The 144,179-nt window shown below is 45.6% G+C and overlaps 1 protein-coding gene and 3 non-coding genes across 4 annotated transcripts; 2 read left to right on the top strand and 2 right to left on the bottom strand.

The window, feature by feature from the left end:
* Nucleotides 1-6,903: 6,903 nt before the first annotated feature.
* Nucleotides 6,904-6,975, top strand: TRNAP-UGG (transfer RNA proline (anticodon UGG)). The gene has a single exon. It is a non-coding gene; the product is annotated as a tRNA-Pro (tRNA).
* Nucleotides 6,976-19,568: 12,593 nt separating this feature from the next.
* On the bottom strand, nt 19,569-19,650 carry TRNAL-AAG (transfer RNA leucine (anticodon AAG)). The gene has a single exon. It is a non-coding gene; the product is annotated as a tRNA-Leu (tRNA).
* A 7,554-nt stretch (nt 19,651-27,204) lies between these two features.
* Nucleotides 27,205-27,276, top strand: TRNAP-UGG (transfer RNA proline (anticodon UGG)). The gene has a single exon. It is a non-coding gene; the product is annotated as a tRNA-Pro (tRNA).
* Nucleotides 27,277-92,704: 65,428 nt separating this feature from the next.
* Nucleotides 92,705-143,895, bottom strand: LOC138677344 (coxsackievirus and adenovirus receptor homolog). Its single transcript, XM_069767399.1, has 3 exons — nt 143,743-143,895; nt 110,617-111,021; nt 92,705-93,593 (listed from the first exon to the last, which is right to left on the bottom strand). Exons 1-3 carry the CDS (start codon nt 143,804-143,806, stop codon nt 93,454-93,456), a joined length of 609 nt encoding a protein of 202 aa, XP_069623500.1. The 5' UTR covers nt 143,807-143,895; the 3' UTR covers nt 92,705-93,453.
* Nucleotides 143,896-144,179: the final 284 nt, after the last annotated feature.

The following is a 144,179-nucleotide window of genomic DNA, read 5'->3' as shown; positions in this document are numbered from 1 at the left end:
CCCATCCCCTGCAGACTGTGAGCCCTCGCGGGCAGGGTCCTCCCTCCTTATGCACCCGTGTGCCTTGTTATTTGCTCATGTTTAATGTATTTGTCTATATGTCCATATTTGCCCAGTATTCACATGTAAAGCGCCATGGAATAAATGGCGCTATAAAAATGTGTAATAATAATAAAAATAATAAAAAGAAAAAATCAAAAGGACAGAATTACGGTGTTTCCATTTTCACTCCTCTCCCCCAAAAATGTAATAAAAAAGTGATAAAAGCATGATTTAATTAACCCTTTCCTTACATCTGCATGGTACCCGGCGGGTGTTTTCTGTGTTATACTGTACACTGATGTGTCAGTGGGGTAACCACTAACGTGTAAGCATCTCAAGCCAACGGAGTAGATAGAACGTTACGCCCTATCTGGGCTGGACGAGCAGCTCGGACTTCCCCCAAGGAGGTACAAGATGATGGTAGAATGTGGAAGCATGGTGGGGTTTCAAAGTAGGAATGTCCAAGCAGGGAATCTTGGGAGATGTAGTTTTCGCTAATACACCAGTGGAGATGGAGCATCCAGTTTCTGGAACCTCTGCATGAAAACAAAGACAGCATGAGTACATCTCCCAAAATGTAGGAAAAAAAACTGCTAGAAATGAGAGAGAAGGCTTATGTGAATATACATTCAAGCGATCCATGTTTCTTTTAAGTCAGGTAACTCCTTTAATTCTTCATTTATTTTTGGGATTCTTTTTCTCATGCGTGCAGAAGGTCCCGGTGCATATGGTGACTTCATGACATCCCTAGAGAACCCACATAATAAGAAGAGGACATTGAATTAGACAATGAAAATCTTCTCCGAGAATCAAATTTCCCAGGAAAATAAACAAGAACGGACTAAAAAAACTTTTGCCTGATCCGCTGATCTGTCAAGGTGAGCATTTATTATACATTTCTTAACCTGACTCTCCATAGTTTGGTGACCAGATGGCTGCCATTTTGCTGAATTTGACAATTGCAAAAAAAATTGTATTCTGGAGAATTCAAATTTCTGCACAATTGAATGAGATTTCAATGTCCCGGGAATGCATTCGGTCATCTCTATTGTTGGCCAAATGAAGGTTCATCTCATTCTGGTATATTGGGAGTTTACCAGGCTCTGTGAGTCTGTATGTATGGAGGAGATGCAGAATCCAAAGTAGCATACCAAGAATCTTTCTCTGACAGCTTCACGTGGACGCCTTTATCTGGAAATTTCCATTAGATCTACTAATAATCATCGATAAGCCACTCATTAGCTGGGATGTAGCTCAGATGGTTCAGGATCTCATGGTAGACACCCAAGTTCCAGGTTCTTTATGTGACCTCCAAATAAACCTGCAGCTAAATAAACCATTAACAGGTAACTGATACATTGGAAATAAACCTCAGAAAAAATTTACCTTAACTATTTGGGTTACAGATCCTAAAACTGACATCCAAATGAAGCCTAATTTAGAGAGTCGTAGTTTAGTTAAATTTCGACATCTGCATCATGGACACAAATATTATAAACTATGCTGTCTGAACAAGGCTTACGCAGAAAAACACGTTCAGCATTTGTATGAGCTTCTTAGAGTGGATCCTCTCCAAAATCCTCCATAAAAACTGCTTCAAAAACTCTCGCAGTCCATGATTTTGGAGAGGAATCTCAACGTTTTTAAAGAGTTTTGAGATTTGAAGGAGGATTTTGAGAGTTTCGACCCAGTTTCAGCACCAAAAACTTCTTAAAAAGCAAAGCAAGGATAAATGCACACAACGTCTTTGCTCTGAGTTTTAGTAAGTTGTGTAAGTTATATTGTAATATAATAACTATGTATAAAGATCGTACACTGAAATATGATCAGTTACAGTAATCATTGCTTATAAAACACTTCTGGCAGCGGTAGGATTCGAACCCACGCCCCCGAAGAGACTGGAGCCTTAATCCAGCGCCTTAGACCGCTCGGCCACACTACCTGTTGACAGGCTCATGTTTTGGATGTTTTGTTGTAAACAGTGGGTGCTGCAAAAATATCAGGCTGATAGACCTGACCGTTGCCCAGCGGAGAAACTGTTTGTCCCTGATAGATGGACTAGTAGAGTTATCTCTGAGATTCATTGTTCAGTGTTGGCTGGGCATCCTGGAATCTTTGGTACCAGAGATTTGGTGGCTAGATCCTTCTGGTGGCCGTCTTTGTCGCGGGATGTGCGTTCTATTGTGCAGTCCTGTGGGACTTGTGCTCGGGCTAAGCCCTGCTGTTCTCGTGCCAGTGGGTTGCTTTTGCCCTTGCCGGTCCCGAAGAGGCCCTGGACGCATATTTCCATGGATTTTATTTCGGATCTCCCCGTCACTCAAAAAATGTCGGTCATTTGGGTGGTTTGTGATCGCTTTTCTAAGATGGTCCATTTGGTACCTTTGTCTAAATTGCCTTCCTCCTCTGATTTGGTGCCATTATTTTTCCAGCATGTGGTTCGTTTACATGGTATCCCGGAGAACATCGTTTCTGACAGAGGTTCCCAGTTTGTTTCAAGGTTTTGGCGATCCTTTTGTGCTAAGATGGGCATTGATTTGTCTTTTTCCTCGGCTTTCCATCCTCAGACAAATGGCCAAACCGAACGAACTAATCAAACTTTGGAAACATATCTGAGATGCTTTGTTTCTGCTGATCAGGATGATTGGGTGTCCTTTTTGCTGTTGGCTGAGTTCGCCCTTAATAATCGGGCCAGCTCGGCTACTTTGGTTTCTCCTTTTTTCTGTAATTCTGGTTTCCATCCTCGTTTCTCTTCAGGACAGGTTGAGTCTTCAGACTGTCCTGGTGTAGATACTGTGGTGGATAGGTTGCAGCAGATTTGGACTCATGTGGTGGACAATTTGACATTGTCCCAGGAGAAGGCTCAACGTTTCGCTAACCGCCGGCGCTGTGTGGGTCCCCGACTTCGTGTTGGGGATTTGGTTTGGTTGTCGTCTCATTATGTTCCTATGAAGGTTTCCTCTCCTAAGTTTAAGCCTCGTTTCATTGGTCCGTATAAGATTTCTGAGTTTATCAATCCTGTGTCATTTCGTTTGGCCCTTCCTGCTTCTTTTGCCATCCATAATGTGTTCCATAGGTCGTTATTGCGGAGATACGTGGCGCCTGTGGTTCCATCCGTTGATCCTCCTGCCCCGGTGTTAGTTGAGGGAGAGTTGGAGTACGTGGTGGAGAAGATTTTGGATTCTCGTGTTTCGAGACGGAAACTCCAGTACCTGGTCAAGTGGAAGGGTTATGGTCAGGAAGATAATTCCTGGGTTTTTGCCTCTGATGTTCATGCTGCCGATCTGGTTCGTGCCTTTCATTTGGCTAATCCTGGTCGGCCTGGGGGCTCTGGTGAGGGTTCGGTGACCCCTCCTCAAGGGGGGGTACTGTTGTGAATTCTGTTGTCGGGCTCCCTCCTGTGGTCATGAATTGTACTTCGGCTGGTTCTGTCCATGGACTTCCTCTGGTGGGTGTTTCTGAGTTTCACAGGTGACGAGGTTAATTCGTTAGCTGCTGCTCTATTTAACTCCACTTAGATCTTTGCTCCATGCCACCTGTCAATGTTCCAGTATTGGTCTGTTCACTCCTGGATCGTTCTTGTGACCTGTCTTACCATCAGAAGCTAAGTTCCAGCTTGTATTTCTTTGGTTTGCTATTTTTCTGTCCAGATTGCTTTTTAATTTGTTGTCTTGCTTGCTGGAAGCTCTGGGACGCAGAGGGAGCGTTAGGCGCAATCCACGGCTATTTCTAGTGTGTTTGATAGGTTTAGGGATTGCGGTCAGCAGAGTTCCCACGTCCCAGAGCTCGTCCTTATAATCAGTAACTATCAGGTCATTCCGTGTGCTCTTAACCACCAGGTCCATTATTGTCCTGACTACCAGGTCATAACAATATACCCACACCAGGCTTAGGTTCCTTGTCATTTATACATTCATTCTGTCTGTGTGTCTGACCCCCTGGTGTGTTTGCGTACTGACTGCCTTTTTTGCCTTGTTGTGCTTTGACCCGGTCTGTTTTCTCATATTGCGCTTAGTCTTCTGAGTTAGTATTTTCATTCCGTCTGGTTCTGACCTTCCGACCTTACTTCCCTGACTCTACACCTCTCTGTCCCACTTGTACCTTACCATTATCTCTGGTATTCTGGCCTTGGCTTTGTGTTTGACATCCTGCAGTATCCCTCCGACTTCCTGGCTTGACCTCAGCTCGTTCACTACACTACAGCCTCGCTGGTCTCCTCCGTCACCCGGCATAAGTCTCTGCCATCGGCCACTCCCTCCAGAGTCACATGTTGCAGGTCCTGCGCTCTGCTCACTGCAGCTCTCCTCGCCCCTTCTGAGAGTCAGGTGTCCTGTATTCGACCCTCTGCTTAAGACCTACTGCAGGGGTCATGGCATAATCCATCTCTTCTATCCTGTAGGCTCCTGCAGTGATCTTACAGAACATGGCAGATGAATGTTCTATCTATCTATGTAATATATATACAGTACAGAGGAAAAGTTTGGACACCTTATCATTTAAAGATTTTTCTGTATTTTCATGACTATGAAAATTGTAAATTCATACTGAAGGCATCAAAACTATGAATTAACACATGTGGAATTGTATACTTAACAAAAAAAAGTGTGAAACAACTGAAATTATGTCTTATATTCTAGGTTCTTCAAAGTAGCCACCTTTTGCTTTGATGACTGCTTTGCACACTCTTGGCATTCTCTTGATGAGCTTCAAGAGGTAGTCACCGGGAATGGTCTTCCAACAATCTTGAAGGAGTTCCCAGAGATGCTTAGCACTTGTTGGCCCTTTTGCCTTCACTCTGCGGTCCAGCTCACCCCAAACCATCTCGATTGGGTTCAGGTCTGGTGACTGTGGAGGCCAGGTCATCTGGCGTAGCACCCCATCACTCTCCTTCTTGGTCAAATAGCCCTTACACAGCCTGGAGGTGTTTGGGGTCATTGTCCTGTTGAAAAATAAATGATGGTCCAACTAAATGCAAACCGGATGGAATAGCATGCCGCTGCAAGATGCTTTGGTAGCCATGCTGGTTCAGTATGCCGTCAAATTTGAATAAATCCCCAACAGTGTCACCAGCAAAGCCCCCCACACCATCACACCTCCTCCTCCATGCTTCATGGTGGGAACCAGGCATGTAGAGTCCATCCGTTCACCTTTTCTGCGTCACACAAAGACACGGTGGTTGGAACCAAAGATCTCAAATTTGGACACATCAGACCAAAGCACAGATTTCCACCGGTCTAATGTCCATTCCTTGTGTTCTTTAGCACAAACAAGTCTCTTCTGCTTGTTGCCTGTCCTTAGCAGTGGTTTCCTAGCAGCTATTTTACCATGAAGGTCTGCTGCACAAAGTCTCCTCTTAACAGTTGCTGTAGAGATGTGTCTGCTGCTAGAACTCTGTGTAGCATTGACCTGGTCTCTATACTGAGCTGCGGTTAACCTGCAATTTCTGAGGCTGATGACTTGACACTTCAGAAGCAGAGGTGACTCTTGGTCTTCCTTTCCTGGGGTGGTCACCATGTGAGACAGTTTTTTTCCAGCGCTTGATGGTTTTTGCCACTGCACTTGGGGACACTTTCAAAGTTTTCCCAATTTTTTTAGACTGACTGACCTTCATTTCTTAAAGTGATGACGGCTACTCGCTTTTCTTAACTTAGCTGCTTTTTTTTCTTGCTATAATACAAATTCTAACAGTCTATTCAGTAGGACTATCAGCTGTGTATCCACCAGACTTCTGCACAACACAACTGATGGTCCCAACCCCATTTATAAGGCAAGAAATCCCACTTATTAAACCTGACAGGGCACAACTGTGAAGTGAAAACCATTCCCGGTGACTACCTCTTGAAGCTCATCAAGAGAATGCCAAGAGCGTGCAGAGCAGTCATCAAAGCAAAAGGTGGCTACTTTGAAGAACCTAGAATATAAGACATATTTTCAGTTGTTTCACACTTTTTTGTTAAGTATATAATTCCACGTGTTAATTCATAGTTTTCAGTGTGAATGTACAATTTTCATAGTCATGAAAATACAGAAAAATCTTTAAATGAGAAGGTGTGTCCAAACTTTTGCTCTGTACTGTATATATATATAATGTGTGTGTGTAACTGACATCTATATATACCATATATGTATTCTTTGTGTACATATCTGTTCTAACGCTGTGGAATTTCTGTACACGGCACATGAATTGCCACCTTTTATTCTATTTATCTAATCTATCTCCATCTATGACATATACTGTATCTATATAGAGTACTTATATTTTGCAGCATATTTCCTTTGAAACTGATGTGTAAATGACAGAGCAATTCTCTATGTATAAGCTCATGTTAAAATCTCATTGCAGTCGGATTGTACTTACAAGACACTCGCATTAAACTCGTGCGACTCTCGGACCGCTTTCTCATACGTTTAGTGTGACTCCGGCCTAAGAGGATTAATCCTACTGACAAATAACCTGTAGGGCTCGTTAGTGAAATACAAGTCTTAACGAATCGAGCTCAGCCCAGAGGCACACACATTACCAGCTTAGATACATGGCAGTGTACTGTACCTCTAGGGATAAAGGAAAATATCACGGACTCCTGAAAACACTCATCAAATTTCTCTTGAGCTTCTGCCGAAACCTTCCTATGATTAAGGAAGATTTCTTCTTCTGAGGAGGTGGGAAACTGGATGTGGTATGAAAATGGCCCATGACTCCAGATGAAAACTGTGACCTCGTTATAGTCAGTGAGGTGCATCAGGAGCCATAAGTGTCCTGTGCATGAGAAATCCGTGACTGATTGTGGGTACTAAGGTAAAAGTTCATGACATGTCAGGAACAGACCAATACAAGTAACAAGATCTCAAGAATCTGTGCCAGCTGGCTCGTTGGTCTAGGGGTATGATTCTCGCTTTGGGTGCGAGAGGTCCCGGGTTCAAATCCCGGACGAGCCCAATTTTTCTTCAGTTGCAGGGAAAAATCAAAACTTTTCCTAACTTCTCAATGATTTCCTTCTACATAAAAATCAGTTTTATTATAGTACAAAAGAGCACTATCTACTACATAATTGTCTAAGCGTCACTTCCATCTGTCCTTCTGTCTGTCTGTCACGGATATTCATTGGTCGCGGCCTCTGTCATGGAAATCCAAGTCCCTGATTGGTCGCGGCAAAACAGCCACGACCAATCAGCGACGGGCACAGTCCGGAAGAAAATGGCCGCTCCTTACTCCCCGCAGTCAGTGTCCCCGGCGCCCGCATACTCCCCTCCAGTCACCGCTCACACAGGGTTAATGCCGGCGCTAACGGACCGCGTTATTCCGCGGGTAACGCACTCCATAACCACTGCTATTAACCCTGTGTGTCCCCAACTTTATACTATTGACCCTGCCTATGCGGCATCAATAGTAAAAAAAATGTAATGTTAAAAATAATAAAAAAACAAAAAACCTGCTATACTCGCCCTCCGTTGTCTGCCGAGCCGCATGCGCCTGTCACCATCTTCCGTTCCGGCAATGCATTGCAAAATTACCCAGAAGACTTAGCGGTCTCGCGAGACCGCTAAGTCATCTGGGTAACTTCGCAATGCATCCTGTGAACGGAAGATGGCGGCAGCCGCGCGTGTATCGCCGGAGCTTTGGTGGATCCCAGGGGTGAGTATATAACTATTTATTATTTTAATTATTTTTTTAACAGGGATATGGTGCCCACACTGCTGTATACTACGTGGGCTGTGTTAGATACTGCGTGGCTGCTATATACTACATAGGCAGTGTTATATACTACGTGGGCTGTGTTATGTACTACATAGGCAGTGTTATATACTACGTGGCTGTGCTATATACTACATGGGCTATGTTCTATACTCAGCCCTCACACAGGGTTAATGGCAGCGCTAATGGATCGTGTTATGCCGCGGTGTAACGCACTCCATTAACCCAGCTATTAACCCTGTGTGACCAACTTTTTACTATTGATGATGCGTATGCAGCATCAATAGTAGAAAGATCTAATGTTACAAATAAAAATAATAAAAAAAAAAACAGGTTATTCTCACCCTTCGACGTCGCGCTGTCCTCGGCAGTGCAAGCAGCAGGTTCCGGTGCCAAGGATGCTATGCGTGAAGGACCTGCCATGACATCACGGTCATGTGACCGCAACGTCATCACAGATCCTGCACTCATGCCAACCCTGGGACCGGAAGCTGCCACGTGCACCGCACACAGGTGACAGGACTACAAGGGGCCTTCGGAAGGTGAGTATATGTTTATTTTTTATTTTAAGTCTTTTTTCACCACGCATATAGTGCCCACATTGCTATATACTACGTGGGCTGTGTTACATACTGCGTGGGCTGCGTTATATACTACATGGCTGCTATGTACTACGTGGGCAGTGTTATATACTATGTGGGCAATGTTATATACTGTGTGGGCTGCATTATATACTGCATGGCTGCTGTATACTACGTGGGCAGTGTTATATACCATGTGGGCAATGTTATATACTGCATGGGCTGCATTATATACTACATGGCTGCTATGTACTACGTGGAAAAACACAACCAACTAAAATACTATCAGGATATACTCAGTTAGACAACCTGCGTTTTCTTTGGTTACGTACTACGTGGGCAGTGTTATATACTATGTGGGCAATGTTATATACTGCGTGGGCTGTGTTATATACTGTTTGGCCTGTGTTATATGCTGCGTGGCCACTGTTCTGTACTGCGTGGCCAGTATTAACGCATTGGGTATTCAAGAATATATTGTGGCCTGTGCTATATACTATGTGGCTGATATACATACATATTCTAGAATACCCGATGCGTTAGAATCGGGCCACCATCTAGTAGTAGTTATATTCTTATACATAGAGGCAGTATTAGGCTATGTGCACACATTGCAGATTTTTATGTGTTTTTGGATGCACGGAATTGCATCAAATCAACAGTGTAGTGCAGCACCAATGTTCAGCATTTGTATAAGCTTCTTAGAGTGGATCCTCTACAAAATCCTCCATAAAAACTGCTTCAAAAGCTCTCGTATGATTTTGGAGAGGAAGCTCAACGTTTTTAAAGAGTTTTGAGATTTGAAGGAGGATTTTGAGAGTTTCTGTCACGCTCACGAAACTGTCACGCTCACGCCGTGACTTATGGGCGTGAGCCAGGGGGTTTGTGGCCCCACTGTGCCACAAACCGGACCACCCTGGAAGGGGCGTGACTAGGACAGCTGCCTGGGTTTTCCCTGGAGCCTCTGACGGTGAGGTCAGGCTTCTGCGGCAGGCAGCTGCCAGGTACCATGCCAGGGTTTGTGTCTGGCTGTGGCTGCTGATCCCACTTGGGGAGACAGCACACTAGGACAGGTGCGAGTAGCAGATGGCCTGGTGAGCACGGCTAGTACTCTGGCAGGCAGGCACGGCTGAGACACAGGGCAGACAGGTGCGGTGTATGAAGGAACAGGTTGGGACCTGTTCACACAGAAGGGTAAGGAAGCAAGCAGGAAGGAATGTGTGGCACCCCTAGGGGTATTTGCCACAAAAACAGTTACTGACACTGGATACAAATACTAAAATAGCAAGACTGCACTTCCACCTCCGGCCAGAAGGGGGAGCTCCAGAGACTCCCCTTGATCTATTCTGGTCTGAGAGAAGAACTGGCAGTTGGGCTAAGGAGCTGAAAGTGAGAGGTCATACAGCTGAATTTCTAACAGCCCTATGACGGTTTCCAGGCCCAAATCACCGGCCTGAGGAGAAAAGGGACAGAGAAAAAGGACATTGTGAGAACCGGGTAGCATTAATCACTACCCAGAACAGGCGCAAAGACGGATACCGGATCCGTGGCTGTATTCATTATATATAATACAGCAACCGGAAAAACGTGAGGTGATATCAGCTTCACTAGGGCCGGACGCAGCAACAGACACAGAGTTCAGCGGTACTCCTGGAGGGGGTAAGCCGATAAAAGGACTCGGGTTGCCCGTCGAACCAGGACCCAGAGGGGACAGATTGGGCCGGCAGCCAGTTCACATACAGTAGCAGGGCCACACAGAAACTGCGTACAATAAGAGGCGAAGACCCCGGCAGGGTCAAAGTAACTCAGAGTTCCCATACAGACTCCGGTGACAGGACTGGTTGTAAATCCCTTTATGTTGAAGTAAACTGGTTAAACATTTCAGTGCCTCAGACTTTCATTTGGACAATAGCTATCTATCCAGGATCAGGATCATCACCGCTGAGAGAACCTGCTGCTGATCAAGTAAGTGCCTGTTCCCTCATGATACCCCTTACACTGTGCATTGCCTGAGGCCACAGCACCGGGTCAAGCCACCCGTGACATCTCCCTCAAGAGACAGACCCCATTGGTCTGGTGCTGGGTACCCCAGTCTCCTGGGCGTCACAATTGGCGTCACGAACAGGATTCAGCCAGCCCGTATACTTGGTATTGTGTGCCGTGATTGGAGCCCAAAACTGTGAAAACTTGGATGAAAAATCTTGAAAATTTACTTTATTAAAGAAAATTCCATTTCCCATTAAAAACTATTGAAAGTGACTTTTCCCCATTGGTTATAATGGAGTAAAGATGGCCGCCATCACCTCATAACCGTTAGGCACGAGACTGTTAATTGAGCTACGCCATTACCTGAGCCCCAGTCTGACTGAAAAACTTCAGAATCCGCCATTACAGAGCGCGCGGCGGGCGGGAGCAGCAGGGGGCGTGTCATTGTGGGCGGCACCAAGCTGAGCGCTCTGACGTCAGAGCAAGGGGAAAACCAATCCTGCTGCACAGCGGAACGAATCTACACTATCCCGACGGAAGCGGAGGACCGGAAGGGTCCGGATTAACTAAGGGGGCACAGTATGTCGCAGCACGGAGACGCCGCAGCACCCGGCGACGCTAATGCAGCTGAAAGACAGAATGTCGATAGAGTCTGGTAGCGCAGTGGTGCAAGGAGTAGCGCCCATCATGCCGGTGCTGATGCCATATACCCTGGGTTGCCCGTGGCTTCCAATGTATGAAGGTGAGCCTAATACCCTTGACGATTTCAGAGAAAAGATGCTGGTCCATTTTGACATGTTCCCCGTGGGTGAAGTTCAGCGTGTTAGTCTCCTGATGATGCAGTTAAGTGGCCATGCTAAGCGAGAAGTCACAGCATGGGCAGCTGATCTAAATGGCACTGTTGAACGCATATTTGCTGGATTGAAAGCTACATTTGAAACCACTGCCGGCAGCAAAGCTAAAGTACGATTCTTTAATTGCAAACAAAAAGTTAATGAGGGCGTGAGAGACTTTGCCTTAAACCTGCAGGAAGCCCTTAAATCACTTACACTGGCTGAACCCATTTTTAACACCGGAGCGGATAAACTGCTAAGAGATCAATTTATTGAGGGACTCTACACCCCTTCTCACCGGGGGCATGTGAGTATGCTTGTTTTTAAGAACCCTGAATTGACATTTGCCCAATTAAAGGAGAGCGCTATACGTCTCCAGCTGGCAGAGGCACCTCGGGATCAGGAGCCTGCGCAACCCATTGCAGAGGCTCCTCAACAACAGGGAGTGCCAGTGACATCAGCTATGTCCGGGGCCATTGCTAAGCCCCTGGGGCCCAGTACTAATGAGGCTCTTCAACAAAAGCTTGACTCTTTAACTGATGTTGTTGCTTCAATGGCTAAAACCATGCAGGAGATGAGAGGACCCAAGATGGAGTTGGCAAACTGTAGAGAGGATGTTCCATGGATGAGACCCCGGAAATACCCGACATGGAGAGGACGACCCCGCGACCGCTACCAACCGGATGGACAGCCCATTTGCCGCCGTTGCCAGCAGCCAGGCCACTTTGCACGAGATTGTGATTTAAACGGGAATCCCATGGGAATGCAGGCCGCTTCACAGGAATGAACTTTCAAGGCCCAACACCCTGGCACAGGTACATCGGAGGACGACCCATTATCCCTATCGTGCTGGACGGAGTTCCCCTCAACGCTTTGCTGGACACAGGTTCCCAGATTTCATCTATACCGTATATCCTTTATAAGAGGTACTGGGCTGATGCAGATATTGATAAAGGGCCCTCTGATGTTGAACTAGATATATGGGCCAGTAATGGTAAGTTGGTACCAAAACTAGGATTCAGGGAGATGACCATAAAGATTGCTAAAGTAGAATTGAAGAAACAGGGTATAATTGTTGTTGATGTTGACCGGCGGAACTGTGAACCAACTGTATTGATAAGAATGAATGTGTTAGAGAACTGCTTTGCCGAAGTTATTTCTGTCTTACAGCAAATTGCTGAAACTGCCCAATCCTACCAGCAGAGAGTTCTCCGGAGGGAAATAAAAGTATTGATGTTAAGGCAACAGGTAGAAGTTGCAGGTGGAGAAATCGGCAGTGTCAGGGTAAGTGATTCAACGTCTATTGTAATCCCACCAAAAACAGAAATGCTGGTATGGTGTAGAGCAGCCATTGGTACTAAGGGACGAGATTATCAAGCCTTAATAGAACCAGTGTACACCGACAGAAGGCCCACTATACTCACAGCACGAGGGATAGTCGAGGTACACCGGGGACGAGTGCCGGTACGACTTTTGAACTGTGGAGAGGAAGAGGTCACTTTGCCAAGGTATGCTACAATGGCAAAGCTATATACTGTTGACAACAATGCCATCACAACCATTGAGCCCTTAGAACCAACCTGTCAGGTGGAAGTCAACGGCTCAGATGGAGAATTGGAGGATTGGTGCCAACAGCTACACGTGGGCATAAATTCAACACCTACCCATCAAAAACAAGGGGTGTATAGGCTAGTGACGGAATATGAACAAGTCTTCAGTAAACACCCATTGGACTTCGGACGGATAGAAGGGGTAGAACACACAATCCCCACCGGTGACCATCCCCCAATAAAAGAAAAATATAGACCCATACCGCCCGCTCACTATCAATGTGCAAAAGATATGCTGAGGGAGATGAAACAGGCCGGGGTAATAAGAGACAGCTGTAGCCCCTGGGCGGCCCCTCTAGTGATTGTCAAAAAAAAGGACGGAACCATGAGAATGTGCGTAGACTACCGGCGGATTAATAACATCACCCATAAAGACGCCTACCCCTTGCCTAGGATAGAAGAGTCCTTGACTGCTTTGAAATCTGCTAATTATTTTTCCACCTTAGACTTAACAAGCGGGTATTGGCAAGTCCCTGTGGCTGAGAGAGATAAGGAAAAGACGGCACTCACCACACCAATGGGTCTATGTGAATTTAATCGCATGCCATTCGGACTCTGCAACGCATGCGGTGCCTTCCAGCGGCTGATGGAATGCTGCCTCGGACACAAGAACTTCGAGACTGTCCTCCTGTACCTAGATGATGTGATCGTCTACTCAAAGACTTACGAACAACACTTAAAAGACTTGGCAGAAGTGTTCGAAGCCTTATCCAGGTATGGCATGAAAATCAAGCCATCCAAATGTCACCTTCTCAAGCCAAAGGTACAGTACCTGGGACACATCGTGAGTTCGGAGGGAGTAGCACCGGATCCCGAGAAAATAAGCGCCATAAGGGATTGGCCAAGACCTACCAACGCAAAAGAAGTGAGGCAATTCCTGGGATTGGTGGGTTACTATCGCAGATTTATAAAAGGATTTACCAAGTTGGCAGCACCCTTGCAAGACGCCTTGGTAGGGCAGACGAAGAAACCTTCAAACCGAAACCCTCCTTTTCAGTGGAACGATGAAAGGGAAGACTCCTTTGAACAACTAAAGAAGGCACTAACCGGAGAAGAGGTTCTGGCATACCCAGATTACCATCAACCTTTCATCCTCTACACCGATGCCAGTAATGTGGGACTAGGAGCGGTGTTGTCACAAAAGCAAGAAGGTCAGGAGAAAGTCATCGCCTTTGCAAGTAGAAAGCTCCGGCCAACTGAAAGAAATTCAGAAAATTACAGCTCCTTCAAATTGGAACTACTGGCAGTAGTTTGGGCTGTGACTGAACGTTTCAAACACTATCTGGCCGCTGCAGAATTTATTGTCTATACTGACAACAATCCGTTGACCCATCTGGACACAGCCAAATTAGGTGCGTTAGAACAGCGATGGATAGCCCGGTTATCTAATTACAACTTCATAATCAAGTATCGAGCAGGTCGCAAGAATGGAAATGCCGATGCCCTATCCCGGATGCCACACTTGAGAGATGTAGAAGAAGAAACGGGGGAGCTTGAAGAAATTGAACTACCAGCCTTCCATCATCCCAAGGCAAAACATCATCAGTCAAGTACCTATCAGAAACAACAAGAGGTGAATTTTAATCCGTTAGCACACCATAGATGGGCTGACACCCAAGACAGCAATCCGGCTGTGAAGTTGGTGAAGGAACTGTTAACTGAGCAAAGTGCATATCCCGATGAGGATGCCCCAAAAGAGACGCATCAACTCTGGAAAGAGAGAGGCAAAATGTTCCTGTATCAAGGGAAGCTCTGTAGAAGGTACATCAATCCGAAAACACATGAATTGGTTTGGCAGATTATCGTGCCTAAACAAGATGTGAAGATGGTCCTCGAAGCTTACCATAATGGTGCTGGTCACTTCGGTTGGAAAAAGTTAGAAGTACTTCTAAGAGAAAGATTTTATTGGGTCGGGATGAGAAAATCAATCGAACAGTGGTGCAGAAATTGTGGCCGGTGCAACCTCAGAAGAAACGATCAAAAGAACCAAAGAGCACCACTGCAGCCCATAATCACCAAACAACCACTTGAACTTGTAGCCATGGACCACGTGAAGTTGACACCAAGCCGGTCCGGCTATGTCTATGCCTTGACAATCGTGGACCATTATTCACGCTTCTTGGTAGTAGTACCCGTAAAAGATCTGACAGCAAAAACAGCAGCAAAAGCGTTCCAAACGTACTTTTGTAGACCCCATGGATATCCGGAACAGGTTCTCACCGACCAAGGTACAGCCTTTGAATCAGAGATCTTCAGAGAATTCTGTAATATGTATGGTTGCAAAAAGATCCGGACGACGGCCTATCATCCACAAACAAACGGCTTATGCGAGAAGATGAACCATATTGTAATAGACCTACTAAAGACTTTACCTGAGACAGAAAGGAATCAATGGCCAGAAAAATTGCCTGACTTGGTGGATCTGTATAATCATGTCCCGGTGAGCTCCACCAACTGCACCCCAGCTTACCTTATGCGTGCAAGACCCGGCCAATTACCAATCGATCTAGAAATGGGAATTCTGAAACCAGACGCAGAAGTTCAAGACTCCAATAGGGATATCATACGGCAAAAGCAATATCGCCAAGTGCAAGAGAGTGTGGAAAGAAGCCTTCAGCAAACTAGAGAAAGACAAGAGCGAACTTTCAACCAGAATGCTCTAGCGACCCCATTAAGACCGGGTGACCAAGTGCTCAAGAGAAATCGTCGAACCAATAAACTAGACAATCAGTGGGAAGCCGTACCCTACACAGTTTTACCAACAAGAATGGATAATCCTAAAATGTGTCTCATTAGCAAAAATGGAGTCTTAACATCTGTACTAGTGTCAAGAGACAATCTTAAATTATGTCCGGAAGCATTGAAAGAGCCAGAAGTTGTCCAGCCAGAACCAGAAGTTATTCAACCCATGCAGGTCCAACCAGTAAAGGAAAAAGAAGAGGAAATGTATCACACCTGTATAGGAGACTTTCCCAAAACCCTACTAACATACCATGGTGCAGTAGTGGTTCCCATGGTGGCCTTTTACCCAACACCGAACCCAATACCAGAAGTCTCAAGACAGGAAGAGGCTGACCCCGTACTACAGGAGGTTCCAGGCCAGGAAGAACAGATTCCTGATCAGAGTAATCCCATTCACGGTGGACTTGCCAACTCCATAGTCGTGGAATTATCTTTAGCAGAGCGGGCAGATACTACATCCGCAGTAGACAGTAGTACACCACATGAAGAGACACCGCTATTACGTAGATCACAGCGTAGTACCCAGGGTCAATTACCGGCCAGGTATGCGGATTACCAACTATAAAACTATAGTCATTGTTATCATTCTGCAACGTTTAAGCCCAGTACCTACAGAGACTTGTCTGTATGAACTTATTGCATATTCTTGAACTTTTTATCAGCCCGGAGGCACTAAATCAAAGCTCCGGAAAGACTGCTTTTTGAACTTTGCTTTTTGCTCTTTTTGAACTTTCTTTAGACTTTACATTGGTAACTCCGTTGGAAAAATGGAACTAAATTCTTGGACACAAAGTGCAGTGCCTTTCCTAGTACCTTCAAGGATAGAACTGTATTAATGGACGCTATTTGAAGTGACTTTTTACAGAACTCTATTTTTGTTTCCTTGAGTGGTTTTTGTAACTTTTCATTTTTAAGACTCTGTACATATTAATTGTTATTTCAAAATGTTATCGTCCCACAGTCCCGGAGTACTGTTCTTAACTAAGGGGGAATGTGGCACCCCTAGAGGTATTTGCCACAAAAACAGTTACTGACACTGGATACAAATACTAAAATAGCAAGACTGCACTACCACCTCAGGCCAGAAGGAGGAGCTCCAGAGACTCCCCTTGATCTATTCTGGTCTGAGAGAAGAACTGGCAGGTGGGCTAAAAAGCTGAAAGAGAGAGGTCATACAGCTGAATTTCTAACAGCCCTATGACGGTTTCCAGGCCCAAATCACCGGCCTGAGGAGAAGAGGGATAGAGAAAAAGGACATTGTGAGAACCGGGTAGCATTAATCACTACCCAGAACAGGCGCAAAGATGGATACCGGATCCGTGGCTGTATTCATTATATATAATACAGCAACCGGAAAAACGTGAGGTGATATCAGCTTCACTAGGGCCGGACGCAGCAACAGACACAGAGTTCAGCGGTACTCCCGGAGGGGGTAAGCCGATAAAAGGGACTCGGGTTGCCCGTTGAACCAGGACCCGGAGGGGACAGATTGGGCCGGCAGCCAGTTCATATACAGCAGCAGGGCCACACAGAAACTGCATACAATAAGAGGCGAAGACCCCGGCAGGGTCAAAGTAACTCAGAGTTCCCATACAGACTCCGGTGACAGGACTGGTTGTAAATCCCTTTATGTTGAAGTAAACTGGTTAAACGTTTCAGTGCCTCAGACTTTCATTTGGACAATAGCCATCTATCCAGGATCGGGATCATCACCGCTGGGAGAACCTGCTGCTGATCAAGTAAGTGCCTGTTCCCTCACGATACCCCTTACACTGTGCATTGCCTGAGGCCACAGCATCGGGTCAAGCCACCCGTGACATCTCCCTCAAGAGACAGACCCCATTGGTCCGGTGCTGGGTACCCCGGTCTCCTGGGCGTCACAAATGAAGTATGAAGGAACAGGTTTAGACCTGTTCACACAGGAGGAGAACCGCAAGGTATGCGGAGAAGAGCTGCAGCAAGAGATTCTGCAGCAGCAAGAGCCAGCATGAAGCAGAACCGCAGGAGCATGGAGCACAGGCAGAGCGACAAGGGTAGAACCACAAAGTGCAGAGCCAAGAGCAGAGCGAAGGCGCAGAGTGCAGAGCAAAGTCACAGGTTGAAGAGCAAGGAGCAAAGCAAGGTCGCAGAGTGCGGAGCCGAGAGCAGAGCAGAGAGGAACTGCAGGGAAAGAAGCCACAGACAAGGAGGCAGAGGTAGGACAGAGTTCAGACAAGGTAACGATACAAGACAAGGTACAGAAACAAAGACACAGGGACCAGGATATTCTGCCTCCTCGAGTGCGGACAGACAAGTACAAGACAGAGCAGGGAATATACACAGGGACCAGGATATTCTGCCTCCTGGAGGGCGGACGTACAGGAACAAGGCACGGACAAAGACACTGAGACCAGGATATACAGCCTCCTGAAGGGCAGACAGAACAGCCAAGCAAAGCTAGGAGCAGAGCCTCCAGAGAAGGAGGACCACAGAGCAAGACCTGGCAGCTCAGTAACTAGACACTAACTGAGTTTAGACATTGCACATGCAAGTTCCACAGGGTGGAGCTGCCCTAAATACTAGAAACCTCTTGATAATTGGTCAGGGACACATTAGACAGGTGCACCCCGATTCCATAAGAAGCAGAGAATTCTGGCACCGCCCCCTATGCACACAGCCAGGAAGCATGCAGAGAGCAGGCAGAAAGCAAGAGACACTGAACATGGAGCCGGCAGCAGACAGAAATCACAAGATGACCTGGAGCAGTGAGTAAGATGGTGTGTGAGGGATGGGAGGCCATGCAGTGATGCCGGCAGAGTTGTTACAGTTTCGACCTAGTTTTAGCACCAAAAAATTCTTAAAAAACAAGGATAAATGCACACAACGTCTTTGTTCTGAGTTTTAGTAAGGAAGCTGTTTCAGGAAAACGTTTTCCCACTGCCTCTCCATTTGTAAGAGAATGCCTAATTTGATTTCCTTGGCTTATGTATGGACTCATCACACTTCCCACCCCCTAACAAATGCCCTGCTGTAGTATTCTCGAAATGTGGTGCTTTCTTCTTATTAATCTATTTGTAATCTTGCCTGAAGAAGGAGCCTCTGTGCCCTGAAAGCTGCAAACATATTATTTTCTGGTGAGCCAATAAAGGTATCACTCGTAGAACACTTCTGTCATCATTGGGCAGAAAAGTATTCGCATCGATTTTTCTGCCTATCACAGTACCACAATACAATTTGTTATTGCACATCTGGAAAACGTTGATGGTCTTTTTCCTGAAGTACCTCTGTTGGTGGCTTTGCCATCGTTCGTTTGCTGATTTTTTCTTTTTTTATTCCTACTATAGCGGTGAGCATCTTCCTACCAGAAGTTGCCCGAAAAACGACGATGTTGTTTCTTTTTACCACTTTACGGTTCTCGAACCCTGAAGCACTAAAAAGAAGTAACACACGACTGAACATATGGTTTTTACATTACTGTGTATTATTTTCCACTGTTTACTGCGGGGTTTACAGGGCTTTTTAATGGGGGTTCCCTGAAAAATACATCATGTGCCCATACCCTATGGCTTTTGTGCACACAGAGAAGTTTTGCATTTTTTTCAGAGCAGAAACTGTCAAGCCCTCCAAATCCTCAAAAACACAAAACTTCCCAAAAGCTTGAAGTTTCTGCTGACTTTCCTCTGATAAAAACTCGGCAAACTGACTGTGTGCGCATATTGTTTCTGCTCCAAACACTCCTTGAAAAGATCTATATGCACATAGCTTTACAATTGAAATTAATAAGAAATAATTTATGCATTTTTTGATAGCAATCCTTTTTTTTCAGACATTTTGGGAATGAACCTGCTACTAAATAACTCCTTAAAAACTATTGTGCGCAAACGGCCTAAGTCTGTAAATTCTGTGTGTTTATACTGCCACCTACTGGAGGACCAGTGCAAAAACAGGAAAAATACTTATTTGAATGTAAATACAGATTGTAGATATCTGATCACTTTTGTGTCATAGGTAAAAATTGGGTAATTTATAATGTAATAATAACTATGTATAAAGATTGTACACTGAAATATGATCAAATACAGTAATCATTGCTATAAAATAATCCTGGCAGCGGTGGGATTCGAACCCACGCCCCCGAAGAGACTGGAGCCTTAATCCAGCGCCTTAGACCGCTCGGCCACGCTACCGGTTGGCAGGCTTGTGTTTTGGGTGTTTTGTTGTAAAAAAAAAAGATAAATTGCGAATGCTGAATCTGCCTTCATTGAACTTGAATGGTAGCTCCTCAATGCACCTCCTCCCAGTGTTCAGTACAAGCTGCAGCTCATGGGGTTTTTTTTTCTGTGTTATCAGATTGTAATCAGAAAGATATATTACCACCTAGAGGTTAGATTGTGTAGGGTGCTAGCAGGTGCGTAGGATGCAGTGACACACACAGGAGTCAGAGCAAGGGTTAACAGGTTCTTTATATACAGGAACAGTATTGGTACAAGCAGGGGGTGAAGGATGTGATTGGAGGATAGGGGAAAAGTCAAATGCAATAGCATATAACGGATTAATTTATCAGTATCTGTGCGCTCGAGGAAGGTGGCTGGAAGATCCCACGGTGGCAGCACCACAGACGGCGCGAGGTATCTCTGCTCCGGTCCCGCAGATGTTCTCCTTGCAACTACAAATTCTCCGGGTTCTTTGGCATGTGATCTCCTGATCCGTGCACACGGTGGAGTAGAGGTGATGGTCGGCGGCACAGAAGATTCCGAAGGTTCAGTAGGCAAGGCCGCTGTAGAAGCACACAGTCCAGCGGACACGGGCCGGTCCTCAGCAGGCACCTCAAGGATGGGACTAAGCAGTGCTTCTGCAGTGGTGAGCGGATCCAAGGTACGTGCTCTATCCTGGTCACTACCTCGTGTAGAAGTCTCTCTGGGCTGAGGGTAGGATGTTTCGGCAGTCTGGCTAGCTGGGGGTGTAGGCACAGTTAGCGGGCATGGCTTCATGGAGAGGGAGTTAACCGTCTCTCTACTCACAAGCTTGTTCCTCGCCAAGAGTCCCATCTTCCCGCTCAAACTGCTATTTATGTCAGACCTGCTCGATCTTGTTCAGACATGGGGACTTGCCAGTAGCCGCTGGCAATGTCCAGTGTAGAGAAGAACCTGGCTTTCCCCAGAGCAGACAGGGACTCCTCAATCCCTGGCAGCTGGTACGAATCCTTCACTGTACAGGCATTGCATTTTCAGTAATCCACACAAAAACGCAAGGTGCCATCTTTCTTTCGTACCAACACAATTGGGGCACCTCACGGACTCTGGCTCTCCCTGATCACACCGGCCTGCAACATCTGATTCAACATGCTTTTCACTTCATGGTACAACTGTGGGAGAATTTCCCAGTAACGCTCCCGCAGTGCTTCCAGTTAGTATTTTGTGCGTAGTGGTCGTGGTGCAGCCAAAATCATCTTCGTGGAGGACAAAGACTTCCTTATACTTCCCCAGAATAGTTTCTACCTGTTGCACCTGAGCGGGTTTGAGTTTGGCCAGTTCAGCCCGCTTTTGTTCCAATATGGGTCGGCCCTCCTGGATGTAACGAGGTTCTGACACTGAAATGGAGTTCACTAACACAGTCCAGGGGTCTCCAGGTTGTACCTCCAACTGCACTCTTTGAGGGGGCATTACTTCTTCAGGTAGGTTCATGATTCGGGCCACCACACTTCTGGGAATGACAGTAATGTCCCGATCTCCTAAGTTAATCCACCGCACCGGAATGGTTCCTTCACTTACAATGGCCAACATATGTGCCACTAGGAGTCCCCTGGGTAGTTCTTCAGAAGATCTTCTATTAAGGTACCTTCACACATAACGATATTGTTAACGATATCGTTGCTTTTTGTGACGTAGCAACGATATCGTTAAGGAAATCGTTCTGTGTGACAGCGACCAACGATCAGGCCCCTGCTAGGAGATCGTTGGTCGCTGAGGAAAGTCCAGAACTTTATTTTGTCGCTGGACTCCCTGCAGACATCGCTGGATCGGTGTGTGTGACACCGATCCAGCGATGTCTTCACTGGTAACCAGGGTAAACATCGGGTTACTAAGCGCAGGGCCGCACTTAGTAACCCGATGTTTACCCTGGTTACCAGCGTAAAAGTAAAAAAAAACAAACACTACATACTTACCTTCTGTCTGTCCCCGGCGCTCAGCTTCTCTGCACTCCTCCTGCACTGGCTGTGAGCGTCGGTCAGCCGGAAAGCAGAGCGGTGACGTCACCGCTCTGCTTTCCGGCCGCTGTGCTCAGTCAGTGCAGGAGGAGTGCAGAGAAGCTGAGCGCCGGGGACAGACAGCGGTAGGTAAGTATGTGGTGTTTGTTTTTTTTACTTTTACGCTGGTAACCAGGGTAAACATCGGGTTACTAAGCGCGGCCCTGCGCTTAGTAACCTGATGTTTACCCTGGCTACCCGGGGACCTCGGGATCGTTGGTCGCTGGAGAGCTGTCTGTGTGACAGCTCTCCATCGACCAAACAGCGACGCTGCAGCGATCGACATCGTTGTCGGTATCGCTGCAGCGTCGCTGAGTGTGAAGGTACCTTTAGATCAGGCCCGCCTGATCTAGATCTAGATCTAGGCAATGTGCCAAGCAGCCACCCCCTCCATTAGTTTCGCAGGTCGAGAGTGGCTGCCTCATCGGTTATGCTGCACCTGTTTTTTCTTTCTTAACCACATGGGTCCACTGCATCCTGATAGTGCATTTGTTTGAGGCCTAGGCAGGTAAGCATCTCTGCCTTATTTTGCTGTTTTTTCAAATTTTTGGAGGATCTCTGAATCCTCTTTTTGTGCTTTTGCTGTTTAGAGATAGGACTCATGAGCGTGGGGACCCTTGTCGCGGGTCATGAGCTTCCGCATTTTGGCCAAAATATCAACTAATACCTCACATAAACTTTTTTATGTGTTTTTTGCAATTTTTTCTGGGGTGCAGTTGGGCCCTTTTTTGTCTTGTAAACTGTGGTGTCTGTTCACATGGGGTGCATTTCTTTAGCGCTGGGCAGGCCCGCCTGATCTAATAGAAGGGTGTCACTACTAGGCTTGCCTGGATGCTGTGCATCTCCATTGTGTGAACAGCGCCGCATACAAGTCTTTTATGTGCAGCAATGTGCCAAGCAGCCACCCCCTCCATTAGTTTGGCAGGTCGAGAGTAGCTGCCTCATCGGTTATGCTGCACCTGTGTTTTTTCTATCTTAACCACATGGGTCCACTGCATCCTGATAGTGCATTTATCTGAGGCCTAGGCAGGTAAGCATCTCTGCCTTATTTTGCTGTTTTTTCAAATGTCTGGAAGGAACATCGCTGCAGGAACGTGGCCAGGTAGGAGAAAGGTTTTGTTTTTATTTTTATTGAAAGCGGCAAGCACGGGGCAGGATGGGAGACACGGAGGCAGAATGGGAGACATGGAGCAGAATAGAGAGACGGGGCAGGATTTAAGCACATGGTGCAGGATGTGAGACACGGGGGCAGAATAGAGACATGAGGCAGAATGGAGACATGGGGCAGGATGGGAGACACGGAGGCAGGATGGGAGATACGGGGGCAGGATGGGAGACACGGGGGCAGAATGGGAGACATGGAGCAGAATAGAGAGACGGGGCAGGATTTAAGCACATGGTGCAGGATTTAAGCACATGGTGCAGGATGTGAGACACGGGGGCAGAATAGAGACATGAGGCAGAATGGAGACATGGGGCAGGATGGGAGACACGGAGGCAGGATGGGAGATACGGAGGCAGGATGGGAGACACGGGGCAGGATTTAAGCACATGGTGCAGGATGTGAGACACGGCAGGATTGGAGACACGGGGGCAGGATGGGAGACACAGAGGCAGGATAGGAGACACGGGGGCAGGATGTGAGACACGAAGGCAGGATGGGAGACATGGGGGCAGGATGGGAGACACGGAGGCAGGATGGGAGACATGGGGGCAGGATGGGAGACACGGAGGCAGGATGGGAGACATGGGGGCAGGATGTGAGACACGGAGGCAGGATGAGAGACACGGAGGCAGGATGGGAGACACGGAGGCAGGATGGGAGACACGGAGGCAGGATGGGAGACACGGAGGCAGGATGGGAGATACGGAGGCAGGATGGGAGACATGGGGCAGGATGGGAGACACAGAGGCAGGATGGGAGACACTGGGCAGGATTGGAGACACGGGGGCAGGATGGGTGACATGGGGGCAGGATGTGAGACACGGGGGCAGAATGGGAGACATGGAGCAGAATGGAGACATGAGGCAGAATGGAGACATGGGGCAGGATGGGAGACACAGAGGCAGGATAGGAGACACGGGGCAGGATTTAAGCACATGTTGCAGGATGTGAGACACAGGGCACGATGGGAGACATGGGGCAGGATTGGAGACACGGGGGCAGGATGGGAGACATGGGGGCAGGATGTGAGACCCGGGGGCAGAATGGGAGACATGGAGCAGAATGGAGACATGAGGCAGAATGGAGACATGGGGCAGGATGGGAGACACAGAGGCAGGATAGGAGACACGGGGCAGTATTTAAGCACATGGTGCAGGATGTGAGACACAGGGCAGGATGGGAGACATTGGGCAGGATGGGAGGCATGGGGGCAGGATGGGAGACACGGGGCAGGATATGAGACACGGGGCAGAATGGGACACATGTAGCAGATTGGAGACATGGGGCAGGAATATGGGGCAGGATGCAAACAGATGGGGCAAGACTGTGACAGTTGGGGCAGGGTCTTGGGGCAGGATAGGGACAGATGGAGCAGGGTCATGGTGCAGGAAGGAGACAGATGGAGCAGAGTCATTGGGGAGGATGGAGACAGATGGGGCAGGATCATGGTGCAGGAAGGGGACACATGATGCAGGATCATGGGGCAGGATGGATACGATGGAGACAGCTGAGGCAGGATAATGGGACAGATGGGCAGGATCATGGGACAGATAGGGCAGGATGGAGACAGATGGGGCAGAATTGGGAGATCATATGGGCAGAATTGCTACTCATGAGGGCAGGATGGGAGAACATATGGCTGGAGCCAGGAATGAGATATACTGGGCCAGGATGGGGGATATTATTACCATAGGAGCTAATTAAGGGATATTATTACTGAAGTGATGTATTTATTTTATTTTTTTGCGGATACTGTTTTAAATGGGGGCAGTCCTGTTACTGTGCAAAGAGACACTATGTCACGTTTTTTTCTTCATCTGGTGTAGTGTAGAATTTGGGAAAAATTTAAGTAATGTGTTCTGCAAGCAGAGCTCGAGATAACTGTGTTATTTCTTGCATAGACGAGCCCTGGCTGGAAGAAGTGATGGCGGTCTGTGCTGGATGAAGATGAAAAGCAAAGATGAAGGACTTAACCTAGAGATGTCACTGGTGAGGCAGTGTGTTTCCTGTACACTGACACTATACACTGTATACTATATACAGAGGTCCTGTGTACAATGTTATCAGTAATCACTGCATTACCTTTACACTGACACTGTATACAGAGCTTCTGTGTATAATGTCACTGGTGATCCCTGTATTACCTGTACACTATACACTATATACAGAGCTCCTGTGTATAATGTCACCAGTGATCACTGTATTACCTGTACACAGACACTGCATACTAAGTACAGATCTCCTGTGTATAATGGCACTTATGGTTATAGTGGATCGCCCCCAGACGCAGGGCCGTGGGTTACTCGGTACCGGTCCTCTGCTGGCTCAGTTCTGGGGATGTCACGGTGGCTGGGCCCCATCCGTGACCCTGCTAAGGGGCATCCAATAAGGGGGTAATGGTGCGTAGTGCGAGGAATAACGAGGACACAGGGTTCAGTTTCTTTACCTTTTAATGAAGGTTTCAGGATCCTCAATCCAGGGCACTGTCAACGGGGCTGTCTGAGACCGGCCGGTCCGAAGGCACATCCGGAGTTCTCTTTTCAGGTGGAAATCAGTCTCTACCCACTAGCGCCTGTGTGTTGTAGTGCTTCCCTGCTGAGCATTCAGGATAGTCCTTACAACTTCTGTTCTCGTTCTCTCTAGATCTTTCCTTTCTCCGTCCCCCAGGTATGTTATGGCTAGGACGCACCTTTATGACAGGTAGGCCTGGAGTTATTCTGGAACCCTAGTGTCGCCCCTCTCCCACGATTGCCTCCTATGTCCTTCTTAGGTGTTGTATGGTAGACAGCCAACCTGTAATTAACTGTCCTGCCGCTGCTTGAAGTAATGCGTGGAGACTGTTACTTCCTCGGTGCTCCGGCCGCCGGCTATGCGCCTCAGTAGAATGTTGCCGTTCTCGGGGCACGACTCCTACTGCTGATCTCGTTTGTGCTGATCTCGTTTCTCACTGTCTCACAATATCCTTCGCTTCGTGTCACTTTCTTAGGATAGCGCCGCAAGGTAGTGCAGGCGCGGTTCCGTAACGTTCTGTTCACTAGGTACCTGCCAGATTTCCCAGTTCTGACAGGTCCTCCCTGGAGCTGTCCCAGGCGTCGTTCTGTCTAACTTCCTGTCCAACCCCTAGTTTTACCAATGTGAGGAATGGCCCAATAAATAAGCCTTTTACTCCCCCTAGTGGCCGGAGTGTGAAGTGTAATGTGTGCTGGTGATACCTGGTCAAAGAACTCCTTTAGTGCAGTCAGACATACCATCACTCCCCTTAGTGGCAGAGCGACGTTACTGCAACGACCAGATCTCTGGGGCGCTGCAATAGTATTGCTTTTTTTTTTATTAATGATCATTATTGTAGTATTCATTAACTATATGGTGGTAATATGTTGTCCGGCCATGGTGTGGTTGTATTTGTTCCTTGTATGTGATATAATTGGTCACCATGTGATGGTAATATGTGGTCTGGACATGGTGTGGCGGTATTTGTTCCTTGTATGTGGTATTATAGGTCACTATGTGGTGGTAATATGGTGTCTGGTCATGGTGAGGTGGTATTTGTCCCTTGTATATGATATTATTGGTAATTTTAAATATTGAAAAATAAATACAAATATACCTAAATTGTATTGGATATTTTAACAAATGTTTAATAGGTTAGAGTAGGGCGCGGCCAAAAGAGTCTACCTTGTCATGGTGGCAGATTAAAAAAATCTTTTGGCCAAAACAAGAGCTGCTGGCTATATGTGTGATCTGGTGATGGGAACTGTTATGAGTGATTAGTGAGAAGTGGAATTTTTCCAAGAGAGAGCGGTGGGATTGTGGGCAGTTTGAGGGGTGGAGGTGGGGCTGGGGAGGAGCCTGGGTGGAGTCTGAAGGGGGCCCTGAAAATTTTGCCAGTATGGGGCCCTGAAATTCCTAGTAGCAGCCCTGGCCCTATGTATAAGCTCATGTTAAAATCGCATCGCAGTCAGATAGTGATCACTGAATTCCGATGTAAATCGGATGCTAGGTGGGAAAAATTGGATTGTACCTTCATGTCACTCACATTAAACTCATGCGACTCTTGGCAGGGAGCCTTGGACCAATTTTTCATACGTTTAATGTGACTCCGGCCTAAGAGGGCTGATCCTACTGACAGAAAATCTTGAAGGAACGTTGGTGAAACACAAGTCTAAACTCACCGAGCTCAGCCCAGAGGCACACACATTACCAGCTTAGATCCAGTGTATGAGAAATCCGTGACTGATTGTGGTAAAAGTTAATGACATGTCAGGAAATAACAGGTGACTGTCACCTGTGCAAATACAAGTAATGAGATATCAGCAAACGCATCCAGCTGGCTCGTTGGTCTAGGGGTATGATTCTCGCTTTGGGTGCGAGAGGTCCCGGGTTCAAATCCCGGACGAGCCCAATTTTTCTTCAGTTGCAGGGAAAATCAAAGCTTTTCCTCATTTCTCTGTGATTTACTTCTATGTAAAAATCAGTATTATTATAGTACAAAAGAGCACTATTATAGTAGTTATATTCTTGTACATAGGAGCAGTATTATAGTAGTTATATTCTTATACATAGGGGGCAGTATTATAGTAGTTATATTCTTGTACATAGGAGCAGTATTATAGTAGTTATATTCTTGTACATAGGAGCAGTATTATAGTAGTTATATTCTTGTACATAGGGGGCAGTATTATAGTAGTTATATTCTTGTACATAGGGGCAGTATTATAGTAGTTATATTCTTGTACATAAGGGGCAGTATTATAGTAGTTATATTCTTGTACATAGGATCAGTATTATAGTAGTTATATCCTTGCACATAGGGAGCAGTATTATAGTAGATATATTCTTGTACATAGGAGCAGTATTATAGTAGTTATATTCTTGCACATAAGGAGCAGTATTATAGTAGTTATATTCTTGTACATAAGGGCAGTATTATAGTAGTTATATTCTTGCACATAAGGAGCAGTATTATAGTAGTTATATTCTTGTACATAGGGGCAGTATTATAGTAGTTATATTCTTGTACATAGGAAGCAGTGTTATTGTAGTTATATTCTTGTAAATAGGAGGCAGTATTATAGTAGTTATATTCTTGTACATAGGGGCAGTATTATAGTAGTTATATTCTTGTACATAGGAGGCAGTATTATAGCAGTTATATTCTTGTACATAGGGGCAGTATTATAGTAGTTATATTCTTGTACATAGGGGCAGTATTATAGTAGTTATATTCTTGTACATAGGAGCAGTATTATAGTAGTTATATTCTTGTACATAGATGCAGTATTATAGTAGGTATATTCTCGTACATAGGGCAGTCTTATAGTAGTTATATTCTCGTACGTAGGGCAGTATTATAGTAGATATATTCTTGTACATAGGGGGCAGTAGTATAGTAGTTATATTCTTGTACATAGGAGCAGTATTATAGTAGTTATGTTCTTGTACATAGGGAGCAGTATTATAGTAGTTATATTCTTGTACATAGGGAGCAGTATTATAGCAGTTATATTCTTGTACATAGGGGCAGTATTATAGTAGTTATATTCTTGTACATAGGATCAGTATTATAGTAGTTATATTCTTGTACATAGATGCAGTATTATAGTAGTTATATTCTTGTACATAGGGAGCAGTATTATAGTAGTTATATTCTTGTACATAGGAGCAGTATTATAGTAGTTATATTCTTGTACATAGGGGTAGTATTATAGTAGTTATATTCTCGTACATAGGGCAGTCTTATAGTAGTTATATTCTCGTACGTAGGGCAGTATTATAGTAGATATATTCTTGTACATAGGGGGCAGTAGTATAGTAGTTATATTCTTGTACATAGGAGCAGTATTATAGTAGTTATGTTCTTGTACATAGGGAGCAGTATTATAGTAGTTATATTCTTGTATATAGGGAGCAGTATTATAGCAGTTATATTCTTGTACATAGGGGCAGTATTATAGTAGTTATATTCTTGTACATAGGATCAGTATTATAGTAGTTATATTCTTGTACATAGATGCAGTATTATAGTAGTTATATTCTTGTACATAGGGAGCAGTATTATAGTAGTTATATTCTTGTACATAGGAGCAGTATTATAGTAGTTATATTCTTGTACATAGGAGCAGTATTATAGTAGTTATATTCTTGTACATAGGGGCAGTATTATAGTAGTTATATTCTTGAAAATTATTATTTTTATTATTATTTATTTATATAGCACCATTAATTCCATGGTGCTGTACATGAGATGGGGTTACATCAGAATACAAATATCACTTACAGTAAACAAAACTAACAATGACAGACTGGTACAGAGGGAAGAGGACCCTGCCCTTGCGGGCTTACATTTTACAGGATTATGGGGAAGGAGACAGTAGGTCAAGGCAGGGTCGGACTGGCCCACCGGGATACCGGTGAAATGCCCGGTGAGCCCCGACCCAGAGAGGAGGAGGAGAAAGAAAAAAGAAAAAAAAAAGGCGCGGGCCCTTTAAATCTTTGAGCGCCGCCACGACCAGAGACCAACCCCACGCCCCCCCCCAGGTGCCAGCCCTGGCATCGGTCCCCCGGGGCCCCTTTCTAATACTCACCTCTCGTAGTTCCTGCGGCAGCTGCAGCGTCTTCAGCGCCCTCTGACCCTGCAACGTCTCAGGGCAGAGGGCGCGATGACGTCATCACTGTGCGCGCCTTCAGCCTCTCTGTCCTGAGCGTTGCAGAGCCGGAGAGACGCTGAGTGCACCGGACCTGCGCTGGGAACGGGAGAGGTGAGGATTTTTTTTTTTTAATGTCTATTCTATGGGGGCTGTGCCTGTGCTGCATTACATTCTATGAGGCCTGTACTGTATTACATTCTATGGGGGCTGTGCCTGTGCTGCATTAAATTCTATGGGGCCTGTACTGTATTACATTCTATGGGGGCTGTGCTGTATTACATTCTATGGGGGCTGTGCTGTATTACATTATATGGGGCCTGTACTGTATTACATTCTATGGGGGCTGTGCTGTATTACATTCTATGGGGGCTGTACTGTATTAAATTCTATGGGGGCTGGCTGCATTACATTCTATGGGGCTGTGCTGCATTACATACTATGGGGCTGTGCTGTATTACATTCTATGGGGGCTGTACTGTATTACATTCTATGGGGGCTGCGCTGCATTACATTCTATGGGGGCTGTGCTGTATTACATTCTATGGGGGCTGCGCTGCATTACATTCTATGGGGGCTGTGCTGTATTACATTCTATGGGGGCTGTGCTGTATTACATACTATGGGGCTGTGCTGCATTACATACTATGGGGCCGTGCTGCATTACATTCTATGGGGGCTGTGCTGCATTACATTATATGGGGGCTGTGCTGTATTACATTCTATGGGGGCTGTGCTGTATTACATTATATGGGGGCTGGCTGCATTACATTCTATGGGGGCTGTGCTGCATTACATTCTATGGGGGCTGTGCTGCATTACATTATATGGGGGCTGCATGGTATTACATTCTATGGGCCTGTGCTGTATTACATTCTATGGGGGCTGTGCTGTATTACATTCTATGGGGGCTGTGCTGTATTACATTATATGGGGGCTGTGCTGTATTACATACTATGGGGCTGTGCTGCATTACATACTATGGGGCCGTGCTGCATTACATTCTATGGGGGCTGTGCTGCATTACATTATATGGGGGCTGTGCTGTATTACATTCTATGGGGGCTGTGCTGTATTACATTCTATGGGGGCTGGCTGCATTACATTCTATGGGGGCTGTGCTGCATTACATTCTATGGGGGCTGTGCTGCATTACATTATATGGGGGCTGCGTGGTATTACATTCTATGGGCCTGTGCTGTATTACATTCTATGGGAGCTGTGCTGTATTACATTCTATGGGGGCTGTGCTGCATTACATACTATGGGGCTGTGCTGTATTACATTCTATGGGGGCTGTGCTGTATTACATTCTCTGGGGCCGTGCTGCATTACATTCTATGGGGGCTGTGCTGCATTACATTATATGGGGGCTGTGCTGTATTACAATATATGGGCCGTGCTGCATTACATTCTATGGGGGCTGTGCTGCATTACATTCTATGGGGGCTGTGCTGCATTACATTATATGGGGGCTGCGTGGTATTACATTCTATGGGCCTGTGCTGTATTACATTCTATGGGGGCTGTGCTGTATTACATTCTATGGAGGCTGTGCTGCATTACATTCTATGGGGGCTGTGCTGCATTACATTCTATGGGGCTGCGCGGTATTACATTCTGTGGGCCTGTGCTGTATTACATTCTATGGGGGCTGTGCTGTATTACATTCTATGGGGGCTGTGCTGCATTACATTCTATGGGGGCTGTGCTGCATTACATTCTATGGGGACTGGCTGCATTACATTCTATGGGGGCTGTGCTGTATTACATTCTATGGGGGCTGTGCTGTATTACATTCTATGGGGACTGGCTGCATTACATTCTATGGGGGCTGTGCTGCATTACATTCTATGGGGGCTGTGCTGCATTACATTATATGGGGCTGCGAGGTATTACATTCTATGGGCCTGTGCTGTATTACATTCTATGGGGGCTGTGCTGCATTACATTCTATGGGGGCTGTGCTGCATTACATTCTATGGGGGCTGTGCTGTATTACATTCTATGGGGGCTGTGCTGTATTACTTTCTATGGGGGCTGTGCTGTATTACATTCTATGGGGACTGGCTGCATTACATTCTATGGGGGCTGTGCTGCATTACATTCTATGGGCCTGTGCTGTATTACATTCTATGGGGGCTGTGCTGCATTACATTCTATGGGGGCTGTGCTGCATTACATTCTATGGGGGCTGTGCTGTATTACATTATATGGGGGCTGCGTGGTATTACATTCTATGGGGGCTGTGCTGTATTACATTCTATGGAGGCTGTGCTGCATTACATTCTATGGGGGCTGTGCTGCATTACATTCTGTGGGGCTGCGCGGTATTACATTCTATGGGCCTGTGCTGTATTACATTCTATGGGGGCTGTGCTGTATTACATTCTATGGGGGCTGTGCTGCATTACATTCTATGGGGGCTGTGCTGCATTACATTCTATGGGGACTGGCTGCATTACATTCTATGGGGGCTGTGCTGTATTACATTCTATGGGGGCTGTGCTGTATTACATTCTATGGGGGCTGTGCTGTATTACATTCTATGGGGACTGGCTGCATTACATTCTATGGGGGCTGTGCTGCATTACATTCTATGGGGGCTGTGCTGCATTACATTATATGGGGCTGCGAGGTATTACATTCTATGGGCCTGTGCTGTATTACATTCTATGGGGGCTGTGCTGCATTACATTCTATGGGGGCTGTGCTGCATTACATTCTATGGGGGCTGTGCTGCATTATATTCTATGGGGGCTGTGCTGCATTGCATACTATGGGGCTGTGCTGTATTACATTCTATGGGGGCTGTGCTGTATTACATTCTATGGGGGCTGTGCTGTATTACATTCTATGGGGGCTGCGCTGCATTGCATTCTATGGGGGCTGTGCTGTATTACATTCTATGGGGGCTGTGCTGCATTGCATACTATGGGGCTGTGCTGCATTACATACTATGGGGCCGTGCTGCATTACATTCTATGGGGGCTGTGCTGCATTACATTATATGGGGGCTGTGCTGTATTACATTCTATGGGGGCTGTGCTGTATTACATTCTATGGGGGTTGGCTGCATTACATTCTATGGGGGCTGTGCTGCATTACATTCTATGGGGGCTGTGCTGTATTACATTCTATGGGGACTGGCTGCATTACATTCTATGGGGCTGTGCTGTATTACATTCTATGGGGCTGTGCTGCATTACATTCTATGGGGGCTGTGCTGTATTACATTATATGGGGGCTGCGTGGTATTACATTCTATGGGGCTGTGCTGTATTACATTCTATGGGGGCTGTGCTGTATTACATTCTATGGGGGCTGTGCTGTATTACATTCTATGGGGCTGTGCTGTATTACATTCTATGGGGGCTGTGCTGCATTACATTATATGGGGGCTGTGCTGTATTACATTCTATGGGGCCGTGCTGCATTACATTCTATGGGGGCTGTGCTGCATTACATTATATGGGGGCTGTGCTGTATTACATTATATGGGCCGTGCTGCATTACATTCTATGGGGGCTGTGCTGCATTACATTCTATGGGGGCTGTGCTGCATTACATTATATGGGGGCTGCGTGGTATTACATTCTATGGGCCTGTGCTGTATTACATTCTATGGGGGCTGTGCTGTATTACATTCTATGGGGGCTGTGCTGCATTACATTCTATGGGGCTGCGCGGTATTACATTCTATGGGCCTGTGCTGTATTACATTCTATGGCGGCTGTGCTGTATTACATTCTATGGGGGCTGTGCTGCATTACATTCTATGGGGGCTGTGCTGCATTACATTCTATGGGGACTGGCTGCATTACATTCTATGGGGGCTGTGCTGCATTACATTCTATGGGGACTGGCTGCATTACATTCTATGGGGGCTGTGCTGCATTACATTCTATGGGTGCTGTGCTGCATTACATTCTATGGGGGCTGTGCTGCATTACATTATATGGGGCTGCGCGGTATTACATTCTATGGGCCTGTGCTGTATTACATTCTATGGGGGCTGTGCTGCATTACATTCTATGGGGGCTGTGCTGCATTATATTCTATGGGGCCTGTACTGCATTACATTCTATGGGGGCTGTGCTGCATTACATTCTATGGGGGCTGTGCGGTATTACATTCTATGGGGGATTTATTGCATTCTATGGGGGCTGTGCTGTATTACATTCTATGGGGGCTGTGCTGCATTACATTCTATGGGGCTGTGCTGTATTACATTCTATGGGGCTGTACTGCATTACATTCTATGGGGCTGTGCTGCATTACATTCTATGGGGCTGTGCTGCATTACATTCTATGGGGGCTGTGCGGCATTACATTCTATGGGGGGCTGGCTGTATTACATTCTATGGGGGCTTTGCTGTATTACATTCTATGGGGGCTGTGCTGCATTACATTCTATGGGGGCTGTGCTGTATTACATTCTATGGGGCTGTGCTGCATTACATTCTATGGGGCTGTGCTGCATTACATTCTATGGGGGCTGTGCTGCATTACATTCTATGGGGGCTGTCCTGCATTACATTCTATGGGGGGCTGGCTGCATTGGATGAAGAAAAAACACCTCAACTACAGATGTCACCGGTGAGTCAGTGTGTTGCTTGTACACTTACACTATATACTGTGTACAGAGCTCCTTTGTATAATGTCACTGGTGATCACTGTATTATGTATACACTGACACTATATGCAGAGCTCCTATGTGTACTGTCACTGGTGGTCTGTTATGAACTGGTGATTCAGAACCACAATGGACCTTGAAGTTCAGAGCACACAAAGTGACCTGACAATAACCAAAAGACATAGGACGAGCTCTGAGATGTGGGAACTCTGCTGACCGCAATTCCTAATCCTATCCAACCACACTAGAGGCAGCCGTGGATTGCGCCTAACACTCCCTATGCAACTCGGCACAGCCTGAGAAACTAGCTAGGCCTAAGAAGGAAAAATAAGCCTACCTTGCCTCAGAGAAATACCCCAAAGGAAAAGGCAGCCCCCCACATATAATGACTGTGAGTTGAGATGAAAATACAAACGCAGAGATGAAATAGATTTAGCAAAGTGAGGCCCAACTTACTGAACAGACCGAGGATAGAAAAAATTGCCTTGCGGTCAACACAAAACCCTACAAACAACCACGCAGAGGGGCAAAAAGACCCTCCGCACCGACTAACGGTACGGAGGTGCTCCCTCTGCGTCCCAGAGCTTCCAGCAAGCAAGAAAAACCAATTAAGCAAGCTGGACAGAAAAAATAGCAAACAAAAATAACACAAGCAAAACTTAGCTTATCCAGGAAGACAGGCCACAGGAACGATCCAGGAGGAAGCAAGACCAATACTAGAACATTGACTGGAGGCCAGGAGCAAAGCACTAGGTGGAGTTAAATAGAGCAGCACCTAACGACTTCACCACATCACCTGAGGAAGGAAACTCAGAAGCCGCAGTACCACTCGTGACCACAGGAGGGAGCTCTGCCACAGAATTCACAACAGTACCCCCCCCTTGAGGATGGGTCACCGAACCCTCACCAGAGCCCCCAGGCCGACCAGGATGAGCCATATGAAAGGCACGAACAAGATCGGCAGCATGAACATCAGAGTCAAAGACCCAGGAATTATCTTCCTGACCATAACCCTTCCACTTAACCAGATACTGGAGTTTCCGTCTCGAAACACGAGAATCCAAAATCTTCTCTACAATATACTCCAACTCCCCCTCCACCAAAACCGGGGCAGGAGGATCAACAGATGGAACCATAGGTGCCACGTATCTCCGCAACAATGACCTATGGAATACGTTATGGATGGAAAAAGAATCTGGAAGGGTCAAACGAAAAGACACAGGATTAAGAACCTCAGAAATCCTATACGGACCAATGAAACGAGGCTTAAACTTAGGAGAGGAAACCTTCATAGGAATATGACGAGATGACAACCAAACCAAATCCCCAACACGAAGTCGGGGACCCACACAGCGTCTGCGATTAGCGAAACGTTGAGCCTTCTCCTGGGACAAGGTCAAATTGTCCACTACATGAGTCCAAATCTGCTGTAACCTGTCCACCACAGTATCCACACCAGGACAGTCCGAAGACTCAACCTGCCCTGAAGAGAAACGAGGATGGAACCAAGAATTGCAGAAAAACGGTGAAACCAAAGTAGCCGAGCTGGCCCGATTATTAAGGGCGAACTCCGCAAAAGGCAAGAAGGACACCCAATCATCCTGATCAGCAGAAACAAAGCATCTCAGATATGTTTCCAAGGTCTGATTGGTTCGTTCGGTCTGGCCATTTGTCTGAGGATGGAAAGCCGAGGAAAAAGACAAATCAATGCCCATCCTAGCACAAAAGGCTCGCCAAAACCTCGAAACAAACTGGGAACCTCTGTCAGAAACGATGTTCTCTGGAATGCCATGTAAACGAACCACATGCTGGAAGAACAATGGCACCAAATCAGAGGAGGAAGGTAATTTAGACAAGGGTACCAAATGGACCATCTTAGAGAAGCGATCACAAACCACCCAAATGACCGACATTTTTTAAGAAACGGGGAGATCCGAAATAAAATCCATAGAGATATGTGTCCAAGGCCTCTTCGGGACCGGCAAGGGCAAAAGCAACCCACTGGCACGAGAACAGCAGGGCTTAGCCCGAGCACAAATCCCACAGGACTGCACCAAAGAACGCACATCCCGCGACAGAGATGGCCACCAAAAGGATCTAGCCACTAACTCTCTGGTACCAAAGATTCCAGGATGACCAGCCAACACCGAACAATGAACCTCAGAGATAACTTTATTCGTCCACCTATCAGGGACAAACAGTTTCTCCGCTGGGCAACGATCAGGTTTATTAGCCTGAAATTTTTGCAGCACCTGCCGCAAATCAGGGGAGATGGCAGGCAAAATTACTCCCTCTTTGAGAATACCCGCCGGCTCAGACTAACCCGAAGAGTCGGGCACAAAACTCCTAGACAGGGCATCCGCCTTCACATTTTTAGAGCCCGGAAGGTACGAAACCACAAAGTCAAAATGGGAGAAAAACAGCGACCAACGAGCCTGTCTAGGATTCAACCATTTGACAGACTCGAGATAAGTCAAGTTCTTGTGATTAGTCAAGACCACCACGCGATGCTTAGCTCCTTCAAGCCAATGACGCCACTCCTCGAATGCCCACTTCATGGCCAGCAACTCTCGATTGCCAACATCATAATTTCGCTCAGCAGGCGAAAACTTCCTGGAAAAGAAGGCGCATGGTTTCATCACCGAGCAATCAGAACCTCTTTGCGACAAAACAGCCCCCGCTCCAATTTCAGAAGCATCAACCTTGACCTGGAACGGAAGCGAAACATCTGGTTGACACAACACAGGGCCAGAAGAAAAACGACGCTTTAACTCTTGAAAAGCTTCCACAGCAGCAGAAGACCAATTGACCACATCAGCTCATTTATGTAGTGCTATTAATTTCACAGCGCTTTACAGACATTATTGCCACTGTCCCCGATGGAGCTCACAATCTAGATTCCCTAGTAGTATGTCTTTGTAAATGTGGGAGGAAACCAGAGACTCCAGAGGAAACTCACATAAACATGTGGAGAACATACATTGCAGATGTTGTTCTTGCTGGGATTTGAACCCAGGACCCCAGTGCTGCAGTGCTATCCTCTGAACCGCGCTGCCCTAATATGTAATAATATTCGGTCACTGTGTGGTGGTAATATGTGATCTGTTCACGGTGTGGTGGTATTTGTCCCTTGTATGTAGTATTATTCGGTCACTATGTGGTCTGGTCATGGTGTGGTGGTATTTCTTCCTGTATGTGGTAATATTGGTCTTGGTATAGTGGATTCTGTTGTGTATGGTGGTCATTTGTTCTCTCTGATATTAATTAGGAGAAGATTCTTTATTTCCATTAGAGTTTTAATGCTTTGTACACTGCGGCTGAGATGCACTTACAGGGGGTTTCCTGTGGAAAAAAGTAATCACCTCTCCACAGGATAAGTGATAACGTATTGATTGGTGGGGGTCTGACTACTTGGACCCATTCAGCAAAATTGGGAACTTTTTATCCCCATTAGACTGGAGTGGCATGTCCGACTAGATCACTGATCCATTCATTCACTCTGTGGCTGCACTTGTTTTTTTCTGGAAGCCCCAAAGAGAATGAATGGAGTTGCGGTCAGAAATCCCACCTGCCGCTGCGTTTTAAAATAGTGATAAAAGTGTCCTGTCAGGGATAAAACTTCCCCATTCTTCCGATCGGTGCAGTTTCTAATGGTCGGACCTAAGAGATCACCTATCCTGTGGAGCCCATGGATCGGTGATAACTTGTTTTAACCAAGAACCAAGTGGCGTAGGAAGGGGGGTGCAGGCCGCCCCGGGCGGCACAATGCGGGGGGTGGGTCACCGGGCTTTGGCCGGTGCTGCAGGAGAAGGAAAAAAAAAAGACGAGGGCCCTTTAAATCTTCGGGCGGCGCCCCCGCACTAACCCCTCCGTTGCCAGCACTAATACTCACCTCTCCTGGTTCCTGCGGCTGCGCGGTAGCTGCAGCATCTTCAGCGCCCTCTGACTCTGCGACGTCTCAGGGCAGAGGGTGCGATGACGTCATCACTGCGTGCTCAGCCTCTGTCCTGAGCGTTGCAGAGCCGGAGAGACGCTGAGCACCGGACCTGCGCTGGGAACGGGAGAGGTGAGGATTTTACTTTTTTTTTTCTTTGTCTGATTGTCTGTCTGGGGGCAATGCTGGAGACCCTGGGGCAGATTTCTGGACACACTGGGACAGATTTCTGGACACACTGGGGCAGATTTCTGGACACACTGGAGCAGATTTCTGGACACCCTGGGGCAGATTGCTGGACACACTGGGGGTAATATGCTGGACACACTGGGGCAGATTGCTGGACACACTGTCTGGGGGCAATGCTGGACACACTGGGGCAGATTGCTGGACACTGGGGCAATATGCTGGGCATACTGGGGCAGGTTGCTGGACACACTGGGGGTAATATGCTGGACACACTAGGGGTAATATGCTGGACATACTGGGGCAGATTTCTGGACACACTGGGGAAGATTGCTGGACACCCTGGGGCAGATTTCTGGACACACTGGGGGTAATATGCTGGACACACTGGGGCAGATTGCTGGACACACTGTCTGGGGGCAATGCTGGACACACTGGGGCAGATTGCTGGACACTGGGGCAATATGCTGGACATACTGGGGCAGGTTGCTGGACACACTGGGGGTAATATGCTGAACACACTGGGGCAGATTGCTGGACACACTGGGGGCAGGACTTGAGGCATGGGCAGAATGTAGATACGGGGCATGATTGGAGACACGGGGCAGAATGAAAGACATGGGGCAGGATTGGATCATGGGGCAGGATGGATACTCATGAGGGCAGGATGCGAGAACATATGGCTGGAGCCAGGAATGAGATAAACGGGGCCAGGGTGGGGAATAGTATTACCATAGGGACTAATTAAGGGATATTATTACTGCAGTGATGTATTTATTTTATTTTTTGAGTATACTGTTTTAAATGGGGGGGCGGTCCTGGTACTGTGTAGAGTGACACTATATCACCTTTTTTTCTTCATGTGGTGTAATGTAGAAGTTGTTAAAAATTAAGTAATGTGTTCTGCAAGCGGAGCTCGAGATAACTGTGTTATTTCCTGCAGAAACGAGTCCTGACTGGAAAAAATGATGGCGGTCTGTGCTGGATGAAAGATGAAGGACTTCATCTAGAGACGTCACTGGTGAGTCAGTGTTACCTATACACTATATACTATATACAGTGGTCCTGTGTACAATGTCACCAGTGATCAATGTATTACCTACACATTATATACAGAGCTCCTGTGTATAATACCACCAGTGATCTTTGTATTAACTCTACACAGACACTGCATACTAAGTACAGATCTCCTGTGAATACTGGCACTTATGGTGATAGTATTGTGTTTTTTTTGGGGGGGGGGGTTTATTACTGATCAGTATTGTAGTATTCAGTCACTATGTGGTGGTAAAATGTGGTCTGGAAATGGTGTTGTGGTATTTGTCCCTTGTATGTGCTATTTGGTCACCAAGTGGTGGTAATATGTGATCTGGTCATGGTGTGGCGGTATTTGTCCCTTGTATATAGTATTATTCGGTCACTATGTGGTCTGGTCATGGTGTGGTGGTGTTCCTGTATGTGATATTATTGGTCTTGGTATAGTGGATTGTGTTGTGTATGGCGGTCATTTGTTCTCTCTGATATTAATTAAAAGTCACAGGTTTGGCATGTGGGGGTGACACCATTAGGCCCAGTTTAAGTTCTACAAAACAGGAAAACTATTTTTGGTAACCTTTGTGTGTATTGAGCCGTGGGGAAGCCAAACTCGGGAACAGCCCTGGGTGGCAAAAGCTCTAGCTACGCCTCTGCAAGAACCCCATTAACTCATCAAAGGGGAGAATCCCCCTGAAGGTGTGAAAGCACACTCCGCTTGAGCTATAGCATCATCCCGGGCTGAAAGAACGGATGTCCCAATTGAACTAATATGTAAGGCCACAACTTGGTCTTCACCTTCCACCTTTTACAGTCACTACAGACTGGACTTATCTTCCACTACTGATTTAGCTTTTGGTAGATCAGTTCTTAACACAGTGAAACCCCCCCGGTGATTGTCTCTGGAAATCTCTAGGTGGGCGCTCTTTTATAGAGCCACGACAGCACCCACTCATTTCCCTCCCTAATATTAGTTATGCATAGTACACTAATAAGGGTAAATGGTTCAATCATTTAGTCATACTTCGTTAAGTAAATATAAGTAAAAATATTGGATTGCCTACTAAAACTGGTGGACGGTTCTTCTCATTCTCTGTAACCCAACTGTGGGAGCGAGGGGGACTGCCCCTTTTATCTCTCCATAGGGTTTCCTGTTCCTAGGGGCGGATCCCCTCTCCCTGTGGGTGCTGTCGTGGCTCTATAAAAGAGTATTACCGGTAAGTAAGCCATTTTTTTTCCATCCTCAGAGAACAGCAAGAGATCTGAGCTCCCTAGGTGAGAGACCGGTTTCTGCAAATGGAGATTCTGGTCCAGCTTCTTATCCTAAATCAAGGCTCATTAAAGAGTTGATATTAACTTTTAGGATTGTTAGATATGCTTGGGCTTGACTTAGTACCAGTAGTGGTAACAAACATTTAACCCTTAATGAATAGTGATGAGCGACCATGCTCGCCACTACTCGGTGCTCGCCCGAGCATATCTGTCATGGGGCTACCGCGACAGAGAGGTTCCAGAGAACCGCAGCACTCTGGGCCTCGTTCACACACAGTGAACAGAAGCTCTTCTCCTGTATTCTGACCTGGCTGCTTTGTGCCAGCAGTGCAAGAGTTAACCTTGTTGCTGAGTTGCTGTGAGCTGGGTCTCTCAGCTGAGGTGGATTTTGTAATCTCCTCTATATAGACCCAGCCTTGACTACAGCTATTGTCAGTGATCAGTTCTGCTGCCTGGCTTGGAGAGTGAAGGAGCGTGATATTAGGAGCTTGGAGGTTTATTTACAGAGATTGGTGTCTGCTGTTTTGGTTGCATGTTAAACCTGTTTTCCTTCCTAGTTTTTTCCTTCTATTCCCTTCTCTGTGCTACCTCTGTGGTTGTGTGAGCATTTGGTGAGTTTGAGACAATTAGTTACCTTGTCTGTATACCCTGTTATTTGTTGTATTTACACACTGGAGCAGTCCACCTCTCTTGGGGGGTGAGGGGGCCAATGATAGGGTTTGCACAGGAGACAGGGATACGCTGGCGGCTCAGGCCTCCTAACCATCATAGGTACCCCTGAGATAAGGGAAAGCCAGGGCCCCAATATAGTGGCAGGGACAGGTGTGGGTCCCAGTACGCCGTTCTGCCCCTTTATCGCCGTTAACGGCGTGACAATATCACTGCTCGAGATGCTCGGAGCTCGCCTTTCCGGGCTTGCTCGGCGGGAGCTAGGGTCCCCTCCCTGCATGTTTGGCGCTATTTAGAGAGCCAATCAACATGCAGGGATTTTCTTCCACACACTGTGTGTTGGTTGTGGCATTACAGTGATTGGCTGGGCAATCAGCGTCATCACCCGGAAGAAGGCTTTTTACTACAGAAACATGCATAGGGATAGGTTGGCTCCACAGTAGGGTTGAGCGACCTTGACTTTTTTAGAGTCGAGTCGGGTTTCGCGAAACCCGACTATCTCAAAAGTCGAGTCGAGTGGAATCGGCCGATTATCGCGAAAAGTCGGGGATCGACCGAAACACGAAACCCAATGCAAGTCAATGGGGGAGCATAGTCGGCAGTGAGTGGAGGCCAGGAAAACACCTACAGTGCCCATTTTAATGGCAAAAAACATACATTCTTGTTACTGAAGCTTGTCAATCTAAATTTACCTCATAATAATAGTAAGGCATTGGAAATTGGGGGTCATTTGGCTAAAGTTGTGGGGGGTAGGGCTGGTTCAAGTAATTAGTGGGCCCAGTAAATCTGGACCACGTCACGGCAGTGGAGCAGGGAGAGGTAAGTATTTCAACTTTGCAAGTGCTGTGATCCTGAGCAAGCAGGGGGGGCCACTCGTTGGCATTGGCACTGGCACAGGGCCCCTCAAAGAACGGCGGTGTGTTTGCACGGCGGGGGCGCCTCCCACCGGCAGCGACACTTTTGCATACTATGAGGGGTCCTGTGCCAGTGATGTCGCCAACGAGTATTCCTCCCCCCACCTGATGAAGGAACCTGCACCTTCATCTGCACCTTCCTCTTTGTCCCCGTGTAAGGTGGTATGGTATGCGGGAAGGGGAACCTGACTTTCAGCAAGGTCACAATCTTGCAGTGTAGCATGCACGGGGAATGTTGCATTATGGGTCAATGTACCAGCAGACTCATCTATCACTGGCTGGGAAATGGGCAGGATGAGGGGGAAACAGATATGGGCCCAAAGAATAAAGTGGGCTAAATGCAGTTCAAAATTGGTAACAGGACTAACCAGGGGGCATTGCTTTGTTCAGTGGAGGACAACTGGAATGAGAGGCTGACACAGAGAGTAGGCCCAAATCAGTAAGTAGTCTAAATGCAGTTCAAAATTGGCAACAGTAGTAAACAGGCGGCACAGCTTTGTTCACTGGAGGAGAACAGCAAGGAGCAGCAGACACCGATAGAAGGCCCCAACCCAACTAGTAGGCCCACTGCAGTTTTACAATTCCAATAGGCTGAAAACCAGATAATTGTAGGTCATTTTTTGTAAAGAGGACAGCTGTATTGAGTGGCGCAGCCAGACGCTACAAGTAGGCCTTACACCACAAAGTTGGCTCGACGCAGGTTTAAAAAAAGTTACATAGGTACACGGTCTGCATTGGTGTGCTCAGTGGAGGACAATTGGAAGGAGGGACCGCAGAAAGACTAAGTAGGCGTAAAATAACAAAATAAGCTCTATGCAGCTTCGATTATGTGGCAACCTGGAGAACACCTTGGAGCGGCAGACACCGTCTCTACGACCCAGACCCAACTTGTAGGCCTAATGTAGTGTTGTTTCAACAACTACTTAAGACGAGCATGAAGATTGAAGCAATGGAGAGGCAACCTGGAGAACACCTTGGAGCGGCAGACACCATCTCTACGACCCAGACCCAACTTGTAGGCCTAATGTAGTGTTGTTTCAACAACTACTTAAGACGAGCATGAAGATTGAAGCAATGGAGAGGCAACCTGTAGAACACCTTGGAGTGGAAGACACCGTCTCTACAACCCAGACCCAACTCTTAGGCCTAATGCAGTGTTGTGTTCAACAACTACTAAACGAGAGCTAGAAGATCGAAGCTATGGAGAGGCAACCTGGAGAACACCTTGGAGCGGAAGACACCGTCTCTACAACCCAGACCCAACTTGTAGGCCTAATGCAGTGTTGTGTTCAACAACTACTAAACGAGAGCTAGAAGATCGAAGCTATGGAGAGGCAACCTGGAGAACACCTTGGAGCGGAAGACACCGTCTCTACAACCCAGACCCAACTTGTAGGCCTAATGCAGTGTTGTGTTCAACAACTACTAAACGAGAGCTAGAAGATCGAAGCTATGGAGAGGCAACCAGGAGAACACCTTGGAGCGGCAGACACCGTTAGTAGGCCCTACCGAAGTAGTAGCCCCAATGCAGTTTTCAAATTCCTATAGGCTGAAAACCAGACTATTGACGCTCAGCTTTTTTCATAGGAGGACAGCTGTATTGAGTGGCACAGACAGACACAGGTAGTAGGCCTTAAACAAAAAATTTGGCTCAATGCAGTTTAAAAAAGGTTACAGGGGTACACAGGCAGCATTGCTCTGGTCAGTGGAGGACAATTTCAATTATGGACCGCAGACAGACTTAGTACACCAACAATTAAAAAAAGGATGCTCTATGCAATTTAAAAAAGGTTCCAGGGGTACACGGGCAGCAGTGGTGTGGTCAGTGGAGGACTAGTGGAAGGAGGGACCGCAGACAGGCTTAGTAGGCCTAACATAACAAAAGTTGGCTGTAGGCACTTTAAAATAGGTTCCAAGGGTACACAGGCAGCAGTGGTGTGGTCAGTGGAGGACTATTGGAAGGAGGGACCGCAGACAGGCTTAGTAGGCCTAACATAACAAAAGTTGGCTGTAGGCACTTTAAAAAAGGTTCCAGGGGTACACGGGCAGCAGTGGTGTGGTCAGTGGAGGACTATTAGAATGAGGGACGGCAGACAGGCTTAGTAGGCCTAACATAACAAAAGTAGGCTGTAGGCACTTTAAAAAAGGTTCCAGGGGTACACGGGCAGCAGTGGTCTGGTCAGTGGAGGACTAGTGGAAGGAGGGACCGCAGACAGGCTTAGTAGGCCTAACATAACAAAAGTAGGCTGTAGGCACTTTAAAATAGGTTCCAGGGGTACACGGGCAGCAGTGGTGTGGTCAGTGGAGGACTATTGGAAGGAGGGACCGCAGACAGGCTTAGTAGGCCTAACATAACAAAAGTAGGATGTAGGCAATTTAAAAAAGGTTACAGGGGTACACGGGCAGCAGTGGTCTGGTCAGTGGAGGACTAGTGGAAGGAGGGACCGCAGACAGGCTTAGTAGGCCTAACATAACAAAAGTAGGCTGTAGGCACTTTAAAAAAGGTTCCAGGGGTACACGGGCAGCAGTGGTCTGGTCAGAGGAGGACTAGTGGAAGGAGGGACCGCAGACAGGCTTAGTAGGCCTAACATAACAAAAGTTGGCTGTAGGCACTTTAAAAAAGGTTCCAGGGGTACACGGGCAGCAGTGGTCTGGTCAGTGGAGGACTAGTGGAAGGAGGGACCGCAGACAGGCTTAGTAGGCCTAACATAACAAAAGTAGGCTGTAGGCACTTTAAAATAGGTTCCAGGGGTACACGGGCAGCAGTGGTGTGGTCAGTGGAGGACTATTAGAAGGAGGGACCGCAGACAGGCTTAGTAGGCCTAACATAACAAAAGTAGGATGTAGGCAATTTAAAAAAGGTTACAGGGGTACACGGGCAGCAGTGGTCTGGTCAGTGGTGGACTAGTGGAAGGAGGGACCGCAGACAGGCTTAGTAGGCCTAACATAACAAAAGTAGGCTGTAGGCACTTTAAAAAAGGTTCCAGGGGTACACGGGCAGCAGTGGTCTGGTCAGAGGAGGACTAGTGGAAGGAGGGACCGCAGACAGGCTTAGTAGGCCTAACATAACAAAAGTTGGCTGTAGGCACTTTAAAAAAGGTTCCAGGGGTACAAGGGCAGCAGCGGTCTGGTCAGTGGAGGACTAGTGGAAGGAGGGACCGCAGACAGGCTTAGTAGGCCTAACATAACAAAAGTAGGCTGTAGGCACTTTAAAAAAGGTTCCAGGGGTACACGGGCAGCAGCGGTCTGGCCAGTGGAGGACTAGTGGAAGGAGGGACCGCAGACAGGCTTAGTAGGCCTAACATAACAAAAGTAGGCTGTAGACACTTTAAAATAGGTTCCAGGGGTACACGGGCAGCAGTGGTGTGGTCAGTGGAGGACTGTTGTGAATTCCGCTCTTGTGCTCCCTCCGGTGGTTGTAAGTGGCACTTTTGTGAGTTCTGCTCTTGGGCTCCCTCTTGTGGTTTCTAGTGGTATGGCTGCTCCTTGGAGTTAGCTGTCATCAGCTGCCTCCACTTATCGTCCGCTATTTAAGTCTGGCTCTTTCTTCAGCTTGTTCCACTTGTCAATGTTTCCTGGCTGGATTCACATCTCTGCTTGGATTCTCCTGGTTTCCTGACCAGTTCTGCAAAGATAAGTTCTGGCTTTGCTCATTTCAGTCTACATGTTGTGGACTTATTGTTCTGTGCATTCTATATTTGTCCAGCTTGTCAGTATGGATTTTTTCCGTTAGCTGGAAGCTCTGGGAAGCAGATTTACCCACCACACCTTTAGTCAGGTGTGGAGATTTTGTAAACTCTGTGTGGATTGTTTTGTAGTTTTTATACTGACCACACAGTATCCTTTCCTGTCCTATCGATCAAGCTAGACAGGCCTCCTTTGCTAAACTCTGATTTAATTTCTGCGTATGTTATTTTCCCCTCCTCTCACCGTCAATATTTGTGGGGAGCTATCTTTCCTTTGGGGATTTTCTCTGAGGCAAGATAGGTTTCCTGTTTCCATCTTTAGGGGAAGTTAGATCTTAGGCTGTGCCGAGGGGTCTAGGGAGCGTCAGGTACCCCCCACGGCTATTTTTAGTTGCACTGCTAGGTTCAGGGTTTGCGGTCAGTACAGATACCACCTCCTTCAGAGCTTGTCTCATGTTGTTCCTAAACCACCAGATCATAACTGTACAAGTGGCCAAAAATGAATTAAATGTATCTCAAAAGAAGGAAAAGAAAGTTCTGAACCATTTTTTTTCTGTGCTTTGGTTTGTCTTTTTTTTTCCTCTTGATATCTGGGTGGTTCAGGATATATGTTTTGGCATGGATGTTCAGGGTTTGTTTTCTCGTGTGGATCAACTTGCTGCAAGAGTACAGAGTATCCAGGACTATGTTGTCCAGACTCCGGCTTTAGAGCCCAGAATTCCTACTCCTGATTTGTTTTTTGGGGACAGATCCAAGTTTTTGAACTTTAAAAATAACTGCAAATTGTTTTTTGCTTTGAAACCCCGTTCTTCTGGTGATCCCATTTAGCAGGTGAAAATCATCATATCCTTGCTGCGTGGTGACCCTCAAGACTGGGCTTTTTCTCTTGAAACAGGGGATCTGGCATTATTGAATGTAGATGCATTTTTTCAAGCGCTCGGATTATTGTATGACGAACCTAATTCTGTGGATCATGCAGAAAAAACCCTGTTGGCCTTGTGTCAAGGTCAGGAAGCGGCAGAGTTATACTGCCAGAAATTTAGAAAATGGTCTGTGCTCACTAAATGGAATGAAGAGGCTCTGGCTGCTATTTTCAGAAAAGGTCTTTCTGAAACCCTTAAAGATGTTATGGTGGGCTTTCCTACGCCTGCCGGTTTGAGCGAATCTATATCTCTAGCCATTCAGATTGATCGGCGTCTGTTATGACCTGGTGGTCAGGACAATAATGGACCTGGTGGTTAAGAGCACACGGAATGACCTGATAGTTACTGATAATAAGGACGAGCTCTGGGACGTGGGAACTCTGCTGACCGCAATCCCTAAACCTATCAAACACACTAGAAATAGCCGTGGATTGCGCCTAACGCTCCCTATGCAACTCGGCACAGCCTAAGAAACTAGCTAGCCCTGAAGATAGAAAAATAAAGCCTACCTTGCCTCAGAGAAATTCCCCAAAGGAAAAGGCAGCCCCCCACATATAATGACTGTGAGTAAAGATGAAAATACAAACACAGAGATGAAATAGATTTAGCAAAGTGAGGCCCGACTTACCGAACAGACCGAGGATAGGAAAGGTTACTTTGCGGTCAGCACAAAAACCTACAAAAAGACCACGCAGAGGGCGCAAAAAGACCCTCCGCACCGACTCACGGTGCGGAGGCGCTCCCTCTGTGTCCCAGAGCTTCCAGCAAGCAAGACAACAAATTAAAAAGCAAGCTGGACAGAAAAATAGAAAACCAAAGAAATACAAGCTGGAACTTAGCTTCTGATGGGAAGACAGGTCACAAGAACGATCCAGGAGTGAACTAGACCAAAACTGGAACATTGACAGGTGGCATAGAGCAAATATCTAAGTGGAGTTAAATAGAGCAGCAGCTAACGAATTAACCTAGTCACCTGTGAAACTCAAAAACACCCACCAGAGGAAGTCCATGGACAGAACCAGCCGAAGTACCATTCATGACCACAGGAGGGAGCCCGACAACAGAATTCAGAACAGTACCCCCCCCCTTGAGGAGGGGTCACCGAACCCTCACCAGAGCCCCCAGGCCGACCAGGATGAGCCAAATGAAAGGCACGAACCAGATCGGCAGCATGAACATCAGAGGCAAAAACCCAGGAATTATCTTCCTGACCATAACCCTTCCACTTGACCAGGTACTGGAGTTTCCGTCTCGAAACACGAGAATCCAAAATCTTCTCCACCACATACTCCAACTCCCCCTCAACTAACACGGGGGCAGGAGGATCAACGGATGGAACCACAGGCGCCACGTATCTCCGCAATAACGACCTATGGAACACATTATGGATGGCAAAAGAAGCAGGATGGGCCAAACGAAATGACACAGGATTGATAACCTCAGAAATCTTATACGGACCAATGAAACGAGGCTTAAACTTAGGAGAGGAAACCTTCATAGGAACATAATGAGACGACAACCAAACCAAATCCCCAACACGAAGTCGGGGACCCACACAGCGCCGGCGGTTAGCGAAACGTTGAGCCTTCTCCTGGGACAATGTCAAATTGTCCACCACATGAGTCCAAATCTGCTGCAACCTATCCAGCACAGTATCTACACCAGGACAGTCTGAAGACTCAACCTGCCATGAAGAGAAACGAGGATGGAAACCAGAATTGCAGAAAAATGGCGAAACCAAAGTAGCCGAGCTGGCCCTATTATTAAGGGCGAACTCGGCTAACGGCAAAAAAGAGACCCAATCATCCTGATCAGCAGAAACAAAGCATCTCAGATATGTTTCCAAAGTTTGATTAGTTCGTTCGGTTTGGCCATTTGTCTGAGGATGGAAAGCTGAGGAAAAAGACAAATCAATGCCCATCCTAGCACAAAAGGATCGCCAAAACCTTGAAACAAACTGGGAACCTCTGTCTGAAACGATGTTCTCCGGGATACCATGTAAACGAACCACATGCTGGAAAAACAATGGCACCAAATCAGAGGAGGAAGGCAATTTAGACAAAGGTACCAAATGGACCATCTTAGAAAAGCGATCACAAACCACCCAAATGACCGACATCTTTTGAGAGACGGGGAGATCCGAAATAAAATCCATAGAAATATGCGTCCAGGGCCTCTTCGGGATCGGCAAGGGCAAAAGCAACCCACTGGCACGAGAACAGCAGGGCTTAGCCCGAGCACAAGTCCCACAGGACTGCACAAAAGAACGCACATCCCGCGACAAAGACGGCCACCATAAGGATATAGCCACCAAATCTCTGGTACCAAAGATTCCAGGATGCCCAGCCAACACTGAACAATGAATCTCAGAGATAACTCTACTAGTATATCTATCAGGGACAAACAGTTTCTCCGCTGGGCAACGGTCAGGTCTATCAGCCTGAAATTTTTGCAGCACCCGCCGCAAATAAGGGGAGATGGCAGACAAAATTACCCCCTCTTTGAGAATACCCGCCGGCTCAGGAACACCCGGAGAGTCAGGCACAAAACTCCTTGACAGGGCATCAGCCTTCACATTCTTAGAGCCCGGAAGGTACGAAACCACAAAATCAAAACGGGAGAAAAATAACGACCATCAAGCCTGTCTCGGATTCAACCGTTTGGCAGACTCAAGATAAGTCAAATTCTTGTGATCTGTCAAGACCACCACGCGATGCTTGGCTCCTTCCAGCCAATGACGCCACTCCTCGAATGCCCACTTCATGGCCAACAATTCACGATTACCAACATCATAGTTACGCTCAGCAGGCGAAAACTTTCTAGAAAAGAAAGCACATGGCTTCATCACCGAGCCATCAGAACTTCTTTGCGACAAAACAGCCCCTGCTCCAATCTCAGAAGCATCAACCTCAACCTGAAACGGAAGCGAAACTTCTGGCTGGCACAACACAGGGGCAGAAGAAAAACGACGCTTCAACACCTGAAAAGCCTCTACAGTCGCAGACCAATTGACCACATCAGCACCCTTCTTGGTCAAATCAGTCAACGGTTTAGCAACAGTAGAAAAATTAGCGATGAAGCGCCGATAAAAATTAGCAAAGCCCAGGAACTTTTGCAGGCTCTTCACAGATGTTGGCTGAGTCCAATCGTAAATGGCCTGGACTTTAACAGGGTCCATCTCGATCGTAGAAGGGGAAAAAATGAACCCCAAAAATGAAACCTTCTGAACTCCAAAGAGACACTTTGACCCCTTCACAAACAAGGAATTCGCACGAAGGACCTGGAACACCATTCTGACCTGCTTCACATGAGACTCCCAATCATCCGAAAAGACCAAAATATCATCCAAATACACAATCAGGAATTTATCCAGGTACTCTCGGAAGATGTCATGCATAAAGGACTGAAATACTGATGGAGCATTGGAAAGCCCGAATGGCATAACCAGGTACTCAAAATGGTCCTCGGGCGTATTAAATGCAGTTTTCCATTCATCGCCTTGTTTAATACGCACAAGATTATACGCCCCTCGAAGATCTATCTTGGTGAACCAACTAGCCCCCTTAATCCGAGCAAACAAATCAGACAGCAGCAGCAAAGGATACTGAAATTTGACTGTAATTTTATTAAGAAGGCGGTAATCAATACAAGGTCTCAAAGAACCATCCTTCTTGGCCACAAAAAAGAACCCTGCTCCTAACGGTGATGACGACGGGCGAATATGGCCTTTCTCCAAGGATTCCTTTATATAACTCCGTGTTCTGGCACAGATAAATTGAACAATCGGCCCTTAGGAAACTTACTACCAGGAATCAAATTAATTGCACAATCGCAATCCCTATGAGGAGGTAGGGCACTGGCTTTGGGCTCATCAAATACATCCCGATAATCCGACAAAAAATCTGGAACTTCAGAAGGAGTGGAAGACGAAATTGACAAAAATGGAACATCACCATGTACCCCCTGGAGACCCCAGCTGGACACAGACATAGATTTCCAGTCCAATACTGGATTATGAACCTGTAGCCATGGCAACCCCAAAACGACCACATCATGCAGATTATGCAACACCAGAAAGCGGATATCCTCCTGATGTGCAGGAGCCATGCACATGGTCAATTGGGTCCAATACTGAGGCTTATTCTTGGCCAAAGGCGTAGCATCAATTCCTCTCAATGGAATAGGATACTGCAAGGGCTACAAGAAAAAACCACAGCGCCTAGCATACTCCAAGTCCATCAAATTCAGGGCAGCGCCTGAATCCACAAATGCCATAACAGAATAGGATGACAAAGAGCAAATCAGAGTAACAGACAATAGAAATTTAGACTGTACCGTACCAATGGTGGCAGACCTAGCGAACCGCTTAGTGCGCTTAGGACAATCGGAGATAGCATGAGTGGAATCACCACAGTAAAAACATAGCCCATTCCGACGTCTGTGTTCTTGCCGTTCAGCTCTGGTCAAAGTCCTATCACATTGCATAGGCTCAGGCCCATGCTCAGATAGTACCGCCAAATGGTGCACAGCTTTACGCTCACGCAAGCGTCGATCGATCTGAATGGCCAAGGACATAGAATCATTCAGACCAGCAGGCATGGGGAAACCCCACCATGACATCCTTAAGGGCTTCAGAGAGACCCTTTCTGAAGATTGCTGCCAGGGCACATTCATTCCACTGAGTGAGCACAGACCACTTTCTAAACTTCTGACAATATATTTCCGCTTCATCCTGACCCTGACACAGAGCCAGCAAGATTTTCTCTGCCTGATCCACTGAATTAGGTTCGTCATAAAGCAATCCAAGCGCCAGGAAAAACGCATCAACATTACGCAATGCCGGATCTCCTGGCGCAAGGGAAAATGCCCAGTCTTGAGGGTCACCACGTAACAAAGAAATAATGATCTTTACTTGTTGAACAGGGTCACCTGAGGAGCGAGGTTTCAAGGCAAGAAACAATTTACAATTATTTTTGAAATTCAAGAACTTAGATCTATCACCAAAAAACAAATCAGGAATTGGAATCCTAGGCTCTGACATCGGATTCTGAACCACAAATTCTTGAATGTTTTGTATCCTTGTAGTGAGATTATCCATCCAAGAGGACAGACCTTGAATGTCCATGTTTACACCAGTGTCCTGAACCACCCAGAGGTAAAGAGGAAAATAGAGACAAAACACACTGCAAAGAAAAAAAAATGGTCTCAGAACTTCTCTTATCCCTCTATTGAGATGCATTAGTACTTTTGGCCACCTGTACTGTTATGACCTGGTGGTCAGGACAATAATGGACCTGGTGGTTAAGAGCACATGGAATGACCTGATAGTTACTGATAATAAGGATGAGCTCTGGGACGTGGGAACTCTGCTGACCGCAATCCCTAAACCTATCAAACACACTAGAAATAGCCGTGGATTGCGCCTAACGCTTCCTATGCAACTCGGCACAGCCTAAGAAACTAGCTAGCCCTGAAGATAGAAAAATAAAGCCTACCTTGCCTCAGAGAAATTCCCCAAAGGAAAAGGCAGCCCCCCACATATAATGACTGTGAGTAAAGATGAAAATACAAACACAGAGATGAAATAGATTTAGCAAAGTGAGGCCCGACTTACTGAACAGACCGAGGATAGGAAAGGTTACTTTGCGGTCAGCACACAAACCTACAAAAAGACCACGCAGAGGGCGCAAAAAGACCCTCCGCACCGACTCACGGTGCGGAGGCGCTCCCTCTGCGTCCCAGAGCTTCCAGCAAGCAAGACAACAAATTAAAAAGCAAGCTGGACAGAAAAATAGAAAACCAAAGAAATACAAGCTGGAACTTAGCTTCTGATGGGAAGACAGGTCACAAGAACGATCCAGGAGTGAACTAGACCAATACTGGAACATTGACAGGTGGCATAGAGCAAAGATCTAAGTGGAGTTAAATAGAGCAGCAGCTAATGAATTAACCTAGTCACTTGTGAAACTCAAAAACACCCACCAGAGGAAGTCTATGGACAGAACCAGCCGAAGTACCATTCATGACCACAGGAGGGAGCCCGACAACAGAATTCACAACAGGCGTCTGCGCGAGCGCAAAGCTGTGCACCATATGGCAGTATCCTCTGAGCATAGTCCTGAACCTATGCAATGTGATAGGATTTTGACTAGAACAGAACGGCAGGAATTCAGACGTCAGAATAGGCTGTGTTCTTACTGTGGTGATTCGGCTCATGTTATCTCTGATTGCCCTAAGCGTACTAAGACAGTCGCTAGGTCTGTTACCATTAGTACTATACAGCCTAAATTTCTCTTATCTGTGACCCTGATTTGCTCATTGTCGTCCTTTTCTGTCATGGCATTTGTGGATTCAGGCGCTGCCCTGAACTTAATGGACTTAGAATTCACCAGACGCTGTGGTTTTTCCTTGCAGCCTTTGCATAGCCCTATTCCTTTGAGGGGCATTGATGCTACACCCTTGGCCAAGGATAATCCTCAGTACTGGACACAGATGACTATGTACATGGCTCCTGCACATCAGGAAGATTGCCGTTTTCTGGTGTTGCATAACCTGCATGATGTTGTTGTGCTGGGATTTCCATGGTTACAGGAACATAATCCAGTGCTGGATTGGAAAACTATGTCGGTGACTATTTGGGGTTGTCGAGGAGTACATAGTGACGTTCCTTTGATGTCAATTTCCTCTTCCCCCTCTTCTGAGGTCCCTGAGTTTTTGTCGGATTTCCAGGATGTATTTGATGAGCCCAAGTCCAGTTCCCTTCCTCCACATAGGGACTGTGATTGTGCTATTAACTTGATTCCTGGTTGTAAGTTCCCTAAGGGCCGACTTTTCAATCTGTCTGTGCCAGAGCATGCCGCCATGCGGAGCTATGTTAAGGAATCTTTGGAGAAAGGGCATATTCGGCCCTCTTCGTCACCATTGGGAGCGGGTTTCTTTTTTGTTGCTAAGAAGGATGGCTCCTTGAGACCCTGTATTGATTATCGTCTTCTTAATAAGATCACGGTCAAATTCCAATACCCCTTGCCTTTGCTTACTGATTTGTTTGCTCAGATTAAGGGGGCTAGTTGGTTTACTAAGATTGACCTCCGAGGGGCATATAATCTTGTTCTTATTAACCCTGCTGTTCTGTTCGGTCTGGGGAGACCTATTTTGAACTTTGGTATTTTTTGGGGTGTTCAAGATGCGGTTCTGAAACTTGTGGTTGATTGACTTAAATGAGGATGGGTCGGTCGGCCACGGGTTTCAGAGCCGCATCTTGAATATTTTAAAGAATATTGAAGTTCAAAGTCGGTCATTTTTGACCAACAGAACAGCAGGGTTAAACAGAGTGACGAATGGAAAACTGCATTTAATACGCCCGAAGGCCATTTTGAATACCTTGTGATGCCATTTGGGCTCTCTAATGCTCCATCTGTGTTCCAGTCTTTCATGCATGATATTTTCCGCAATTATCTTGATAAATTCATGGTCGTATATTTGGATGATATTTTGATTTTTTCCAATGATTGGGAGTCTCATGTGAAGCAGGTCAGGATGGTGTTCCAGATCCTTCGTGATAGTGCTTTATTTGTGAAGGGGTCTAAGTGCCTATTCGGAGTTCAGAAGGTCTCTTTTTTGGGTTTTATTTTTTTCTCCCTCGTCTATAGAAATGGATCCTGTTAAGGTCCAAGCTATTCATGACTGGATCCAACCCACATCTGTGAAGGGACTTCAAAAATTTTTGGGCTTTGCTAATTTCTATCGCCATTTAATTGCCAACTTTTCCAGTGTGGTTAAGCCCCTTACTGATTTGACGAAGAAAGGCGCTGATATGACGAATTGGTCCTCTGCGGCTGTTGAGGCCTTTCAGGAGCTTAAACGCCGATTTACTTCTGCCCCTGTGTTGCGTCAACCGGATGTTTCTCTTCCTTTTCAGGTTGAGGTCGACGCTTCTGAGATTGGGGCAGGGACCGTTTTGTCTCAGAGGGAGTCTGATGGTTCTTTGATGAAACCGTGTGCTTTTTTTCCCAGAAAGTTTTCGCCTGCGGAACGCAATTATGATGTCGGCAATCGGGAGTTGTTGGCTATGAAGTGGGCATTTGAGGAGTGGCGACATTGGCTTGAGGGAGCTAAGCACCGTGTTGTGGTCCTGACCGATCATAAGAATCTGATTTACCTCGAGTCGGCCAAGCGGCTGAATCCTAGACAGGCTCGATGGTCCCTGTATTTCTCCCGTTTTGATTTTGTGGTCTAGGATCTTCCGGGATCTAAGAATGTTAAGGCTGATGCCCTCTCTAGGAGTTTTTCGCCTGATACTCCTGGAGTCCTAGAGCCGGTTGGCATTCTTAAAAAGGGGGCGATTCTTTCTGCTATCTCCCCTGATTTGCGGCGGGTGCTTCAGGAATTTCAGGCTGATAGGCCTGACCGCTGTCCAGTGGGGAAGCTGTTTGTTCCTGATAGATGGACAAGTAAGGTAATTTCTGAGGTTCATTGTTCAGTGTTAGCTGGTCATCCTGGGATTTTTGGTACCAGAGATTTTGTTGCTAGGTCCTTTTGGTGGCCTTCCTTGTCTCGCGATGTGCGTGCTTTTGTGCAGTCCTGTGGGACTTGCGCCCGGGCCAAGCCTTGCTGTTCCCGCGCTAGTGGGTTGCTTTTGCCTTTGCCGGTCCCTGAGAGGCCCTGGACGCATATTTCCATGGATTTTATTTCGGATCTTCCTGTTTCCCAGAAGATTTCTGTTATCTGGGTTGTTTGTGACCAGTTCTGTAAAATGGTCCATCTGGTACCTTTGCCCAAGTTGCCTTCCTCCTCAGATCTGGTTCCATTGTTTTTTCAGCAAGTGGTTCGTTTGCATGGCATTCCGGAGAATATTGTCTGACAGAGGTTCTCAGTTTGTCTCTAGATTTTGGCGGGCCTTTTGTGCTAGGATGGGCATTGATTTATCTTTTTCTTCGGCATTGCATCCTCAGACTAATGGCCAAACTGAGCGAACTAATCAGACCTTGGAGACCTATTTGAGATGCTTTGTGTCTGCTGATCAGGATGATTGGGTGTCTCTCTTGCCGTTGGCTGAGTTTGCCCTTAATAATCGGGCTAGTTCGGCTGCTTTGGTTTCACCTTTCTTTTGTAATTTTGGTTTTCATCCTCGTTTTTCTTCTGGGCAAGTTGAGCCTTCTGATTGTCCTGATGTTAATTCTGTGGTGGACAGGCTGCAGCAGATTTGGACTCATGTGATGGACAATTTGACGTTGTCTCAGGAAAGGGCTCAACGTTTTGCTAACCGCCGTCGGCGTGTTGGTCCCCGGCTTCGTGTGGGGGATTTGGTTTGGTTGTCTTCTCGTCATGTTCCTATGAAGGTTTCTTCTCCTAAGTTTAAGCCTCGGTTTATTGGTCCTTATAAAATTTCTGAAATTATTAATCCGGTGTCTTTTTGTTTGGCTCTTCCTGCCTCTTTTGCCATTCATGATGTTTTCCATAGATCTTTGTTGCGGAGATATGTGGTGCCCGTTGTTCCCTCGGTTGACCCTCCTGCCCCGGTGTTGGTTGAGGGAGAGTTGGAATATGAGGTTGAGAAGATTTTGGATTCTCGTTTTTCGAGGCGGAGGCTTCAGTATCTTGTCAAGTGGAAGGGTTATGGCCAGGAGGATAATTCTTGGGTTGTTGCCTCCGATGTCCATGCTACCGATTTGGTTCGTGCTTTTCACTTGGCTCGTCCTGATCGGCCTGGGGGCTCTGGTGAGGGTTCGGTGACCCCTCCTCAAGGGGGGGGTACTGTTGTGAATTCCGCTCTTGGGTTCCCTCCGGTGGTTGTAAGTGGCACTTTTGTGAGTTCTGCTCTTGGGCTCCCTCTTGTGGTTTCTAGTGGTATGGCTGCTCCTTGGAGTTAGCTGTCATCAGCTGCCTCCACTTATCGTCCGCTATTTAAGTAAAGCTCTTTCTTCAGCCTGTCCCACTTGTCAATGTTTCCTGGCTGGATTCACATCTCTGCTTGGATTCTCCTGGTTTCCTGACCCGTTCTGCAAAGATAAGTTCTGGCTTTGCTCATTTCAGTCCACATGTTGTGGACTTATTGTTCTGTGCATTGTATATTTGTCCAGCTTGTCAGTATGGATTTTTTCTGTTAGCTGGAAGCTCTGGGAAGCAGATTTACCCTCCAGACCTTTAGTCAGGTGTGGAGATTTTGTAAACTCTGTGTGGATTGTTTTGTAGTTTTTATACTGACCGCACAGTATCCTTTCCTGTCCTATCTATCAAGCTAGACTGGCCTCCTATGCAAAAATCTGATTTCATTTCTGCGTATGTTATTTTCCCCTCCTCTCACCATCAATATTTGTGGGGGGCTATCTTTCCTTTGGGGATTTTCTCTGAGGCAAGATAGGTTTCCTGTTTCCATCTTTAGGGGAAGTTAGATCTTAGGCTGTGCCGAGGGGTCTAGGGAGCGTCAGGTAACCCCCACGGCTATTTTTAGTTGCGCTGCTAGGTTCATGGTTTGCGGTCAGTACAGATACCACCTCCTTCAGAGCTTGTCTCATGTTGTTCCTAAACCACCAGATCATAACAGAGGACTATTGGAAGGAGGGACCGCAGACAGGCTTAGTAGGTTTAACATAACAAAAGTTGGCTGTAGGCACTTTAAAAAATGTTCCAGGGGTACACGGGCAGCAGTGGTGTGGTCAGTGGAGGACTATTGGAAGGAGGGACCGCAGACAGGCTTAGTAGGCCTAGCATAACAAAGGTTGGCTGTAGGCACTTTAAAAAAGGTTCCAGGGGTCCACGGGCATCAGTGGTCTGGTTAGTGGAGGACTAGTGGAAGGAGGGACTGCAGACAGGCTTAGTAGGCCTAACATAACAAACGTAGGCTGTAGGCACTTTAAAATAGGTTCCAGGGGTACACGATCAGCAGTGGTCTGGTCAGTGGAGGACTAGTGGAAGGAGGGACCGCAGACAGGCTTAGTAGGCCTAACATAACAAAAGTAGGCTGTAGACACTTGGAATTATCTTGCAGGGGTACACAGGCAGCATTGGTGTTGTTAGCGGAGGCCGATTGTAATGAGTGTCTGACAGTTAATATTCACCAAAAATAAATAGATGTTAATGTCTCGCAATACAACAAAACCAAAAGACAAAAGGGTGGCATACTTTGGTTCAGGGGTGGGCTCCTCTGCTGAGTTTCAGACCTAGTAATTTGGTGCAAAGTATTTACTGGTGTAAATATAGGAAACTGCCCCTGACTATTTTAAGTAGCATCATACATGTCAACACATTGGTATTGTCAGTGCCAGGCATTGAAGGATGTCAGAACATAGACTAAACATTGGTGGAGCTATGAGAGATAATATTGCAAGTGGTAGAGCACTGTTTGAGCTGGGGGGGGGAACTCTCTTGTGGCCGGCGGTACAGGCCCAGGGCCACTCATGTTACAACGGTGTGTCTGACGTTGGGTGCGCACCACCACCGCCAGAGACACTTTATTGTACTATGAGGGACCCAGTGGCAGTGCCGTCGACCAAAAGCGTGCACACCCACCTCTTCAGACAAACGGCACTCTCACGGGTGCTTGCGCCAAGTGGCAATACCACGGCCCTGTGGGGGGAGTTTGCCCATTTAGGGAGGTGTAAACATGTCGTATGCTGGACAAATAGCTGCTGCAAATTACGAGATTGGAAAACTCAGTCAGACCAGTCCACAAGCAAGACCTTTTCATAGGAAAGCTAGGTGTCAGCCGGGAAAGGTGGGGCAAAATAATTCGAAATCCAGGAGTGGTTCATTTTAATGAAGGTTAGATAATCAACATTTTGGGTAGCCAGACGAGTCCTTTTTTCGGTTAATATTGAACCAGCAGCACTGAATACTCTTTCTGATAGCACACTAGCTGCTGGGGCAAGCAAGCTCCTGCAATGCATATTCTGCCAATTCTGGCCAGGTGTCTAATTTGGATGCCCAGTAATCAAATGGGAATGACGGTTGAGGGAGAACATTGATAAGGGATGAAAAATAGTTAGTAACCATACTGGACAAATGTTGTCTCCTGTCACTTTGAATTGATGCTGCAGTACCTGTCCTGTCTGCGGTCATAGCAAAATCACTCCACAACCTGGTCAGAAAACCCCTCTGTCCAACGCCACTTCTGATTTGTGCACCTCTAACACCTCTGGTCTGCTGCCCCCTGCAGCTCGTGTGAGAACGATCACGGGCGCTGTGTGCTGGGAATGCCTGAATCAAACGGTCAACAAGAGTTGATTGTTTGGTTGCTAATATTTGTTCCAGGGTCTCATGTGGCATAATATTTTGCAATTTGCCTTTATAGCGAGGATCAAGGAGGCAGGCCAACCAGTAATTGTCATCAGTCATTATTTTACTAATGCGTGGGTCCCTTTTGAGGATACATAAGGCATAATCCGCCATGTGGGCCAAAGTTCCAGTTGTCAAATCTGCGGTTGTGCTGGGTTGAGGGGCAGTTTCAGGCAAATCTACGTCGCTTGTCTCCCTAAAAAAACCTGAACCCGGCCTTGCAACGCCACCAGTTGCTATTGGCCCCGGAGAAGCTTCCTCATTAAAAAAATACTCATCCCCATCATCCTCCTTGTCCTCCTCCTCCTCCTGTTCGCCCGCTACCTCGTCCTGTACACTGCCCTGACCAGACAATGGCTGACTGTCATCAAGGCTTTCCTCTTCCTCTGCTGCAGACACCTGCTCCTTTATGTGCGTCAAACTTTGCATCAGCAGACGCATTAGGGGGATGCTCATGCTTATTATGGCGTTGTCTGCACTAACCAGCCGTGTGCATTCCTCAAAACACTGAAGGACTTGACACATGTCTTGTACCTTCGACCACTGCACACCTGACAACTCCATGTCTGCCATCCTACTGCCTGCCCGTGTATGTGTATCCTCCCACAAAAACATAACAGCACGCCTCTGTTCGCACAGTCTCTGAAGCATGTGCAGTGTTGAGTTCCACCTTGTTGCAACGTTGATGATTAGGCGATGCTGGGGAAAGTTCAAAGACCGCTGATAGGTCTGCATACGGCTGGAGTGTACGGGCGAACGGCGGATATGTGAGCAAAGTCCGCGCACTTTGAGGGGCAGGTCGGATAACCCCGGATAACTTTTCAGGAAGCACTGCACCACCAGGTTTAAGGTGTGGGCCAGGCAAGGAATGTGTTTCAGTTGGGAAAGGGAGATGGCAGCCATGAAATTCCTTCCGTTATCACTCACTACCTTGCCTGCCTCAAGATCTACTGTGCCCAGCCACGACTGCGTTTCTTTCTGCAAGAACTCGGACAGAACTTCCGCGGTGTGTCTGTTGTCGCCCAAACACTTCATAGCCAATACAGCCTGGTGTGCAACAGTGGCAGCTGCGGATGGAGTGGTTGTGCGACTGCGTTCTGTGGATGAGCTCTTGCTTCTGCAGGAGGACAAGGAGGAGGAGGAGGGGGTGTGAACGGCTACAGCCAACTGTTTCCTAGACCGCGGGCTAGGCAGAACTGTCCCAAAATTGCTGTCCCCTGTGGACCCTGCATCCACCACATTCACCCAGTGTGCCGTGATGGACACGCAACGTCCCTGGCCATGCCTACTGGTCCATGCATCTGTTGTCAGGTGCACCTTTGTACTCACAGATTGCCTGAGTGCATGGACAATGCGCTCTTTAACATGCTGGTGGAGGGCTGGGATGGCTTTTCTCGAAAAGAAGTGTCGACTGGGTAGCTCGTAGCGTGGTACAGCGTAGTCCATCAGGGCTTTGAAAGCTTCGCTTTCGACTAACTGGTAGGGCATCATCTCTAACGAGATTAGTCTAGCTATGTGGGTGTTCAAACCCTGTGTACGTGGATGCGAGGCTAAGTACTTCCTCTTTCTAATGAGAGTCTCATGTAGGGTGAGCTGGACTGGAGAGCTGGAGATCGTGGAACTAGCGGGGGTGCCGGTGGACATGGCAGACTGAGAGACGGTTGGAGATGGTATTCTTGCCGGTGCCCTAGATGCAGTGTTTCCTACTACGAAACTGGTGATTCCCTGACCCTGACTGCTTTGGCCTGGCAAGTTGCAACGAAACCTGCACAAATACTGCAGGTGGTGCGGAAAATGGTGGCCTTACAGTGACGGAAGGGATGTAGCGTTGCTGACTAGCTTCATTGGCTGAGGGTGCTACAACCTTAAGGGACATTTGGTAGTTAGTCCAGGCTTGCAAATGCATGGTGGTTAAATGTCTATGCATGCAACTGGTATTTAGACTTTTCAGATTCTGACCTCTGCTTAAGGTAGTTGAACATTTTTGACAGATGACTTTGCGCTGATCAATTGGATGTTGTTTAAAAAATGCCAGACTGCACTCTTTCTAGCATCGGATACCTTTTCAGGCATTGCAGACTGAGCTTTAACCGGATGGCCACGCTGTCCTCCAACAGGTTTTGGCTTTGCCACGCGTTTTGGGCCAGATACGGGCCCGGCAGATGGAACCTGTTGCGATGTTGATGCCTGCTGCGACCCCTCCTCCTCCGCTTCAGAACTACTGCCGCCTGCACCCTGTTCCCCCAATGGCTGCCAATCAGGCTCAACAACTGGGTCATCTATGACCTCCTCTTCTATCTCGTGTGCATCTTTGTCTGTGTCACCGTGTAAGCCGGTGGTATAGCGTTCGTGACGGGGCACCATAGTCTCATCAGGGTCTGATTCTGGATCAGTACACTGCGAGGGCAATGTTGTGGTCTGAGTCAAAGGAACAGCATAGTAATCTGGCTGTGGCTGTGCATCTGTGCACTCCATGTCCGATTCAACTTGTAATGGGCATGGCCTGTTAACTGTTTCACTTTCTAACCCAGGAAAGGTATGTGTAAAGAGCTCCATGGAGTAACACGTTGTGTCGCCTGACGCATCCTTCTCTGTTGTTGTTTTTGCTGATCAGGACAATGGAGCGACTTGTCCCTGAGCGTGAACATCCACTAAAGACGCGCTGCTTTTACATTTACCAGTTTCAGAAGAGGAGGAAAAAGAGCTAGAGGCTGAGTCAGCAAGGATAGCCAAAACTTGCTCTTGCTGCTCCGGCTTTAAAAGCGGTTTTCCTACTCCCAGAAAAGGGAGCGTTCGATTCCTTGTGTAGCCAGACGACGCACCTGGCTCCACAGCTCGAGACTTAGGTGCTATATTGTTTTTCCCACGACCACCTGATGCTCCACCACCACTACCATCATTACCAGCTGGCAATGAACGCCCACGGCCACGACCTCTTCCACCAGACTTCCTCATTGTTTTAAAAATGTAACCAAAGTAACGGTATTTGTTACTGTTAAACAACTTACAAGGTGAACTCAAACTTCTGTAGGATTTAGATATCCCTTTATAGGTGGGTGAGACTGCAAGGAAAATCAGGCACAATGTTACACACTCGGTTTTCTGTGGCACAAAATGAGAGAGATGCCACACACGCAGGACTGTCACTCAAGCACAAATGCCAATATTAATCTCCCACTATTTATTTTTTTTTTTTCAGGAAGAATTTAAAAACCAAAATAAAAAAAAACAGACACTAGGCTTTCTGTGGCCCACAATTTGAGAGAGATGGCACAGACAGGACGGGCACAGAAGCACAAAGGTCAATATTAATCTCCCACTATTTTTTTTTTTTCAGGGAGAATTTAAAAACCAAAATAAAAATAACAGACACTAGGCTTTCTGTGGCCCACAATTTGAGAGAGATGGCACAGACAGGACGGGCACAGAAGCACAAAGGCCAATATTATTCTCCCACTATTTTTTTTTTTTTCAGGGAGAATTTCAAAACCAAAATAAAAAAAACAGACACTAGGCTTTCTGTGGCCCACAATTTGAGAGAGATGGCACAGACAGGACTGGCACAGAAGCACAAAGGCCAATATTAATCTCCCACTATAATTTTTTTTCAGGGAGAATTTAAAAACCAAAATAAAAAAAAACAGAAAATAGGCTTTCTGTGGCCCACAATTTCAGAGAGATGGCACACAGGAATGGCACAGAAGCACAAATGCCAATATTAATCTCCCACTATTTATATATTTTTCAGGGAGAATTTAAAAACAAAAATAAAAAAAAAACAGACACTAGGCTTTCTGTGCCCTAAAATTGGAGAGAGATGGCACACACAGGACTGGCACTCTAGCAGAAATGCCAATCTTAATCTCCCACTACTTTTTTTTGTTAGGGAGAATTGCCAAGAAATCAGGGCCAGTATTACACACTAGGCTTTCTGTGCCCCAAAATTGGAGAGAGATGGCACACACAGGACTGGCACTCTAGCAGAAATGCCAATCTTAATCTCCCACTATTTTTTTTTATTAGGGAGAATTAAAAAAAATAAAAATAAAAATAAAGGATTATAGACACTAGGCTTTCTGTGCCCCACAATTGTAGAGAGATGGCACACACGACTAGCACTCAAGCACAAATGCCAAGATTAATCTCCCACTATTTAGAATTAAAAAAAAAAAAAAAAACAGGGACTGTCCTACAATTACTATCTCCCTGCAGTAATCTCAGCAATGTATGGCAGGCAGCAATAACAAGGAGTGGACTGCTGCACAAATTACATCAAAAGTGTGGACAAACAAACAAGATAGCTGTGCAGAAAGGAAGGAACAACAGGATTTGTGCTTTGAAAAAAGCAGTTGGTTTGCACAGCGGCGTACACACAGCAATGCAGCTATCAGGGAGCCTTCTAGGGCAGCCCAATGAGCTACAGCGCTGAGGGAAAAAAAAAAATGTAGCTTCCACTGTCCCTGCAAACAAAAGGTGGTGTTAGACAGTGGAAAGCGCTACAGCACAAGCGGTTTGGGGGTTAATGGACCCTGCCTAACGCTATCCCTGCTTCTGACGAAGCGGCAGCAACCTCTCCCTATGCTTAGATCAGCAGCAGTAAGATGGCGGTCGGCGGGAACGCCCCTTTATAGCCTCTGTGACGCCGCAGACAGCAAGCCAATCACTGCAATGCCCTTCTCTAAGATGGTGGGGACCAGGACCTATGTCATCACGCTACCCACACTCTGCGTCCACCTTCATTGGCTGAGAAATGGCGCTTTTCGCGTCATTGAAACGCGACTTTGGCGCGAAAGTCGCGTACCGCATGGCCGACCCCACACAGGGATCGGGTCGGGTTTCATGAAACCCGACTGTGCCAAAAGTCGGCGACTTTTGAAAATGAACGATCCGTTTCCCTCAACCCTACTCCACAGCATAGTCACAGTATTTATTTCACACAAATCCTGGTGTTTTTCAGTGAATTTTGTCTTCACATTGTTATTTATATATTTATTTCACCATCACATAATCTTTTCATTGTTGTGATCACTTTTGTGAGGAATTTTGTCACTATATATTTCATTTCTTATCCTGTGTCGCCACCTTTTGGCATTTGACGTATTATTTTTATTTTATATTCTTTTGGTCATTAATAAAATTCTACCTTTTTATCATGAATTTTTAGTATATGCGCTCATTGTACACCTTTTAGTTTATTTGATTTTAAAGTTGTGGTGTAGAACCATATATTGTCCTTTATTATTCACGGTGAAATTTGAATTTTTTATTCACATGAAGCTTTATTTTTAAACAGCATCATCAGGTCTATATCAGACCTGGCACCGCCATGCTCGTCCCAATCTTCCCCCGGAATCAGGCAGTGTAGGGAGAGTTGCTGCTGAGCTAGGGAGAGATTTGCTTGTTTCTTAGTTAGTGTAGGTATACCACAATATATTATGCACATATCATCTCAACTAAAGGTACCTTCACACTGAACGATATCGCTAGCGATCCGTGACGTTGCAGCGTCCTGGCTAGCGATATCGTTCAGTTTGACAGGCAGCAGCGATCAGGACCCTGCTGTGATGTCGTTGGTCGCTGCAGAAAGTCCAGAACTTTATTTTGTCGCTAAATTCCCTGCAGACATCGCTGAATCGGCGTGTGTGACGCCGATTCAGCGATGTCTTCGCTGGTAACCAGGGTAAACATCGGGTTACTAAGCGCAGGGCCGCGCTTAGTAACCCGATGTTTACCCTGGTTACCAGCGTAAAAGTTAAAAAAACAAACACTACATACTTACCTTCCGCTGTCTGTCCTCCGCGCTGTGCTTCTCTGCAGTCTGCACTGTGAGCGCCGGCCAGCCGGAAAGCGCTGTGCTTTCCGGCCGCTGTGCTTACACAGCGCAGAGAAGCAGAACGCCGGAGGACAGACAGCGGAATGTAAGTATGTAGTGTTTGTTTTTTTAACTTTTACGCTGGTAACCAGGGTAAACATCGGGTTACTAAGCGCGGCCCTGCACTTAGTAACCCGATGTTTACCCTGGTTACCGGCATCATTGGTCGCCGGAGAGCTGTCTGTGTGACAGCTCTCCAGCGACCAAACAGCGACGCTGCAGCGATCGACATCGTTGTCGGTATCGCTGCAGCGTCGCTCAGTGTGAAGGTACCTTAACAGTCCTTCTGAGGACTAATCCAGCTGCATAGATATCAGTGCTAGGCAGGCCGGCAGTGTATGTGGCAGACTGCAGTGCATATAGCAAGAGGCTCCATTCCAGTTCTGTCTGCTGCTTATGCTTTTACAGATATTTCTAGACATAGCCCCAGGTATCAGGAGCCAGGAATATTTTTTTTATCTTACTCCTGATTATTTGCTTAAAAAGCAATCAAGAGAACACAGTTTTTCTGCTCTATTTGCTTGTTAGCACTGTAGAATACAGCCAGATCCTTTCTATATTACAGCGCTAAAACTCCATCTATTTAAAACTGTCGTTTGTCCATCACACGGATCACATATTAGCGCGCTCAAAGTTCTGCTATTTCTGGCCTCCATTTAAATTTTGTTGCAGTGTGTTAGTGAAGTTATTGACACCAGTTTGCTGTTAAAAATAGTTACCTACAGGCCAGCTATTTAAAACTGTGGTTTGTCCGTCACACAGAGCACACATAAGTACGCTCCAAATTCAGCCATTTGTAGTGAAGGTATAAAATATTGTCCTCCATTTAAAATAGACAAGGCGCATGGCTAGGGACGGGCAACTGGACGTGATGGTGATGGTGATTGCGCAGGCAGAGGCTGAGGCCGCAGGCAATCTCAAATTGTGCGCAAAGAACACCCACATCTTCTCGCAGGACCTTCTTGTCCCAATTACTAGGGGACCGCAGCACACCACTATTGAACCCAGAGTGATGTCAAAAGGTTGTTGGTTGGATAGTGGATAATGCTTCCAGTCACTTTGCCACCACCACCCTGTCATCCACACGGCCAAGTCTCAGTGGACGTGAGTCTGGACCGCATATTCATCACCCAGATCCTCCTTCCTCCCACCATGCCAAGTGCCCAGAGACAACTGATCCCACACTTGGACACTCCGAAGAGCTGTTCTCGTTTCCATTTATAGATTCGGGCCTCTCACTTGGTCCACTTGAAGCAGGGCAAGAGGAGATCGAATGTAGCGATGCCCAAATATTTGAGCAGCCAGTTACATGAAGGTGACGATGGGAACGTGTCACAAGAAGTGGACGATTATGAGACACTGAATCGCCCCCCAGTGTAGGGCAGTGGGGTACTCGGAGCCGGGCCCTTCAGTTCTCAAGGGGGAAAGTCACGGTGGCTGACCCGTTCCGTGGCCCTAGGGGACGTCCGTTGATAAAAGGGGGAAAGGTCTTTAAAGGGATAATGTTCGTGACGCCACCTGTGGTATTCGGCCAGGGTGACCGACGCTGCTTAGGGGTCCGCTGGGGTGATGTGATAGCAGCTAGTTGGTATACCTTCCCACAGATGAAGTATGTCCCCAGGGCTTCCCAGAGTGTAGATGGTAGATCGTGTGAGGCGCAGTGAAGAACGAGGACACAAGGTTGCAGTCTCTTTACCTTTACTGAAGGCTTCAGCATCCACATTCCAGAGCAGCGGATCACAGGGCAGGCAGAGTCCGGCCGGTCTGAAGGCAAATCCAGAGTCCCTTATCCAGGTGGAAATCAGTTGCCTTCCTCTAGTGCCTGAGTGTTGTAGTCCCTCCCTGCTGAGCTTCTCGGTGAGGTCCTCACAACTGATGCTAGTGCTCTCGATGTTATGTCTCTTTCTCTCTGTCCCCCAGATGGTATGGATAGGACAAACCCATATGACTGATGACCTGAGGCTTTTTACAGGGACCCTACGACACCCCAGCCCCCACAAGTTGCCACCGTGCCTCCTGGGTGTAAGGTCGGGCAGCTAACGTGGAATTAACTATCCTGCCAGTCTCTGAAGTAAAGCATAGAGTTCTTTACTCCCTCGGTGTTCAGGCTACCGGCTTCTGCGCCTCAGAGAGAGGCAGCCTAATGCAGGGCAGAACTCACTCTGGATTCCTCTCCTTGTGCTATGACTTCATTTCTCACTCTCAGCAACACAATTCCCTTCATGTCCTTTCTTAGGATGCTGCCGCACGTGGGGCAGGCTGTTATGAAAGGTAATTCAGTACCACAATGGACATAGAGGTCAGCGTACATACAGTGACCTGGCAATAACCCAAAAAACAAGAACGAGCTCTGAGACGTGGGAACTCTGTTGACCGCAATCCCTAATCCTCTCCAACCACACTAAAGGCAGCCGTGGATTGCGCCTAACGCTCCCTATGCAACTCGGCACGGCCTGAGAAACTAGCTAGCCTGAAGATAGAAAATAAGCCTACCTTGCCTCAGAGAAATACCCCAAAGGAAAAGGCGGCCCCCACATATAATGACTGTGAGTTAAGATGAAAAGACAAACGTAGAGATGAAATAGATTTAGCAAAGTGAGGCCCAACTTTCTGAACAGAGCGAGGATAGGAAAGGTAACTTTGCGGTCAACACAAAACCCTACAAAAACCACGCAAATGGGGCAAAAAGACCCTCCGTACCGAACTAACGGCACGGAGGTACACCCTCTGCGTCCCAGAGCTTCCAGCAAGCAGTAAAAAACAAATTGACAAGCTGGACAGAAAAAAAACAGCAAACAAATAGCAAAGAGGAACTTAGCTATGCAGAGCAGCAGGCCACAGGAACGATCCAGGAGGAAACAGGTCCAATACTAGAACATTGACTGGAGGCCAGGATCAAAGCACTAGGTGGAGTTAAATAGAGCAGCACCTAACGACTTCACCACATCACCTGAGGAAGGAAACTCAGAAGCCGCAGTACCACTTTCCTCCACCAACGGAAGCTCACAGAGAGAACCAGCCGAAGTACCACTTGTGACCACAGGAGGGAGCTCTGCCACAGAATTCACAACAGTACCCTCCCCTTGAGGAGGGGTCACCGAACCCTCACCAGAGCTCCCAGGACAACCAGGATGAGCCATATGAAAGGCACGAACAAGATCGGAAGCATGGACATCAGAGGCAAAGACCCAGGAATTATCTTCCTGAGCATAACCCTTCCACTTAACCAGATACTGGAGTTTCCGCCTTGAAACACGAGAATCCAAAATCTTCTCCACAATATACTCCAACTCCCCCTCCACCAAAACCGGGGCAGGAGGATCAGCAGATGGAACCATAGGTGCCACGTATCTCCGCAACAATGACCTATGGAATACGTTATGTATGGAAAAAGAATCTGGAAGGGTCAGACGAAAAGACACAGGATTAAGAACCTCAGAAATCCTATACGGACCAATAAAACGAGGTTTAAACTTAGGAGAGGAAACCTTCATAGGAATATGACGAGAAGATAACCAAACCAAGTCCCCAACCCGAAGTCGGGGACCCACACAGCGTCTGCGATTAGCGAAACGTTGAGCCTTCTCCTGGGACAAAGTCAAATTGTCCACTACATGAGTCCAAATCTGCTGCAACCTGTCCACCACAGTATCCACACCAGGACAGTCCGAAGACTCAACCTGCCCTGAAGAGAAACGAGGATGGACCCAGAGTTGCAGAAAAACGGTGAAACCAAGGTAGCCGAGCTGGCCCGATTATTAAGGGCGAACTCAGCCAAAGGCAAAAAGGACACCCAGTCATCCTGATCAGCAGAAACAAAGCATCTCAGATATGTTTCCAAGGTCTGATTGGTTCGTTCGGTCTGGCCATTAGTCTGAGGATGGAAAGCCGAGGGAAAAGACAAGTCAATGCCCATGCTACCACAAAAGGCTCGCCAAAACCTCGAAACAAACTGGGAACCTCTGTCAGAAACGATATTCTCTGGAATGCCATGTAAACGAACCACATGCTGGAAAAACAATGGCACCAAATCAGAGGAGGAAGGCAATTTAGACAAGGGTACCAAATGGACCATCTTAGAGAAGCGATCACAGACCACCCAAATGACTGACATCTTTTGAGAGACGGGAAGATCTGAAATAAAATCCATAGAGATATGTGTCCAAGGCCTCTTCGGGACCGGCAAGGGCAAAAGCAACCCACTGGCACGAGAACAGCAGGGCTTAGCCCGAGCACAAATCCCACAGGACTGCACAAAAATACGCACATCCCGCGACAGAGATGGCCACCAAAAGGATCTAGCCACTAACTCTCTGGTACCAAAGATTCCAGGATGACCAGCCGACACCGAACAATGAACCTCAGAGATAACTTTATTCGTCCACCTATCAGGGACAAACAGTTTCTCCGCTGGGCAACGATCAGGTTTATTAGCCTGAAATTTTTGCAGCACCCGCCGCAAATCAGGGGAGATGGCAGACACAATTACTCCCTCTTTGAGGATACCCGCCGGCTCAGATACACCCGGAGAGTCGGGCACAAAACTCCTAGACAAAGCATCCGCCTTCACATTTTTAGAGCCCGGAAGGTATGAAATCACAAAGTCAAAACGGGCAAAAAACAACGACCAACGAGCTTGTCTAGGATTCAACCGCTTGGCGGACTCGAGATAAGTCAAGTTCTTATGATCAGTCAAGACCACCACGCGATGCTTAGCTCCTTCAAGCCAATGACGCCACTCCTCGAATGCCCACTTCATGGCCAGCAACTCTCGATTGCCCACATCATAATTTCGCTCAGCAGGCGAAAACTTCCTGGAAAAGAAGGCGCATGGTTTCATCACCGAGCAATCAGAACTTCTCTGCGACAAAACAGCCCCTGCTCCAATCTCAGAAGCATCAACCTCGACCTGGAACGGAAGCGAAACATCTGGTTGACAACACAGGGGCAGAAGAAAAATGACGCTTCAACTCCTGAAAAGCTTCCACCGCAGCAGAAGACCAATTGACCAAATCAGCACCTTTCTTGGTCGTATCGGTCAATGGTTTAGCAATACTAGAAAAATTGCAGATGAAACGACGATAAAAATTAGCAAAGCCCAGGAACTTTTGCAGACTTTTCAGAGTTGTCGGCTGAGTCCAATTATGGATGGCTTGGACCTTAAGAGGGTCCATCTCGATAGTAGAAGGGGAAAAGATGAACCCCAAAAATGAAACCTTCTGAACACCAAAGAGACACTTTGATCCCTTCACAAACAAAGAATTAGCACGCAGGACCTGAAACACCGTTCTGACCTGCTTCACATGAGACTCCCAATCATCCGAGAAGATCAAAATGTCATCTAAGTACACAATCAGGAATTTATCCAGGTACTCTCGGAAGATGTCATGCATAAAGGACTGAAACACTGATGGAGCATTGGCAAGTCCGAATGGCATTACTAGATACTCAAAATGGCCCTCGGGCGTATTAAATGCAGTTTTCCACTCATCGCCTCGCTTAATACGCACAAGATTATACGCACCACGAAGATCTATCTTGGTGAACCAACTAGCCCCCTTAATGCGAGCAAACAAATCAGATAACAATGGCAAGGGGTACTGAAATTTAACCGTGATCTTATTTAGAAGGCGGTAATCTATACAAGGTCTCAGTGAACCATCCTTCTTGGCTACAAAAAAGAACCCTGCTCCTAATGGCGACGATGACGGGCGAATATGCCCCTTCTCCAAAGACTCCTTCACATAACTCCGCATAGCGGCGTGCTCAGGCACAGATAAATTAAACAGTCGACCTTTTGGGAATTTACTACCAGGAATCAAATCGATAGCACAATCACAATCCCTATGCGGAGGTAGGGTATCGGACTTGGGCTCATCAAATAAATCCCGGTAATCAGACAAGAACTCAGGAACCTCAGAAGGGGTGGATGACGAAATAGTCAGAAATGGGACATCACCATGTACCCCCTGACAACCCCAGCTGGACACAGACATGGATTTCCAATCTAATACTGGATTATGGACTTGTAGCCATGGCAACCCCAACACGACCACATCATGCTGATTATGCAACACCAGAAAGCGAATAACCTCCTGATGTGCAGGAGCCATGCACATGGTCAGCTGGGTCCAGTACTGAGGCTTATTCTTGGCCAAAGGCATAGCATCAATTCCTCTCAATGGAATAGGACACTGCAAGGGCTCCAAGAAAAACCCACAACGCCTAGCATACTCCAAGTCCATCAAATTCAGAGCAGCGCCTGAGTCCACAAATGCCATGACAGAATACGATGACAAAGAGCAGATCAAGGTAACAGACAGAAGAAATTTTGACTGTACCATACCAATGGTGGCAGACCTAGCGAACCGCTTAGTGCGCTTAGGACAATCAGAGATAGCATGAGTGGAATCACCACAGTAGAAACACAGCCCATTCAGACGTCTGTGTTCTTGCCGTTCAACTCTGGTCAAAGTCCTATCGCACTGCATAGGCTCAGGTTCAAGCTCAGGTAATACCGCCAAATGGTGCACAGATTTACGCTCGCGCAAGCGTCGACCGATCTGAATGGCCAAAGACATAGACTCATTCAGACCAGCAGGCATAGGAAATCCCACCATGACATCCTTAAGGGCTTCAGAGAGACCTTTTCTGAAAATAGCTGCGAGCGCACCTTCATTCCACTGAGTGAGTACGGACCACTTTCTAAATTTCTGACAATAAATCTCTATTTCATCCCGACCCTGACACAGAGCCAGCAAATTCTTCTCTGCCTGATCCACAGAATTAGGCTCATCGTACAGCAATCCGAGTGCCAGGAAAAATGCATCGATATTACTTAATGCAGGATCTCCTGACGCAAGAGAAAATGCCCAGTCCTGAGGGTCGCCACGCAAAAAAGAAATAACGATCCTAACTTGTTGAACTGGGTCACCAGAGGAGCGAGGTTTTAAAGCCAGAAATAGTTTACAATTATTTTTGAAACTCAGAAATTTAGTTCTATCTCCAAAAAACAAATCAGGAATAGGAATTCTCGGTTCGAACATAGAATTCTGAACCACAAAGTCTTGAATACTTTGCACTCTTGCCGTGAGCTGATCCACACATGAAGACAGGCCTTTAATGTCCATTGCTACACCTGTGTCCTGAACCACCCAAATGTCTAGGGGAAAAAAAAGGCAAAACACAGTGCAAAGAAAAAAAAATGGTCTCAGAACTTCTTTTTTCCCTCTATTGAGAATCATTAGTACTTTGGGCCTCCAGTACTGTTATGAAAGGTAATTCAGTACCACAATGGACATAGAGGTCAGCGTACATACAGTGACCTGGCAATAACCCAAAAAACAAGAACGAGCTCTGAGACGTGGGAACTCTGTTGACCGCAATCCCTAATCCTCTCCAACCACACTAAAGGCAGCTGTGGATTGCGCCTAACGCTCCCTATGCAACTCGGCACGGCCTGAGAAACTAGCTAGCCTGAAGATAGAAAATAAGCCTACCTTGCCTCAGAGAAATACCCCAAAGGAAAAGGCAGCCCCCACATATAATGACTGTGAGTTAAGATGAAAAGACAAACGTAGAGATGAAATAGATTTAGCAAAGTGAGGCCCAACTTTCTGAACAGAGCGAGGATAGGAAAGGTAACTTTGCGGTCAACACAAAACCCTACAAAAACCACGCAAATGGGGCAAAAAGACCCTCCGTACCGAACTAACGGCACGGAGGTACACCCTCTGCGTCCCAGAGCTTCCAGCAAGCAGTAAAAAACAAATTGACAAGCTGGACAGAAAAAAAACAGCAAACAAATAGCAAAGAGGAATTTAGCTATGCAGAGCAGCAGGCCACAGGAACGATCCAGGAGGAAACAGGTCCAATACTAGAACATTGACTGGAGGCCAGGATCAAAGCACTAGGTGGAGTTAAATAGAGCAGCACCTAACGACTTCACCACATCACCTGAGGAAGGAAACTCAGAAGCCGCAGTACCACTTTCCTCCACCAACGGAAGCTCACAGAGAGAACCAGCCGAAGTACCACTTGTGACCACAGGAGGGAGCTCTGCCACAGAATTCACAACAGCAGGCGCAGCTCCGTAACCCTCTGGCTAGGCCTGTGACAGGATCCCACCCCTGTCAGGGACCTCTCGGTCTGCAGCTGTTTGATGTTCCTCCTTTCCCCTGTCTGCCTGACAGGTGCTACCTGGGTCAAGCCCAGTCCGCTTCTGTGTGACTTCCTATCCAGACCACCAGTTTTACCTAATTGTGAGGAGTGCCCTACTAGATAGGAGCATAGCTCCCCCTGGTGGACTGGAGTGTGAAGTATGTTGTGTGGTTTGTGATACCTGGTAAGGTGATCTCCTTTATTGCCTTCAGACGTAACATCACTCCCCCTGGTGGAAGAATGACATTACTGCAACGACCAGGACCCTGGGATGCTGCAACACAATTTCCAGAAAGTCAGGGTGGTGGTGGATGATGTAGTAACTGACCCAACCTGGCAGGAGGACATGCAGAGCGAGGACAGCAGCACACAGGGGGAGGGAGGTATAGCACCCCAACAGGCAGGAAGAAGCAGTGTGGTGGCCACAGACAGAAGGCGGTCAACTGTTCCCTTTAACACCAACACGACGGAAGTTGCCAGTACAACTGTTAGGTCTTCCCGAGTCTGGTTGTTTTTGACAGACTCTGCCGATAACCCCAAAAAGGCCATTTGCACCACCTGCCAGGTCAGGATCAGCAGGGGTAGCAAAACTGCCAGCCTGACCACCACCAGCATGATCAGGCACATGGCAGAAAAGCACCCAACTTTGTGGGTCGAACCCTAGGGTCCAGGAACAGTGTCTGCAGGTGACACTACTGCTTCTTCCACTGTTGTGCATGCAATCCATGCCTGTCCCATGTGCTTAACCTCGTGGTTCAGTGGTTTTTCAAAACTTACCCGCAGCTACCGGATCTGCTTGTCAAAGTACGCCGCCTGTGTGCTCATTTTAGAAAGTCAGCTACAGCTTCCGACACCCTTGCTGTGCTTCAAAACAGCTGTCTGTGGATGGATACCATGTTTTGGCATAGGTGGTTTTCCTTTTTGGATGCTGCCCTTCCCGTGGTTGTTCCTTCCCGGTGAAAGACCTGGCTATTTATTGCTTGCGTTGAGAAACACGTGAAGGTGTCTCTGCGGCTTTTCTACATGCATTTGCATATTTCCCATAAGGGATGGGGGCAGTGTACTGGATCACTGCGTTGAGAAACACGTGATGGTGTCTCCGCGGTGTTGGATGTTTTGATCTCCCTGAGGTCATTCATCCTTATGTTTATAGTCCTTTTACTAGGCACTGCTCCTAATAGCCAGTTTACTACTCCACACTGATGAGGGGCAAATACCCCAAAACAGCTGTCTGGGGATGGATGCCATGTTTTGGCATAGGTGGTTTTCCTTTTTGGATGCTGCCCTTCCCGTGGTTGTTCCTTCCCGGTGAAAGACCTGGCTATTTATTGCTTGCGTTGAGAAACACGTGATGGTGTCTCCGCGGCTTTTCTACATGCATTTGCATATTTCCCATAAGGGATGGGGCAGTGTTCTGGATCACTGCGTTAAGAAACACGTGATGGTGTCTCCGCGGTGTTGGATGTTTTGATCTCCCCGAGGTCATTCATTCTTATGTTTATAGTCCTTTTACTAGGCACTGCTCCTAATAGCCAGTTTCCTACTCCACACTGATGAGGGGCAAATACCCCAAAACAGCTGTCTGTGGATGGATACCATGTTTTGGCATAGGTGGTTTTCCTTTTTGGATGCTGCCCTTCCCGTGGTTGTTCCTTCCCGGTGAAAGACCTGGCTATTTATTGCTTGCGTTGAGAAACACGTGAAGGTGTCTCTGCGGCTTTTCTACATGCATTTGCATATTTCCCATAAGGGATGGGGGCAGTGTACTGGATCACTGCGTTGAGAAACACGTGATGGTGTCTCCGCGGTGTTGGATGTTTTGATCTCCCCGAGGTCATTCATCCTTATGTTTATAGTCCTTTTACTAGGCACTGCTCCTAGTAGCCAGTTTACTACTCCACACTGATGAGGGGCAAATACCCCAAAACAGCTGTCTGTGGATGGATGCCATGTTTTGGCATAGGTGGTTTTCCTTTTTGGATGCTGCCCTTCCCGTGGTTGTTCCTTCCCGGTGAAAGACCTGGCTATTTATTGCTTGCGTTGAGAAACACGTGATGGTGTCTCCGCGGCTTTTCTACATGCATTTGCATATTTCCCATAAGGGATGGGGCAGTGTTCTGGATCACTGCGTTAAGAAACACGTGATGGTGTCTCCGCGGTGTTGGATGTTTTGATCTCCCTGAGGTCATTCATTCTTATGTTTATAGTCCTTTTACTAGGCACTGCTCCTAATAGCCAGTTTCCTACTCCACACTGATGAGGGGCAAATACTCCAAAACAGCTGTCTGTGGATGGATACCATGTTTTGGCATAGGTGGTTTTCCTTTTTGGATGCTGCCCTTCCCATGGTTGTTCCTTCCCGGTGAAAGACCTGGCTATTTATTGCTTGCGTTGAGAAACACGTGATGGTGTCTCCGCGGCTTTTCTACATGCACTTGCTGTGCTTCAGCAGCGTTTGCAGCTTCTGGCTAATCAACTGGTGTGTGATATCCCCACGTGTTGAAAGTCTGCACTGCAAATGTTGGGAAGGATTTGTGAGTAGAAGAGGGCAGTTGTTGACTACCAGTATCAACAAGGCCATCAGTATTCAGTTCAGACTCCACACATAAGACCTCAGGAGTGGACATGTATGACCGACATATGTACCATCCTCCAAACCTTTGAGGACTCCACCAAGATGGTGAATGACGATGACACCATAATTAGAATCATCATCCTGCTTCTCTGTGTTTTGAAACACTGTCTGCTCACAATCAAAGAGGATGCCTTGCAGGTCGAGCACAATGAAATGTAGGAATGAACCATACAGGGTCATTGACACACAGACCAGTCTCATCTCATCCCAACGTGGATTGGGTGACAATGAGGAGGAGGAGGAAGAACAGGAGCTAGTTTCATGTGCTATTGACGGTACTACAAACACAACTGTCATACTGTCTGTTCAGCGTGGATGGCCTGAGGACAGGGAGGAGGAGGAGGAGAGCATAGTCAGTAGTCCTCTTGGTGAGGACACGGAAGTCTTGCCCGTTAGCTGTCTGGCACACATGGCTGAGTTTATGTTACGCTGCCTTTCCCCTTCACCCTCGTGTTCTCAAAATTTTGGGTGACAGTCATTACTGGTTGGTGACACTTCTAGACCCACTCTACAAGGAGAACTTTCTATCTCTTATTCCTCCTAAGGCAGACATGTGTTGTGAATTCTGTGGCAGAGCTCCCTCCTGTGGTCACAAGTGGTACTTCGGCTGATTCTCTCTGTGAGCTTCCGTTGGTGGAGGAGAGTGGTACTGCGGCTTCTGAGTTTCCTTCCTCAGGTGATGTGGTGAAGTCGTTAGGTGCTGCTCTATTTAACTCCACCTAGTGCTTTGATCCTGGCCTCCAGTCAATGTTCTAGTATTGGACCCGTTTCCTCCTGGATCGTTCCTGTGCCCTGCTGCTCTGCATAGCTAAGTTCCGCTTTTGCTATTTTGTTTTGCTGTTTTTTCTGTCCAGCTTGCTTTTTGTTTTTTCTTGCTTGCTGGAAGCTCTGGGACGCAGAGGGTGTACCTCCGTGCCGTTAGTTCAGTACGGAAGGTCTTTTTGCCCCCTTTGCGTGGTTGTTTGTAGGGTTTTGTGTTGACCGCAAAGTTACCTTTCCTATCCTCGCTCTGTTCAGAAAGTCGGGCCTCACTTTGCTAAATCTATTTCATCTCTACGTTTGTCTTTTCATCTTATCTCACAGTCATTATATGTGGGGGCTGCCTTTTCCTTTGGGGTATTTCTCTGAGGCAAGGTAGGCTTATTTTCTATCTTCAGGCTAGCTAGTTTCTCAGGCTGTGCCGAGTTGCATAGGGAGCGTTAGGCGCAATCCACGGCTGCCTCTAGTGTGGTTGGAGAGGATTAGGGATTGCGGTCAGCAGAGTTTCCACGTCTCAGAGCTCGTTCTATATTTTTGGGTTATTGTCAGGTCACTGTATGTGCTCTGACTTCTATGTCCATTGTGGTACTGAATTACCAGATCATAACAGACATGTCTACTAAAATGGGGCAATACTAGAAGGCCCTTGTTGCAGAATTTTTAAAAAACTCCCATCTGAAAACGCTGGTGGTAGAGGTCACAGTTGGTTGGACAACCAAGGAGTACAAGCGAGAGAGACACAACTCTGAGTTTTCTCAGACCCTCCCATCGCACAGGCCCTGAGGCGCAGGGTACTCTCACAAGGAGTGCAAAGTTTAGGAAGATGCTGAGGAAGTACCTTGCTGATCTTACTAATGTCCTCCATTATTCCTCTGTACCTTATAATTATTGGGTATACAAGCTGGACACATGGAATGAACTGGCTCTCTACGCCTTGGAGGTCCTGGCCTGCCTTGCCACTAGCGTTTCGTCAGAGCGGGTTTTTAGTGCCACTGGTGGAATTATAACCGATAAGCACATCTGCCTGTCAACTGAAAATGCTGACAGGCTGACTCTTATAAAATTGAACAAGGGCTGGATTGAGCCAGACTTCTCAACACCACCAAGTGAAAACAGCGAAACATAACCTCAAATACATTCTCTCTTTTGGGGAGGTGTATTCTCATGCACCTCTTCACAACCACAAATGGGTATACGCTTCCAGATTTTGGCTATTTGCTGTTGTCCTCCTCCTTCTCCTCATCCTCATCCTCCACCATCATATCACCAGGGTGACCGTGGTCTGTGATGCAACACCCACATATTTTTTTTAAAGGATGTTTATGATGCCCAAAAAAAAAATTGTTAAACAGTATGTTCATGTATATCCCCAGGGGTAAATGTTTGTCAGCCCATACACTTAGTGCATGGGCATTACAAGCATAGGAGACCCGCTCCTTTCTAATGGGAACATTTTTTATGAGGCCCTCCTCCACGACTCTTCCAAGGGTCATTGGAGTGCCTCCAAATTTTTGGCAGCCCTTGCATTCGCTGAATAGGAAAACACTATGGGAGACCTACTTCCTAACAATGGGATCATTGTTTTCAGGAGGCCTCTAGGTCTCCTCCAAGGGGCATTGCAGTTCCTCCAAATTGTTGGCAGCCGTTGCTTCACTGCATAGGCAAACAGTACGGAAGACCCACTTCCTAATAATGGGAACATTGTTTTCAGGACGCCCTCCTGTATGTTTCTTCAAAGGGGTATTGGGGTGCGTCAAATTTTGGGCAGCCCTGCCACTCACTGCATACGCAATAACAGTATAGGAGACCCACTGTTTAATAATGAGCGCCCTCTGTTGTGAATTCCGCTCTTGGGCTCCCTCCGGTGGTTGTAAGTGGCACTTTTGTGAGTTCTGCTCTTGGGCTCCCTCCGGTGGTTTTAAGTGGTATGGCTGCTCCTTGGATTTAGCAGTCTGCAGCTGCTTCCACTGATTGTCTTTCTGCTCGTCTATTTATGCCTGGCTCTTCCCTTCAGCCAGTGCCACTTGTCAATGGTTCCTGGTTGGATTCACATCTCTCTTGGATTTCCCTGATATCCTGACCAGTTCAGCAAAGATAAGTCCTTGCTTTGCTCTTTTCTGTCCACATGTTGTGGACTTATTCGTTCTGTGCATTCTATGTTTTGTCCAGCTTGTCAGTATGGATTAATTCAGTTAAGGTGGAAGCTCTGGGAAGCAGATTTACCCTCCACACCTTTAGTCAGGTGTGGAGATTTTTGTAAACTCTGTGTGGATTTTTGTAGTTTTTAATACTGACCGCACAGTATTCTATCCTGTCCTATCTATCTAGCTAGACTGGCCTCCTGTGCTTCATCCTGGTTTCATTCTGTGTATGTATTTTCCCTCTCCACTCACAGTCATTACTTGTGGGGGGCTATCTATCCTTTGGGGATTTTCTCTGAGGCAAGATAGTTTTCCTGTTTCTATCTTTAGGGGTAGTTAGTTCTCAGGCTGTGACGAGGTGCCTAGGGAGTGACAGGAGCATCCCACGGCTACTTCTAGTGTTGTGCTGAGCTTAGGGACTGCGGTCAGTACAGGTACCACCTCCTTCAGAGCTCGTCCCATATTGCTCCTAAACCACCAGATCATAACAGTACAAGTGGCCAAAAATGAATTAAATGCATCTCAAAAGAGGGGAAAAAAAATTCTGAGCCATTTTTTTTTCTGTGCTCTGTTTTGTCTTTTTTTTCCTCTTGATCTCTGGGTGGTTCAGGATTTGTGCTCTGGCATGGATGTTCAGGGTTTGTTTTCTCGTGTGGATCAACTTGCTGCAAGAGTACAGAGTATCCAAGATTATGTTGTCCAGACTCCGGCTTTGGAGCCTAAAATTCCTATTCCTGATTTGTTTTTTGAGGACAGATCCAAGTTTTTGAACTTTAAAAATAACTGCAAATTGTTTTTTGCTTTGAAACCCCGTTCTTCTGGTGATCCAATTCAGCAAGTTAAAATCATCATATCCTTGCTGTGTGGTGACCCTCAGGACTGGGCATTCTCCCTTGAATCAGGGGATCCAGCATTGCTGAATGTAGACGCATTTTTTCAAGCGCTCGGATTATTGTATGACGAACCTAATTCTGTGGATCATGCAAAAAAAATTCCTGTTGGCCCTGTGTCAAGATCAGGAAGCGGCAGAATTATACTTCCAGAAATTTAGGAAATGGTCTGTGCTCACTAAATGGAATGAGGATGCTCTGGCTGCTATTTTCAGAAAAGGTCTTTCTGAAGCCCTTAAAGATGTTATGGTGGGCTTCCCTACGCCTGCTGGTTTGAGCGAATCTATGTCTCTAGCCATTCAGATTGATCGGCGTCTGCGCGAGCGCAAAGCTGTGCACCATATGGCAGTGTCCTCTGAGCAGAGTCCTGAGCCTATGCAATGTGATAGGATTTTGACTAGAACAGAATGGCAGAAATTCGGACATCAGAATAGGCTGTGTTTTTACTGTGGTGATTCTGCTCATGTTATTTCTGATTGCCCTAAGCGTACTAGGAGGGTCGCTAGGCCTGTTAACATCAGTACTGTACAGCCTAAATTTCTTTTATCTGTGACCCTGATTTGCTCATTGTCGTCCTTTTTTGTCATGGCATTTGTGGATTCAGGTGCTGCCCTGAACTTAATGGACTTAGAATTCGCCAAGCGCTGTGGTTTTTCCTTGCAGCCTTTGCAGAGCCCTATTCCTTTGAGGGGCATTGATGCAACACCATTGGCCAAGGATAAACCTCAGTACTGGACGCAGATGACCATGTACATGGCTCCAGCACATCAGGAAGATTGCCGTTTTCTGGTGTTGCATAAACTGCATGATGTTGTTGTACTGGGTTTTCCATGGTTACAGGAACATAATCCGGTACTGGATTGGAAAACTATGTCTGTGACTAGTTGGGGTTGTCAAGGGGTACATAGTGACGTTCCTTTGATGTCAATTTCCTCTTCCCCCTCTTCTGAGGTCCCTGAGTTTTTGTCGGATTTCCAGGATGTATTTGATGAGCCCAAGTCCAGTTCCCTTCCTCCACATAGGGACTGTGATTGTGCTATTAACTTGATTCCAGGTTGTAAGTTCCCTAAGGGCCGACTTTTCAATCTGTCTGTGCCAGAGCATGCCGCCATGCAGAGTTATGTTAAGGAATCTTTGGAGAAGGGGCATATTCGTCCGTCTTCGTCACCATTGGGAGCGGGTTTCTTTTTTGTTGCTAAGAAGGATGGCTCCTTGAGACCCTGTATAGTTTATTAGTTTATCGTCTTCTTAATAAGATCACGGTCAAATTCCAATACCCCTTGCCTTTGCTTTCTGATTTGTTTGCTCAGATTAAGGGGGCTAGTTGGTTCACTAAGATTGACCTCCGAGGGGCATATAATCTTGTTCGTATTAAACATGGTGACGAATGGAAAACTGCATTTAATACGCCCGAAGGCCATTTTGAATACCTCGTGATGCCATTGGGGCTCTCTAATGCTCCATCTGTTTTCCAATCTTTCATGCATGATATTTTCCGCAATTATCTTGATAAATTCATGGTTGTATATTTGGATGATGTTTTGATTTTTTCCAATGATTGGGAGTCTCATGTGAAGCAGGTCAGGATGGTATTCCAGATCCTTCGTGATAATGCTTTATTTGTGAAGGGGTCTAAGTGCCTATTCGGAGTTCAGAAGGTCTCTTTTTTGGGTTTTATTTTTTCTCCCTCGTCTATGGAAATGGATCCTGTTAAGGTCCAAGCTATTCATGACTGGATTCAACCCACATCTGTGAAGAGCCTTCAAAAATTTTTGGGCTTTGCTAATTTCTATCGCCGTTTCATTGCCAACTTTTCCAGTGTGGTTAAGCCCCTTACTGATTTGACGAAGAAAGGCGCTGATGTGACGAATTGGTCCTCTGCGGCTGTTGAGGCCTTTCGGGAGCTTAAACGCCGATTTACTTCTGCCCCTGTGTTGCGTCAGCCGGATGTTTCTCTTCCTTTTCAGGTTGAGGTTGACGCTTCTGAGATTGGGGCAGGGGCCGTTTTGTCTTATAGGGATTCTGATGGTTCTTTGATGAAACCGTGTGCTTTTTTTTCCAGAAAGTTTTCGCCTGTGGAACGCAATTATGATGTCGGCAATCGGGAGTTGTTGGCTATGAAGTGGGCGTTTGAGGAGTGGCGACATTGGCTTGAGGGAGCTAAGCACTGCGTTGTGATCTTGACTGATCATAAGAATCTGATTTACCTCGAGTCGGCCAAGCGGCTGAATCCTAGACAGGCTCGATGGTCCCTGTTTTTCTCCCGTTTTGATTTTGTGGTCTTGTATCTTCCGGGATCTAAGAATGTTAAGGCTGATGCCCTCTCTAGGAGTTTTTTGCCTGATTCTCCTGGAGTCCTTGAGCCGGTTGGCATTCTTAAGGAAGGGGTGATTCTTTCTGCCATCTCCCCTGATTTGCGGCGGGTGCTTCGGGAATTTCAGGCCAATAAGCCTGACCGCTGTCCTGTGGGGAAGCTGTTTGTTCCTGATAGATGGACAAGTAAGGTAATTTCTGAGGTCCATTGTTCAGTGTTGGCTGGTCATCCTGGAATTTTTGGGACCAGAGATTTGGTTGCTAGGTCCTTTTGGTGGCCTTCCTTGTCGCGCGATGTGCGTGCTTTTGTGCAGTCCTGTGGGACTTGCGCCCGGGCCAAGCCTTGCTGTTCCTGCGCTAGTGGGTTGCTTTTGCCTTTGCCGGTCCCTGAGAGGCCCTGGACGCATATTTCCATGGATTTTATTTCGGATCTTCCTGTTTCCCAGAAGATGTCTGTTATCTGGGTTGTTTGTGACCGGTTCTCTAAAATGGTCCATCTGGTACCTTTGCCTAAGTTCCTCCTCAGATTTGGTTCCATTGTTTTTTCAGCATGTGGTTCGTTTGCATGGCATTCCGGAAAATATTGTGTCTGACAGAGGTTCTCAGTTTGTCTCTAGGTTTTGGCGGACCTTTTGTGCTAGGATGGGCATTGATTTGTCTTTTTCTTCGACGTTTCATCCTCAGACTAATGGCCAAACTGAGCGAACTAATCAGACCTTGGAAACCTATTTGAGATGCTTTGTGTCTGGTGATCAGGATGATTGGGTGGCTTTCTTGCCGTTGGCCGAGTTTGCCCTTAATTATAGAGCTAGTTCAGCTACTTTGGTTTCACCTTTCTTTTGCAATTTTGGTTTTCATCCTCGTTTTTCTTCTGGGCAGGTTGAGCCTTCTGACCTTCCTGGTGTGGATTCTGTGGTGGACAGGCTGCAGCAGATTTGGAATTTGGAATTGGTGGACAATTTGACGTTGTCTCAGGAAAAGGCTCAACGTTTTGCTAACCGCCGTCGGTGTGTTGGTCCCCGACTTCGTGTGGGGGATTTGGTTTGGTTGTCTTCTCGTCATGTTCCTATGAAGGTTTCTTCTCCTAAGTTTAAGCCTCGGTTTATTGGTCCTTATAGGATTTCTGAAATTATCAAGCCGGTGTCTTTTCGTTTGGCTCTTCCAGCCTCTTTTACCATTCATAATGTTTTCCATAGATCTTAGTTGCGGAGATATGTGGTGCCCGTTGTTCCCTCGGTTGATCCTCCTGCCCCGGTGTTGGTTGAGGGAGAGTTGGAATATGAGGTTGAGAAAATTTTGGATTCTTGTTTTTCGAGGCGGAGGCTTCAGTATCTTGTCAAGTGGAAGGGTTATGGCCAGGAGGATAATTCTTGGGTTGTTGCCTCTGATGTCCATGCCGCCGATTTGGTTCGTGCTTTTCACTTGGCTCGTCCTGATCGGCCTGGGGGCTCTGGTGAGGGTTCGGTGACCCTCCTCAAGGGGGGGTACTGTTGTGAATTCCGCTTTTGGGCTCCCTCCGGTGGTTGTAAGTGGCACTTTTGTGAGTTCTGCTCTTGGGCTCCCTCCAGTGGTTTTAAGTGGTATGGCTGCTCCTTGGATTTAGCAGTCTGCAGCTGCTTCCACTGATTGTCTTTCTGCTCGGCTATTTATGCCTGGCTCTTCCCTTCAGCCAGTGCCACTTGTCAATGGTTCCTGGTTGGATTCACATCTCTCTTGGATTTCCCTGATATCCTGACCAGTTCAGCAAAGATAAGTCCTTGCTTTGCTCTTTTCTGTCCACATGTTGTGGACTTATTCGTTCTGTGCATTCTATGTTTTGTCCAGCTTGTCAGTATGGATTAATTCAGTTAAGCTGGAAGCTCTGGGAAGCAGATTTACCCTCCACACCTTTAGTCAGGTGTGGAGATTTTTGTAAACTCTGTGTGGTTTTTTGTAGTTTTTAATACTGACCGCACAGTATTCCGTCCTGTCCTATCTATCTAGCTAGACTGGCCTCCTGTGCTACATCCTGGTTTCATTCTGTGTATGTCTTTTTTCCCTCTCCACTCACAGTCATTACTTGTGGGGGGCTATCTATCCTTTGGGGATTTTCTCTGAGGCAAGATAGTTTTCCTGTTTCTATCTTTAGGGGTAGTTAGTTCTCAGGCTGTGACAAGGTGCCTAGGGAGTGACAGGAGCATCCCACGGCTACTTCTAGTGTTGTGTTGAGCTTAGGGACTTCTGTCAGTACAGGTACCACCTCCTTCAGAGCTCGTCCCATGTTGCTCCTAAACCACCAGATCATAACAGCCCTCCCCTCGATTAAATATGAGGGGGGTCGCATGATAACACAGCCCCCATTTTATGGTTATCTGTCATATTTGGTACATAACCTTGATTGGGTATTCAAAGTGTTAATGAACCAGTGGTAAGCTGTGCTATACATGAGCAGGTTTTATCTGTTTTATTCTAGTTCTCTTCCTGCTTTTTCCTGTCAATTTGATTGGCTCCTGTCAAAATGTGTGGGAAGATTGATGCTATATGAGCTGTTTTTGAAATTATGTCAGTTACCACAAGAAGATTGAAGATAAGAACACCTGATGGAATCGCTCCTTCAACAGCTGATTCGGAGGGCTGAGGAGGAGGTGGTTCTGGAGCTGCCTGGCTAGAGAACTGGCTATAAAACCTACCTCTGCTTCAGAGGTTTTGGTAGCTCCTGCACCACTACCCCCGCCTTCCCCGTCCGGGTCACGAGAGTCTCCTGTCCCTGCGAGATCAAGCCACGGCTCTGCGAGGAACCAATGGGCCAGGATCATTTACTCCCCCTGCTGTCATCTTCAAAGACTCTGGACAGCATTCGGGACATGCGCAGTAGAAGCCAGAGACTATCTCGGTGGAAGTCTCACAGCCCAGGGTTGTGAGTTCACTCCGTGTATGTCATCAGATGTTGGAGGTAGCATGGCAGCAGGACTACATGAGGAATCCCAGGAGGCATTGGCTCTTGTGAAGGGCGTGCTGGAGGCATCTAGCCGCCACAGCCATAAAAGCGCTGTGGCGGCCCAGGGATCAACAGGGGCTGCATCGCGTCGCCCTGCCAGGAGCTCCTCAGGGGAAAATTGGGCTGCTGTCACCACTACAAGATCTTGGACATCAGCGTCTCCCCTTCTGAGGAAGAAGACGAGCAGCCAACTCTTCTCCAGCCACATTTGCCTGTTATAACAGGCTTGAGTGCCGAAGCCTCTACGCTACCGAACCCTCATCGACATCACAGGGGTGAGATTTTAAATGTGCCCCAGTCTGTCCCCCCTTTTAATTTAAAATCATTAGTGAGGGAGATTTTGAGTGAATATTTATGCACCGATGATTCTGTGGTGCTGCCCAAATCCACAGCTATTGCTCAGAATTCTGGCAGCAGTGTTATTCAAAAACATGGGCTTCCTGAGGTTTTGTTGAAAGAATCGCTTACGTGCAGTGATCTATCACCTCTGGGGTTTCATTTGAATGCTGCAGTTGAGGAGCAGATTTGGAACAGAGATTATGTGGATTTATTTTCCCTGTTACCATCTGCCAAAGAACATCAAAATAGGTTTGAAAGGAAGGAGGAGGCAGATGATAAAAAGAGAATGAACAGCTTAAAATCTTTTAATAATTGGCTTCAAGCGTTTTCTATTTATGCCGCTGTTTTGGGCGAAAAGTTCCCTAATCTCTATTCCGGTTTGTTTCAGAATTGAGATTCTATTTTAGAAGCATGTCGCAATTTTGGAGGTATGGTTTGGTTGCATTATGATGAGTCCTTTAGGCAAAAACTGTCTATGTATCCTAACGTATTATGGGGAACTAAGGATGTAGGCTTATGGATAAATTTAATGTTACCTCAAAAATTTCCAACATCTAGATTGGGTTCGAGCGCCCTCAGCAAAAAGGGAGTTTGTTTCGCCTTTAATGAATCAAGTTGTAAGTGGTCCTCTAATTCACTTTCGGCATTATTGCTCCTTTTGCGGGGGTGCTCACCCAATGTCCAAATGTTTTAAAAACAAGCCCAATTTGGTCAGCAAGGAAGTCATAAGGAGCCAATTTTTAAAAACCCTGACCCCAGTGGAATTGGTAAATATGGCCCCATGGCTAAGAATTTATCCAGATCAGGGGAGTAGCTCTCTGCTTTTCAAAGCCTTTCTTAAAAGTATTTATGTGCCTCCTTTTAAAGGTGTTGGCTGTACAATAATTGATAACTTACCTTCAGCTTAGGAATTTCCTCTAGTAGTGGAAGATAAGATTTTGAAAGAAATTGAAGCAGGCAGGGTTCCTGTCCCTTTTGATATTCCCCCTTTTAGCAATTTTAGGATCTTCCCTCTTGTGATAGTTCGTAAAAACGACCAAGGATCTTTTAGATTAATACACCATCTGTCTTATCCAAAAGGTGGTTCCTTGAATGGTGAGGTTGATGCAGATTTGTTTTCGGTAAAATACTCTTCATTTGATATAGCCATTGAGATGCTACAGAAATTTGGTCGCAATTCTCTTATGGCGAAATTTGACATCAAGTCAGCGTTTAGGCTTTTACCCGTAAGCCCTGAACATTTTAGTTCGTTGGGTTTTATTTTTAATGGTAAATTCTTTTTTGACAAATGTCTCCCTATGGGTTTTTCGTTATCCTTCTTTTACCTTGAGACGTTCTCTACTTTTTTGCATTGGGTAGTTGAATTTAATTCGGAAGGTGTAAGGTTTTGAACTATCTTGATGACTTTTTATTTATTAATTATTTATTGGCCCCGGCAACACGGAATTTTGTTAATCATTGTTAAAAATATTTATCGGAGTATGCGAACATTTTGGGGTCCCCATTGCGGTTGAAAAAAAGTTTCTACCTTTCACTTCTCTGGTACCGTATATACTCGAGTATAAGCCGACCCGAGTATAAGCTATGACCCCTAATTTTGCCACAAAAAACTGGGAAGGCTTAATAACTCAAGTATAAGCCTAGGGTGGGAAATGCAGCAGCTACCGGTAAATGTCAAAAATAAAAATAGATACCAATAAAAGTAAAAAATTGACTGAGACATCAGTAGATTACGTGTTTTTGAATATCCATATTGAATCAGAGCCCCATATAATGCTCCATACAGTTCATGATGGGCCCCATATGATGCTCCATATTAAAATATGCCCCCATATAATGCTGCACAAATGCTGGTTATGGCCCTATAATATGCTCCATACAGACAATTGCCCCATATACTGTAATGCTGCAGAAATGCTTATTATGGCCCTATAAGATGCTCCATACAGACATTTGCCCCATATAATGCTGTACAAATGCTGATTATGGCCCCATAAGATGCTCCATACAGACATTTGCCCCATATAATGCTGCACAAATGCTGATTATGGCCCTATAAGATGCTCCATAGACACATTTGCCCCATATGCTATTGCTGCGACTAAAAAAAATCACATACTCACCTCTCGTCGCTCAGGCCCCCGACACTTGCTATAGTCCACCGCTGGGCGCCACTCCATCTTCCTCTGCACTGACGTTCAGGCAGAGGGTGGCGCGCACACTAATCACGTCATCGTGCCCCCTGACCTGAGCGTCACTGCAGAGGAAGATGGAGCGGCGCCCAGCGGTGGAACGCGGTCAGGTGAACATCGCGCAATGCCCCTATACTCACCTGCTCCTGGCGCGGTCCCTGCAGTCCCTGCTTCTCTAGGCGCTGACAGCTTCTTCCTCTATTGAGCGGTCACATGGTACCGCTCATTACAGTAATGAATATGTGGATCCAACCCTATGGAAGTGGAGTCGGGTCCATATTCATTACTGTAATGAGCGGTACCATGTGACCGCTCAATAGAGGAAGAAGCTGTCAGCGCCCGGAGAAGCAGGGACTGCAGGGACACCGCGCCAGGAGCAGGTGAGTATGATTAGACAGCTGCCGCTCCCCCTTCCCTGCCAACCCCTGGGAATGACTCGAGTATAAGCCGAGAGGGGCAATTTCAGCCTAAAAAAATGGGCTGAAATTCTCGGCTTATACTCGAATATATACGGAATTTTAATAAATTCAGAGAGCATGACTTTTAACCTCCCTGCCGAAAAAATTTCTAAACTTTGCTCAATTATTCATTTATTTCTATTGAAAGAAAAAGTTACTTTGAAAGAATTGCAATCATTATTAGGTTTATTAAATTTTGCTTTGATGATTATTCCTATTGGTAGGTTTTTTCAAGGTGCCTTTATGATTTGACTTCAGGTCATTCTTCTCCTAATGCTCATTTAAGGCTCAATGCGGAAGCAAAAGAAGACTTATAAATTTGGTGGGAGTTTTTATCTAAGTTCAATGGGAGAGCTGTGTGTTAGACTCCCTTTGTTCTTGCGGATGATTTACGTGTGTCTTATTTTACAGATGAGCATGAGGGCCTTGGGATCTCATTTGCTTCTCATTGGGCTTCAGAATGAGATGCCAGAGTATTGGGTCATGGAGAAAATTTCAGAAAATCCTGCAGTTTTAGATCTTTTTTCCATATTTTTAATTATTCAATTTTGGGGATCGTCTCTCAAAAACAAACGTATATTGTTTTGCTCCAATAATCAAGGGTTGGTTTTCACTCTGAATACTCTATCTTACAAAAACAATGGGCTGCTAAGACTCTTAGATCTTTGGTACTGCTTTGTATGTGTTACGGAACCCCACCGAACCAAGAATATGTTGTGCAGTTATATGTATGTATTATAGGTTCCAGGTGAGATGCATGTCCCTAATACATCAGCCCACAGGCTGCGCCCCTGGGCAGAGGGTACACAATATTCCCCTTTTGACCTCCCCCACCTTTGTAATTCCCACAGTAAATATCGGCAGGCTCCAGCCACCTGCAGCTATGGTAATGTATGTCTGGCCTGCCACTTTTCAATTGGCCCGCCCTCTGTATCTGTGTGATATATATTCTGTGTCCTGTGAGTAAAGTGTTGTCATACTGGAAATATGTGGAGACGCAGTGATCTTTTATATGCGCCCATGTAATCAAGGAATTCAAGCCAGAGTCCTTCATTCCGACTCCGGCCAAAGCAGAGTGGACCTCCTGAAACACGGGGTGGTACTGAAAGAGGTACCCCAGCTTGGTAGACCCCATTACAGTATGGAACACAATAATTGGTTAAAAGCTTCTTTTTCCCTTGAGGTTAATAATCATAATGCTTAGCTTATTTGTCGTCGCCAGAGGTCACAGTTCCTGAAGTAAGTACCAACAGCAGATGACAATGGAGAGATATGTACACATCGGCTTTGGGAAATAGTGCAAGTTTAATGCCGCATTTTATTGAAAAATCTTTGGCTAAAAAAACTTGGACCGATTATTTGGTTGCATGGCGTTCGTGGGTATAATTTTGCTTACATAGGAATTACCCGCATTCTGAATGTCATCCTGAAGCTGCTCTGAAATTTGCTGAACATTTAGTAACAAATGGTTTATCTTATTCAGCTTTAGCTAAAAAATCTTGCTGGTGTTTCTTTTTTCTTAAAATGCTTGGTAAAAAAACCTCTCACTGATCTGTTTCTAGTTAAACAGTTTTTAAAAGGTTTTAGGAGGGAAAATTTTAAACCCGATGATCGGCGTCCTATATCATTTCATTTACTTAAACACCTCTGTTCAACTCTCCCCTCGGGGTGTGTTAATGGCATCAAATCATGCCTTTTTTCCGCATTTTTTTCCTTGACGTTTTCTGCGGCTTTGCGAGTTGGCGAAATCGTTTCACATTAAAAATCTCCTACCGGTTTACTTTTAAGAGATATCAAAATTGCAGAATCTCATATTCTTCTGTTTATTAGGAAGTCTAAGATGGACCAGTTAGGTAGAGGGTTGTCAGTAAAGCTGAATGCTATTCCCGATAGTATTATTTGCCCCGGTGATGAATGCAAAGAGATGGTATTCTGTGAGACCAAAATTAGATGGCCCGTTTTTTATTCATAACAATGGCTAACCGGCAATGGTATTTCAGTTTAATTTTATTCTTAAAAATGCTTAAAAAAAATTGGGGATGGACGGTTTTAAAATCTCTTCGCACTCATTTCGCATTGGAGCTGCAACGGAAGCCGCTAGGTTAGAATTGAAGGAAAGTAATATAAAAAGAATAGGAAGATGGGATTCAAAGTGATTTAAATTGTATAAACGCCCAGATTTATATGAATTTTAACTTGTCATTCATCTTATAGGTCCTTTTACAGTATGGATCATCAGACATTCCTATATTCATTGAGCTGAAAAAAGGCCATCGTGAGATCCTATACCGAAAATCTTTCATTTATTTATGTGGCTTCCCCTGTCCTGTCCTGGTATGTGGCTCCCCCGTCCTGTCCTGATATGTGGCTCCCCATCATGTCCTGATATGTGGCTCCCCCGTCCTGTCCTGATATGTGGCTCCCCCCATCCTGTCCTGGTATGCGTGTCTACCCCTGTTGTATCCATGGCTCCGCTGGTCCCACATTGCTCGGCTCCCCCGATCCCGCCTTGCTCAGCTCCCCCGGTCCCACATTGCTCGGCTCCCCCGATCCCGCCTTGCTCAGCTCCCCCGGTCCCGCATTGCTCGGCTCCCGCAATCCAGCATTGCTCAGCTCCCCGATCCCGCATTGTTCAGCTCCCCCGATCCTGCATTGAACGGCTCCCCCAGTCCCGCATTGCTCGGCATTGCCCCCCTCCCCATCATACTCACTCTCCTCGCACCTGCATCTCGGTTGTCCAGCGCTGGCAGCTCTCCTCTCCTCTGCTCAGCGATTACGTGGTACCACTCATTAAAGTGAACATTTCACCCCCATAGGGCGTTTTTAAGTAAAAGAGCCACTATCAGCAGCCCTAAGGCTGCATTCTGTGAAGGTGACTCTTATGTTTAGTATCCCTAGGTATTCTGAAATAATCACTTTTATAAATTTGGCGCCATACCTCTATTGAGTTAGGGAGGTATGATTTCTCCCTGAATCAAGCGCCGCCTCCTCTCTGTCGTGACGTCACCGGTGCCTTCGTGTAGCCGAGGCCACAGATCCCGCCCCACAGTGTGTTATGATGTATTCACACTGCGGGGCTGGGAATCTGGCGCCTGTACAGTTGAGTGGGTCACCGTGTTCCACTGAAGAAAGTGCCGAAGTTTTGCGAGATTTGTGAAGTCTGGGGCCTCGGCTAAACGAAGGCGCCGGTGACGTCACAACAGAGTGGAAGCAGCGCCCAGTGGGATGATGGACGGCTGCGAGGCGCTTGATTCAGGGAGAAATCATAAATCCCTGACTCAATAGAGGTATGGCACCAAATTTATAAAAGTCATTATTTCAGCATTCCTAGGGATACTAAACATAAGAGCCACCTTCACAGAATGCAGCCTTAGGGCTGCTGAAAGTGGCTCTTTTACTTAAAAACACCCTGGGGGGTGACAGGTTCCCTATAAGGTAATGAATATGCGCTCCACACCTATGGGAGTAGAGACACGTCCATATTCATCACCTTAATTAGCGGTACCACGTGACCGCTCAGCACAGGAGAGGAGAGCAGCCAGCGCTGGGACAGCAGAGATGCAGCAACGGAGGCTGAGTATGATGTCCGCTCCCCCCGCCAGCCTTCTGGACAATTGACTCCAGAAAATTGTGCTGAAAATCTCAGCTTATACACGGGTATATATGGGATTTATTTTGCCTTATGCACAAATTTTTACCCTGCAAAGGATGTTCCTTAACATATTTCCCAGGAAAATCCATTTTGGTTTTGTTTTGTATGTTTTATTGTGGGTCTGTAAAAGTGGTGTAAGACTCTGACAACATTGTTCACAGCAATGACCTGGGAGTCAGGAGTCATTTGAGCACTGTTCCCATCGATTTCCACAATTTCTAGTCCCTCTGTAGACCGCCGGGGGGGCGCCCGAAAAATGCTCAAGTTTCCCATAGACTTACATTGTGCTTGTTGCTCGGGTCAACCTGAGCAACAAGCACCCGAGCATTTTAATCCTCGCCCTTCACTATTAATGATAATGAACTTTTGTATGCCTGGTATTGGTTCTACAAGAGTCTACACGTGTCAGGTTGTCTCCTTTTATCCTTTTTTGTGGTGTGTTTTCATCTCTCTTCTAGCTACTACTTGCTGTTTGGAATCCTTGTGTCTTCGTTTTGACTGATATAAATCCCCTAAATATGAAATAGTAAAAACCTTGAAAAGGCAGAGGCAAAAGTTCACAGAAAATCTAACTAAGATAAAAGAACATGATATATATTTTTTTAAATAAAAAGTATACACCCCAATAATCGTATCAACATGCACTATGTATTGCACTGTATAATATATACATATATGAAAACTCTGCGACTATACTCTGAAGAACTCAACCTTTAATCAGTCACATTTTTACGCTTTATTCACATGAAAAACAAATAATTAAACAGCGATTACATTTAGGCTATATGTTTAAAATTGAAAATACCAATAAAAACGTTTGAAAACATTTAGGCTACAGTATATGCCCATGTTGCAGAATCTAAGCAGAATTTTTTCTCATCAAAACCGCACTCCTTTGCCGGGAAATCCACACGTGTCTTTCTAGCGTTTTTTTTTCGGGGTTTTTTTTGCATTTTTATTGCGTATTTGTTGCATTTTTCATGCGTTTTTTTTTTTCATGCGTCCCAATACAATTCTATAGCGGCCAATTCACCGCGATTCCACAAAATGAATGAACATGCTACGTTTTTTTTCCGCGATGCGTTTCCGCTGCGGCACAACAATTGTGCAATGCCATTAAAAATAATGGGACGCGTTTTGTAAGCGTTTCCACAGCAAAAATGCTTAAAAAATGCAACATGGGCACATAGCCTTAAAGGGAACCTGTCAGCTGATACCTGCTGCCCAAACCGACATATATCAGTCACTGGCTTCAGTTTCCCAGACACTGGCTTTTAATAGGCAGACATGTTGACTAGTTGTATAGGCAGGTCCCCGGTGGCTTCTCCCGGCCCAGTGACGGTGACTGGAAAGCCTCTGCCTATATGCGCACATTGGTAGAGACTTGTCAGTCACAGTCAGCGGGCAGGGAGGAGCCGCCTGGGACCCACCTATACACCTAGTCACCATCGCAGCCAGGTTCCCAGTGCCTATTAAAAGCCAGTGTCTGGGAAACTCCAGCCAGTGGCTGATAAATGTCGGTTTGGGCAGCAGGTATCAGCTGACAGGTTCCCGTTAAGGCTAAGAATTTAGAGGGTTTCAATAAAAAGCTCACTAAGAAGTGGAAGGAACCGCAGCAACTCAGCCACGAAGTGGATACCCTGAAACATTACAGAGAGGGATCCCCAAGGGCTGATTAGCATTGGGCATAAAAGTAACCATCACTCTGCTGAGTCCAGACCTCCTCTGGTAATAACGTCATCACAAACACTGCACCCCCAGCCGGACACAGTATTCCAGATGAGGCCTGACCAAAGAGGATAATTACTTCGCGTGATCTAGACTCCATGCTTCTCTGAATACATCCTCGAACTGGGTTTGCCTTTGGTAATGTGGAGCTGTCCCAATACTTTTGTCCTAACAGTATATTTATGGCGTCACCACCCCTGACTAGACATAGGGCAGAGAGAGGGTGTAATACAGGACTTTAATTTCATCACACATGTAGTCTGAACCCCAGCTGCTCCATTGTATTCTCCTCCTCATAGATTTGAGATCCCCCATGATCTGGAAAAACGTTTTCTGGTCAGTAATATTGGAAGAAAACACAAGAGTGCAAGGACAAGTAGGAGGAAAAACAATGCCAATGTCTGGTCCAGTGGAGAAGGAGAGCCATCTTTGCCTGCAAAACATGACAATGTATTAAACAATAGCATTTAACACTGTGATTATACTTTACAGGTCAGCAAAACATATCACACATACAGGGCTGGGGGTTTGGGGCAGGCAGATGAGGCAGCTGCCTAGGGCCCCCACACACAAAGGGGACCCCCTGCATCTGCAGCCCCTTTATGAAGTGCACAGGTGTACAGCATTTGAATAATGCTGGGCTTCCTCTGCAGTCTTTGATTGTCTCTCCCAAACACCCCTCCACCCCCTCTCTCTGCCTGCAGTGTCAGGTTATGGTGAGAGAGAGGGGGTGGGGCATCTCACAGTACAGCAGAGGTCAGAGCAGGGGCAGGAAGATGTCTGCAGCTGCTCCTAAACCTCTGTGCCGGGATCTGCACAAGTGAAGCCGCAGAACCCGGTAAGTATACATATATACAGTATGTGTATCTGTGTGTGCACATGTGCAGCATACAATGTGTGTCTGTATATGTGTATATGGTATATATTAGGGTTCTTAGCGCAGAATTTAGAGTGGGGTCACAGAAGGCACGGTCACTGCTGCAGGAAGCTGGTGGCAGGAGTGGGAGGATGCTGCGGGCCCCAGACTGGGAAGAAGGGGTTTTCAGTGGTGCCAGGATGCGGTTGGCCCCAGGCTTTCATAAAATGTGGCCGGGGCTCCTGCACTTCATGGTTTTCAACAAGGTGGACTTTGGGAAAATGTCAGCCAGAGGAGGTTCAGACGCAGATTCAGATCTCAGCACCGAGATCTTGGCTTCTGAGATCTCAATCTGCACATGCGCAGTCTCAGGTGGCCATTTTCCCGAAGTTCACAGCATTGTAAACCATGGGAAGTGTAGAGGCTCCAGCGACATTTTGTGAAAGCTTGGAGCCAGTCGCATTGTTGCACCACCAAACACCCCCTCCCCTGAGCCTGGGACCCACAGCATCGCCCCACTCCCACCGCTGCAGCCAGCTTCCTGCTGCAGCGACCCCACCTCCTGGGGTCTCGCTCCACTGCAGCCGATGCCTGGTAAACTACATTCGGATTATAAGATGCACCTCCATTTTCTCCCAAAAAATTTTTGGAAAAAAAGTGCATCTTATAATCCAAAAATAAGGTATATGCAGTGAGCAAAAGAAGTATTGAACATGTCAACAATTTTTTAAGTAAATTATATTTCTAAAGATGCTATTGACAAGAAATTCTCTGTAACAACCCACACACTCAAAGAAATCAAACCATAGCTGTGCATACGTTAAAGTAGATAAACACGGCACTCTGTGGAAATATGAGTTTTGGTGCTCGAGTAGGGTATCCAACCCTCAGTCACAAATATCCAAGAATAACCCGGCACTCAAAAAATTAAAAGCAATAATTACAGTTTATTATTATCCAGACATAGAACCAGTTTGTTTGTTGAACGTTTTCGGTCCCTGGTGGACCTTCTTCAGAACGGTTCAATTTATCTGGAACGAGAGGATAATGCGTATGGCCAGTAGGGAAGTCCCTCTGATAATATAATAGCTATCACCAGCCTCAAATGCAGTGTATAGACCCGGGGGTGAGTAGTGCACCCCCCGGGGACATAGCACGCCACCAGCACTGGAGCTTCACCACGTGCTGACCATCGGATCCCCATAGCGCCTTTGTGCACTACTCACCCCGGGTCTATACACTGCATTTGAGGTTGGTGATAGCTATTATATTATCAGAGGGACTTCCCTACTGGCCATATGCATTATCCTCTCGTTCCAGATAAATTATTTGGCGGTAACTGGTGTCTCCACCCAGCCTTTTTGGCGGACTTAAGAGACCCAATCACGCTGCAGGGATTGTCTGCCAGGCCATGACATGCCACAGCCATCTTTGTTGTGGTCGTGCAGTGATTGGCTGAGCCGCATAGCATCATTGTGTGTGTTTAAAATTCACCAAAAAAGGCCTCATATATCTGCGTGCTCCAAGTTTGGGCATTTTAGGCCATTTTGCCACTCTTTTTGCTGTCTGGTACTCTAATTATATACAGCACTATTTAGCTTAAAAAAATATAAAAAGGCCACATATTTGCCAGTGTGGTATTTCCGTGACAGTCCTCATATCTGCGTGCTCCATGTTTGAGCATTGCAGGCCGGTGTACCACTTTTTTGCTGTCTGTTACTCTAATTATATACAGCGCTATTTAGCTTAAAAAATATAAAAAGAGATGATGATACACAATTGCCAGAAGGTCAAGAAGAGGAGCAGGGTGCGGATGTGGAAGACGAGGTGGTGGATGACTATGTGACTGTCCTAACCTGGCAGGAGGACATGCAGACCAAGGGCAGCAGCACACATGGGGAAGGAGACATATCACCCCAACAGGCAGGAAGAAGCAGTGTGGTGGCCACAGACAGAAGGCGTGCATCCGTTCCCCGTAACACCAACATGAGGGAAGTTGCCATTCCAACTGTTAGATCTTCCCGAGTCTGGATATTTTTTAAAGACTCTGCTGATAACCCCAAAAAGTCCATTTGTATAAACTGTGATGCCCGCATCAGCATGATCAGGCATATGTCAGCAAAGCACCCGACTTTGTGGGCTGAACCCCAGGCTCCAGGACCACTGTCTGCAGGTGACACCACTGCCTCTTCCACTGTTTTGCGTAGAAGCCAATCCCCAGTCCACTGTGCATGTGAAGCTGCCTCTAGCCCTGCACCTGTTGTGGCCCACAGTCAAGCAGCACCATCATCAAGCCCGTCCACGTCCTTGTCCCAGCACAGCCTTCAGTTGTCTATACGCAAATCTTTGGAACGCAAGCGGAAATACCCAGCCAACAGCCCACAGGCCGCAGTCCTAAATTCTAATATATTTTTTCTGCTTGCGCTAGAATTGCTGCCTTTTAGGCTCATTGAGATGGAAGCTTTCCTGATGGCGGCGGCCGTCCCGAGGTACTCTGTTCCCAGTCGCCACTATTTCTCCAAGTGTGCCATACTGGCTTTACACCAGCATGTGTCCCACAACATTACCCGTGCCCTCAACAATGCTGTTACAGGGAAAGTCCACCTAACCACGGACACATGGACAAGTGCTTGTGGGCAGGGACGGTACATCTCACTGACGGCACACTGGGTTAACATAGTGGAAGCCAGGACCCAGTCGGACCTTGGGATGGAACACATCCTCCACACGCCAAGGATTGCTGGCCCTATGTCAATGAGGGTTGTCCCCAGAGTCTACAGCTCCTGCACCTCCTCCTCCTCCTCATCCTCCATCTCTGAAATCAACACATCAGTCAGAAGCTGGAAGCACTGCAGCACTGCCTCAGCCAAGCGGCAACAGGCTGTGCTGAAGCTAATCTGCATATGTGACAAACCGCACAATTCAGAAGAGTTGTGGACAGCGCTGAAAGAGCAGTCAGATGTTTTGATGACACCGCTGAACCTACAGCCTGGCATGGTTGTGAGTGACAATGGCCATCACCTGGTGGCGACTGAGGCAAGGTGAGCTCACACACGTACCTTGCTTGGCCCATGTGCTTAACCTCGTGGTTCAACGTTTTCTGAAAAGCTACCCGGAGCTGTCGGATCTGCTAGTGGAAGAACACCATCTGTCTGCCCATTTTAGAAAGTCAGCTACAGCTTCAGCCTCCCTTGCCGTGCTTCAGCAGCGTTTGCAGCTTACAGCTCACCAGCTGGTGTGTGCTGTCAACACGTGCTGGAACTCTACGCTGCATATGTTGGAAAGGATTTGTGAGCAGAAGAGGGGAATTTTTGACTACCAACATCAACAAGGCCCTCGATATTCAGTTCAGACTCCACACATGAGACCTCAGGAGTGGAAATGGATGTCCGACATATGTACCATCCTCCAAAACTTTGAGGACTGCACCCAGATGGTGAGCAGCGGTGACGCCATAATTACCATCACCATCCCGCTTCTCAGCATTCTGAAAACCTCTCTGCACATAATTAAGGAGGATGCATTGCAAGCAGAGCATGAGGACATGGAGCAAGGAACCATACAGGGGAATTACAATCATCCCAGCCTCATGACTTCTCAATGTGGATTGGTAGTCAATGAGGAGGAGGAGGAAGAACAGGGGCTACTTTCATGCGCTATAGACGGTACTACAAACACAGCTGTCATACTGTCTGTTCAGCGGGCATGGCCTGAGGACAGGGAGGAGGAGGACAGCATGGTCAGTCGTCCTGTTGGTGAGGACACGGAAGTCTTGCCTGTTAGCAGTCTGGCAAGCATGGCTGACCTTATGTTGCGCTGCGTTTCATGTGACCCTCGGATTATCAAAATTTTGGGTGACACTCATTACTGGTTGGTGACACTTCTTGACCCATGCTTCAAGGAGAACTTTCAATCTCTTCTGCCAGAGGCAGAGAGGTGTACTAAAATGTTGCAGTACCAGAGGGCCCTTGTAGCGGAATTATTTAGAAAATTCCCATGTGAGAACGCTGGCAGCAGACGTCAGAGTTTGTTGTACAACCAAGGAGTCAGAGTCTCAGACCCTCCCATCGTGCTGGCACAGAGGCAAGGGGTTCTGTCACAAGAAGTGCAATGTTTGGAAGATGCTGAGGGAGTACCTTGCAGATCGCACAAACGTCCTCCGGGATTCCTCTGTGCCTTTTAATTACTGGGTATCCAAGCTGGACACGTGAACTGGTTATCTTGACCTTGGAAGTCCTGGCCTGCCCAGCTGCTAGCATTCTGTCAGAGTGGGTTTTTAGTGCCGCTGGTGGAATTATAACAGATAAGCGCATCCGACTGTCGACTGAAAATGCTGACAGGCTGACTGTTATAAAAATGAACAAGGGCTGGATTGGGAAAGACTTCTGTACACTACCAAGTGAAAACAGCGAAACATAACCTCAAATACATTCTCTCTTTTGGGGAGGTGTATTCTCATGCACCTCTTCACAACCACACATGGGTATACGCTTCCAGATTTGGTCTGTTTGTTGTTATCCTCTTCCTTATCCTCATCCTCATCATCCGTAACCAGTAGAGCACCAGAGTGAATGGATTCTGTGATGCCAAAGGCACCATTTTTTTCCCCAAGGGTGTAAATATTATGCCCGTAACTAATTGGAAACCAAAACAAATGTTACTCCCACAGGGGGAAATATAAAAAAGAGATGTAAGTCTGTTATCCCCATTTATTCTTATATTTACCATTTTCCCAATCTCTGGACAGTCTTGTTATGAGGTAGTGTATACCTCAACAATAGAAAATGATTCAAAGACTTTTAAATTCTATATTTTTTTATAACCCTGTCTCTGAGCTGTTGCTAGGGACAAACGTATCTCATTAGACACATTCAGGCTTCAAATCTATGAACCTGTGTTCGTCACTCCCTTTTGTTATTTACTTTCATCGGTGGATTCACATTTTTTATTTCTTTGCTTAATTTCATTATGATTTAGCTTTATGTCTCATGCCTCATTGTCCACCACTAGATCACCAGGCTTATCGGGCTCTGGGCCGCTACAGGCAGTCAATTTTTTGCCAAGGGTGTCTCGGATGCCCATAGTATGTTTTTAATCAATGTATCCCCCTTGGGGAAATGTTTGTTAGCCCATAGGCACTTAGAGTATGGGCATACAAGTGTGGGAGACACAATCCTTTACATTGGGCCTAGGTTTGTAATGAGGCCTTCAGCAATGTCTCCTCATTCTCCACCACTAGATTGTGAAGGAATATATTAAGAAGTATTCTCCATTTTGTGCTTTTCGACTCCATTTTGTTGTTTTGATATAAATTTTGTTACTAGGCTAAAATTTACAGCTGTTATGAGACCTTGATTGTTGCAATCTGTCAGGACATGAGACTGAGGGTGCATTGTCCTACGAGACTTTGATGTACAGACTGTTCCTGCATTCTTATAGGTTAAGAACTGTGAACGTGTTCTTATGCTGATTGGTTGAAGTATAATTTCTATTACTATGAAAAGTAATAGACAATAAACGGGGGCCCAGAGATCTGCTTGATCCCCCCCAAACAGAGACATTCGTCTCCGTCTGGTCATTTTCAGTTGCCGGCAACGCCCTGTAGATTAATTTGGAAATCACTGAGTTAACCGTGAAGGATCACTTTAGATCCTCCCTCAACAAGATCACCAGGGTTCACATGTTCTGTGCGGCTACAGACAGTCAATTTTTTGGCGAGGGTGTCTTGGATGCCCATAGTATGTTTTTAATCAATGTATCCCCCTTGGGGAAATGTTTGTCAGCCCATAGCCACTTAGTGTATGGGCATTACACGTGTAGGAGACACAATCCTTTACATTGGGCCTAGGTTTTAATGAGGCCTTCAGCAATATCTCCTCATTCTCCACCACTAGGTCACCAAGGTTCACGTGTTCTGTGCTGCTACAGATAGTCAATTTTTTTGGCAAGGGTATCATGAAATATTTTTTTAAAATGTACCGCCCATGAGCAAATACTTGTCTGCTCATGCCCTCCACTACAAGTCTCAGAGATCCACACCCCTACATTGGGCCTATTTCTTAACTCTGTCTCCTGCAATGTCTCTTCCTTATCTCCGACGACATGACCTGGGTGAACGTGTTCTGTAATTTTATAGGCCACAGAATTTTGAGCAAGGGGGCTATGATGACAATAGTATATTTTTAAAAAAGGTACCTCCAATTGGTGAAACCACATCCTCGTTGGCAAAGACTTCATATCATTTGTGTACCTTAAAGAGCTCACTTGAAAAGCTCCTTTTTGTGTTGCCTGGTTGCTCACATTGGACGCAATACACTTCATATAAATTTTATAAAGCAATGCTGTTACTTTGCGGGACGGGCGCCGCCTCCTCTTGCTGCACTATCGTCCCGGCGCCTGTGCTGTAAGTAGAAAGGGCAGCGCAACTCCGCACACCCCAAAAAAAAAATGCGCAGGCGGCGGGGACAATAATGCAGCAAGAGGAGGCGGCGCCTGGCGCGCACAGGCCCACAGTGACGGCTGTGCTGCGTCTGATTAGGAAGGAAAGTCCCGCCTCCCTGGCGATTTCAGGGTATGAGGGGGCACATTTTATAAACGTTTATTTCAGCATGTGCAGGCATAACTAAAAGAGCCACCTTAGAAATGACAAAAAAAGACTCGCACATCCAAACTAGTGTGAATAGGTGCATACCAGGAGCAGCTACCTCCATACATAAATATACAAAAAAGGTTGCACTCTATCGTGCAAAAGCATGTCTAATATGAAATATATGAAATATGAATAGCAAAATGGCTTTTGAACATTAGGAAAATATTTAAGAGACGCTTTGCACAGAATTTGATATAATCAAATAGTGTGAGCCCATCAACCAGTCGTCAAGGTGGTCTCAGAACTGATGGGTCCCTGACCCCCCTGTCCAAATGTGAACACTTACCAAAGGCCAATGTCTGTAATGTTCAAAAGCAATTTTTGCTATTCATATTTCATATATTTCATATTAGACATGCTTTTGCACGATAGAGTGCAACCTTTTTTGTATATTTATGTATGGAGGTAGCTGCTCCTGGTATGCACCTATTCACACTAGTTTGGATGTGCGAGTCTTTTTTTGTCATTTCTATGTTAGCTTACTGACTGCGCACTCCTCCCATCACCATGTGGTTTTTAATTGCATCTCATCACACTTGGTCCCGGCCAACTCATATGTAGGCGTTACTGAACAGAGGTGTCCACATTCACCCAGGCATACAGACATTGGCCTTTGGTAAGTGTTCACATTTGGACAGGGGGGTCAGGGACCCATCAGTTATGAGACCACCTTGACGACTGGTTGATGGGCTCACACTATTTGATTATATCAAATTCTGTGCAAAGCGTCTCTTAAATATTTTCCTAATGTTCAAAAGCAATTTTTGCTATTCATATTTCATATATTTCATATTAGACATGCTTTTGCACGATAGAGTGCAACCTTTTTTGTATATGTATATATATATGTATATATATATAAAAGAGCCACCTTGTCAGAATGCAGCATTAGTGCTGCACAAGGTGGCTCTTTTAGTTACAAACACCTGAGTGGAGTGACAGGTTCCCTTTAAGAAAACAGATAGGAATAATCTCTTGGCATATGATAGCCAGCATCCACGCAACATGGTGAGATCAATTCCTCTTAGTCAATTATTGAGAGTGCGACGAACTGCAAAAGAGGCAGATGAGATAAAAGGTGTTATGGATTCTTTGGTTAAGAAATTTTTACAGAGAGGATATCCAAAAGAATTATTGAACATAACTAAAAAAGAAGTCCTGGGACTGGAAAGGATGGAATTATTGAAAAGTAAAATCTAGCAAGAAGGGACTGACTAAAATACCATTTGTAACGACCTATACAGAGGAAAGTAGAGATATAGCAAGTACCATTAAAAAACATTGGGGGATGTTAATGAGTTGTTTACCTGGAGTAAAGGAATTTACAGAGTTACCACTTTTTTCTTACCGGAAGAATAGGAACATTGGTGATCGTTTGGTTGAATCGGATATTGGCTCTTTAAAGAAAGTTTATCAAACCACACTAGCTGGGGTGGGGAAAAAAGGTTGTTTCCCTTGTCTGTCCTTTGTTAGCTGTGTACTTATGATAAAGGGTTCAACTTTTGAACACCCTGATGCTGATAAGGTTTGCACAATTAAACATTATCTAACTTGTAATTCTGACCACGTTATATATCTCCTCCAATGTCCCTGTAACCTATAGTATGTTGGTGAGACAACATGTGACTTAAAACGCGAATGAATAATCACCGACCTACCATTAGGACAAAAAGATTGGATCTCCCAGTCTCTAAACATTTTGTTGAACAGAAACATACAAAAAAAGATCTTAGGTTTAGAATAATAGATGCAATCCCGGTTCAAAGAAGAGGTGGTGATAGAGTACGGCTTCTGAAAAAACAGGAACTTGAGTGGATATATGAGCTAAGCACCCTTAAACCGAAAAGGCTGAATGTGGATTTTAAGATTCACTCCATTAGTTAACTCTTGTTGTCCTTGTAGCTGTTTTCTCATGATTAGCATTGTATGGGCCCCGGAATACTTCAGGATGTAGTGCTTTGGAAATATCTGTTAATATGTGCTAATTTTAATATATATTTGTTATCTATTTTTTTAGATAATACGTTTATTGTCACAAGTCACCATATACTCACCTGGGATGAAGTATTGCCATATGGAGGACGGAAGAATTTTTGTAAGAATTATAATTTTTTTGCATATTTCTTCTCATTACAATGCGTAGGACTGTCGGCCGATAATAATATTTATTTGACCATAAAGGACGTGGACGTTTGTATTTTCTAGTACTCAATGTACATGAGTTAGCCTATGGAATAAAACTGAATGCTAGGGAGTGGGTATGTGACGCACCCACAGGGCAGTGGGATATTCGGTGCCGGGTCCGGTCGCAAAGGGGGATGTCACGGTGGCTGCGACACGGTCCGTGGCCCTGGGCATCAACGTTAAAGGGGGTTAAATGTTCAAAGTTTGTCGTGATGCCACCTGTGGAGTTCGGTCAATAGGGGGACTGACGCTGCATTATAGGGGTCCCCTGGGGGATGTTGCGGCAGCCCAGATGTTACACCTCCCACAGGTGAAGCGGGGTCCCCAGGGGTCCTATGGTGTGTGGCGTAGATGGTGTAGCCGGAGAATAAATGGAGGAGAAAAGTGATAAGTCTTTACCAGGTTTACTTGTGGGTGACAGGCCACAGTCCAGGGTACCAGGCCCAGATCATGGTGGTCCGGCCAACTCAGAGGCAAGTTAGAGGTCCATGAGCCTTTCCTACTTGCGCCTTTCTAAGTGAGGTAAAAAAAACAAAAAAAGACAAAGCATGCCCATATAACAGGGAACACCCAAACTTAATAAGCTTGCCAAAAGATTTTTTATTTCAATTGCACAAAATAAACAAAGCCCATAAGACACACTAACAATTAAAAACATTTAAAAACACAATTTGAAATACTCAATGGTCATGCCTTATAATAAAGTCCATGATACACCGCAGCTGCCTGCTCAAACTCAAACTGCAGATATAAGCTCCAGAACATGCATGTGAAAATCCCTTAATGACAATGAAACTGCATATATAATGACAAATCTTGTATATAATATTAAGTTAATACACTGACCTAACTATTCACAGTACCATATAACCAAAAAGGTGGGAAGGAACATGGTCAGTCCTGAACAAAACATTAAGTTTAGTCTCGCCTGAGAAAACCAGGCTAAGTAAATCTGTATGTTTCCGAGACCATGTGGTCCCTGTTCAGCAAGTAATGTTAATGGGACCCCAGGCTATAATGGTATACAAAACCTGTTTCCACCGCAGGCAAGGAAAAGGAAAAGAAGGCCAATACTCGGACCCCACGATTGGGGTGTGCACAAGTTCAATGGAGCGTCATTTGAGCTGAGAGCAGGTGCGGGTGAGCACCCCACGCGTATCGCCACCACAGTTGTGGCTTCTTCAGTGAGAAGAAGTGAATATATGTTGTGTCCAACAAGTGCATAATATAGCTGTCATGATTGATTATTTAACTCAAAAAATCTGGGAGCATACTAACCAGGGAGAAGGTAGACCATACGAGCCAAATTCAATCCCGGCCATCGTGTCAGGAGTGTTCTGCTGTTAGTGTCAATAATGTTTTACATAGACTCCTATTGCGCAAGCGTCAACAAGTCTGCTTCTCATACGCATATGATAAAATACCAGCGTCAGTGGGACCGCCCACTGTGACCAACCTGGGACTACACTTCACGAGTTTCCACCCTCAACATCTGCGCAATAACTTACCAAAAGGTCCGTTCTTAAGGGTTAGGCGCAACTGTAGTTCCGACACTGATTTCTGAGAAGGTGCATTGGATCTCACTAACCGCCTCTCTCAGAGGGAAGATCCCCGTCGGGTAATATCCCAAGCTTTCCAACAATCGGTCAATAGTGACAGGCGCACCCTTCTATCACCTAGGACACGGGATGCACCAAGGACCATAAACTTGGTTACAGTTTACAATAATCAACGGCGGCATATCCGGGATCTATTGAGTAGACATTGGGACATCCTACTCAGTGAGCCAAAACTAAGGCCTTTTATCTCTGACTTTCCAAAGATGGTAGCCAGAAAGGCAAAAAATCTTAAAGATCATCTAACTACCAGCCAGGTTGAAAGACCCATGATTAGATCGGGAACAGGTAGTCGCCTAGTAGGCTCTTTTCCCTGTGAGGGATGTAATATATGTCCATATATGATTGCCAGTGATAGCATTATTCTGCCTATTTTTCCAGAAACCATTAAGACCAAATTTTATTCAAACTGTCCATCAAGAAACGTGGTCTACTTGCTGATTTGTCCTTGTCCAAGGATTTATGTGGGCCAATCGGGCCAGGAGGTTAGGCGTAGGATCCAACAACATACTTCTAACATCGGCAAGGCCAAGACAGACTCAGAGAAGAGTAAGCCTATTACTTCAATAGCATCTCATTTTTTAGAATTTCATGGAGGCAAACAGCAAGGCATACGTGTAATGGTGGTGGACCAAGTCCAGAGCAATATCCGAGGTGGGAATCCAACTAAGGAATTGCTCCGCCGGGAATCACGCTGGATATATGATCTTAAGGGCCTGACTCCAAATGGCCTCAATGAGGAATTACTTTTCTCTGATTTTTATGGTGAATAACCCTTTTGAGATCTAACATATTGCTGGTCTTTCTTTTACAGGTCTGTCATTTCCTCTCGTTTCCGTAATCCACGTCTACCTTCCCTCTGTTGGAGACGCACTAAGTTACAAATGTGTTCCTTGGTCAAAAACTAAAAATCATTTGCATCTGGGCTTTGTTTTTCCATGGCTCATGCACTTGAGAGATATATGAAGAGTGGGCTTGCTCTGGACATACGTCTTCACGGGAATATATTTTTGGAGGACCGCAAGCTTTTTAACGTCACATTCTGTGGTGAAGGCAATTTATGTGGTGGACATTTGATATAATGTGTTGATGTATTCTTTGGTCACATGCATTATGGAACAGAATACCTGGAATATCTGGACTCCCTTTTTCCCGTCCCCTTTCTCCCCCTCCCTGTTTTTTAGGGTGACATATTTTAGTTATAGCTTCTATACTATTCATAGTACCTGATTATTGTCTGATGTGGCGGACTTGGTATACGGTATTTATTTGGGTCTAATGTAGGAATTTCCATTAGGGTAATTTGTCCGAGGAGCAGTAGTTGCTCAGTACTATAGTGTCGGCATTTTTTGCCTTCTGATCTACCTCTCTCGATAGGAGATTGTTTTCTCCGTCTTGACATTGCGCATCTAATTACACGAGTTGCTGTGTGCTTTTATGTTGTGTAGTTCTTTCCAAAATGAACACCCTTTTGGATGAAGATGGGGAAGATCCCTATACATCATGAAATGCATGAATATTTCTAGTGTTGCCAGATTCATAATGGCAATCAATACTCATGAAGTCTCTGGAGAACCAAGCTGTGTGTTAGATGATGTATAGTATTTTTGTCTAATTACAACAAATAATATCATTATTGAAACATTGTGACCATGTAACACTGTGCTTTTTTATGCTCCTGGCGCAAACTTTGTTATTTTCCTTTCCTTTTCTCCTCTTTTTCCCTTTTTCTCTTTTTATGTGTATGTTATCAATCTTATATATGTTTTATTTATTCACCATGTTTTCCATATACTTACATGAAGCACAGTGATCTATTTGAATCACTGTGTTTCCTTGTATGAGCCGTTACTGATCAGTGACTATCTATTTGCACATAGGTAGTTCTTTTTATTCACATTCATTTTTTTATTTATGTATTAACTTTATTATTATTTTTTATTATTTTTCATTATTTTTCTTTCTATTATATATATATATACTTTTTTTGTGTTTTTTTTTTTTCGTGTGTATGCTCTTCAGGTATGTGGTTCCTATGTTGGACTACTTGGATTTTCCCTGGCTCTGCCCTGGTACTCACCGAACTGGGGTTGCAGCATCTGCACCTTGTGGGTCCCTATCTTTTGACTGGCAATGGTTAACACATATGTGTTTGTGGAGCGTTGTGATGCCCACCTTACTGGCAGCTATACATGGCTTTGCCCGGCATTATGCCGCTGCGCGCATGAGCGAGCGCAGCTACTTGGCGCCTGCGTTGTTGGTCACAGTGGGCGGTCTCACTGACGCTTGTATTTTGTTATCATATGCGTGCGAGAAGCAGACTTTTTGATGCTTGCGCAATAGGAGTCTATGTAAAACATTATTGACACTAAGAGCAGAACACTCCTGACACGATGGCCGGGATTGAATTCGGCTCGTATGGTCTACCTTCTCCCTGGTTAGTATGCTCCCAGATTTTTTGAGTTGAATAATCAATCATGACAGCTATATTATGCACTTGTTGGACACAGCATACATTCACTTCTTTTCCCTGAAGAAGCCACAACTGTGGTGGCGATACGCGTGGGGTGCTCACCCGCACCTGCTCTCAGCTCAAATGACGCTCCATTGAACTTGTGCACACCCCAATCGTGGGGTCCAAGTATCAGCTTTCTTTTCCTTTTCCTTGCCTGCAGTGGAAACAGGTTTTGTATACCACTATAGCCTGGGTCCCATTAACATTACTTGCTGAACAGGGACCACATGGTCTTGGAAACATACAGATTTACTTAGCCTGGTTTTCTCAGGCGAGACTAAACTTAAAGTTTTGTTCAGGACTGACCATGTTCCTTCCCACCTTTTTGGTTATATGGTACTGTGAATAGTTAGGTCAGTGTATTAACTTGATATTATATACAATATTTGTCATTATTTATGCAGTTTCATTGTCATTAAGGGATTCTGACATGCATGTTCTGGAGCTTATATCCGCAATTTGAGTTTGAGCAGGCAGCTGCGGGGGATCATGGACTTTATTATAAGGCATGACCATTGAGTATTTCACATTGTGTTTTTAAATGTTTTTAATTGTTAGTGTGTCTTATGTGCTTTGTATATTTTGTGCAATTGAAATAAAAAATCTTTTGGCAAGTTTAATGAGTTTGGGTGTTCCCTGTTATATGGGCATGCTTTTTCTCTTTTTTGTTTTTTTCAAGGTTGCATTTTTTGCCCATGGTGAACCCCTTGTAGTTATATACATGGTGGTGCCCACCACATCCCTCTATGTTTCTAACTGAGGTCCCTGCTGCTTTAAGCTTCCTACAAGGTCCTCCAGTTTCCCCCTGTCCTGGGACAGGTACCTGCACGAAGGGCAGCTTGAGCCTTTTTACAGAGACTCTCTCAGATGCCCCGGGCTCCTCCAGTGCTGCTGCTTCTCAGGCATAGTGCGGGCAGGTGACGTATAGTGTAGTACCCTCCGGTTCTGCTCCGTGTCCTAAAGTCCACCAAAGCCTCGGGCTCCCGATACTCAGATTCTTGCGCTCCAGCTCCGAGGGTGCCCTGCCACAGTTCCCCTCTGATCTCTGCCTCTCTCCTGTGCTCCTTCCCTTCCAGCTGCTCCACATGCAACCCAACAGGTTACTCCTTCCCAGAGGCTGCAGTTCCCTCGTGGCTGCCAGGCCTCTCTGTCTGCACTTAGTTGCAGACCTCCTTCTTCTATCTCTCCCTCCTGGAGCTCCCCTGAATCCAGGTCTTGATCTCCCCTGTTGTGAATTCTGTTGTCGGCCTCCCTCCTGTGGTCATGAATGGTACTTTGGCTGGTTCTGTCCATGGACTTCCTCTGGTGGGTGTTTCTGAGTTTCACAGGTGACGACCTTAATTCGTTAGCTGCTGCTCTATTTAACTCCACTTAGATCTTTGCTCCATGCCACCTGTCAATGTTCCAGTATTGGTCTGTTCACTCCTGGATCGTTCTTGTGACCTGTCTTCCCATCAGAAGCTAAGTTCCAGCTTGTATTTCTTTGGTTTGCTATTTTTCTGTCCAGCTTGCTATTTAAGTTGTTGTCTTGCTTGCTGGAAGCTCTGGGACGCAGAGGGAGCGCCTCCGCACAGTGAGTCGGTGCGGAGAGTCTTTTTGCGCCCTCTGCATGGTCTTTTTGTAGGTTTTTGTGCTGAACGCAAAGTAACCTTTCCTATCCTCGGTCTGTTCAGTAAGTCGGGCCTCACTTTGCTAAATCTATTTCACCTCTGTGTTTGTATTTTCATCTTTACTCACAGTCATTATATGTGGGGGGCTGCCTTTTCCTTTGGGGAATTTCTCTGAGGCAAGGTAGGCTTTATTTTTCTATCTTCAGGGCTCGCTAGTTTCTTAGGCTGTGCCGAGTTGCATAGGGAGCGTTAGGCGCAATCCACGGCTATTTCTAGTGTGTTTGATAGGATTAGGGATTGCGGTCAGCAGAGTTCCCACGTCCCAGAGCTCGTCCTTATTATCAGTAACTATCAGGTCATTCCGTGTGCTCTTAACCACCAGGTCCATTATTGTCCTGATCACCAGGTCATAACACTCCCCCTCCTGGCCTGGATTCAGAATGTGTTGCATTTGTGTGCCTTACCTGGTGAAGAGAACTCCATTGCCTCTGAGCATGACATCATCTTCCCCGAAGGAAAAGCAACATCACTGCAGAAACCAGTAACCTGGGGTGCTGCATATACTTACCCAAATAGATACCGTGGTTGAGACACTATGGTCTGGAAGGATCATTTGTCTCTCCAGGGTGCTATGAGGTGACTGGAGGTAACCCGGATAGGGTGCCGTCCAGTACACCAGGGTGAGTTGAAATAACTTTAAGAACTATAAAGCGTTCAGATTCCTATTGTATATATTGCTGGTAAATAGCAGCTTGGAATGTAAATGAAGGAGCATGATTGTCCTTTGCTTTTGAGAAAAAACAATAATTGCTAACCAGAGGAATTAAGATATATATATATATATATATATATATATATATATATATATATAACGCTCATTATAATTGTTGAAAGCATCACCCCAAGATATCCTGATGGTCTTTTCTGCAATAAACGTCCATTCTCACTTAGTATGCCGCATTCAAAATGACGCTGAGATGTCGGTCTTGCGGGAGTGCGCATGCGCAAGATGAAATTGCCACACACTCCTCAGGATTGGCCGGCAGCCTATGACAGGGTAGTGATGCGCTGGAACATGCGCAGTAAACTTAGGAGAACGCTGGAGACAGCGTGAATGGCGTCCTCCATGTGGAACAGCATGATCCCACGGGGTAAGACAGATATGTTTTTAAACACAGCTGCACTGGATATAAAGTGCATACTCTCAGGTTTCATTTGAGGGAATTCACATTCTAATTGGATTAAGGATTTAGGAAACACAGCTTTTTAATATGTAGTTGTCTCTTTTTAAAGGGACCAAATGTAATTGGACAATTATCTCAAAAGCCTTTTAATGGGATGTATGGTATTTTCCCTTATTAATCCATCATCAATTAACCAGGTAAAAGGTCTGGATTTGATACCAGGCTTGAGGTTTGCATTTGAAAGCTGTTGCTGTTAACCCACAACATGCAGTCAAAGGAGCCCTCAATGGAAGAGAAACTATCATTTGGCTGAATATAAAAAGAAAAACCATCAGAGAGAGAGCAGAAATATTAGACGTGGCCAAATCAACAGTTTGGTACATTCTGCAAAAAAAGAGCGCACTAGTGACCCTGGGAACTCTAAAAGGTCTGGACATCCACAGAAGACAAAAGCAGTAGATCATAGCAGAATCCTTTCCATGGTGAATAAAAACCCCTTCACAACATCCACCAAAGTGAAGAACACTCTCCAGGAAGTAGGTGTTTCAGTATGTAAGTCTACCAAAAAGAGAGCAAATACGGAGGGTTCACCACAAGGTGCAAACTAATAAGCCTTAAAAATAGAAATACCAGATTAGACTTTGCCAATAGAAATATCATGTTCTTGACCATATGAACAGTATTATATTATAGCAGTTATATTCTTACCTATTAAAAAATCTGTAAAATGGCAGATTCAGATGAGGAAAATTCTTAGGAACTTCTATATTTTACAAATAAATTTGCTCATCTATATTCCTAGAAAAAAAGTTTATGGGACGGGCTCCCTAAGATACACTTACCTTGTGATGTGCTCTGCTGTTTTATTGGTTGATTAGAAATTTTCAGTGTGACTACACAACATCTTTTTTGTTGTCCTGGCCTGATTGGATACGCAGTGACCCAACAAGTAAATTTCCCGGCATCATCACGTGTCAGATGTCCTAACGTCAGAGTGGCATTTCCTTCTATAAACCAGTTCTTGGACATCATAGTTCGCCCCTTGAATATTTCATTCTGTTTGTCACCTGCGTCTTTCCCATTCTGGAAATGAACAACTAAATCCTCTAGTTCATGTTCCTTTTGCCACGAGACTTTCACCAGCTGGTCTGAGGTTTTCTGAGAAGGAACAAATAGGCAAGGAAGGACAGCAGTGCTGGACTGAGGGAACGAGACTGTCTGTTCTTGTGTTTCACAAGTCAGGAAACCTAGAGAAAAAGATGTAGAGTTTAAAAAAAAGTGGACTCCATGAATCTAAAGTTCAACATAGTTGAAGATCTTAAGAAATTAGACTAATTTTCCAGAAGCAACTTTTATTCAGCACACGGGTGATAAATGTATAAATTGCTAGGTGAAAGAAATGGAAATTCATATCTCTGTCTATCCCATAGATAGTAAAGAGAGCCGTGGTTGTACATCTACACTACAGGCCAATTACTCAGTGGTCTCAGGGACCCTTGTTCTCAAGGTAAATGGAGGATTCCAGTTGTCAAATCTACTCTGATCATACAATTATCAATATAAATGCAATTGATGATCTATATTTAATGCAGGTCGATGTCGGTGTGGCTCTGTAGCCATGGGTAAGGCAGTCATCACCTTCTTTTATGCCCCTGTGCTGTACATGAAAAAGTGGGTCATGACTGGGTCTTAGTGTGGGTGCTGTGAAGGTCTTGTGCCGAGCAGGACGACTGTAGCCGATGGTGTTGGACGACCATAGGTTTCAAAGCTCAATAACGGAAACTTCCATTCTTAAACACAGCCCTTGCTGAATGGTAAATTGATAAGGGTTATGTACAAGGAGTAGCGGGTACAATGTCTTGTGGATGTTTCCTTCACAGTGTAAAGCACTCTCGCACACCCAGTTTCCTTACACTGTAGCCTACTCTAGGACCGGTGAAGCACGCTGTTTCGCCCTACTTCGTCAAAGCCTAGCTTGTCGCCACATTCCTCATCCTCAAGTCTCTCTACCAGCTCAGATGTTCTGTGTCTTATTACTTCCACTACTGGCGCCCTGGATCTTACACTGGGAACCACCCAATGGTCCTACAAACTCAGTCCTCTTAACTTCAGCATTCACCAAACTCAGGGCTTCTCCGGACACATTGTCCTATCCAAGGACCCCTCTAGGATGGAAGGCCACTCTGTCTCTCCTTCAGTCAGTTCACGGCCGCGCTGATCCCTTGTCCCTTAATCTTCTTCTTCTTCTTAAGAAGGACGGGGAGTCCCAGGGGCTCCCTCCTAATCCTTCTCTCTTTTCTCTTCTTCTCTTCATGCATGATGGTAGCACTGCTCACAAACACTTCTTATTTGCACATGAACTTGTCCCCGTCTAACTAACAGGAGGCAGTCACTTGCCCCAACACTAAGCCCCTCACACTCTGGGCTAGTCCTGAATGTTAACCCCTAACTTATCCTAACATCACTAGTAACAGTCACTACCTTATTCTACCTACCTTATGTCCTAAGCTCTACATTATGTGTTATCCAATACGAGACACTACCAACACTATAATTTAGCAAAGATCATTTGACACTAAATATGCAAAAAGATGCAGGACATAATTTACATGACATGATTGGTGTCTCCAGGGGTGGTAATGCGACAGCACAGTCCACACCTCTTACACAGGTCATGAATATAAGGTTGTTAGGGTTGACTCTCGACACCACAATTGGTCAGCAGCCTAAAGAGGTCACGATGCTTAAGGGGGTGCTATGGTCTCATCAATGGTTACATGGCCCAAATATTAGAGTATTGTAAAATATGAGAGACGCTTGCTAAGGTTAATATTTAACATTATTATATATTTTATAACTTGCTTTGATTATCATTTAAACAATTTATATCTACTGTATATATCTTTGATTACATTTTGTTTTGTATTAGCTTTAGGTGTGTTACGGCCCGTGGCGTAACTAGAGTCCAATGCAAAATTTGGACCAGTGCCCCCACCTACATGTTGGTCAAATGTACCAGCTATTGTTGCATTCCTACAAACACTAAAGAGATTCTTTTCACCTTGCTCGGCTCCCTCTTCTATAGCGGGTGCAGAGGCAGTCAGTTGACTTTGGTGTGCCTGCTATGGGCGACGCTTGACATCACTAATATGTGCCGCCTGCAACTTGTGCAGAAATTGCAAGAATGCGGGATGTCACCACGGCCAGGAGGCAGACCAAGAGTTAAGGTATTTATTTAACAAAGAACAATACTCCATGCAGGGAGTAGGGGGTTGAAGGGTGAAGGTAAGGAAAGGGGCAGAACTGGGAGGAGGGCAGGGTTAGATGGGGACGAACGGAAGTTCAGTAATAAAGAGGTTAAACTTATCGGACTGTAGACTTTTGATGTGAGGAAGTTCAATGTTTCAACGGTGGCACCGGCAACAGTGGCACGGGTCATCTCGATGGAGTTTCTGACAGGTGGGAATCCAACAGTTGCACCGACAACAGCGGTGCTGGTCATCTCGTCGCAGTTTCTGGGAGGTAGGAAGATTTCCTGTGCTCAAAACGTATCTACCAGAGTACTGAGTCCAGTATGGGGAACCGGCAGAACGGAACTTCACTCCGTGATGTACACAAGTCCTTGGTAGAGAGGCTCTGGCCTAGCCCTCTGTCTATCTCTGCATCGCACACTCAGTGCAGTCTCTGATTCAATTAGGGTCACCTCCTAGTGTGGAGGGTAGCGGGGAGCTGACAGTCAGTCGTCCACAAATGGTGGACCTGTATACAAGGGTCTATCAAGTATACGTTCACTCTTGGGCAGAGCGTGTGTGCTACTCACTATCACGCCGGGTATGGCACCTGGCTTAGCTCCACACGACTCGCACAGCTCCGTTCTGCTAGCACAGCTCTGCTCTGCTGGTTTGGTTCTTCACTGCTGGCATGGCTCTGCTGGCATGGCTAATCCCCCCAGCACTACAGCTCCTATCCTGGACAGCAGTAGCATGGCCTGTCTCAGGCCCTGCATTCTCAGGTGGGCACGCTGCTCACCACTCTGCGTGCTGCACTTACTTACTTAAAAGGGGTATTCTCATCTCCGAGATACTATTCCAATATGTAATAGGTGTAATAATAATAATAATATTAGAAAATACCTCCAATTAGAAAGTTAGTACAGTTCTTCAGATTCGCTATTTCACTTACCTCATGTAGGGCATTGCAGTAGCTTAGGAATGCATGGTTACGACTAGGGTTGAGCGACCTTGACCTTTTTAGTCGAGCCGTGTTTCGCGAAACCCGACTATCTTAGAAGTCGAGTCGAGTGGAATCGGCCGATTATCGCGAAAAGTCGGGTATCGCCCGAAACACGAAACCCAATGCAAGTCAATGGGGGAGCATAGTCGGCAGTGAGTGGAGGCCAGGAAAACACCTACACTGCCCATTTTAATGGCAAAAACATCCATTCTTGTTACAGAAGCTTGTCAAGCGTAATTTACCTTATAATAATTGGAAGGCATTTGAAATTGGGGGTCATTTGGCTAAAGTTGTGGGGGGTAGGGCTGGTTCAAGTAATTAGTGGGCCCAGGAAATCTGGAACACGTCACGGCAGTAGAGCAGGGAGAGGTAAGTATTTCAACTTTGCAAGTGCTGTGATCCTGAGCAAGCAGGGGGGGCCCACTCGTTGGCATTGGCACTGGCACAGGGCCCCTCAAAGTACAGCGGTGTGTTTGCACGGCGGGGGCGCCTCCCACCGGCAGCAACACTTTTGCGTACTATGAGAGGCCCTGTGCCAGTGACGTCGCCAACTAGTATTCCTCCCCTCACCTGATGAAGGAACCTGCACTTTCATCTGCACCTTCCTCTTTGTCCCCGTGTAAGGTGGTATGGTATGCGGAAAGAGGAACCTGACTTTCAGCAGGGTCACAATCTTGCTGTGTAGCGTGCACGGGGAATTTTGCGTTATGGGTCAATGTACCAGCAGACTCATCTATCACTGGCTGGGCAATGGGCAGGATGAGGAGGAAACACAGATATAGGCCCAAAGAATAAAGTGGGCTAAATGCAGTTCAAAATTGGTAACACAGGACTAACCAGGGGGCATTGCAGTGGAGGACAACTGGAATGAGAGGCTGACACAGAGAGTAGGCCCAAATCAGTAAGTAGTCGAAATGCAGTTCAAAATTGGCAACCGTAGTAAACAGGCGGCACAGCTTTGTTCAGTGGAGGAGAAGAGCAAGGAGTGGCAGACACCGATAGTAGGCCCCAACCCAACTAGTAGGCCAAATGCAGTCTAACATTAACAACTACTTAACGAGAGCCTGAAAATGGAATTTCAGGACAGGAAACCAGGAGAACAGCAAGGAGCGGCAGACACTGTTAGTAGGCCCCAAACCAACTAGTACGCCAAATGCAGTTGTTCCATTTAACCACTATTTAACAAGAGCCTGAAGATAGAAGCTCAGGAAAGGCAACCTGGAGAACACCTTGGAGTGGAACACACCGTCTCTACACCCCATACACAATTTGTAGGCCTAATGCAGTGTAGTTTCCAACAACTACTAAACGAGAGCATTAAGATCGAAGCAATGGCGAGGAAACCTGGGGAACACCTTGGAGTGGAACACACCATCTCTCTACACCCCATACCCAATTTGTAGGCCTAATGCAGCGTAGTTTCCAACAACTACTAAACGAGAGCATTAAGATGGAAGCAATGGCGAGGAAACCTGGGGAACACCTTGGAGTGGAACACACCATCTCTCTACACCCCATACCCATTTTGTAGGCCTAATGCAGTGTAGTTTCCAACAACTACTAAACGAGAGCCTGAAGATAGAAGCTCAGGAAAGGCAACCTGGAGAACACCTTGGAGTGGAACACACCGTCTCTACACCCCATACCCAATTTGTAGGCCTAATGCAGTGTAGTTTCCAACAACTACTAAACGAGAGCATTAAGATCGAAGCAATGGCGAGGAAACCTGGGGAACACCTTGGAGTGGAACACACCATCTCTCTACACCCCATACCCATTTTGTAGGCCTAATGCAGTGTAGTTTCCAACAACTACTAAACGAGAGCCTGAAGATAGAAGCTCAGGAAAGGCAACCTGGAGAACACCTTGGAGTGGAACACACCGTCTCTACACCCCATACCCAATTTGTAGGCCTAATGCAGTGTAGTTTCCAACAACTACTAAACGAGAGCATTAAGATCGAAGCAATGGCGAGGAAACCTGGGGAACACCTTGGAGTGGAACACACCATCTCTCTACACCCCATACCCATTTTGTAGGCCTAATGCAGTGTAGTTTCCAACAACTACTAAACGAGAGCCTGAAGATAGAAGCTCAGGAAAGGCAACCTGGAGAACACCTTGGAGTGGAACACACCGTCTCTACACCCCATACCCAATTTGTAGGCCTAATGCAGTGTAGTTTCCAACAGCTACTAAACGAGAGCATTAAGATCGAAGCAATGGCGAGGAAACCTGGGGAACACCTTGGAGTGGAACACACCATCTCTCTACACCCCATACCCAATTTGTAGGCCTAATGCAGCGTAGTTTCCAACAACTACTAAACGAGAGCATTAAGATGGAAGCAATGGCGAGGAAACCTGGGGAACACCTTGGAGTGTAACACACCATCTCTCTACACCCCATACCCATTTTGTAGGCCTAATGCAGTGTAGTTTCCAACAACTACTAAACGAGAGCCTGAAGATAGAAGCTCAGGAAAGGCAACCTGGAGAACACCTTGGAGTGGAACACACCATCTCTCTACACCCCATACCCAATTTGTAGGCCTAATGCAGCGTAGTTTCCAACAACTACTAAACGAGAGCATTAAGATGGAAGCAATGGCGAGGAAACCTGGGGAACACCTTGGAGTGGAACACACCATCTCTCTACACCCCATACCCATTTTGTAGGCTTAATGCAGTGTAGTTTCCAACAACTACTAAACGAGAGCCTGAAGAAAGAAGCTCAGGAAAGGCAACCTGGAGAACACCTTGGAGTGGAACACACAATCTCTCTACACCCCATACCCAATTTGTAGGCCTAATGCAGCGTAGTTTCCAACAACTACTAAACGAGAGCATTAAGATCGAAGCAATGGCAAGGAAACCTGGGGAACACCTTGGAGTGGAACACACCATCTCTCTACACCCCATACCCAATTTGTAGGCCTAATGCAGCGTAGTTTCCAACAACTACTAAACGAGAGCATTAAGATGGAAGCAATTGCGAGGAAACCTGGGGAACACCTTGGAGTGGAACACACCATCTCTCTACACCCCATACCCAATATGTAGGCCTAATGCAGCGTAGTTTCCAACAACTACTAAATGAGAGCATTAAGATCGAAGCAATGGCGGGGAAACCTGGGGAACACCTTGGAGTGGAACACACCATCTCTCTACACCCCATACCCAATTTGTAGGCCTAATGCAGCGTAGTTTCCAACAACTACTAAACGAGAGCATTAAGATGGAAGCAATGGCGAGGAAACCTGGGGAACACCTTGGAGTGGAACACACCATCTCTCTACACCCCATACTCATTTTGTAGGCCTAATGCAGTGTAGTTTCCAACAACTACTAAACGAGAGCCTGAAGATAGAAGCTCAGGAAAGGCAACCTGGAGAACACCTTGGAGTGGAACACACCATCTCTCTACACCCCATACCCAATTTGTAGGCCTAATGCAGCGTAGTTTCCAACAACTACTAAACGAGAGCATTAAGATGGAAGCAATGGCGAGGAAACCTGGGGAACACCTTGGAGTGGAACACACCATCTCTCTACACCCCATACCCATTTTGTAGGCTTAATGCAGTGTAGTTTCCAACAACTACTAAACGAGAGCCTGAAGAAAGAAGCTCAGGAAAGGCAACCTGGAGAACACCTTGGAGTGGAACACACCATCTCTCTACACCCCATACCCAATTTGTAGGCCTAATGCAGCGTAGTTTCCAACAACTACTAAACGAGAGCATTAAGATCGAAGCAATGGCGAGGAAACCTGGGGAACACCTTGGAGTGGAACACACCATCTCTCTACACCCCATACCCAATTTGTAGGCCTAATGCAGCGTAGTTTCCAACAACTACTAAACGAGAGCATTAAGATGGAAGCAATGGCGAGGAAACCTGGGGAACACCTTGGAGTGGAACACACCGTCCCTACACCCCATACCCAATTTGTAGGCCTAATGCAGTGTAGTTTCCAACAGCTACTAAACGAGAGCATTAAGATCGAAGCAATGGCGAGGAAACCTGGGGAACACCTTGGAGTGGAACACACCATCTCTCTACACCCCATACCCAATTTGTAGGCCTAATGCAGCGTAGTTTCCAACAACTACTAAACGAGATCATTAAGATGGAAGCAATGGCGAGGAAACCTGGGGAACACCTTGGAGTGTAACACACCATCTCTCTACACCCCATACCCATTTTGTAGGCCTAATGCAGTGTAGTTTCCAACAACTACTAAACGAGAGCCTGAAGATAGAAGCTCAGGAAAGGCAACCTGGAGAACACCTTGGAGTGGAACACACCATCTCTCTACACCCTATACCCAATTTGTAGGCCTAATGCAGCGTAGTTTCCAACAACTACTAAACGAGAGCATTAAGATGGAAGCAATGGCGAGGAAACCTGGGGAACACCTTGGAGTGGAACACACCATCCCTCTACACCCCATACCCATTTTGTAGGCCTAATGCAGTGTAGTTTCCAACAACTACTAAACGAGAGCCTGAAGATAGAAGCTCAGGAAAGGCAACCTGGAGAACACCTTGGAGTGGAACACACCATCTCTCTACACCCCATACCCAATTTGTAGGCCTAATGCAGCGTAGTTTCCAACAACTACTAAACGAGAGCATTAAGATGGAAGCAATGGCGAGGAAACCTGGGGAACACCTTGGAGTGGAACACACCATCTCTCTACACCCCATACCCATTTTGTAGGCCTAATGCAGTGTAGTTTCCAACAACTACTAAACGAGAGCCTGAAGATAGAAGCTCAGGAAAGGCAACCTGGAGAACACCTTGGAGTGGAACACACCATCTCTCTACACCCCATACCCAATTTGTAGGCCTAATGCAGCGTAGTTTCCAACAACTACTAAACGAGAGCATTAAGATGGAAGCAATGGCGAGGAAACCTGGGGAACACCTTGGAGTGGAACACACCATCTCTCTACACCCCATACTCATTTTGTAGGCCTAATGCAGTGTAGTTTCCAACAACTACTAAACGAGAGCCTGAAGATAGAAGCTCAGGAAAGGCAACCTGGAGAACACCTTGGAGTGGAACACACCGTCTCTACACCCCATACCCAATTTGTAGGCCTAATGCAGCGTAGTTTCCAACAACTACTAAACGAGAGCATTAAGATGGAAGCAATGGCGAGGAAACCTGGGGAACACCTTGGAGTGGAACACACCATCTCTCTACACCCCATACCCAATTTGTAGGCCTAATGCAGCGTAGTTTCCAACAACTACTAAACGAGAGCATTAAGATGGAAGCAATGGCGAGGAAACCTGGGGAACACCTTGGAGTGGAACACACCATCTCTCTACACCCCATACCCATTTTGTAGGCCTAATGCAGTGTAGTTTCCAACAACTACTAAACGAGAGCCTGAAGAAAGAAACTCAGGAAAGGCAACCTGGAGAACACCTTGGAGTGGAACACACCATCTCTCTACACCCCATACCCAATTTGTAGGCCTAATGCAGCGTAGTTTCCAACAACTACTAAACGAGAGCATTAAGATGGAAGCAATGGCGAGGAAACCTGGGGAACACCTTGGAGTGGAACACACCATCTCTCTACACCCCATACTCATTTTGTAGGCCTAATGCAGTGTAGTTTCCAACAACTACTAAACGAGAGCCTGAAGATAGAAGCTCAGGAAAGGCAACCTGGAGAACACCTTGGAGTGGAACACACCGTCTCTACACCCCATACCCAATTTGTAGGCCTAATGCAGTGTAGTTTCCAACAACTACTAAACGAGAGCATTAAGATCGAAGCAATGGCGAGGAAACCTGGGGAACACCTTGGAGTGGAACACACCATCTCTCTACACCCCATACCCATTTTGTAGGCCTAATGCAGTGTAGTTTCCAACAACTACTAAACGAGAGCCTGAAGATAGAAGCTCAGGAAAGGCAACCTGGAGAACACCTTGGAGTGCAACACACCATCTCTCTACACCCCATACCCAATTTGTAGGCCTAATGCAGCGTAGTTTCCAACAACTACTAAACGAGAGCATTAAGATCGAAGCAATGGCGAGGAAACCTGGGGAACACCTTGGAGTGGAACACACCATCTCTCTACACCCCATACCCATTTTGTAGGCCTAATGCAGTGTAGTTTCCAACAACTACTAAACGAGAGCCTGAAGATAGAAGCTCAGGAAAGGCAACCTGGAGAACACCTTGGAGTGGAACACACCATCTCTCTACACCCCATACCCAATTTGTAGGCCTAATGCAGTGTAGTTTTCTACAACTACTAAACGAGAGTCGGAAGACCGAAGCAATGTGGACGAAACCTGGGGAACACCTTGGAGTGGAACACACCATCTCTCTACACCCCATACCCAATTTGTAGGCCTAATGCAGTGTAGTTTCCAACAACTAATAAACGAGAGCCAGAAGATTGAAGCAATGGAGAGGAAACCTGGGGAACACCTTGGAGTGTAACACACCATCTCTCTACACCCCATACCCAATTTGTAGGCCTAATGCAGCGTAGTTTCCAACAACTACTAAATGAGAGCATTAAGATCGAAGCAATGGCGAGGAAACCTGGGGAACACCTTGGAGTGGAACACACCATCTCTCTACACCCCATACCCAATTTGTAGGCCTAATGCAGTGTAGTTTCCAACAACTACTAAACGAGAGCCTGAAGATAGAAGCTCAGGAAAGGCAACCTGGAGAACACCTTGGAGTGGAACACACCATCTCTCTACACCCCATACCCAATTTGTAGGCCTAATGCAGTGTAGTTTTCTACAACTACTAAACGAGAGTCGGAAGACCGAAGCAATGTGGACGAAATCTGGCGCACACCTTGGGGCGGCAGACACCGTTAGTAGGCCCTACCAAAGTTGTACCCCCAATGCAGTTTTAAAATTCCTAGAGGCTGAAAACAAGACTATTGACGCTCAGCTTTTTTCAAAGGAACACAGCTGAATTGAGTGGCGCAGACAGACACAGGTAGTAGGCCTTAAACCAAAAATTGTGGCTCACTGCAGCTTAAAAAAGGTTACAGGGGTACACAGGCAGCATTGCTCTGGGCAGTGGAGGACAATTTCAATAGTGGATCGCAGACAGACTTTGTACGCCTACTATTAAAAAAAGGATGCTCTATGCAATAAAAAATAGGTTCCAGGGGTACACGGGCAGCAGTGGTCTGGTCAGTGTAGGAGTAGTAGAAAGAAGGGACCGCAGACAGGCTTCGAAGGCCTAACATAACAAAATAGGGCTGTTGACAATTTAAAATTGGTTCCAGGGGTACACGGGCAGCAGTAGAATGGTCAGTGGAGGCCTTGTGGAAGGAGGGACCGCAGACAGGCTTCGAAGGCCTAACATAACAAAATAGGGCTGTTGGCAATTTAAAATTGGTTCCAGGGGTACACGGGCAGCAGTAGAACGGTCAGTGGAGGCCTAGTGGAAGGAGGGACCGCAGACAGGCTTCGAAGGCCTAACATAAAAAAAATTGGGCTGGCTGTAGGCAATTTAAATTTGGTTCCAGGGGTACACGGGCAGCAATGGTCTGGTCAGTGTAGTAGTAGTAGAAAGAAGGGACCGCAGACAGGCTTCGAAGGCCTAACATAACATAATAGGGCTGTTGGCAATTTAAAATTGGTTCCAGGGGTACACGGGCAGCAATGGTCTGGTCAGTGTAGTAGTAGTAGAAAGAAGGGACCGCAGAGAGGCTTTGAAGGCCTAACATAACAAAATAGGGCTGTTGGCAATTTAAAATTGGTTCCAGGGGTACACGGGCATTAGTAGAATGGTCAGTGGAGGCCTTGTGGAAGGAGGGACCGCAGACAGGCTTCGAAGGCCTAACATAACAAAATAGGGCTGTTGGCAATTTAAAATTGGTTCCAGGGGTACACGGGCAGCAGTATAATGGTCAGTGGAGGCCTAGTGGAAGGAGGGACCGCAGACAGGCTTCGAAGGCCTAACATAAAAAAAATTGGGCTGGCTGTAGGCAATTTAAATTTGGTTCCAGGGGTACACGGGCAGCAATGGTCTGGTCAGTGTAATAGTAGTAGAAAGAAGGGACCGCAGACAGGCTTCAAAGGCTTAACATAACAAAATAGGGCTGTTGGCAATTTAAAATTGGTTCCAGGGGTACACGGGCAGCAATGGTCTGGTCAGTGTAGTAGTAGTAGAAAGAAGGGACCGCAGAGAGGTTTCGAAGGCCTAGCATAACAAAATAGGGCTGTTGGCAATTTAAAATTGGTTCCAGGGGTACACGGGCAGCAATAGACAGGTCAGTGTAGTAGTAGTTGAAAGAACGGGCCGCAGACAGGCTTCGAAGGCCTAACATAATAAAATGGGCTGGCTGTAGGCAATTTAAAATTGGTTCCAGGGGTAGACGGGCAGCAGTGGTCTGGTCAGCGGAGGCCGATTGTAATGAGTGTCTGCCAGTTAGTAGTCCAAAACAATAAATAAATGTGAATGTCTCGCATTAAAACAAAACGAAAACACTAAAGGGTGCAATTAGGTTCAGGGGTGGGATCCTCTGCGTAGTTTCAGACCTACTAATTTAGCGCAAAGTATTTACTGTGGTAAATAGAGGACACTGCCCCTGACTATGTTAAGTACCATCATACATGTCAACACAATGGTATTGTCAGTGGCAGGAATGGAAGGATGTCAGCGCATAGACTAAACATTGGTGGAAGTGTGAGAGATAACTGTGGAAGTGGTAGAGCAATGTTTGACCTGGGGGTGGGTGAACTCTCTTGTGGCCGGCGGTACAGGCCCAGGGCCCCTCATGTTACAACAGTGTGTCTGACGTTGGGTGCGCACCACCACCGCCAGAGACACTTTATTGTACTAGGAGGGACCCAGTGGCAGTGCCGTCGACCAAAAGCGGGCACACCCACCTCTTCAGACAAACAGCACTCTCACGGGTGCTTGCGCCAAGTCGCAATACCACGGCCCCGTGTGGGGAGTTTGGCCATTTAGGGAGGTGTAAACATGTCGTATGCTGGACAATCAGCTGCAGCAAATTAGACATTCGAAAAGTAATTCACAGTAGTCCACAGGCAAGAGCTTTTCGTAGGAAAGCTAGGTGTCTGCCGGGCAAGGTGGGGCAAAAGAATTCGAAATCCAGTTGTGGTTCATTTTAATGAATGTTAGATCATCAACATTTTGGGTAGCCAGACGAGTCCTTTTTTCGGTTCATATTGAACCTGCAGCACTGAATACTCTTTCTGATAGGACACTAGCTGCCGGGCAAGCAAGCTCCTGCAATGCATATTCTGCCAATTCTGGCCAGGTGTCTAATTTTGATGCCCAGTAATCAAATGGGAATGACGGTTGAGGGAGAACATCGATAAGGGATGAAAAATAGTTAGTAACCATACTGGACAAATGTTGTCTCCTGTCACTTTCAATTGATGCAGCAGTACCTGTCCTGTCTGCGGTCATAGCAAAATCACTCCACAACCTGGTCAGAAAACCCCTCTGTCCAACGCCACTTCTGATGTGTGCACCCCTAACACTCCTGGTCTGCTGCTCCCTGGAGCTCGTGTGAGAACGATCATGGGCGCTGTGTGCTGGGAATGCCTGAAGCAAACGGTCAACAAGAGTTGATTGTTTGGTTGCTAATATTAGTTCCAAGTTCTCATGTGGCATAATATTTTGCAATTTGCCTTTATAGCGAGGATCAAGGAGGCAGGCCAACCAGTAATCATCATCGTTCATCATTTTAGTAATGCGTGTGTCCCTTTTGAGGATACGTAAGGCATAATCCGCCATGTGGGCCAAAGTTCCAGTTGTCAAATCTGCGGTTGTGATTGGTTGAGGGGCAGTTTCAGGCAAATCTACGTCACTTGTGTCCCTCAAAAAACCAGAACCCGGCATTGCCACGCAACCAATTTCCAGTGCCCCCGGGAAAGCTTCCTCATTAAAAATATACTCATCCCCATCATCCTCCTCGTCCTCCACCTCCTCTTAGCCCGCTACCTCGTCCTTTACACTGCCCTGACCAGACAATGGCTGACTGTCATCAAGGCTTTCCTCTTCCTCTGGTGCAGACGCCTGATCCTTTATGTGCGTCAAACTTTGCATCAGCAGACACATTAGGGGGATGCTCATGCTTATTATGGCGTTGTCTGCACTAACCAGCCGTGTGCATTCCTCAAAACACTGAAGGACTTGACACATGTCTTGTATCTTCGACCACTGCACACTTGACAACTCCATGTCTGCCATCCTACTGCCTGCCCGTGTATGTGTATCCTCCCACAAAAACATAACAGCCCGCCTCTGTTCGCACAGTCTCTGAAGCATGTGCAGTGTTGAGTTCCACCTTGTTGCAACGTCTATGATTAGGCAATGCTGGGGAAGGTTCAAAGACCGCTGATAGGTCTGCATACGGCTGGAGTGTACGGGCGAACGGCGGATATGTGAGCAAAGTCCACGCACTTTGAGGAGGAGGTCGGATAACCCAGGATAAGTTTTCAATAAGCACTGCACCACCAGGTTTAAGGTGTGAGCCAGGCAAGGAATGTGTTTCAGTTGGGAAAGGGAGATGGCAGCCATGAAATTCCTTCCGTTATCACTCACTACCTTGCCTGCCTCAAGATCTACTGTGCCCAGCCACGACTGCGTTTCTTGTTGCAAGAACTCGGACAGAACTTCCGCGGTGTGTCTGTTGTCGCCCAAACACTTCATAGCCAATACAGCCTGCTGACGCTTGCCAGTAGCTGGCCCATAATGGGACAACTGGTGTGCAACAGTGTCAGCTGCCGATGGAGTGGTTGGCCGACTGCGGTCTGTGGAAGAGCTGTCGCTTCTGCAGGAGGACGAGGAGGAGGAGGAGGGGGTGCGAACGCCTACAGCCAACTGTTTCCTAGACCGTGGGCTAGGCACAACTGTCCCGAAATTGATGTCCCCTGTGGACCCTGCATCCACCACATTCACCCAGTGTGCCGTGATGGACACGTAACGTCCCTGGCCATGCCTACTGGTCCATGCATCTGTTGTCAGGTGCACCTTTGTACTCACAGATTGCCTGAGTGCATGGACGATGCGCTGTTTAACATGCTGGTGCAGGGCTGGGATGGCTTTTCTGGAAAAAAAGTGTCGACTGGGTAGCTCGTAGCGTGGTTCAGTGTACTCCATCAGGGCTTTGAAAGCTTCACTTTCAACTAACCGGTAGGGCATCATCTCTAACGAGATTAGTCTAGCTATGTGGGCATTAAAACCCTGTGTACGCGGATGCGAGGATAAGTACTTCCTTTTTCTAACCAGAGTCTCATGTAGGGTGAGCTGGACTGGAGAGCTGGAGATCGTGGAACTTGCGGGTGTGCCGGTGGACATGGCAGACTGAGAGACGGTTGGAGACGGTATTGTTTCCGCCGGTGCCCTAGATGCAATATTTCCTCCTACAAAACTGGTGATCCCCTGACCCTGACTGCTTTTGGCTGGCAAAGAAACCTGCACAGATACTGCCGGTGGTGCGGAAAATGGTGGCCTTACAGTGACGGAAGGGATGTTGCGGTGCTGACTAGCTTCATTGGCCGAGGGTGCTACAACCTTAAGGGACGTTTGGTAGTTAGTCCAGGCTTGAAAATGCATGGTGGTTAAATATCTATGCATGCAACTTGTATTGAGACTTTTCAGATTCTGACCTCTGCTTAAGCTAGTTGAACATTTTTGACAGATGACTTTGCGCTGATCAATTGGATGTTGTTTAAAAAAATGCCAGACTGCACTTTTCCTAGCATCGGATCCCTTTTCAGGGATTGCAGACTGAGCTTTAACCGGATGGCCACGCTGTCCTCCAACAGGTTTTGGCTTTGACACGCGTTTTGGGCCAGATACGGGCCCGGCAGATGGAACCTGTTGCGATGTTGATGCCTGCTGCGGCCCCTCCTCCACCTCCGCTTCTGAACTACTGCCGCCTGCACCCTGTTCCCCCAATGGCTGCCAATCGGGGTCAACAACTGGGTCATCTATTACCTCCTCTTCTAGCTCGTGTGCAACTTCGTCTGTGTCACCGTGTCGGTCGGTGGTATAGCGTTCGTGACGGGGCAACATAGTCTCATCAGGGTCTGATTGTGGATCAGTACCCTGAGAGGGCAATGTTGTGGTCTGAGTCAAAGGACCAGCATAGTAGTCAGGCTGTGGCTGTGCATCAGTGCACTCCATGTCAGAATCTACTTGTAATGGGCATGGCCTGTTAAGTGTTTCACTTTCTAAGCCAGGGACGGTATGTGTAAAGTGCTCCATGGAGTAACCCGTTGTGTCGCCTGCTGCATCCTTCTCTCTTGTTGTTGTTTTTGCTGAAGAGGACAAGGAAGCGACTTGTCCCTGACCGTGAACATCCACAAGCGACGCGCTGCTTTTACATTTACCAGTTTCAGAAGAGGAGGCAAAAGTGCTAGAGGCTGAGTCTGCAAGGTAAGCCAAAACTTGCTGTTGCTGCTCCGGCTTTAAAAGCGGTTTTCCTACTCCCAGAAAAGAGAGCGTTCGAGGCCTTGTGTAGCCAGACGACGAACCTGGCTCCACAGCTCCAGACTTAGGTGAAATATTTTTTTTCCCACGACCACCTGATGCTCCACTACCACTACCATCATTACCAGCTGACAATGAACGCCCACGGCCACGACCTCTTGCACCAGACTTCCTCATTGTTTTAAAAACTTAACCAAAGTAACTTTGTTTGTTGCTGTCAAACAACTTACACGGTGACCTATAACTTCAGTATGATTTCAATATCCCTTTACAGGTTGGTGAGACCACAAGGAAAATCAGGCACAATGTTACACACTCTGTTTTCTGTGGCACCAAATCACAGAGATGCCACACACGCAGGACTGTCACTCAAGCACAAATGTCAATATTAATCTCCCACTGTTTTATTTTTTTTTTTTTTTCAGGGAGACTTTAGAAACAAAATTAAAAAAAATGATTTTTTCAGGAAGAATTTAGAAACCAAATAAAAAAACAAAAGAAGGCTTTCTATGGCCCACTGAGTGAGAGATGGCACACACAGGAGTCAGGAGTGGCACACAAGCCCAGAGGCCAATATTTTTCTCCCACTGATTGATGTAGTGATTTTTTCAGGTAGATTTTGGAACCCAAATCAAGCAAAAAAAAAATAGGCTTTCTATGGCCCACAATTTGAGAGAGAGAGAGAGAGAGATGGCACACCCAGGAGTCAAGACTGGCACACAAGCAGAAAGGGCAATATTAATCTCCCATCTATTTTTTTTTATTTTTTCAGGGAGACTTTAGAAACAAATTAAAATAAAATGATATTTTCAGGAAGAATTTTGAAACCAAATAAAATAAAATGATTTTTTCAGGGACAATTTAGAAACCAAATAAAAAAACAAAAAAAGGCTTTCTATGGCCCACTGAGTGAGAGATGGCACACACAGGAGTCAGGAGTGGCACACAAGCCCAGAGGCCAATATTTTTCTCCCACTGATTGATGTAGTGATTTTTTCAGGTAGATTTTGGAACCCAAATCAAGCAAAAAAATAAATAGGCTTTCTATGGCCCACAATTTGAGACAGAGAGAGAGAGATGGCACACCCAGGAGTCAAGACTGGCACACAAGCAGAAAGGGCAATATTAATCTCCCACTGTTTTATTTTTTTTTTTTTCAGGGAGACTTTAGAAACAAAATAAAATAAAATGATTTTTTCAGGAAGAATTTAGAAGCCAAATAAAATAAAATGATTTTTTTCAAGGCCAATTTAGAAACCAAATTAAAAAAAAAAAAAAGGCTTTCTATGCCCCACTGAGTGAGAGATGGCACACACAGGAGTCAGGAGTGGCACACAAGCCCAGAGGCCAATATTTTTCTCCCACTGATTGCTGTAGTGATTTTTTCAGGTACATTTTGGAACCCAAATCAAGCAAAAAAATAAATAGGCTTTCTATGGCCCACAATTTGAGAGAGAGAGAGAGAGAGAGAGAGAGATGCCACACCCAGGAGTCAAGACTGGCACACAAGCAGAAAGGGCAATATTAATCTCCCACTGTTTTATTTTATTTATTTATTTTTTTCAGGGAGACTTTAGAAACAAAATAAAATAAAATGATTTTTTCAGGAAGAATTTAGAAACCAAATAAAATAAAATGATTTTTTCAAGGACAATTTAGAAACCAAATAAAAAAAAAAAAAGGCTTTCTATGCCCCACTGAGTGAGAGATGGCACACACAGGAGTCAGGAGTGGCACACAAGCCCAGAGGCCAATATTTTTCTCCCACTGATTGATGTAGTGATTTTTTCAGGTAGATTTTGGAACCCAAATCAAGCAAAAAAATAAATAGGCTTTCTATGGCCCACTGAGTGAGAGATGGCACACACAGGGATGGCACTCTAGCAGAAATGCCAATCTTAATCTCCCACAAAAAAAAAAAAAAAACAGGGACTGTCCTACAATTACTATCTCCCTGCAGTAATCTCAGCCAGGTATGGCAGGCAGCAATAAGGAGTGGACTGATGCACAAATTAAATAAAAAGTGTGGACAAACAAACAAGATAGCTGTGCAGAACAACAGGATTTGTGCTTTGAAAAAAGCAGTTGGTTTGCACAGCGGCGTACACACAGCAATGCAGCTATCAGGGAGCCTTCTAGGGCAGCCCAATGAGCTACAGCGCTGAGAAAAAAAAAATGTAGCTTCCACTGTCCCTGCACACCGAAGGTGGTGTTGGACAGTGGAAATCGCTACAGCACAAGCGGTTTGGTGGTTAATGGACCCTGCCTAACGCTATCCCTGCTTCTGACAAAGCGGCAGCAACCTCTCCCTAAGCTCAGATCAGCAGCAGTAACATGGCGGTCGGCGGGAACTCCCCTTTATAGCCCCTGTGACGCCGCAGACAGCAAGCCAATCACTGCAATGCCCTTCTCTAAGATGGTGGGGACCAGGACCTATGTCATCACGCTGCCCACACTCTGCGTTTACCTTCATTGGCTGAGAAATGGCGCTTTTCGCGTCATTGAAACGCGACTTTGGCGCGAAAGTCGCGTACCGCATGGCCGACCACGCACAGGGGTCGGATCGGGTTTCATGAAACCCGACTTTGCCAAAAGTCGGCGACTTTTGAAAATGAACGACCCGTTTCGCTCAACCCTAGTTACGACCACTGAGAGCTGTCTCACTAACTAAATGTCATTATAAGAGTGGATGTAGCCATGGATACCTAAACTACTGCAATACTCTGCACATGGGAATTCTGCAAAAAGCCAATATCCAGTACCTGATATTAATCACCCACAGGGGGCTACTGTTTTGAGTCCATGCTCCAAATTTACCTTTAGAAACAAGGAGTCTAAGAAAACCCTAGTGTTTAGAATACCCAGCTCTCCCTCTCTTTAGGGAAGTTTTTCCCCTTTTTTAGCAGGTTCAAACCAACTCCCCCACAAGAGTTGAACGAACAGGCTGAAGAGCCTCGCAGAGAAAGAGTTTATCAAAGGAATGATTATGGAGACACAATTGGACGCAGACTAGGTACGTTTTCAGCATAGCGACCCTTTATAGGTCAGTCTCCAGTTTTTCCATCACTGAACCTTTACATTTCCAGTTTCCAACTTTTCTTCCCAATTTATCTTGATATTTTCTTCCCTCTCGAATTTAACCCCTAGGATCTTAATATGGGTAGAGGTCTTAGAAAACTGCAGTAGATCAAAGCCTGGATCAGAATTAATGAGCTTGAATCTTCTCAAGTTTGACCAGAGATCTGGAGGCCTCTGAGTAATTTCTGATGGCCATAGACAACATTTGCACCTCATGAGGATTGTGTATCACCACAATCATTTCATCCACAAAGGCGACAACATTCAGAGGCAATAAGAAGAGGACTGTCACCCCAAATATCACACTCCTGCAGTGACCTCAGAAATGTGTCTATGGCAAAACTATACAGAATGGGTAAGCCCTATCTCACCCCCGCATCAACTCCAATAGTGTCACCGTGTCACCCATTAATCAGAGGAAAGCTCATTGCCTCTGTAAAAAGTTTTCAGCCGATCTACAAACTGTCCAGGAATAACGAACTTTGACAAAGTGGCCCACAGATAATCATGATCGACTCTGTCAAAGGCTTTAGCTTGGTCCAGACTAACAACATATCTCAAACACCACAGAGCTTTACATCTCTCAAACACCTACCGTGTCAAGATCACTGCTCCAGAGATGTTCCGCCCTTTTGCTGTGCAAAATTGAGACTCTGCTAACAGTGTCAATGATACAGACTAACCTAGAAAATTGGATTTTTGACAGAATCTTCCAGCCGACATTCAAGAGGGCAATTGGCCTCCAGTTCTTTATGTCCCTTGGCTCTTTACTTTTAGAAGGCCACTCTCATGGATGGAGGCATCAGATTAATTAACACATTTTGTACACATCCATAAGAATTGGAGCCAGGTGGTCTCTGAATTTCTTATAGAATTCAGCTGTTATACAATATGGACCTGGTGTCTTCTTCAGATATAACTTATCAATGCCCACCTTAACTTTCTCCACAGTTATTTCTGCTTTCAAAAGAGAAAAGTACAGATATTTAGTATCAGGCATTGGAGTTGCCTCCAAGAATTGATACAGGAAAGATATATATCTTGGTACCGTGTTAGCCGGTAGATAGAAAAATATTTAGAATTGCGAGTCCTCAGTGGTTGATACCTTTTAATGGCTAACTGAAAAGATGGTAACAAATTGCAGCTTTCGAGACTACACAGGTCTCTTCATCAGGCAAAGACTAAAAACAAATTCTGAAGAATCACATATTTATGCACAACATAGCACAGAGAAAAAAACAGCGCTCACGGGGGGAGCGTGGCCGATCTCCACTGGGTGTCAGCTGATTATCACAGCTGACATCCGGCAGTATGTGCCAGAAGCGGTCATGGACCACTCCCGGCACATTAGCCCCCGGAACACTGCGATCAAACATGATCGCAGCGTTCCGGCAGCATAGGGAAACATCGCGCAGGGAGGGGGGCTCCCTGCGTGCTTCCCTGAGACCCTCGGAGCAACGTGATGAGATCACAGGCCCGGATCCAAAATGGCCACGGGGGGCCTTCTGGGTCCTGCAGGGAGGTGGCTTGCAAGCGCCTGCTCAGAGCAGGGGCCGGGAAGCCTCCTTGCACTGCCTGTCAGCGATCTGTCACTATAATGTGATGTCCCCCCCTGGGGCAATGTAAAGAAGTAAAAAAATATATATTTACAAGTGTAAAAAGAAAAAAATCCTAAATAAAGAAAAAAATATATATATTGTTCCAATAAATGCATTTCTTTGTCTAAATAATAAAAAAAACAATAAAAGTACACATATTTAGTATTGCCACGTCCGTAACGACTCGACCTATAAAATTGTCCCACTAGTTAACCCCTTCAGTGATCACCGTAAAATAAAAAACGAGGCAAAAAAACGCTTTATTATCATACTGCCGAACAAAAAGTGGAATAACACGCGATCAAAACTACGGATATAAATAACCATGGCACCGCTGAAAACGTCATCTTGTCCCGCAAAAAATGAGCTGCCATACAGCATCATCAGCAAAAAAATAAAAAAGTTATAGTCCTCAGAATAAAGCGATGCAAAAATAATTATTTTATATCAAATCTATTTTATCGTATAAAAGCGCCAAAACATAAAAACATGATAAAAATGAGGTATCGCTGTAATCGTATTGACCCGAAGAATATAACTGCTTTATCAATTTTATCAAACATGGAACGGTATAAACACCCCCCCAAAAGAAATTCACAAATTGCTGATTTTTGTTCATTCTTCCTCACAAAAATCGGAATAAAAAGCGATCAAAAAATGTCATGTGCCCGAAAATGGTACCAACAAAAACGTCAACTCGTCTCACAAAAACAAGACCTCACATGACTTTGTGAACCAAAATATGGAAAAATTATAGCTCTCAAAATATGTCTTTTTAGTGTGTGACAGCTGCCAATCATAAAAATCTGCTTAAAAACCCGCTATAAAAGTAAATCAAACCCCACTTCATCACCCCCTTAGTTAGGGAAAAATAATAAAATTTAAAAAATGTATTTATTGCCATTTTACCATTAGGTTTAGGGTTAGGGTTGGGGCTAAAGTTAGGGTTAGGGATGGGGCTAAAGTTAGGGTGAGGGCTAGAGTTAGGGTTAGAGCTGGGGCTAAAGTTAGGGTTAGGGCTACAGTTAGGGTTGGGGCTACAGTTAGGGTTGGGTCTACAGTTAGGGCTGGGGTTGGGGCAACAGTTAGGGTTTGGGCAACAGTTAGGGTTAGGGTTGGGGCTACAGTTAGGGTTAGGGTTGGGGCTAAAGTTAGGGTTAGGGTTGGGGCTACAGTTAGGGCTAGGGTTGGGGCTACAGTTAGGGTTAGGGTTGGGGCTACAGTTAGGGTTAGGGTTGGGGCTAAAGTTAGGGTTATGGTTGGGGCTAAAGTTAGGGTTAGGCTTGGGGCTAAAGTAGGGGTTAGGGTTGGGGCTAAAGTTAGGGTTAGGGCTACAGTTAGGGTTGGGGCTAAAGTTAGGGTTGGGGCTAAAGTTAGGGTTAGGCTTGAGGCTAAAACTAGGGTTGGGGCTAAAGTTAGGGTTTGGATTAAATTTACGGTTGGGATTAGGGTTAGGGGTGTGTCAGGGTTAGGGGTGTGGTTAGGGTTATGGTTGAGATTAGGGTTAGGGGTGTGTTGGAGTTAGGGGTGTAGTTAGGGTTTGGATTAGGGTTAGGGGTGTGTTGGGTTAGGGATGTGGTTGAGATTAGGGTTAGGGGCATGTTCGGGAAAGGGGCATGGTTAGGGTTATGGTTGATGCTAGGGTTAGTGGTGTGTTTGGGTTAGGGTTTTGTTGTGAATTCTGCTCTTGGGTTCCCTCCAGTGGTTGTAGGTGGGAATGCAGTTGTCTGAGTCACAGACCTGGCCAGGTGTATCGGATGATTACAATTCTGACTGGGATATTTAAGTGGGCAGGACCTTTAGCCCTTGCCAGTAGTCAATGTTCCTTGTGAAGTGTTGGATCACTTTCTGGCTTCTCCTGCTCGCTGCCTATTTCAGCAAAGATAAGTGTTTGGTTTTTGTTTCTGTGGCACACTGCCAGTGTGCTTGTTTCAGTTTTATTCTTGCTCTGATTGTAGGATTCACTGGAGTTGCAGATTTACGCTCCTACATCTTTTAGTAAAGATGTAGGAAGTTTTTGTATATTCTCCTGTGGATGTTTTGAAGGGTTTTTATACTGACCGCACAGAACTCTGTCCTATCCTGTCCTATCTAGCTAGAGTGGCCTCCTGTGCTAATCCTGTTTTTCTGCCTGTGTATGTTTTTTCCTCTCCGACTCACCGCCAATATTTGTGGGGGGCTGTCTATCCTTTGGGGATTTTCTCTGATGCAAGATAATATTCCTATTTCCATCTTTAGGGGTATTTAGTTCTCCGGCTGTGACGAGGTGTCTAGGTGTGTTAGGTACACTTCACGGCTACTTCTAGTTGCGCTGTTTAGTTCAGGATTGCGGTCAGTACAGTGGCCACTTTCTCCAGTGAATGTTCTCATGCAGCTCCTAGGTCACCGGATCATAACAGGGTTTCAGTTAGAATTGGGGGTTTCCACTGTTTAGGCACATCAGGGGCTCTCTAAACGCGACATGGCGTCCGATCTCAATTCCAGCCAATTCTGCGTTGAAAAAGTAAAACAGTGCTCCTTCCCTTCCAAGCTCTCCCATGCGCCAAAACAGGGGTTTACCCCAACATATGGGGTATCAGCGTACTCAGAAAAAAATGGCCAACAACTTTTGGGGTCCAATTTCTCTGGTTACCCTTGGGAAAATAAAAATTTGGGGTCCAGTTTCTCCTGTTACCCTTGTGAAAATACAAAACTAGGGGCTAAAAAATAATTTTTGTGGAAAAAAAATAATTTTTATTTTAACGGCTATGCGTTAAAAACTGCAGTGAAACACTTGGGGGTTCAAAGTTCTCACAACACATCTAGATAAGTTCCTTGGGGGTTAATTTCCAATATGGGGGTCACTTGTGGGGGGTTTCTACTGTTTAGGTACATCAGGGGCTCTGCAAACGCAATGTGATGAATGTAGACCATTCCATCTAAGTCTGCATTCCAAACGGCGCTCCTTCCCTTCCGAGCTCTGCCATATGAACAAACGGTGGTTCCCCCCCACATATGGGGTATCAGCATACTCAGGACAAATTGGACAACAACTTTTGGAATCCAGTTTCTCCTGTTACCCTTGGAAAAATACAAAACTGGAGGCTAAAAAATAATTTTTGTTGAAAAAAAATAATTTTTACTTTCACGGCTCTGCGTTATAAACTGTAGTGAAACACTTGGGGGTTCAAACTGCTCACCACACATCTAGATAAGTTCCTTAGTGGTCTACTTTCCAAAATGGTGTCACTCGTGGGGGGTTTCAATGTTTAGGCACATCAGGGGCTCTCCAATCGCGACATGGTGTCCTATCTCAATTCCAGTCAATTTTGCATTGGAAAGTCAAACGGCGCTCCTTCCCTTCCGAGCCCTGCCATGAACCCAAACAGTGGTTTACCCCCACATATGGGGTATCAGCATACTCAGGACAAATTGCACAACAACTTTTGGCATCAAATTTCTTCAGTTACCCTTGGAAAAATAAAAAATTGGGGGAGAAAAAAATCATTTAAAAAAAAATATGATTTTTTTATTGTTACGGCTCTACATTATAAACTTCTGTGAAGCACTTGGAGGGTCAAAGTGCTCACCACACATCTAGATAAGTTCCTTAGGGGGTCTACTTTCCAAAATGGTGTCACTTGTGGGAGGTTTCAATGCTGAGGCACATCAGGGGCTCTCCAAACGCAACATGGCGTCCCATCTCAACTCCAGTCAATTTTGCATTGGAAAGTCAAACGGCGCTCCTTGCCTTCCGAGCTCTGCCATGCACCCAAACAGTGGTTTACCCCCACATGTAGGGTATCGTCATACTCAGAACAAATGGCACAACAAGTTTTGAGGTCCAATTTCTTCTCTTACCCTTGGGAAAATAAAAAATTGGGGGAAAAAAGATAATATTTGTGAAAAAATATGATTTTTTTATTTTTACGGCTCTGCATTATAAACTTCTGTGAAGCACTTGGTGGGTTAAAGTGCTCACCACACATCTAGAAAAGTTCCTTAGGGGGTCTACTTTCCAAAATGGTGTGACTTGTGGGGGGTTTCAATGTTTAGGCACATCAGGGGCTCTCCAAACGCAACATGGCGTTACATCTTAATTCCAGTCAATTTTGCATTGAAAAGTCAAACGGCGCTCCTTCCCTTCTGAGCTGTGCCATGCACCCAAACAGTGGTTTATCCCCACATATGGGATATCAGCGTACTCAGAACAAATGGCACAACAACTTTTGAGGTCCAATTTCTTCTCTTACCCTTGGGAAAATAAAACAAATTGGAGCTGAAGTAAATTTTTTGTGAAAAAAAAGTTAAATGTTAATTTTTTTTAAAACATTCCAAAAATTCCTGTAAAACACCTGAAGAGTTAATAAACTTCTTGAATGTGGTTTTGAGCACCTTGAGGGGTGAAGTTTTTAGAATGGTGTCACACTTGGTTATTTTCTATCATATGGACCCATCAAAATGACTTCAAATGTGATGTGGTCCCTAAATAATATTGGTGTTGTAAAAATGAGAAATTGCTGGTCAACTTTTAACCCTTATAACTCCCTAACAAAAAAAAATTGGGTTCCAAAATTGTGCTGATGTAAAGTAGACATGTGGGAAATGTTACTTATTAATTATCTTACATGACATATCTCTGTGATTTAAGGGCATAAAAATTCAAAGTTGGAAAATTGCAAAATTTTCAAAATTTTCGCCAAATTTCCGTTTTTTTCACAAATAAACGCAAGTTATATCGAAGAAATTTTACCACTGTCATGAAGTACAATATGTCATGAGAAAACAGTGTCAGAATCGCTAAGATCCGTTGAAGCATTCCAGAGTTATAACCTCATAAATGGACAGTGGTCAGAATTGTAAAAATTGGCCCGTCATTAACGTGCAAACCACCCTTGGGGCTTAAGGGGTTAAACATTCCAAAAATTCCTGTGAAACACCTGAAGGGTTAATAAAGTTCTTGAATGTGGTTTGAGCACCTTGAGGGGTGCAGTTTTTAGAATGGTGTCACACTTGGGTATTTTCTATCATATAGACCCCTCAAAGTGACTTCAAATATGATGTAGTCCCTAAAAAAAATGGTGTTGTAAAAATGAGAAATTGCTGATCAACTTTTAATCCTTATACCTCCCTAACTAAAAAAAAAAATTTTGGTTCCAAAATTGTGCTGATGTAAAGTAGACATGTGGGAAATGTTACTTATTAAGTATTTTGTGTGACATAACTTTGTGATTTAAGGGCATAAAAATTCAAAGTTGGAAAATTGCGAAATTTTCACAATTTTTGCCAAATTTCCATTTTTTTCACAAATAAACGCAGGTAAAATCAAATAAATGTTACCACTAACATGAAGTACAATATGTCACGAGAAAACATTGTTAAAATAACTGGGATCCGTTGAAGCGTTCCAGAGTTATAACCTCATAAAGGGACAGTGGTCAGAATTTTAAAAATTGTCCCGGTCCATAACGTGCAAACCACCCTTGGGGGTAAAGAGGTTAAACACCTGAATCCTGTCCGTCACCCTCTGTGGCCCAAAGATCTTGATAAGCTGGAGCCATCTACCATGAACAGTGACTTCCAGGACCAGACACCTTCCTATAAACACCTCCGCCATCCTATGTGCAGTCACATTATTGGTGGTAAACAAGATAGTGACCCCAGCATAAAGCTCCACAGCCAGTGAAGAGAATAATTGACCCTCTAAAGGTACCTTCACACATAACGATTTCGTTAACGATATTGTTGCAACATCACGCTTTTTGTGACGTAGCAACAATCTCGTTATGTGTGACAGCGACCAACGATCAGGCCCCTGCTGGGAGATCGTTGGTCGCTGGGGAATGATCAGGACCTTTTTTTTGGTCGCTGATCACCCGCTGTCATCGCTGGATCGGGGTGTGTGACGCCGATCCAGCGATGTGTTCACTTGTAACCAGGGTAAATATCGGGTTACTAAGCGCAGGGCCGCGCTTAGTAACCCGATATTTACCCTGGTTACCATTGTAAAAGTAAAAAAAAACAAAAAACAGTACATACTCACATTCCGATGTCTGTCACGTCCCCCGCCGTCAGCTTCTCGCACTGACTGTCAGCGCCGGCCGTAAAGCAGAGCACAGCGGTGACGTCACCGCTGTGCTCTGCTTTACGGCCGGTGCTGACACAGTCAGTGCGGGAAGCTGACGGCGGGGGACGTGACAGACATCGGAATGTGAGTATGTACTGTTTTTTGTTTTTATTACTTTTACAATGGTAACCAGGGTAAATATCGGGTTACTAAGCGTGGCCCTGCACTTAGTAACCCGATGTTTACCCTGGTTACCCGGGGACTTCGGCATCGTTGAAGACAGTTTCAACGATGCCGAAGTCGTTCCCCTGATCGTTGGTCGCTGGAGAGAGATGTCTGTGTGACAGCACCCCAGCGACCACACAACGACTTACCAGCGATCACGGCCAGGTCGTATCGCTGGTCCTGATCGTTGGTAAGTCGTTTAGTGTAATGGTACCTTTAGCCTCTCTTATCAGCCACTGAGGGGTCAGAAGTGTCTCCTACAGAAAAATGACATCTACATACAGATATCTAAGATGGTCATACACTGCATGTCTTGTCTGCATAGCCTTAATTCTGTTCACATTAGTACATATCATTTTTAAAGAAAACATGCCGTCACAGTACAATATGAGAGGAATAGAAAAGTAAAGTCCGTCATCATAAGTCCGTGTGAGATTTTTTTTTGTTTACCAATGGTCTCCTTGTATGGCTACTTTCACACATCAGGTTTTTGCCTTCAGGCATAATCCACCTATTTTTTTAAAAAATGGATCCGGTGCAAATTGTGAAAAACTGATGCTTCGGATCCGTTTTTCAGCTGGATCTGTTTTTGTTTATGGGGCATACAATTTGGACTTCCTGTTCTGGGGAAAAGAGGAGAGAGAGAGAGAGAGAGGGACCCCAGAACGGAAAATGTGCATCATTTAAATGGGTATGGCCTGGAAAACCAGATTCGGAGGCCGGATTCGTTATTTCACATCTCAGTTTCATCCGTTTATTGCTGGAACCGTCGCTGGGCGTTTTTTCGCCGGACAGAAAAAATGTTCCTATGGACATTTTCTCCATCCACCGGAATAGAAATTTTGGACAGATCTGGCAAAAAAAGGATGAAACATTTGGTCATCAGGCGCAATCCGGCGCTAATACAACTCTATGAGAAAAAAACTGATCCGGCGTAAAAAAAAAAATGGATCCGTTTTTTTCAAAACTCGCCGGATTGTGCCTGACGGCAAACAACTGATGTGTGAAAGTAGCCTAAGATTCTACCTGAGTGTCAACAGTTAAGGGCGTATCTTTAGGTGAGGGAGGCTGTCACACTGGCTTCTATTCTTTTCAGATCTTTCTCGAAATCCCCTTCTGACTTAGACAGAACAACAAAACCTATTGGACAGGAAAATTACACCTGGAGCACTCAGGACTTTTTTCCTGGTATAGTGCTCAGTGTTATATTCCACCTTAGGTTTGTGGAAGGTCATGTTCTTTTTCCACTTTTTGCCCTGTATGATCTTACTTTCTTCAGATATAAATGGTGATAATGACTGTGACTCCTGGTCTTGAGGGATCACCTCCATGTTCCCCTGCGCACATTGTGAACACTACTGCTCTGGAGTTACATGAGCGAGCCTCTGGTGGGCCTTTGATCTGGTCGGTAATGTCCCTGAAATAAAGCCACCTCCTCCTAAACCTCTGCTCCTGCTACCAAATCCTCAGCAGGAAAATCCTTTTAGATATTGTGCTAGCTGTCTGGACTGTCCCCGTGAGGGTGGCCGATCTTACCACACAGGGTACACCTGATGTTCGGACAGTCTGCAGCAGCAGATACGTAGCTGGCTTCCCTGCACAGGCTTCACTTCACCACTGTACAGGCATTTGCCACATTTGCCCAGGACAGAAGAACACACCTTTCTACCTACCAATAAAGAGCTGGGTAAGTGGGCAATGATGTTGTACCACTGGCGAACGTTAACCAAGAAATTCCATCCCTTTGTCCATGAAATAATCATCATCTCTGTTGTTGGTGAGATCAAAGACGAGATCACAATACCTCCTGAGCCACACCATAATGTCCTGCTGAGGAACGCCCTCATTCCAGAAGATTATGTTGACAATCGCGGTATCGGACTAGGAAATCAAAATAAAGATACATTTATTCCAGCTCTGTGTCCCTAAACTTGGGGAAATTGACCCAGAATCTGTCCAGATTAAGCATGAGCTTAAATGTGACATCGTAGCCCTGTCTGTCGGGAAGATTAACCCATAACCGATTTTCAGTTTTTGAATTTCCACAAAAATTTAAAATAACCAATAAATTTCGTTCAACTTCACAATTGTGTTGCCCTTGTTGTTGATTCTTCACCAAAAATTTACATTTGGTATCTTTATGTTTCAAGCATGATATTTGGAAAAAGGTTGAAAAGTTCCAGGTAGCCGAATACTTTCGCAAGGCACTGTACATTAATTGATAGGTGTAGATTCCAAAAGTTGTGTTTTCACTGTTTAGGTACATCAGGGGCTCACTAAACGTGACATGGTGTTCGCCAATTATTCCAGCAAATTTTGCATTCAAAAAGTCAAACGGCACTCCTTCTCTTCCAAGCCCTGCGATACGCCCAAACAGTAGTTTTCCTCCACATATTGAGTATCGACGTGCTCAGGAGAAATTGCACAACAAATTGTATGGTGCATTTTCTCCTGTTACTCTAGTGAAAATGCAAAATTTTGGGCTAAAAGAACATTTTTGTAGGAAAAATTCAATTTATTTATTTTCACGACTTTATGTCGGAAACTTCTGTGAAGCTCCTAGGGGTTCAAAGTGCTCACCACACATCTATAAAAGATCTTTAAGGGGTCTAGAGATGGTGTCCCCTAATGACTCCAGCAAATTTTACATCCAAATAGCAAAATGTTGCGCCTTCCCTTCCAAGCCCTGCTGAGCACTGAAACAGTAGTTTTCCCCTACATATGGAATATTGGCATGCTCAGGAAAAATTGCACAACAAATATTAAAGTTAATTTCCTACTGTTACCCTTGTGAAAATAAAAAAAATGTGTCTCTAAAGTTAATTTTTTTGTGAATAAAGTTAAATGTTTATTTTTTCCTTTCACGTTCCATTAATTCCTGTAAAGCACTTGAAGGATTAATAAACTTCTGAATGTGGTTTTGAGCACATTGTGGGGTGTAGTTTTTTGAATGGTTTGACTTTTTTGGGTATTTTCTGTCATATAGACCCCTCAAAGTCATTTCAAATGTGATAAATCATTGGTCAACTTTTAAACCTTCTAACTTCATAACAAAAAATATGTTTAAAAAATTCCAGGCTTTACTGGGGGGGACTGCTGGGTAACAATGGGCTGAATGGCAGGCCGAGGGTCTGCTGCAGAGGGGCCCATCACACCTTGTGTAGTTCTATACTTCTACATAGGGAGCAGCATTATAGTAGTCACATTCTTGTACATAGGAGCAGTATTATAGTAGTTATATTCTTGTACATAAGAGCAGTATTATAGTAGTTATATTCTTGTACATAGGAGCAGTATTATAGTAGTTATATTCTTGTACATAAGAGCAGTATTATAGTAGTTATATTCTTGTACATAGGAGCAGTATTATAGTAGTTATATTCTTGTACATAGGAGCAGTATTATAGTAGCTATATTCTTGTACATAGGAGCAGTATTATAGTAGTTATATTCTTGTACATAGGAGCAGTATTATAGTAGTTATATTCTTGTACATAGGGGCAGTATTATAGTAGTTATATTCTTGTACATAGGAGGCAGTATAGTAGTTATACTCTTGTACATAGGAGCAGTATTATAGTAGTTATACTCTTGTACATAGGGGCAGTATTATAGTAGTTATATTCTTGTACATAGGGGCAGTATTATAGTAGTTATATTCTTGTACATAGGAGAAGTATTATAGTAGTTATATTCTTGTACATAGGGGCAGTATTATAGTAGTTATATTCTTGTACATAGGGGCAGAATTATAGTAGTTATATTCTTGTACATAGGAGCAGTATTATAGTAGTTATACTCTTGTACATAGGAGCAGTATTATAGTAGTTATACTCTTGTACATAGGGGCAGTATTATAATCGTTATATTCTTGTACATAGGGGCAGTATTATAGTAGTTATATTCTTGTACATAGGAGAAGTATTATAGTAGTTATATTCTTGTATATGGGGCCAGTATTATAATAGTTATATTCTTGTACATAGGAGGCAGTATTATAGTAGTTATATTCTTGTATATAGGAGCAGTATTATAGTAGTTATATTCTTGTACATAGGAGGCAGTATTATAGTAGTTATATTCTTGCACATAGGGGGCAGTATTATAGTAGCTATATTCTTGTACATATGGCCAGTATTATAGTAGTTATATTCTTGTATATAGGAGCAGTATTATAGTAGTTATATTCTTGTACATAGGAGGCAGTATTATAGTAGTTATATTCTTGCACATAGGGGGCAGTATTATAGTAGTTATATTCTTGTACATAGGGGCAGTATTATATAGCAGTTATATTCTTGTACATAGGAGCAGTATTATAGTAGTTATATTCTTGTACATAGGAGGCAGTATTATAGTAGTTATATTCTTGTACATAGGAGCAGTATTATAGTAGTTATATTCTTGTACATAGGGGCAGTATTATATAGCAGTTATATTCTTGTACATAGGAGCAGTATTATAGTAGTTATATTCTTGTACATAGGAGCAGTATTATATAGCAGTTATATTCTTGTACATAGGAGCAGTATTATAGTAGTTATATTCTTGTACATAGCAGGCAGTATTATAGTAGTTATATTCTTGTACATAGGAGCAGTATTATAGTAGTTATATTCTTGTACATAGGAGGCAGTATTATAGTAGTTATATTCTTGCACATAGGGGGCAGTATTATAGTAGTTATATTCTTGTACATAGGAGCAGTATTATAGTAGTTATATTCTTGTACATATGGCCAGTATTATAGTAGCTATATTCTTGTACATAGGAGCATTATTATAGTAGTTATATTTTTGTACATAGGAGACAGTATTATAGTAGTTATATTCTTGTATATAGGGGCAGTATTACAGTAGTTATATTCTTGTACATATGGGCAGTATTATAGTAGTTATATTCTTGTATATTGGAGCAGTATTATAGTAGTTATATTCTTGCACATAGGGGGCAGTATTATAGTAGTTATATTCTTGTTCAAAGGGGCAGTATTATATAGCAGTTATATTCTTGTACATAGGAGCAGTATTATAGTAGTTATATTCTTGTACATAGGGGCAGTATTATATAGCAGTTATATTCTTGCACATAGGGGCAGTATTATAGTAGTTATATTCTTGTACATAGGGGCAGTATTATATAGTAGTTATATTCTTGTACATAGGAGCAGTATTATATAGCAGTTATATTCTTGTACATAGGAGCAGTATTATAGTAGTTATATTCTTGTACATAGGAGGCAGTATTATAGTAGTTATATTCTTGTACATATGGCCAGTGTGATAGTAGTTATATTTTTGAACCTAGGGGCAGAATTATAGTAGTTATATTCTTGTACATAGGAGCAGTATTATAGTAGTTATATTCTTGTACATAGGAGCAGTATTATAGTAGTTATATTCTTGTACATAGGGGCAGTATTATAGTAGTTATATTCTTGTACATAGGAGCAGTATTATAGTAGTTATATTCTTGTACATAGGGGCAGTATTATAGTAGTTATATTCTTGTACATAGGAGCAGTATTATAGTAGTTATATTCTTGTACATAGGGGCAGTATTATAGTAGTTATATTCTTGTACATAGGAGCAGTATTATAGTAGTTATATTCTTGTACATAGGAGCAGTATTATAGTAGTTATATTCTTGTACATAGGGGCAGTATTATAGTAGTTATATTCTTGTACATAGGAGCAGTATTATAGTAGTTATATTCTTGTACATAGGGGCAGTATTATAGTAGTTATATTCTTGTACATAGGAGCAGTATTATAATAGTTATATTCTTGTACATAGGGGCAGTATTACAGTAGTTATCTTCTTGTATATAGGGGCAGTATTACAGTAGTGATATTATACAGCAACAACATGTTATCTGAGTATCGTGGGTGTGCTCGGATAATATGTTCGATTCCATGCGGCTTAATGATTCGCGATTGTTCTACAGCAGCAACACATGCAGAGATTTCCTAACAGGCGATCCCCTCATGTGTTGCGTCTGTCTAACAGCCGTGAATAATAATGCCACGTGGAATCGAACATATTATTAGATCACACCCAAGATACTTGGATATCACGTTCACTCATCACTAGTATTTAAGTTGTTTTTAAAAATAAAGGAAAAATTATTATTCCCGTGTTGTGATTTCTTCATCCGTAACCTTCTCTTGTACTTTTATGTCACTTATCCGCCCTCTGTTGTAGTCATTGAGTAAGAATTTTGAGTCCTCGTCTCTACAGAAGTGATTAGTCTGGAATATTAGCTTCAGCTTTTTTCCTTGATTACATAGAAACGATTTGACGTCTTACCTGTCGTTGTCCTGACCAGATCCAAGATTACGAAGCAGATCACAACCTCCGCTGTCCCTGACATCGAGGTTTTTGTCGTCCTACAGATTTGCAGCTTTGTGCCCAAGACGTCGCTGTCACTCCGGAGAATGCAGAAGCTTTATCTGCAGAGATACTTTCACTTTCCGATAATTCCGTTCTCTTCTTACAGCTCACGTGAGATTCCTGGAGTTTCTGCTTCTGGGTTAATTATCTGTTATATCTTATACAAATAATATCTGCTCAGAAATATGTAATAAAATGCTAATAATCATGTATGCAGGTAAAAACACGTATTGTACCTCCATAGAGGAGGATGAATATCACCTGTGGCTTTCCACAAGTTATGAAGCTCAAACTGCTGTGTAAATAATAAGCAATAGGCTTAGAAAATATTGGTAGTTTCACATCTGTTGTTC

Source organism: Ranitomeya imitator, chromosome 4 (assembly GCF_032444005.1).
Source record: "Ranitomeya imitator isolate aRanImi1 chromosome 4, aRanImi1.pri, whole genome shotgun sequence".
Classification (NCBI taxonomy): Eukaryota; Metazoa; Chordata; class Amphibia; order Anura; family Dendrobatidae; genus Ranitomeya; species Ranitomeya imitator.
Note: the sequence above shows the minus strand (reverse complement) of the source record. Positions and strands in the feature narration are given on the sequence as shown.

Coding starts and splice junctions, on each gene's coding strand:
- LOC138677344 (XM_069767399.1), bottom strand. CDS start 143,806: ATGTCAGGGACAGCGGAGGTTGTGATCTGCTTCGTAATCTTGGATCTG. Junction 111,022..143,742: donor TCTGGTCAGGACAACGACAG/GTAAGACGTCAA, acceptor CTTTTTCTCTAG/GTTTCCTGACTTGTGAAACA. Junction 93,594..110,616: donor ACAGCAGAGCACATCACAAG/GTAAGTGTATCT, acceptor CATGTTTTGCAG/GCAAAGATGGCTCTCCTTCT.